At 59.4% G+C, this 138393-nt stretch overlaps 2 protein-coding genes and 1 non-coding gene across 8 annotated transcripts; 2 read left to right on the top strand and 1 right to left on the bottom strand.

The window, feature by feature from the left end:
• Window positions 1-36340: 36340 nt before the first annotated feature.
• Window positions 36341-46010, bottom strand: LOC105102172 (uncharacterized). 6 transcript variants are annotated; one of them, XR_010377878.1, is made up of 4 exons: window positions 45766-46010; window positions 42960-45110; window positions 37464-37740; window positions 36341-37291 (listed from the first exon to the last, which is right to left on the bottom strand). It is a non-coding gene; the product is annotated as an uncharacterized LOC105102172 (transcript). The 6 variants fall into 6 exon arrangements; XR_010377876.1 differs by lacking the exon at window positions 45766-46010 and adding an exon at window positions 37838-42399 and having other exon boundaries at window positions 42960-45759; XR_838357.3 differs by lacking the exon at window positions 45766-46010 and having other exon boundaries at window positions 42960-43135; window positions 44281-45759.
• Window positions 46011-46147: 137 nt separating this feature from the next.
• LPCAT1 (lysophosphatidylcholine acyltransferase 1) lies at window positions 46148-90295 on the top strand. Its single transcript, XM_031442741.2, has 14 exons — window positions 46148-46390; window positions 62469-62611; window positions 67756-67970; window positions 71074-71186; window positions 72414-72474; window positions 72727-72785; window positions 74564-74598; window positions 76568-76622; window positions 78216-78298; window positions 81708-81833; window positions 82462-82615; window positions 83601-83699; window positions 86881-87019; window positions 88252-90295. Exons 1-14 carry the CDS (start codon window positions 46256-46258, stop codon window positions 88434-88436), a joined length of 1602 nt encoding a protein of 533 aa, XP_031298601.1. The 5' UTR covers window positions 46148-46255; the 3' UTR covers window positions 88437-90295.
• An 11749-nt stretch (window positions 90296-102044) lies between these two features.
• Window positions 102045-135778, top strand: SLC6A3 (solute carrier family 6 member 3). Its single transcript, XM_064479241.1, has 14 exons — window positions 102045-102359; window positions 103669-103800; window positions 110286-110505; window positions 118659-118797; window positions 119484-119618; window positions 120858-120961; window positions 122328-122452; window positions 124998-125110; window positions 126307-126435; window positions 127023-127122; window positions 127711-127811; window positions 129013-129180; window positions 130599-130670; window positions 134490-135778. The coding sequence occupies exons 1-14, from the start codon at window positions 102074-102076 to the stop codon at window positions 134511-134513; spliced, it is 1848 nt and encodes a 615-aa protein (XP_064335311.1). The 5' UTR covers window positions 102045-102073; the 3' UTR covers window positions 134514-135778.
• Window positions 135779-138393: the final 2615 nt, after the last annotated feature.

The following is a 138393-nucleotide window of genomic DNA, read 5'->3' as shown; positions in this document are numbered from 1 at the left end:
CAGCTCCGCACCTCCCTGTAAAACCACCCATAAACCACGCGTGAGACGTGCTCTTAGTGGCCAGAGAGACGCTCCAGCGCAGCGTTCAGGGAAGACAGCAGGTCACCGAGCAGAATGAGCTGCGTGGCCGCTCTGAGAGATTTTCCTTTAAAACACTTCTTTAATAGAGAGTTGGTACCTGGTCGTGCTCTCTGGGTGAGGGTAAGAGGGAGGCTGTGCTCACGCTGTCACATGCATGCATACGCACACTCTCCAGGGAGTCATTTTAACAAAATCACTACCTGATTCACAGGTTCACAGGCCCCCGTGGTCCAGGCAGGCATCCTCAGAGAAGCATCTTGTTCTGTCTTTGCAAGGTGGAGTGTTCCAAACTGGCCCATCTGGGGGATTGGGAGCCCCAGGGGCTCCCCATCCCGGGGTCTTACTGGAAGCAACGTGTTTCTCCCCCAGGCTTGGAGGAGTCACCTGGGCTGCCCCAGATCCCCACCCCACCCCACCCCCCGTCACCAGGGGCAAGCCCAGCTTCTGAACTCAGGGCAGTTTCGCCCCAGGAGCCTGGCTTCCACCAGACCCCCTGAGCTGAGCCCACCAACAGTGCTGGGTCAGAACCCAAATTCCTACATGTCCCCTGCTGGCTCTGGGCCACACGCTGTCTGGGAGGAGCCCCGGGCTGGAGCACTCCAGCAGGTCCAGCTGGCACGCCCCTTCCCTGGGGGCTTGGGCAGTAATGCTGTCATACATATATGAGTTATAGTCATTTTACAATGTTGTGTTGGACGGTAATGCTGTCTTGACCTGGGAGGTCTGAGGACAAGGTCCCAGGTGCTGTTCACCTGCTCCCCTGCAGCATCTGGAAGAGGTGCGAGTCCACGGCTGTCACAGAGCAAGAGCCAAGCAGGGACCCAGAAGACATGGCGCCCCCTTTCTTGACCTTTCCACCTCTGAGCACCTGCCCACAGCCTTGGACGAGTCAGGCTCAAGGCGTCAGGGGCCATTGGAGGCCGCACAGAAGGCTAGAGAACTGTCCTGGCTGGCTCGCATCTCTGATGGTCCTTCGTGCATCCTTGGGGGGAGGGCAGCCCGGGGGAAGGGCTGGTGAGGTGCGTTCCCAGCAGGGCGTAGGGACAGTTACCTGAGGGGATGCGGGGGGAGAGGGGAGGCGCCACCCTCAGCCACCAGTGCAGGGGCCTGTGTTGAGCACTGGTGCACACCTCAGTGACTCCTCTACAGGACACTCAGGCCGTCTGGAAGCTTCCCCAAGGCCTGCCCGCCGCCACTGACCCTCGATTCCTGAGACCTGCCTCCCATGGCTCACTCGAAAGCCTCCTTGTCAATTTCCTCGCAATCTGTGTCATGGGTTGAACTGTGTCCCTGCACATTCGTGGTGGAAGTCCTACCTCCCAGCATCTATGAATATGGCCTTGTTGGAGATGGGGCCTCACAGAGGTAATCAAGTCAAGGTGGGGTCATGAGAGTGAGCACGACCCAGCAGGACCCGTGTCCTCAGAGGAAGAATGACATGTGAACAGAAGGGCACAGGAAACAGTGACGGTGCGAAGACGCAGCGGGGAGACGGCCGTCCACATGCCCAGGAGAGAGGCCTGGAGCAGAGGGGACCACCCTCCGACACCTAAACTTGGACTTCCAACCTCCAGAACCGGGAGTCCACAGACATCCAGTGTTTCAGGCACCTGTCTGAGGCAGTTGGTTACGGCCACCACGCACACTGATCACCTCTGACAGGTGCCCTCAGGTGGGCACCCGGCCGGTGCTAACAGGTGCTCACGCTTCTGCTGCCAAGAGCAGGGGCCAGGTGCTCAGACCTGTGTTTCTGGAGGGAAACCACAGGTGGAGCCCAAACCCTGCCGCTGGCCACCTGGACCTGTCACTGTGGCCTCCCAGGTCCAACAGCTGGTGAAATGGGAGCCAGGCAGACAGGGGAGCCTGGAGGAGGAGCACGCCCCGCTCCGGCCAAGAAGGAGGGGCCCCTGGGCTGGCCCGAGGTCACCGCTGGCCTGAGACCATCATAGCAGACTGGGGGCCGAGCTGGAGGCAGGAGCTCCTCCAAGGCAGGTCCGCAGGCAGGGGAAGTGGCCCAGGCAAAGGGGACGGGGATGGGGGACAGGTGGGTGGGCTTGGAGAAGCCGCCCGCACAGGCAGGAGTGGGTGGTGCTGGCAGGCCAGGGGCAGGTTCCCAGGCACGCCCGGCCTGTCGGTTCTCGTTAACCACGCAGGGTGGCTCTGGCCTTGACGCGAACTTCCGGGTGTGTCTTGTGGCCTCCCGGCCAGTTTCCCCAAATGGTTCGTTTCTCTAGAGTCAGGATCTCCCCAAGCAGAAAGCAGAACTCTTTCCTAACAGATTTAAGAACCATGAAAAGAAGATGAAAACGTCCATGAAAGACGACTACATTTAACAACGTCCGAGTGATCAGAACAGTGCGGGGGACAGAAGGAAGGAAAATCAAAATGAGAGACTGAGACAGGAGCACGCTGGGGGCGCTGGAGGGGTGATGTCTGTTTCCTTAAGCTCCTACAAGTCAACGAGGAAAAGACGAAAGCTCAGGGGAAAGTGTGAACACATACCTCCAAGGCAGGAAACACAAGTGGTCCAAAGCATGTGACACGTTGCTGGACTTCGCGGTCAGGCGTGCACACACGAGGGGGCATCTCCAGTGACGGCGGGGCACGGAACGTGAGCCCTCGCTGCAGCTGCCGCTTCCCTGGGGGCGAGGTGGGTGTGTCTGTTGTTGGGGGCCCACAGCCCAATGGAGAGAGCCCCCGAATGTGCCCCCAGCTCGCTGCCTCTCCCAGCCTCTCTGAAGCCCCTCCGAGCCCCCATCACGCCCCACTCCTGCAACCGCGCAGGACGCACGTGTCCCAGGCAGAGCCCCTTCGGTGGGAAAGGCCTGGAACTTTCTCTGAGAAGGGAGCTGGGGCTGCCCGTCGGGGGCGGGACCTGCTGGTATTCATGCATCTTGGGGCCTGTGGGCAGGGCGCACTGGGACACTCAGGAGCTGCCCAGGCACAAACACCTATACAGGTACAGGAACACTGCCTCCAAGAAGGTCCAGAGGCAGAGGAGGACTTCATCTCGGTGGCCGCAGCCCAAGGCGTGGCGCCGCCCTCAGTGCTGCTTGGCCGCTGAGCTCCCCCGTCCGGGGCACAGGCCCAACCTCGACCCAACCTCCCGAGCCTCCTGCTTCCCTGGGACCTTCTCACACCGCCCCCTGCAGAGTCTCCTGCTGAAATGTCGGGACAGGCCACCGGTCTTGGACGATGGGCTGAGAGACTGCCCCGAGGTCACAGGGCTGACGGAGAAGGCCCCCGAAGAGCCTCTCTGGGGCCCCGGGGCAGAGCGGGACCGCCATCCTCTTCACCCCACAAGTTAGGGCCTGCCCGCATCCCGTTTTTCAGTCTTCCCACCGGCAGCATCAGACTCCTACAAGGAGCTGCGGGAGATGCCCCAGAGGCCCGTGGCCGGGCGAGGAGGCGGGCATCCTGCAGGAGAGCCACGTGCCAGGCCTCAGCCGGGGCAGGGGGACCACGCTGCAGTAACGGCAAGGGTCCCTGTCTCACCACGTCACTGCTGGGCACGGGCCAGGGGCCAGGGGCCTCCCCACCCCACTCTGGAGCCTGTGGCCTCCAGGTCACAGAGCAGAGGCAGGAGATGAAGGTGGCACTCCAGGAGCCTTGTGTCCCAGGTCACGCAGAACTGCTGACACAGTCCTCTCCTCCCCGCGGCAGGCCTGGCAGGTGCGTGAGCACGGACAGTCCCGGCCGAGCGGCCTGGACCAGCCTGGGGGGGAGGCCGCGGGCGGCGGAAACTGCTTCCCTGAGAGGGCAGGGGACTTGGGGACCTGCCTGGCTGGGGACTGCAGAGGAGGCCAAGGGGGACTGAATGTCCCGGGCGCTGGTGGACGTGGGTGGGGAGCGGAGGCCCGGCCAGCTCCCTCCACCAGAGCACCTGCCTGCTCGTGGGGCGACTTGCACCTCACTCCTGTTCACCTCACCGCGGCCCTGGTGGCCCTGCCCTTTGCTCTGCGGGTGAGGAAGTGACCCTGCGCGGCCAGTTCCTCCCAGAGCCCGGACCTGAGGCAGGTCCATCCCGGCCACTCGCGGCATGGGCTCCCTGTCATCCAAGAAACAGATTCAGAAGTGGCCTCTGAACTGTGTGAAGAGGGAGTGTGTTTGCAGGGCCCCTGGGGAAGCAGGGCATGGAGATGAGTCCGCGTCCTGGGGTTCATTGTGAGGAACTGACCCACGTGATTACGGAGCTGGCTAGTCCCAGGCTCGGCGGGCAGCGTGCTGGAGGCCGGGGGAGCTACTGGAGTGAGCACCAGCCCGAAGGCTGCTGGCTGAGATCTGGGAAGGCCCGAAGTTTCAGTTCAAGTCCAAAGGCTGCAAAAGACTAACGTCCCAGCTCAGACCGTCAAGGGGTGGGGGGGGTGTCTCCTACTTTCTGTCCTCTTCAGGCCTTCAACTGATCGGATGAGGCCCACCACACTGGGGAGGGCCATCTGCTTCTCCATCCACTGATTCAAACACTCATCATATCCAGACACACCCGGAAGTGCGTTTGGCCAGGCGGCTGGGCACCCCAGGGCCCAGCCAAGTTGGCACATAAAATCTGCCATCACAGGGGGCTTCTCTTCCCCCTTCCAGTGCAGATTTCTAAAAGGCTTTTCTGAAAAAACACCTCTCGACTAACAGAGGAATTGTCCTCTTAAACAGGGTCTTTCATGACTCTGGGGTGACTGCGACGAAGAGACCGTGTGCCCGCTCCGTGCTGAATAGCAGTCTCCACTCCCTCATGAAACACGCACACCGAGCAGGAGGCCTGGGGGTTCCACACGACGTGTGACTGGGGCGCCGCTGGGCGCCCTCCGAGAGGTGGGCGGCGGGTCCGGAGGGCGGCGGCCGGCGACGCGAGGTGTGGGGCCGGGAGGAGGTGGGTCTCAACTCGCCCACACACCCGCCTCTTGGTTGAATCAGCTGTTTGTTGTGAAAAATAACCTCCCTAAGAAATTCTTCTGTGAAATAAAACTTGGATTTTTGTGGCAAGACGTGAAAAATTTAAACACAGAAAAAATTTCTCTGCCCCTTTCGGCCTCCCCTCCCCACCCTGCACATCGCCAGTCTGTGTCTCACGTGGACACATGCCACGAGGTCCAGCATTCTCCCGGCACCAGCAGGCCACTCCTTCGAGGGTAACACTCCGCCCTGATGCTGGGAGGGGCCACAACGCCCCCCGCTGCACTTACAGGCCTGCGTTGGGCAGACAGTCTACGTCATTTGACGCCCATCCGTCCAAAGTCTGGATGGCTGTGCACTGACCTCGCGACAGCACAGCAGTTCCTGGAGCTTTCTGAGCGGCGGTTCCCAGGTGATAATCCTCAATCTGACTCGAATAAAACTTTCAGTTTATCTCCTAAGTGGACCGATTCTTCCTCTTACGCTTGCCTTGACCATTTCCTACCATTTTCATGGCTATTCTGTTAGAAGAGAATGGATTTGTTTTTCTGGTGCCATTTATTTAGTAAATAAAAGAAGTAAAATTATATAAGGACAACGAAGTCTAATAGAAATGTTCACAATCAGCATTTATTGTCATTATACAAGACAACTCAGCTGCAGTACATCAATCAAAGTGGCAGAAAACTTGGGCCAGGACGCGGAAGCTGCCCGGCTAAGAGCTGGTCAGGTGGGGCCATCTGCGGCCCGGGCCCCGTCTCTCTCCCCGTTCCCTCCCCGTTCCCTCCCACGAGCCGCTTCAAAAGTCTGTTCTGAACAGAAGACACTGAGTCTGGCTTCCAGGGATGAACGACTAAAGGTCAGAAGCTCCATGAAAACGGGGCTGCAGGAGGCAGAACCCTCTCCAAGACGTTCAGCCAAAGCATGTTTTGTGCCAACAAAACCCTGAACAGGATGGTGCGACAAGAGCCAGCTGGTCACAAAACCCAAGCGGCCAGCACGCGGGGGATCCAAACACAAGGAGGTAGGCAAACAAACGCAAGGAGGAGCCGAGCTGCTGGTCGCGGCAGGGATGGGCGACCCCACCCCACTGCCTCCCGGGGTCACCGAAGGGGCCTCGAGGATCAGGAACCGCTGACTGTGAGCCCCTCAACCACTGAAACACCAGAGACAGGGGACCAGAAGACGGGGTGTGGGCCTCAAACAACAAAGCCGCATGGCAACGCCTCAGGCTGACCTCAGTGGGTGGCCACTCAGTGTGGGAGTCAACGCTTCTGTCCTTGCAGAGAGGACACGCGGGGCGGAGGGTGTAGCTTGGGGATAGAGCACGCGCTTAGCGTGCACGAGGTCCTGTGTTCAATCCCCAGCACCTCCATTAAATAAAATCTCCGAAGAGGGAAATGCAGGTGGCCAGCAGCCCTGTGGAAAGGTGATCCACATCGCTGACCGTCAGGGAAACGCAAATCAAAACCGCAGTGACAGTCACCTCAGCCCGTCAGACCGGCTGAAGTCTGGGCTCTTTGGCATCTTCCCTCTGACCTGCTCCGCCCCCGGGGCCACGTCTGCCGTGTCACCTTCTGGGATCCATCTCCTCTGCTCACCACGGACCCAGGATGAGGGTGATCGGGCTGCCGGGCTTAGAACTGCGTCCAGCAGGCAGGCGTCAGTCAGCGCCGGCAGAGTGTCTGACGGTCAGGACTGAGGATTCGCTTCTTTTCATAAATTCGCGTAACAGCCTCCGGGGCACGAGGACTTACACCTCGGATTTGCACGCTGAGGTTTGTCTGAAATGCTTAGAACCCTTTAAAGGCTTCTCACAAAGGAAGGGGTTCTGCTTCAGGACACACAGGGACCATCTTTGGTGAAGTCTTGCCAAGAAGGTCTATGGAGAGAGCTGAGACAGCAGGACGGGGGCCCGATGGCCATCAGTCCAGACCGGCCTGAGGTCCCAGAACCGGGCGAGGGGGTTTAAACACCAGGAGGGCCAGGGAGGGGGTACGAGCGAGGACGGCCTGGCTGAGCCCCTGCGGGGGTGCAGAGGGCAGGGCAGGGCTGGTCATCCTGCCGAGGCTCCATTTCCCTAACAGCTTAAAGCACAGGTCCTCCCCGCCCCGCGACTCTGACCGTAACACATCAGCGAAAATTCTGAAAGAATTTGAAACAGCAGATGCCACACTCCTGTGCCCTAACCCTGCGTACTCTGCCCCTTTCTTTGTTCTGGAATAATTTTGCAGCTCCGTGGGCGTGGAAAACCGACAGCAATGCAGACAGGCGTGCCTGGGGAGGGCGCACCTGGTAGCCGGACACTGACCGGGTTTTCCTCTTGTGATAAACGTCTCAGCATTCCTGACTGAATTCTCCCTTGAACCAGTCTTTAACACCTTAAGGTTTTTTAACTCTACACTGTTTAAAACCCATGTCTTTAAAAAAAAATTAATTGAAGTGCAGTTGATTTGCAATGTTAGCTTCAGGCGCAAGCAAAGTGGTTCAGTTACACACAGACACACGTGCATATTTTTCGGGTTCTTTCCCATTACGTGTCGTTACAAGGTGTTGGATGCAGTTCCCTGCGCTGCACAGCAGGCCCCTGTTGTTTATCTGTTTCATACACAGTAGTGTGTGTCTGCTAATCCCAAACTCCTAACCTAACCCTCCCCGCCCTCTCCCCTGTGGTGACCATAGCTTGTTTTCTATGTCTGTGGGCCTGTTCCTGGTTTGTAAATAGAAGTTATATCTTTCTTTTTAGATTCCACATGTAAGTGATATCATATGAAATTTGCCTTTCTAAATATCTTTTAAATGATTCTTTAAGCGTATCTTTTAACATGCCCTTTACTGCACACAGTTCTGGACAAATTAGAACTAAGACGAGGCAGTAACAGCCTGCCAAGCCCCTGACAAAGGCGGGGTTGAAGGAAGAAGCCTAGAGGGGTGAGAACCTGGGCTTCCGAACATCGGACCCAGCAGCCCCCCAGGAGCGGGATCTGGGGGTCCACTTCCCAAGAAGACCCCCCACCCAGAGCAGACAGCGCGGAGCTGAGGTGAGTGTCCTTTCCCATCCCACCTGCCGGCCACGCCCCTCTCGGCCCACCCGGAGGGAACCCCATCCCCAGTGCCCCATCCCCCAGAGCCTGGCACGGGGGACGTTCCCTGCGGACATGAGACTCACCCCCTCAACCCCCAGCAGTGGAGAGGAGAGGAGGACAGACGGACACCTGGGGGGTGGGGACTCGCCTAACTGTCCGACTGAGAGTGGGGAGGCCACTGCGTTCGGTGGGCAGGGCCAGGCTCTGCTAACCGCTGCCCAGGATGCAGATTTGGTCCCTCAAGATCCGCTGGGAGCCAGTCTCACGCAGGGAGGCCCAGGCCTAGGTCTTGCTCGGGTGGAACACCCTTTGGGCTGCCTCCTCGGTGGGGGCAAGACTCACAAAGACAGAAGCCGGGGGTAGCTAACAGGGATTTGGTCCCCCGAGGCTGACATGCGTGCCTGGGACCCTCCGCTTCCCGCAGGGACGCTGCCCAGGTCGGGGTGGGGACCACAGCGGACATGGAAGATGCGTCGGCACAGGCACGACACCAGTGCAGCCGCCTGTCCTCCTAATGGTCGAGGCACGGCCGGACGAATCAGGGGCCTGCAGGGCCGGTCCCCCATCCACTGTGCCGAACAGCCGCGAGGAGCTTAGCCTCTCTGGGACTGGCCATCAGAGCCCACACTCCTGCCAGGCAGAAGGGACATGTCCACGCTCCCCGCCCTCCCGAGGGCCTGCAGGAGAGCTCGGTGCCCGGGGGAGGCATGTGAGCCCAACCCAGTGCCCACCTCACGTCCTCCCCGCCTCTTCCCCAAGAGGGGCCCTTGAAGTCCCCTGTCACGTGCAGGGGACCGGCTCCCACTTGGAGCCAAACCTGGGCGTGGTCCGTCCCCACATTCAGGCACACAACCTCGGCAGCCCATCCAACACCGCCAACCCCACAGGGCACGCGGCTCCAGGCAGCTTCCTTAGCGGGAAAGCCGCTCAGACTGAATCCGCAGCAGGCCAGCTACGCGGGACGGGGCGGGAGCGCTAGGTGCGGAGCGCCCTGGACACACAGGCTCTCGCTGCTGAAGAACTCCGAGTCTTCAGGTTGTTGCAAGTCCATTCGGACCGCTACCGCAAAGCGCCACAGAGGTTCTGGGGGCTGGAGGTCCAAGGTCAGGGTGCCAAACTGGCCGTCTGGGGCCCTCTCCTGAGATGAGGACTTCCGGCTGGGTCCTCATACGGCAGAAAGGTCATGGGCGCTCCATGAGCCTCTCTCGTGTGACTAGTCCCATCCTGAGGGCCCCACCCACACAACCCCCTCACCTCCCAAAGGCTCTGCCTCCAGACGCCATCTCTCTGGGCACCAGGTTTCAAAAATGAGTTTTGAAGGGACACAGGCAGTCACAGAGTTACCAGCAGTGGAAGAAAGGACAGGTCCACGAGAGCCCCAGCCCCCCTAACCCGGCACTTTCCCACCAGGGAGCTGGCCTCTGGGCAGACGCGGGCCCACGGCTGCAGAGGGTGGAGGTGCGGAGAAACAGGGGCCCTCCACTGAGCCGGCTGGGGAGCCAGAGGGACTTCCGTCGGGGCTGGGATCTCCCCGCCCCCCTCTCCTCACGCGCCGGGCTTGCCGCCCTCTGTCCTGGCCTCCCAGAGCCCCGCGGCCCCGAGCCCTCCACGCAGCTTCCTTATTTCCCTCCCTTCGTTTCTCTCATTCACTTTGGACGTTTCCTCCTGGCCTGTTTTCCAGTTCAGAATTCTCTTTTCAGCTACATTTAAATTCTTGTTAAACCCATTCATGCAGCTTTTAAATCTTGCTTATTAACCGTTCTTTTTAGTTTTTGAATTTCCTTTTTGGAATTTTTAACTCTCTGCTGAAATTCCTAAATAGTCTTTGGTCTTTTTATCCTGAACAAGGCCGCGAAGGTCATTCTGAGAAACGCCCGTGGGAAGCCCTGCGCCTGGAGCGCTCGTGCTGATGCTCCACGGCCTGTCGCTTCTCCCGCTCACACGTGCTGCCGCCTCTCCGTGCGGCCCTGGTCGCTTCTTCATTTTCTGCCTGACGTACTGTTTGCAATGATCTGGGAGGAAAACTTGAGACCAGGACGACGTCGTGCTCCTCCAGAGAAAATGCGAGCATGAAGGTCCAGCAGCTGGCATCTGACGTGATTCGGCTTTGTCCCCACTCACGGCATCACCAGGAGCGACGTCGCGGGTGTGGAGGCTCAGGGCTGCAGGCGGCTCTTCCCGACACTTCACCGCGGCATGCCGACCGCTGCAGGCACGCAGATGTCAGGTCAGTAGCAAGGCCCCGGGTTGTTACGCACTGGCGTGAGAAGGCATGTTTGGGCCCCCAGCCTGGGGACTGTTTAGGTGCATCTGGCGCCTGGCGTGCTGGCGTCACATGTGACTGGCCCACTCTCCATGGTGGGGTAGCCGGGTTTGGGGGTATCCATACACTAGAGCCCCAGGCAGAAGTGAGGAAAGCTGGGGGTGGGGTGGACCTTGCCCTAAGAAAGGAGCCAACCTTGTGGCCAACCCGCCCTCCAGACAGGAAGAGAACGCTTCTCTGGAGGAGGTGGGGGCCAGCCCCTTTTGAGCCCACTTGGGTCCACAGTATTTGACACAGTGTGTGACCCCGTGTGCCACCAGCCTAATTAAAGACCCTCAGCCCTTGCCTGGGCGAACTCTCCAGGCTTCGTGAACCCTTTGGGGGCTGGCAGGTCCCCCTTGCCAGCCCAGGCTGGTGAGCACTGGGCGGAGGGCCCACCAACAGGGCAAGCCGAGCTTTCCTCACCCGTAAAACCGTCAGAGCCGTCCAGCCTCTGAAGCGTCCCCTCGTGCCGATGAAGAACTGTCCCTGAGTTGGCACCTGCGTGGCCCTCACAGGGTTCGTGCCATCAGCTGGGACGTCCCGTGAAGGGTCTCCTGAGACACGGTCACCCCCCTTGACTACAGTGGCAGACTGTCGTTCGTAAAACTTCCTCTGCTTCAAAGGCCCCAAATGTTTACACACTCTAATTCCTTATTCTTTCTTCTGATCTTTTTTAGAGATAATCCGAAGAGCCCACTAGGTTTATAGAGAAAGATGCCCACTGGAGAAGTACAGAGAATACAACACAGAGAATCTGTAGGCCGTCTCAGTGACCGACCGCGATCACGCAACGAAACGCAGGCAGTGGATCACCCCCCGACCACACTTAGTGCCGGTTGAACTTCACAGACGTCTTAAATGCTTCGTAAACAGTTTATGTAGCACTTTTCCCATGGTTTTGTATATATGTATTGATTAAATGAGTGCAAGTGACCGGGAAAATGGGCAGATAATTTAGAAAATGATTTGCTACCGTATCAGTTCTTGCTAAAAGGCAATGTTTCTCCTCCTTTCTTTTGAGACGGTCCTGACTTTGCTCGGCCCACCGTGCGCTGTGCAGTCACACAGAGCTCTCAGCTGCCCGAGGAGTCAAGGACGCCCCAGCACTGGGGAGAGGGGGGTTCTGCCCTGTCCTCCGCCCAGCCTGCAGTCCCTGCCCCCCAGACAGCTTCACGAAGAAGCCACGTGGCCAGAACTGATTCCTCACTGTCCCCGGAGAGGCCTAGGACTGTGGCCCACCAGCCCCACACCCTATTCTGCTGGGCACCGAGGAGGTGGGGTCTCAGGCATGTGCTCGGCCGCCCCCCCCTTCCCGCTCCGCCTCACTCCTGTCTTCCCAGCTCCTCCCCCCAGGCCCCACCCTGGCGACTCTTCAGTCCATCCCAACCCCAACTCGCCACCCCTATGGCTGCTTCACCGTTCAGCCTCCTCCCCTGCCCCTGCCCGGAAGGCCCACTGGGGCATTTGAGGTTCCAGGGCAGCTGTGCCAGGATGCCTGTGTAGGACGGTGCCCACGTGGCTGGGGCCAGGACAGCTGTGCAGGATGGTGGCCAGGGCAGGGGCCTGGGACACCCAGTCACAGCGACCTGAGGCTGCAGGGTCATGTTCACACCGGCTTTAAGGGTCAGCCCTACCCGTGTGGGGGGATTTCGGGGCCTGAATATGGGGCGGGGATATTACAGGTGCCCCCGCGAGGAGGATGCAGATCATAGCTGTGGTTCCGTTTTGTGGAGTTTGAGCTCAGGCAGACTACCTTCGGTGATGGCGTTGCAGGAGCTCTGCCCCCGCAGGTGGTGTTTCCCGGGGCGAGGTAGGCATCTGTGTCTGCCGCTATATGACTGCAGGCCTGGGCTCTGTGAGTAGCTGCGCATCCACACGACACGAGATTGGAACACACAGCCTGGTAAACGTCATCACGGTGCCTGGAAGTCGAGGGCCGGGGCGCCGAGGCAGGATCATGTGGGCCTTTGGGCAGCATGAGGAGGGTTCATTCGAGCCGGGGAGACTGGACCCCAGGCTGTGAGCTCAGCCACCCTCTAGGCAAATGGCCTTTGGGGAGGCCACGTTGGGAGGCCCTGAGACCACCCAGAGGGAGCGAGGGGCTGGCCAGCCGCCAGCTGCCCCACATCCTGACACCCCATCTTGCAGCTCAGCCAACACCCGGCCCTACCCAAGACCCTTCCAGGGAAACCCAGAAACTCCTGGAATTCCAGACCCAAAACCCACAAGCACCAAGACAGGCTGTTAAAGCCCCGGGTCTAACACGGCTGACACGGCTGAGTGAAACCCAAGTGCATTCATGGTGTCTTCTGTTGTGAGAAGCGTCATGAGCCTGCTCTGGGTCCAGGCGGGGCCCAGCGAGGCCGTCCCTACAGCTCAGAGGGGGAAGAAGGCCTCCCACACCTGTCAGGTAGGTGTCGGCGGTGACGGAAATGAGCAGCCTGGGGAGCCACAGAAGCTGCCCTGTGGACCCCCCGCTCGCAGTGGGGGCGCCTTGCTCAGCCGTCTCACCTGAGATCAGTGCGCTCGGGAAGCAGCCCAGGTGCCCCGGCTGAGCCAGGACCCCGAGGGGCAGGCGGCAGGCACAGCCCGAGCTCACATCGAGGACAGGGACAGGGACAGGGACGGAAGTGAGACCGCAGTGGGTCACGGGGAGGCAGGGCTCCTGAGCCCAGAGCAGAGGGTCAGAGGAGACCCGGGGACGGGCCTGGCCAGCGGGCGTTGGGGGTGGGGGGGCGGGCCACAGCTTCCTGAATTTGGCGTGTGGTTCTGAGGACCCCAGAGTGCTGCCCACACGCCCGTGTGTCACTGCAGGTGAGGGCCCCAGGCTAAGTGGGCACAGGACCGTGGGGCTCACCCTGCCTGGGGGGGCCGCTGGCTGTCCTGAGTGGTCACCTTCCTGGGGCTGGCAGGCTCCCCGCAGGAGGAGGGTCTGAGTGTCCGGGGGTGGCCACAGCAAGTCGCCACACCTGCTGTCTCCGAACAACAGAAACATGTCACCCCCCAGATCTGGAGGCCGAAGTCCGACGTGGCGGTCCCCTCCCTCCAGAGGCCTGGGAAAGACACTCCTGCCTCTTCCTGCTGGTGGCCCGTCGCTCCAGTCCCGGCCTCCATCTTCACGTGCCCCCGCCCCCCACCCAGTGCGTCTCTAATCCCCTCTGCCTCTCTCCCCGGGACACCGGGGACGCCTGTAGGCCAACCCCTTCATCCAGGATAATCTCCTCAACCAGGATCTTTAACTTGATCACATCTGCTGAACCATATTTCTCCTTCTGGAAGGTCACATTCACAGGTGCAGGGGACCAGGATCTGCCCCAAAGCCACGGGGAGGACACCGGATTGTCTGATGGGAGGCTGGAGAGCAATGTTCAGGAAGTGGGCACCAAGGGGAGGCAGACAAGGTGCAGGCCTGAGAGCAGCCTGGACGGGCGTCCTGCACGGGCCACCGGACCCGGGGAGCCACCCGTGACCTGACCGCCCTCCCTGGAACGGACTCTGCTCCACACTGGACTCTCAGCGTGTGTGGTGGGCTGAGGGGCCTGATGCCTGGAACCTTCATGATGGGAGGCCCAGGTGGGGCTCCCTGGCCACATACAGGCAGAGCCCAGTCCTCAAACGACACCACAGGTCACAGACTAGGGCTGTGGGGTGGGTGGCACAGCTCCCCTCAGTGGAGGGAGCAAAAGCCTGGGGCGTAGAGATGCAGGGTGCTGGCTGCGGGCCCAGCCCGCAGCAGGCAAGCGGCTGGCGAAGGAGAGCGTTTGGGGAGCTGACCTGCCACCACCAGGTCTTTTCTCTGGGGATGAAGGAAAGGGTCTGTGATAGAGCCCAGGTGTCCAGCAAAGTGCATCCCTCCTTGCTCCCTGTAAGAGAGTCCTGGACTCTGAGCTGGGACACTGCTTCCAGGAGAGGTTTATTTCCCAGCTTCCCTGCAACTGCATGGCTGTGTGGCGGGGCCACGGCTCATGAGTGGAGGGCAGGCTGTGTGCCCCCAGCCAGTGGTGGGGGGACACCCTTCCTTCCCATGGGCTGGCTCCGGAGGGACATGAGGGCTGGAGTAGAAGCCCAAGTGGACCCGCAGAGTGGGGACAGCAGAGACACAGAACAAAGGGGGTGCATCCCTGCCCAACCACGAGCCACTGTGGTTTTGTTTTTACATCCCTGCTCCTTTCGGCTCCCTGGCCACTGAGGCTGAGGCAGACTCCCCACTGCAGGCTCGGCCCTCACCGCCCATGGGAGACAAGACTTGTCAGCACTTTGAATTAAGGTTTTAAACGGAGATGCCGCCCACCAGCCTGCAGGCGCCACCCCCACACGCTTTCCTCTGGTTTCCACGTCGTGTCCCACGTTGAGCCATCTGCGAGGAGCCCCTCAGGGCACAGCCAGGCAACCTCGGTCCAAAGGGCCGTGGTTAACTAGGCGACGGCGCTGGCCGGACGGGAGCCGTGACCAGGCGGCATGCCCATCCGGGCGAGGCCCGCGGTTGGCCGTGGTGGGCAGGGGGTGATGGGCATTGGGTGGGCTTCATTTTGAAGGGCCACTGGTGTGTGGGCTGCTGTCTCTGAAGCAGTGCCCCGCTTGGGGTCAACAGGGGACCAGCTGGGGATGCTCTTCAGTCTGGGGCAGCTGCAAACCCAAGTCACAGCCAAGTCTGCGTGGGGGCACGGGGCTCGGGGAAGGAGAGGAATGCTTCCAAGTAAGGAGATTCAACTGCTGTTTTTCAGGAACTCTGGGTGATTTGCATTCTGAAGAAAATGAGGGTGTAGCTGCCAAAACTCCCAGAGGCCACCCTGGTCCGGGTGCTGCAGGGCTGAACCTCTGCCCTGTGCCCTCCATGCTCCCCATGGGGGCCGGAGGGGCCACGGGGTGGACTCACACTGTCCCACGGGTTGTGTGGAAGAAGGTGTTTGCCGGCCACAGCCTCATCAACCCGTCTGCCCTCGACACGTGGGGAGCATGTCCGAGCCAAGAGAAAACATTGATTCAGAGCTCAGCAAATAAGGCAATCAATTGAAACAGGTTTACTTTCACTGAGAGCCCTTTGAAAGCACAGAGATTTAAAGTGACGGTTGGTTGCGAAATGCTTGCTTAGGTGATAAGGGTGCATTTAAGTGGAACTGTATTTATAGCATTGTCATGTTTTCAAGAAAAGTTTTGCAATGTGTGACTGTCAAATAGTACGTAATTTCATGCATTCGGTGGCCAGGTCAGTATAACCAGAACGCAGACCAAAGCCGGCACGCCCACAGCCCCACCGACCAGCCGTCGCCCAGCCCCATCAGAGACCCTGTCCCCACCCCGACACCACTGGGCGCTTTGCCCAGTTTTGGACTTGCTCTTGGCAGCAAACAGGACACAGGCTCCTGCCTGGCCTCCGACACGGAGCTCCTGAGCTGCGGCTGAGTTGGATGCGTTTGTGGTTTGTTTATTGTCCTCGCTCATTGGACTCTGCTGTGCTAACTGGCCCCCGTTTATCCATCCACTGCGTTACCAACAGACACTGGAACTGTGTCCAGGTTGGGGCTGTAAGCGTTCTGGTGAGCGTTCGTGCCCATTGTTGTGCCAGGTTTGTGCCTAGGAGCTGAGCCTGCAAGTCACGGCGCGCTCCAACCACCAGCTCCAGTTGCTCCACACCAGTGCCTTCACTCAGTGTCTCTCTGTCTCCATTGTAGCCATCCTAGTGTGGAGCAGAAATTCTTGATTTCGGTGTAAGTGCAATGTCTCTGTGTGTTTTTTCTGGAGGCCCTATGTGTCCTGTTGGTCTGCTTTTCTTTCAAGGCTCCCACATTTTGCTACTTACTGTAACTTTAAAATTAGTCCCCTCTCCAGCAGTGATAATTCTCCAATTTTGTTCTTCTTCAAGACTATGGCTATTACTGACTGTTTGTATTTCAATGTATTTTTTAGAAATGTTTTCTCAATGTCCACGTATACACACAATCTGCTGAGATTTTGATCTGGATTGTAGTGAATCCATAAATCATCTTGGACAGAATTAACAGCTTTAAATATGATACATCCAATCCATGAACATGGTATATCTCCCTATTCTTTAAGCTTTAAATTTTTTTCTGAATAATGTTGTACAGATTTTTGTAAAAGATTGTGAGCATATTTGATTAGATTTTTTCTTGATTATCTGGGGGTTTTAGTGCAGCTCTAAACCTTTAAAAACTCTTTTCTAAGTATTATTGCTAATATATAGAAATACAACAGATTTTTAAATAACTCATAGACTTCATCTTTTACAACACTTTTAAGTTTACAGAAAAATTGAACAGAAAGCACAGAGAATTCTCATGCCCCACACCCTGCGGTTTTTTTTATTATTAGCATCTTCCATTAACGTGGTACGTCTGTTATGCTTGAGGAGCCAATGCTAATACACTGGGATTAACTAAGTTCCACAGTTCACACTGCAGTCACTCTTGGTTTGTTTATTCTGTGGGTTTAGACAAGTGTCTAATGATCTGTACCCATTGCTACCATATCACACACAGTGGTTTCACTGCCCTGAAACGCCCTGTGCTCCCTCTTCATCCCCCCACCCCGGAGCCCCAGCAACCACTGCTCTTTTCACTGTCTCCACAGTCTTGCCTTCTCCAAACTGTCTTATCACTGGAATCACACAGCATGCAGCCTTTTCAGATCAGCTTTCTTCACCTAGCAACATGAATATAAGGTCCCTCCATGTCTTTTCATGGCTTGATAACACATTTCTTTTAAGCGCTGAATAATATTCCGTTGTCTGGATGGATCACAGATCATTTATCTATTCACCTACAGGCAGGAGTTCTTCCTGGAGGCACATAGTTACTGATTTCTTTTGCCATTTGTTCTTTAATGTGTTGAAATCAGCCTGTGTTTCTTTAAAGAGAATCTCTAATTCAGACTCTTCAATTGTTAAAACCAGGTCCCAAGGAGGAGGATGTAGCTCAGTGGTAAAATGTGTGCTTAGCAGGCACGAGGTCCAGGGTCCAATCCCCACCACCTCCATTAAAATAAACAAATAAATAAATGAAATACCCTAATTCCCTCCCAAAAAACCCAAAATTTTTAATAAAATTTAAAAAACGCAGGTCCCCAGTCATGTCCCAGCGTAAAGCTTTAGTGTCCCTCATAACAATTATCAGTCATACACAGCTGGCACGTCTGCCTCATTCATTGCCTCCTATAAACTCATTCAGCAAATGTGGCTTCTCTTACTCCGAGCCGGGCACTATTCTCCATACAGACCGTGTCCCTGCCATCCCAGAATAAACATCTTGGTCAGCAAGAAAGAGGAAGAAAGTGGCCCTGTGCCAGGTGGGTGTGCCAGGTGCAGCCGTCAGCTGATTAGAAGAGGCCCACCACACCGATCCTCTGCTTTACGGAGTCCAAGGAACCAAAGGCTAATCTCACCCAGACATGCCCAGAATCATGTTTGGTCACATATCTGGCCACTCTGTGATCCAGTTAGGTTGACCCATAAAATTAACCATCACACTGAGTGGCATTGTCACAAGTAGTTCTGGCTTCTGTCTGGAGAAATGCTGTCGGGCGGGCAGGAGAAGAGGCTGGAGGTGCCTCCAGGGGCCACTGCGGAACCCTGCGGGGATGGACCCACCCCGAGCGTCTGAGGCCCCAGACGGCCCCAGGGCCAGCTTCTTCTGTTGCACGGTGCCTCCCCTCCAGCTCCAACCTGATGTGGGGCTTCCGGGGGGACTGATTTGGGGACCTCTACTTCCGGGCTCCTGTTGGCCCCTCCCTACCCGGGCAGGGCCAGGCTTCTCCAGCATGGACCACCATCTGCCATCCCACCATCTCCCTCCCTGGTTTGGCAATGCTGAGTGTGTTGGTCAGAATCAGATGACCCACTTCCCGGGGCTGTCAGGAAGAACAGCCGTGAACGTGTCCTGGAAAAGCAGAGTTTGGGGAGTGCAGATGGCTCTGAGCCAGGTCCCTGTGGGGGTGGCCTGCTGGCAACATCAGGGGCTCTGACACTTCACGGAGAAAGCTCAGACCCTGGAGCAGCCAGCTACGTAAGACCTGTGTTTTCTCTTCTTCAGAAACCAATACTCAACTTCACCGCCCGGTGGTTCTACTGTTGAAGGAAACATTGTTCCGTTTTTACAGATCACAGTAAAGCACAGCTGATTCTCAACACAGGGAGCTCTGTCTACAGAGATGCCCAAACCCTGAGTTAGCGAGACCTGAGCCTCTGCTCCTGGTGGACCTGGGGCTGGCTTCCTGGGGCCTCTGGTTACTTTTCCCTCAACCGATCAACACCTAGCCACGTGCTACGTGTGCGTCTGCTGAGGGACACCCTACTGAACGTGTGCTGTTGGTGCCACGACATGGAACCGTCAGCCAAAGCACAGAACTCAGGCCCAACGAAGGCCCAGACCCTCCTCCCTCAGCTTCAGGCGCAAGGCAGCCCTTCCACACCGGGCTCGGGGGCATTTTAAGCAGCGAAATCACCCAAAAAGCACAAAAATGCAAAAAGGTGTGGCTCTTCCAGACCTCAAGAAGGCCACCACGTGTCAGAGTGGAGCTGAGACAAGAAGGCAGTGTCCCTGCTCAGACCTCGGTGGGGACCACATGTGGCAGGACCACACTGGCTCGTCCCCTGACGACCGGAGTCACAGACAGTCTTCAGCGAGTGAGTGGATTCAGAAGCACAGAACCAGGTCGACAAGGACCGGCTGCAGCAGCCTGGTCTTTATCCCTCTCTCCGGCTGGACCATCCTGCACCTGGGATGGGGGACAAAGGTGAGCAGTGGGCCACCGGGCAGGACCTGGAGCAGACACCTTCCAGGAGCCGTGTGGCAGGCAGAAGCACGCCTGTGGGAGCCAGCCCAGCACCTCGTGTCCCACTGGCATTATGTAGTTGCCACCTGACTGTGAACCCCAAGGGGCCTTTTGAAGATAAAAATCTCACTCTGGCGAGCATGGCCCTGCCAGGGAGAGACCGGGGATGTGGAGCCGGGCAGACAGTGTGTTACCAGCTGTCCCAAAGACAGGTGGTGACGGTGCCATGAGTCCACACACTGCCCCGCCTCACCCGGGTGGGCAGCAGAGTGGAGACACGTCCGGCCTGTGACTGCTGGGGAAAGCCGTGCCTGCATTCCACCTGCAGAGTCACACCGCCACTGCAGCAAAATCCAGAGGGAAACACAGGGAGGCCTGAACAGGGCTACTCTGGGGACACCTGCTGCGGCAGGGCTGTCCCGCCTGCTGAGGAGACCCCTTCCTTCCTGAAGGAAGGCGACAGGCCTTCTGAGGTCGGTTCCAGGCATGACTGCTTTCTGGAGAATCTTCATTCTTCCACCACATGTTTAACCTTAACTCGCTAGAGATTGTCTCAATATCTTATCTTTGCCATCTGCGTATTTTAGGGGAATTAAGGTCAAACTTGCCACTTTCTGTCCTCCTCTTGGGTGCTTCTTCAAAGGCTTAGATAGTCCAAGCCCCACTTTGACTTTATGATTCACCTTATGGGGAAAGTTGGCTCAAGGAGTGTTTCTGAAAGAAACAAAGCAGAAGACCAGGGGACCGGCTGGCCACAGCCACCGCTGGGCACAAGGCTGTGCCCCTTCACGCCGGCTCCAGCTGAGTTCCCAGCCCTCGTGAGGGCCTCTCCTGCGAGTCAGCCTCCCTCACCTGTGGGCAGGTGGCACTCCCCACCTGGCACTGCCCACCGGGGCCCGGCAGGGCGATCTGCGCGGCGCCTTGCAGACGCGGCACTGTCTGTTGTGGCATTGCTGTTATTATTATGACCTTACACATGGTGACAGAAATTAACCAGTCCGTCTAAGAAAGAAATGGAAAATTTTATTTGAGCCAAACTGAGGATTATAAGCCAAGATGGCATCTCAGAAAGCAGAGACGCGTTCCCCCTGGTAGCAGTCAAAGCAGTTACACAGGTTTTTTGAGACGCAGGGCTGTGCGTTAAATGACGCGTTTCTGACGGTTCACACAAACCAGCGCTGAGCGCCATCGTGGCCCCTCACGGGGTCAGGACGCAGCACTGCCTTCCAGGAGCCGCCTTGCTGACGCCGGGAGACTCGCTCTGCGGCTGAGCCGGCGCTTCTGCCGCGTGGCCCCGTCAGACGCAGACCCGCGCGGTGGGGAGGGGGGGCCGAAGGGCAGAGAAAAGTTTTCATGTTTAAATTTTTATCATCTTGCTATAAAACATGAATGTTATTTCACATAAAGTCCCACTTAAAATGACAGTGAAAGTGCGGCACCCACTGGTGTATCGCATGCAGACGTGAAAGGCTGTAATCGAAAATGCTCACACGGTCAGGTGTACCAGAGTTTTCCAAACTGTAGCCTTTCAGAAAAATCAGTCTTGCCTCAGAAGTCACTTCTCCAGACCTTGATGAACAGAATTTCAATTTCCTATTCACCTTCTGGGGCAGTAGAACTGTCGACCTGAGCTTTGAGGGGTGGCCCGCGGGCAGGCTTTGAGCACAGAGGGGTCACCGCTCGGCCGCGCCTGGCTTGGCAGAGGCAGGGGGAGGAGCTGGGTCTGCTCTGGGCAGCCCACCTCCACTTCCCTGTTCCGTTGGAGCAGAAGTGGCCGAGGGAAGCCCCACCCCCAGGAAGCAGGGGCTTTCCAGAAAGCCGGAGGGCAGAGAACCGGCTGGGTCCTCAGACCTGCCCCCCTGGGTGTTGGGAACAAGACTGAGTCAGTGCCCCAGGGACAGAGTAGGTGTGATGACATTCCCTGTGACCGGTGACCTGTGACTTGTGACCCTGCACAAAGAACTGAAATGCTTAGACTCACTCCCAGGGGTCCCGCCTCCCAAGGAGGGAGGGAGGTGACAGCTGGAGTCTGAGCTCAGTGCTTCCCCTGCTCCAAGGGGCCTGGATGGATGGGAGAGTCGGGAGGGCACCTGGGAGAAGGTGTCCACCTCTTGGCCAGGGCACTGGTCTCCATGGGGGGAGACCCAGCTCAATGCTCCGATGCGGCCGGGGTCACTCAGGGCAATCCTGGCCATTTGTCCGGCCCCAGGGGGACAGCAGGGGCTGTGCGCTCCAGCCGTGGACGCAGGTGTCCTTGTGGACCTGTGTCCTGGACGCTGCGCTGGGACCTGCAGGTCAAGCCTGGTGCCTGAAGCAGGAGGGAAGAAGCCTCAGATAGATGCCTAGGACCCAGGGAAACCGTCCTGTCAGACAAGCCGGGAGCTGAAGAGCCCACAGACAGAGAGATTCGTGGCCCAGATTTTCCTCAGTGTTCACTGCTGGGGAGAAGCGTCCTCTGCTGGACGGAGGGGCCTCAGCCGTGGGCGCCACAGGCCAGTCTGTGCTGCCCCCTCAGGGGCCTGGCCGCTGCCTCAGCCCCCACCACCCGCAAGGCCCCTGCCTGCAGCTCAGCACGCGGCCTCCCCTCCTCTGCTCGGATCCGCCCTGTTCATCCAAAGCCCCCCTCACATGCAGCCCCACCCTGGCGCCCAGAGTCTCAGACGGGATTGTCCATCAGGCAGGGCAGGGGTCACTAAGGGCCCTTGGGTGTGGAGCCCTGGGGCGCCGCCCTCCCAGCAGAGCAGGTGAAGGCGCACGCCCTCGCCCCGAGGGAAGGACCTAGGGGAGGGCCCTGCGCCCGGCCCACACTGCAAGGGCGTGCCCAGCCCTGGCCCTGCTCAGCAGCGCGTGGCTCCAGCTGCTGGTGCCGAGCCAGCCGACCCTGTGAAGAACTTGCCGCTGCAGCACAGACGCTTGGCGTGGGGGGAGTGGCAGGATACCCCCTCCCCCTGCAGCCTCACAGAACCTCTGGAGCTGAAAGGACACACGCCAGGGGCCCGGGGCCCAGGGACCTTCCCCAACCGGACCCCGGCGCCCCTCAAGGAGAGCGTGGGCTTAAAACGGGCTTCCGCCCAGGAAGGAGCTACAAACGCAGCGATTCTGGGGACTTCGTCCAGAAATGACCTCATCTCCCCAGCAGAGAGCATCACACCGCCTCCCAATCTGAGGGTCCCAGGGGCCAGAAACCTTCCCCCTGACAGCTCAGCATGTTCCTGCAGGTGCCGAGGGCCCAGCTTCGACAGCTGGATGTGGCTTCATGGATGCGTGCTGGCCTGGGTGTCACAAAGCTGCTGCACCTGAGGGCTTCCCAAGTGTCCCGGTGATGCGCCCCCAGGCCCCGGCCAGCCTGCGCCCGCCCGCACCCGCTCTCACCTGGAAGCTGACCCGATGGCTCAAGGGCCCTGGTGCCCTCCCTCCAGTGGTCTCTGGAGGGGGTCAGCCACCGGCTGCCTGCCAGCACCTTGCTTGTCCCTAGTGGTCCCGGCCAAGGCCCACGACCCCTTCTGCGCAGGGCTGGGTGCTGTAGAAGTGAAGCTCTCGGCCACGCCGTCTCTCTCTGCCACATCAGCCCGACGCTGCAGGACCACGGCTACAGCCGATACGTGAACAACGGGCAGGGCTGCTTTCCGCCAAAACCTCATTCCGGTAAAGCAGACACTCGGCCCGAGGGCACAGAGGCCTGTCCCTGCCTTGACCCCCTCACACCTGTGAAATGTGACCTGAGAGCAAAGCTCCCGCACAGGGTCCTGGCTGTGCACGGCCACCAGCCCCTGAGCCCTCACAGACGTGGGGGCAGGGGCGAGGCTGCAGACCGGCCTCGGGGGGCTGCAGCGGGGTCTCGGGGTCCAGTGGGCGTCCAGCAGACCGGATGCAGGGCCCCGTCTGGGTGTCTGCGCTGGGTGTTGGCTTCCGTGGCCTGCAGGCATTGCCACGTTGGGGTTCTCCCAGTGCCTGTGGCTTTGTCCACGGGAGGAGGCTGTTTCCATAGAGCCCGCCCCCCAGGGGCCCGAGCCACCCCCACAGAGCGTCGAGCTTGGCCCCTGCAGTGGGGACCGCTCTGACTGAGGGGCCCTCCGCACAGCGGGGGCAGGGCAGGGCTGTGGCTTCTCTGAGTGCCTGGGTGGGTGTGAAAGGCGGCCCCGGGATCAGAGGGCGGGCGAGGGCGGTGGGACGCTGGGAAGCCAGGGAGGTCTGCACAGCAACTTGGCAAGCAGGCGGCAGCCCCCAGACACGGGGAAGGAAGGCCCGGTGTACCCAGTGGCTCAGGGCTGAACCGTGTCTCCCAGCAGACCTGTCAGACTTCTGAAACCCAGGACCTCGGGACGTGACCTTGTTTGGAGACAGGTCTTCACAACGGTAATCGAGCTAAAATGAGGTCATTAGGGTGGCCTAACCCAACAGAGCTGGTATCCTTGTAAAAGGGGGCATTTGGATGCAGACAGGCACACCGAGGGGGACTCACGGGCCAAGGACACCGGCGACGGCCAGCACCTGCAGGAGCTGGAGAGGGGCCTGGAGTCTCAGGAGGAACACCTTCACTTCGGACCTCCTGCCTCCCGGTGCGTGGGCAGGCTCAGCCCGGGGTAGCCTTCTGGAAACCCACCTCCACCCGCATGTTCCACCTGGGGCATGCGAGTCTGAGGGTCCTTCCATAGGCTGCGGTTTGAGAGGGCACCTCCACACAGCAGGTCCCCGTGTGCAGACAGTGACCCCGGCCCTCTCGCCCGGCTCTCTAGGGCAGTCGCCCGCCAGTAGCAGGTCAGAGTCAGACAAATATCCAGACAGAGCTTTACCTCTGAACCCAGGCCCCACAACGATCAACCCTTTTCAACTTATGAAAGCAACTTACGCTGATGCAATAGAATCGAAGAGGCAGAGAAGTGTGAAGGAAAAGTCACGTTTTATGGCAAGGCCCAAAAAATTTAGACATTAAACAATGTCCTCTGCCCTTCGGCCTCCTCTCCCCACTGCTGCACGAGGCATGGGCCAGGCGTCCCCAACAGCAGAAACACCTGCTCATCCAGAAAGGGCAACGTTCTCCTGGCATCAGCAAGACAGCCCCTCAAAAGACAGCATTCCGTCTTGCTCTTGGAAGGGGCTACGATGACACAGATGTGGGTTGTGTAAACTGTCGGTAATAAAAACGTTGTTTAAAGCCCAGTCTTCCGTCTCAAAAAACCTGTGTAACTGTGCTTTGACCGCTAATGGGGGAACAGCTCTCCGAGCTTTCTGCTTTGGTGTTCCTCATTTATAATCCTCAGTTTGGCTTGAATAAAATTTTCATTTTTCTTCGATTGACGAGTTAATTTACCATTGACAGAAGCGACAGGGAGAAAGGTAAACCACGGCCCGGCCTTCCCAGACGTTTCCATGTTCAGACTCTCGGGGCTGGGGGCACGCTGTCTGTGTCCTGTCATTTGCATAGAATATCTTCCTAAGATTTTTCAGTATCATAAATGGTGGGCAGAAGTGTAATTCTGAGGGTTGCATGTGTTCGCAGGACTTCGGGTCCCTTCCCTGCGTTGAGCTCCCCAACCCTTGCAGGCCAGGTGCTGGGCCAGCTCCCACACGTTCCCTCCCCTTGGCTTCCATCCCCGAGTCCATCCCCAAGTCCACCCCTCACTTCTGTCCCCCCTTCTGAGGACATCCTCACTCCTCCAGCCTCACTGCCTGTGGAGATTTCTCCCTTGGGGCAGCCTTCCTCGAGCCGCCCCCTCCCCAGGTCGCAGTCTGAGCTCGGAAGGTGCTTCCGTGTCCTGGAGTTGATGTGGGGGAGCCCGTGGGAAAGCAGGTTACACGCTGGAGCTTGGTCCAAGCAGCTGGGAAGACATGCAGGTGGGGGAGCCCGATGAGACGGCCACACCTATGCTAAGATCTGGAAGGAAAATGATGGCCCAGGCCCAGCCCCCTCCCCTCCGTGTGGATTCCTCACGGTCCTAAATCACCCAGACTTGACCGCATCCTTGCAGGACAGGACGGGACCCCCAGATAACTTCATTCCATTGAGAAAAGCACAGGCCAGGTCACCGATTCACGCAGCCTCGCGAACAGCAGGTTGACTCGCTGACCCGGCCGTCCCGCTGCAGCTCAGACCCCGCGGGTCCCGATGCGCAGCTCCCGCCTGCCTCCTGCTCCTGGAAAGCCCGGGCCAGCCCTGTGTTCCCCACAAGCAGAACCACAAACTGTCAACTGCGAGAAGAATGACAGGAAGGGCTGGGGCGTCACCTGGAGCAGGTGGAATTCCGTGGACAACCGGAGCCTGGCACTGTTTGCAGAGGGAGGGGAGTGGGAGGTGGGGCCCAACACATCCTTTTGCAGGAAACACCTGAGAGCCTTTCTGGGAAGGAACCTCAGATCCCAGCGCTCAGTAAATATTAGCACAGCACGAAACACCCTCTGCGGCTCCGGAGGGGGACGTGGAGCCCAAAAGTGGACAAGGCTCTGCAAGAGTCAGGGGGGCAGCAGGGGTGGGGGGACCAGTCGTGGTGACCCTCCCTCCCTCCCAGCAGCAGTCGGTCGAGGGTTGGGACACACCCCCGGCCCAGCTGGAGACAGGCCCCCGGCCACGCTGGCCGGCTCCTGGGTGAGCTGGGCAGCCACACGGCTGGGGTCCCGAGACACCACTCCTCCGCCCCCTCCCTCAGTGTGTAATCGAAGCCATCAGATACTGTTCAAAAGGCAAGCAGAGGCAGCAGCACGCTTCCTGCGCACAGCGGGGCGGCCTGGCCGTCCAGACACAGACACGTAAAAGCAGCGCTCAGTCAAAAAAAGAAACGTGGGGCGGGGGTGGGGGTAGAGCTCGGGGTGGGGCGCCCGCGTAGCGCGCACGAGGTCCTGGGCTCAGTCCGGGTGCCCCCAAGACACTTTAGAACTAAAGACTCATTAGTCGGAGAACCCTTGCGCGAGGTTGGAGAACCCTTGCTTTAGCAGAAAAGGCAGTTTCCAAATTAATCTGTCCTAAAACTGAAGCCTCACACGCTACGTCCCGGAGAAAACTGCACCCATGGCGGTGCCGCGGCCTTGCGGTCAGAGGGCAGCGGTCACCCGGGGTCAGTCGCAGCCACGGCGGCCTGAGCCTCGCGGGCGTCTGACCGGGCGCTGGGTGCTGCCCTCAGGGTGAGCCTTGGATGGGCATGTGTTCAGCCTTGCAAACTACAGTTCAAATACACAAAGGCATCGGGGCGGGGGGACCAGTCTGGTCACTCCACAGAGGAAGGGCGCCCAGCCTCGACCAAGGACACGCGGTGACCAGGCCCTGGCCCACCTCCTGCCCCTGCCCTGCCTCATGTGCGGCTCAGCCTGCAGAATGTCTGTTGGGCGCGTGGGCCCTGCCTCACTCACCTCCAGAATCTCCCATCCTTCCCCCTCCCCAGTGTGGCTAAGCTCAAAACACACCCCGACAGCTTCCAGATCGCCCACCTGATGTCTCTGCGCCCCCTGGGCCTCAGAGAGGCGGGAAAGTGCACAAGTGACACCCCCGACACTTCGGCGGAGAGAGGGGAGGAGTTGGGGGGGAGACCCCACGGGGAGCCCACTGGGACTGCAGGGTCTGCCTGGAGGGACGGAGCGCTCAGCTCCACCCGGCCCCTGGCTGACCGCCAGCTGCCAGTTCCACCCCGTGGGGCCAGGCCAGGCGTCGCTCTGGGGACCGGGCCAGGGCCCCGGAAGAGCCACAGGAAGCGCTCCCTCTGCTCTTTCTGCTCCGCTGCTTCCTGAAGACGGGCCGGCCCAGCAGCTTCTGCCCCGCAAAGCGGCACCGTCGCCTCCTAGGAGCTGTGCGTGGGTCCCGGATCAGAACGTCAGGACAGCCAAGAACAGTCACACGGCGGCCGGCCCCCCCCCCTTAGGACAGGGGGCTTGTCCTAAGGCCTGAGACAGCAAGGCCCCACCCTCAAACCAGCCGCAGCCCACCTGGGCCTCAGCCCGGCGCGCCTCAGTTCCGCTGGCTTGGCCCTGGTGGCCTGCGGGCGCCTGTGACCGACGACCTCCAGCAGTCTCCCCGTCCGGGTGGGGCTGGGGAGCTGAGGGCATCTGTACCCCTCCCCGTGTCAGGTGAAGAGTGGTGACCAGAGCGGCCCCTTTGGCTGTGTCTGGGGCCCTCCAGGCCCCCCAGGGAGCATCACTGGTTGTGGTTTCCCCTCTGGTGTCGGGGAGCCCCTCCCCCTGCCTTCCAGGCACCATCCAAACAGCTCAGGTGTCAAAGGCCAAAAAGAAGAGACAGAGAGAGAACTGACTACAACAACAATTCCGGCAAAGTAGGCACAAAGGAGGTCTTCCCAAAACCAGGCTCCTGGCTCTGAGTCTGTGGGGTCTGAAGAGGGCTGGCTCACGCCAGCGCCCACTCCCCAGAAGCTCCTCGGGAAGGGGAGGGAAAGGAGGCCGTGAGGCCCCACAGCTGCTGGCACCTCTGGGGAATCCACAGGACGGGGCTCACCCACTGGACCAGAGTCGGGCGCCCTCTGCCCCGTCCCCCGGCTGCTGACCCAGTTACAGCGCTTCCTCTCCGGGCCCATCTGCGAGTCCATCGCCGCATCCGTGGCAGGGGCGGGACCCTCCGTGTTCAAAGCCTGTCAGGAGGGGAACAGAGGGTTGCTGTTGGGCTGAGCTGGCTTCACACGCTGAGCGATCTTGCCCCATAGACTGAGGCCGCCTGGCCAGCGTCCAGCGGGGGCAGAGGGGTCTGTGTGTCGTGCTGGCTCAACATCACAGCACAGCCACGGCGGGAACGTGGGCCGGCTGTTCCTGAAACTCTGGCTGGTGTCAATGGGGTTTCTTTTTTTCTCGCAAGTTGCCAAAATGTCGGTCCGTGCAGAAAGCTCGCTGCCTGCCAGGGCCACTGCAATTCGATTCAAAATAAAAATCCTGTAGAACTGAAGCTGGGGTAAACGCTTTTTCTTACTCTCCTTCAACAAAGCTGAATGGAATAATTGAGATCAAATCCTCCCCTTCAAAAGCACAGTGGGCTGAGAGCCGTCTGTGCCAAGTGTCGGCCTGAGATGATCCCCCAGCTGTCACTCCAAGCCCCGTGAAAGGCCGTCACCCTCAGAGGCGCTGACGCCACCAGAAGCACTCAGGACAAACGACATGTGAGTTCTCTTTAATTTTACTCTGAAAGTGAAAGGGCTTGGCCGCTGAGCTGCGTTGAAAAGTAGACTCATGTAAATGCTGTTAGCCGTCAGTTCCTTGTTAGGACGACACTCTTCCTCTCAAACGTAAAAATAAAATCCAAAAACTAAGATTCAAACTAAACGTATCAAAAGCCACGGATTCATCATCCAATTTAAGCTCAATACATGCAATTTACATTCATAATTCGGCACCTATAGGGGCTCTCAGCACCGCACCCCCTCCTCTGGCTGCGGAGCCAGTCTGCCTGCTTTTCTACACAGCACTCAGCTGCCACCGTGGGACCCCGTGGTCCCCCCGCCGTGCTGGTCCCCCACCACTGCCTTTGTCCCCACACAGCCACGCTAGGTTCATTCACCGTTGCTTCAACTTTCCAAACCATGTTTCATCGCTGTCCGTGTCTACTTGCCAAAATCTGCTCCACGTCTCAGAAAGACCCCGAGGCTCCACGCAAAGGGCTGCCTCAGCTTCCCCCTCACGCTCCACGCCCTCTTCTTTGGTCTCCGTTGCTCCCATGCTCCTGAGGCTCTCACGCGACCTCCGGGACCTGGGGCTGCGCCTAGCCTGGGGCTGTCAGTACGCCAGCTCCACCCACGACTCTGCTGTCTTCACCTACCACTTCCCTCCTTGACGGACACCCAGCTTCTCACAACTCCAAGACACACATCCTCCTCCTCTGTGGGGTTTCTCCGGGGTGTGCTCCAAGGAGCGAGCTCCTGGGTCACAGGCGTGTGCATCTTCTCTTCTGGTGTCTGCACACGGGTTCCCCGATGGGCTGCGCTCAGCCCGCGCTCCACAGCGGGCTGGCCTCCAGCTCCGGCCTCGGCGGGCCCTCGGGCTGGGGCGCAGGGGCGCATGTCCTGGGTACCAGCAGGCGCGAGCGTCTCTCTGACCCTGCCCGCCCCACGAGCGTCCCCGTCTGGGAACTGCCTGTGTGCGCGTTCCCCGCAGTGCGGGTCCCTCTGCTTTCTCAGAGCCAAATAGAAGTCCTTATGTTATCAGAGGCGGCTGGTTCTTCTAACCGCATTCACCGTAACCATCTTTTTGCCCAGTTGCGGCTTTTATTTTCAGCTGGTTTAAGGTGAGGCTTTTCCAACGTAGTTTAAATGTCTCTCTTTGGCTTGTGCTTTTGCTGAACTTAGTAAGGAATTCTCCTCTACCGCAAAGTCGTTAAGATAATCTCCAGAGAAAGACACACACGACAACACTTACATGTAGAAGCTAAAAAAAGCAATACAAACAAACCCATCTACGAAACAGAGGCAGGCTCCCACACACAGAACTCGAACTTGCGGTCCCCAGAGGGGGAGGTCGGGGACGGGTGAAGGAGGAGCCCGAGGTGAACAGACACACACTGAGCGACGGCCCGGCCTGCCGCACAGCGAGGGAACGGCCTTCGGGGTCTTGCAATGGCCCAGAGTAAGGAGGGGTGTGACAGAGCACACGTGCGTGTAACTGAGCACGTTGCTGGCACACAGCACTGCAAGCCAGCTGTACTTCAGCAAAACATTGTTCATACGTTAAATAAAATAAGACTGTCAAAAAAGGCAGTCTCCAGTTTTCACCTTTCAGGTTACACTTTCCACGTTTAGCCACGTATTCACTTGTGTCTTTTAAAACTGTGGTAAAATAAACGTCATGTAAGATCTGCCGTTTTAACGCTAAGTGTACAACCCAGCGGCATCCAGCCCACTCTCCCCCTGCGCCGCCTCACACGCTCTCTCCTCGCCCCACCAGACTCGTTCCTCCAAGAGACTGTGACTGTGCCGGACCGTCCCCCGAGAGCCCTGGGACCAGATAATCGCACACCCCTGTCCTCGGGGGGCTGGCCCTCAGGACACCCGCGCATCCTCAGTGACCAGTGACAGGCAGCACCCGGGAGCCAGGAGGGCTGTGCTCTGCCCCTCCGACCTGCCAGGTGACGAGCGAGGCCGTGCGCCGCCACACGGGGCGGCTCTGACTCTGACAGGACGCAGCTCGCCTGGAGGAGCTTCCGCTGAGAAAGGGCGCCCGGCGGCAAAAGCGAGGTGAGGGCGCCTGCGGGCAGGTTTCTGTTTTTCTGGAGCAGAGATGAGACGCGGCTAGTGAGGGGCCCCGGGTGGGCAGTGAGGCCACCATGCAAGTGGTCAGGGGCCGGTCTACACGAGGAGGATGAGTGCCGGCTGGCCTGGAGGTGTGGATGGTGTCCTGGCGCTGGGAGGGGTGGCTTCGAGGACAGCCCCGCCCTGGGGTCCCAGGAGACGGGGGCCTCCGTGGATACCCCAGCAGCCTCTTCACATGCGGCTGGTGGGGCCACTGCGTGGCCACAGCTCCCCAGGGTTTGCCAACAGGGACAGTCTCCTTGGGATAGGCGTCCGTGGCACGTCTGGCCAGTGGAGGCAGAGTGTCCACCTGTGGTGAGGCCACCTGGCTCAGAACACGCCCCAAATGAACGAGCAGTGTTGGGGACACCTCTGGACCGACTCGTGGCGCCAGGGAAGAGCCCTCTGGCCAGGCCAGCTGGGGATGGCTGGGGACCCCTGACTGAGCCGAGGCTGGACGCGCTCACCGCCCTGTGCTGCACCTCTCCCACCAGCCCAGGCCCCCGGCCATGTCCAGCCTGTCCCAAGTCATGTCACTCCAGTGAGTTCCGTCAGACCATGGAGACAAAGCCATCAGGGAGACATCCCCAGAGCCAGTGGCTGAGGCAGGCAGGCCCCTGTGGGGCCTGGAGAGGCCCATCCCAGGAGGAGGAACCATCCAGGGTCTCCCGGGGCCCCCGTAGCTCACCCCGCAGAGTCCGCATGGCGGCACGCTAGCAGAGCAGCCAAGGATTCAGGGAGCAGGTGGCCATTCCGGGCTGCGGACTGGAAAACAGGTCATGAGGCCTGAAGCCTGCTCAACTGTCAGCGTTTTCTTTAAGAAAAAGGTGTAAAACCACATAGCAGATAAGGGAGGACAGAGCGTTTGTTTAGGATGGAAAAGAAACGGCAAACTTGCAAATGCTTTAGGTCCGCAGCAACAACCCAGAGCACGGGAGGGGCCAAGGTCCGGCCCTGCGCCCCCAAACCTGGGACCCTCCCCACCGCCGGCCCGCAGCCTGGACCCGGGAGCACAGAGCCCAGCGCGGCTGGGCCACTCCCTGGGGGAGCCCTGCCCTGTGACCTCTGGCCCCCCTCAGCCCCACGCCCCTCGGCCAGGGCCGCGTTTGGATTTTTCTCCTTGCCGTCACAGAGGTGGGGAGGTTGTGTGGCAGCCCACCGCCCAGAGCTGTGACCTTACCAGGGGAAGGGACAGCCCCACCCCCACCTCCTCCCTTCATCCCCGAGAACATTCCAGAAAGACCAGGGAAGCGGGGCCCCTGGAGCTGGAGGGTGGTTGCTCCTCAGAGCCCTGGGTGGGACGGCTGTTGTCTCTGTGGCTGGTGGGTGAGCGCTCCCTGCCCTCGTGCCGTCAGCCAGCCCCTCCCGTGGACGCCAAGGCGGCAGGCCTGCGTCTGGGGGACAGACACGGGCTGGAGGTCGGGGTCCCTGAGGCTGGCCCTGGGCTTGCCTGGCCCAGAGAGGAGGGACGAGGCCTTGTTTCCTGGAACCGAGGACTTTTGTTAGAGCCGTTCTCCCTGCAAGAACAGTGAACACGGAGGCACGGGCCCTGGGACGCTGCAGGCGTCACTGAGGCTGGCAGGGGGGGTGAGGGAGGCACTCGGGGGCCTTTACTGCCCCCCACCGCCCATGCTCTGAGGCTCACCGGAGACCGCGGGGCCCCGAGTGCCGTCACTTCTGTTCTCCCACCGTGATCCCCCTGAACTTGGCCCCCCAGTGAGTAACCTCTTGGCCCCAGCCAGCAGCCTTCAGGGTGACCCCTGCCCTGCCACGGTCTCCCCCACCCCTTCCCTCTGGGCTGCGTCCCCTCCACGCACACTGCCGACGGCTCTGCCTCCTTCCGCCCGCACCCCTGAGCTGCGCTGACATCCAGGCGTCCCTTACGTGTCTGGTGGTCAGGAAACTAGTTGGCACTGAGGCTCTGAAAGGACCTCAGCCAAGGCAAGGCCCGGGGTCCCCAGCAGTGACAAACAACCGTTCAATGAGGTGACAACTGAGATCCGACCCCACGATGCCGTGGGGGGAGACGGCGGCGCCAACAGGCAAAGGGGAACCCGCAACACAGTCAGGTGCTGACACACGCACTGGTCTTATTTTCCACTGACTCTCCTGTTACACGAAACTTCCTTTACTACTGAGGTTTTTTTAAAAAGTCCTAAAGGATTAAGATAAAAAGATTAAGCTGGAGCCTACGCGCCAGCTGCATGCAGCGCGTGGGGCTGACGGCGCAGGAGCGGGAGCCACAGGCGCGGCATGGACGAGGGCGCGTGGTGGTCGGGTTTGCTGCAGATTTTACTGCGAGTTACGTCTTGAGGTGGAATGCGATTCTAAGGACAGACAGCACTGCAGGACGCACCTTCTGAAGAACGTCTGCTTCAGGCGGTCCCTGTGCATCTTCGCGCCTGGACTCGCGTGAGCTAGGGGAGGCGTGTTCAGCAGCCCTGTGGCCCCAAAGGCCCGAAACAGGCGAGGTGTCTGGTGCCGGGTTCCGCCTCCCCACCCAGCCACCTGCAGGGAGCCCTGGGCCGCAGGCGTCCCGACCGCCCCCTCCAAGCCCTGACCCCGAGACGTAACGGACTCCACAGCAGGACGAGTGAACGCCTGCTTTCCATCGTGGGGATTTAGATCTACTGGGCACCTCCTTGGGTGCGGGGAGACCCATCGCATTTCCCGGTGTGTGTGCTACACACGGAACCCATTTTCACATCTCATGCTTGTTCAGTACAACCATGGCTGCAGAAATGACGGGGGACGAGGTTGCAAGGGCCACAGAGGGGCTCCTGCGTGGCTAACTGCTCAGAGGATCCGTCTCCTGTCACCGCCCCACCTGCAGGAATTGCCTGTGGATGCTTAGCAACGTGGGAGGCATGCCCGTAACCCCGGGCAGTGCTGTGCCCCTGGGATGCCCCACACCCCCGGGAAGACAGGCTGGATGCCAGGAATGAGGAAGTGACCCCAAACTGTTTTGTTGAAGACACTTCGTGAATCATAGTAACAGTTTAAAGCAACAAGCAGCGTTGTGGACACTTCACGAGTTCACCTCAAATATACTGTGTTGCCACATGCAGAATTCCCCGGGGTTTCTTTTTCACAAGGGGAAAAGTCAGTTTCCTTAGATCTTACTGCCCCTCGACGTTTGACGCTGGAGGCGGCTCTGGGCGCCCCCGCCCCCCACCCCCGCTCACTTCCTCGGTGCCGGGACAAGTATGAGGCTGGACCGCTCGCTTGGTGGTTTCCTCTGCAAATCTCCTGACAATGATCAGAGAGGAAGCAGGGCCTGGAGGCAGCCACTCCCACGGACGCCAGTGAGCAGGGGGCGGAATTAGAATTCAGAATTTGAACCAGCCACCTCCAGCCCCTGTTGACTAACTTTTCTCCAAAGCACAGCGTCCCGGTGACATCCAGACGTGTGCGTCAACAGCTTCAAGTAAGAGCACACATCACAGTTAGAGACAGGAGCCGTCTGGGATTTAAAACAACAACAACAACAACAACAACAACAACAACTGCAGAACATCAGCCCAGCTCGCCCCCGAGAGGCTGCGGTGCGGACGGGCCACCGGTCATGAACCCTGAGCAGGTCCTGACCCAGGCTCAGGCCAGGCTTTAGACGCCATGAGACAGGGAAGGAAGCCCCCCGGCGGGCGCAGAGCGTGACAAGCAGCTGGACTCCACGTGTCGGTGGGGAAGGTCGTTCGTGCTTGTCGTGCCGATGCTGACGGTGGCCGTGTCTTAAGAGCTTTCTGCAAGCCCCGCTTTTGCTGAAGTTCGACACCAAGATGCTGCCTGCAGTAACCCTTGAGCCGGGCCATCGTATGAACCCCCTTCATAGAGAACCCAGGCTTGCGAGCGGAAACGAGCCGTCTGAAGGCCTGGCCCGGCCCGGCGACCCCGGGGGGGCAGAGGCTCCTCTCCCAGCGCCCCGTCTGCACGCGGGCGCCGTCGCACACTGGGCTCACGTCGCTGTGCACCCGCGCTCGGGGTGCACGTCCGGGGCGCGTGCGTGCTGAACGGCGACAAACCCGAACGTGGAGGTGAGGTCTGGGGGCCGCGCCATCAGGGCAGGACCCGTGTGGCCAGGTGTGAGTGTGAAGGAAGTCGCCTGTCCGAAGGGGCTGAGGCGCGCACGGTGGTCGGGACTCTGCTAGGTGCGCCGCGTTGGCAGTGCTTTCTCCCCGGCCACCTTGTCGCCAGCTGAAATCACACCAGCTTTCCAAAAACCCCCACTTGCGGTCCCGGATCCAGCTCTCAAAGAACTGCGACTAACGCCCTAGCTTCCACAAAGCAGCCCACGCTTTGCGCTTCCCGGCTGCAGCAAAGAGAAGGCTGTCCTGAGATCTCAGAGCCGCGCCCTCGTCCGCCCGAGTTCCCGCCTGTCCGTGCACAGGGCACCGGCCTGGGAAGACGCGCCCCCCACCCCCCCCCCCCCGAGACTGCGAGGGCTCTGGAGCCCTGGCCGCGCCTGGCGCCCTTCCACACACCTCGCCTGCACTCACCAGAGACGCACACACCCCCCAGGCAGGCCCAGCTGACCCCTGCTTCACAGGCGAGGACGGGGCGCCGCGGACCCCCCAGGGGCATCGCAGAGCCCCAGCTCCTGAGCCTCAGCCCCTCACGTCACAGAAGGCAGCTGCGTGATTAGGAAGGGCTAGGGGCTGGTGCTGGCTCGTCCCAGCCGGGGGGTCACCGCTGGTTACCAGTGGGTTTCCAGGACAACCCTTAATTCTGAGCCAGGGTGGGGGGAGGGGGACTGCCCGGACCACTGCCAGGCAGCAACCTCGCCCTCACCAAAGGGACTGGCATCGCGGACACGTGGAAGTACTTCCTTTCCAGCTTGAAAAACACGAATGCAGAATAAGCAGATTCCCTGGGGTTATCTGTGCACGTTCTAAGTGGAGACCGTTGGAAAAACACGATGAAGTGGAAGATACGCTGCTTCAGGTCGGGCTGCGCAAGCCTCCCGGCCGCGAGGCCGGCGCGCCCAGTTCTGCCTCGTGGTCCTTCCTCAAGCACCGGGGCTGCTCTCCTCTCCTGTTTCACCGGATACGCCCTCTTTATCGAGTCTTTAAGGTCAAGTGGCTTGTAAAAGACGTCTGACCCAACGCGAGTTCTCAGCCTTATCGACTTAAGGACTGAAATGTGCACAAGGGTCCTGTCGCAACCGGCGCCCCGAAGCCGGGGCGTCAGGTGGTTCCCTGCACCTGCTCCCGGAGACCAAGCACTTCCGCGCGGGGTATTGTCCCTGTTTGCTGAAGCAAGAACCACTCGTACCGAGTGAAGCCCTGGGCGGCCACCGCCGGGGCGTCCGTGCACGGAGGGGAGGGGCGTGAGGAGGGCAGGCGTGCGTGCAGCTGTGCGTGCGGGGCAGCTCTGCACGAGGTACGGGCTTGCGTGCGGGCACAAGCTGCGAGCAGCGGACTCAGGGCTGCCCGCGGCCCCACTGCCCAGCTCGCCCATCCGCGCTGCCCCTCAGCTCTGGGCTGAGTGAGGGCTGCGACGCTGCCCTCGAGCGTAAGAGTCCTCGCCGAAGACCCGGTGCCCAGCAATCACACCCCAGAGGGAGGCGAGGGGGCGGGGGGCTCACACCGACCCCACCCCCAGCCGACCCCGCTGGGCCTGGCTCTGGGCCTCACAAGACAGGCCTCCACTGGAGGGAGTGGTGTTCTCAGCGCCTCTCCCTGCTTTCCTCCTGGACCCCTTTCAGACCTTCTCAAATGCCCTCTCCTCCTCGGACACCTTCCTGACCTTCCAGCAGGAGTTACCGCTTCCTTCTTCCAGCTTCTGGGTCTTTCCAGCAGGTCCTTCCCCACACGCACCTGCTGGGCCCACCTGTGACAGTGCAGGGTCCTCCCCCAGCTGGAGGCAGAACCCCATCCCCACCCCGAGCGCCCCGGCCCTGGCTGCACCGAGGCTCGTCAGATCGCGAGTGTGCAGATTTATGCCACTACACCGTCTAGGAACGTTTGAGTTCTCCAAATGCGTCTCTTCTCTCTTTTTATTCAGACAATGATATGATACAACCAAAATGTCCCCAGAGCTTAGAGCAAAGGTGACACTTTTGAGAAACGTCTCCTGGTGCCTTACAACGTTCTCAGGCTTCGCAATGAATAAAGAAGTCCCGGGGCGTCAGAGCACTGAGGGCGGGGGGCTCTCCTGAAGGGACAGCAGGGGCTTCAGGGAGTGAAGCAGTGTGAGAAGGGGTGAGGGGGCTGGGCCAGGGGCCCTGCGGAAACTGGGGCGAGGACGGCTCGGGGCTGAGAGAGGAAGCAGGAGGCAGGGACGGCCAGAGGGACCTCAAAGGGCTCCGCAGTCTCAGTACACAGCGGCCAGTGCCGAAATCTAGTCTGACATCAAAGGATCAAAACCACATCTTCCCGAGCTTTGCTTTTTCAGTCCAAGCATCCCTAGCGGCCTGTTCTTTCATCAGGACTAAGTTCACTTGCAAGTTGCAGAAAGATCCAAAGTGGCAACAACTTGAAGCTAGAAGCTCACTTCTTCCCAGTCACGAAGGCCAGTGGCAGCCCCAGGTTTGGGGGCACCGTCCACGCTCCACGAGGTCCGGAACTCAGGCTCCGTCTCTCTGGTTGCTCTGGTAGCACGCCTTCCACTCCGAAAATTGTTCCATGGCCCAAGATGGATGCTGTAGCTCCAGCCATTACATTCACCTTCCAGCCACTAGGAAAGCACCCTCTCCTTAAGGGTGCTTCCCAGAAGTCCCACAAATCTTGTGCTTGTGTCCCATCTGGCTCCAAACTGAGTCACATGAGTACAGCTAACTGGCTGGTAGGCTGGGAAATGCCATCTTTATCCCGGGTGACAATACTTCCTTCTGAGATGTACATGTTCTGTCACTAACGAGGTGAGGAAGGATGTGGCCTGGCCTCTGTCCCCTCCTCACCGTCGATCTCCTCCTTCAGGAACATGCCTTTCCTCTGAAAAGTGAGATTTTTCTTTGCAAATTTGTTGAAAATAATTCAACACACTATTTCTCAAAGTCAACTGGAATGAGTTACTGCGAGCAATTTTTTTCATAAGACAGCACAGCTTTGAGAACATGTTTTCATATGTGTGCTTTTGGGGGGGCATTTTAGGAAGCAAACTTACCTGCAAACACTTGCTCTGCAAGCCCAGCACGTGAAGGAGCTGTGCCTCTGAGTTTCTAAGGCGGTTTGGTTTGCTCAGAGGCCCCCTGAAACGAGCAGCGTCTCAGACTGCGCTCCACGCCGAGGAGAACCATCTTCCTGCCGAGGAAGGTGGGACAGGCGACACTGCTAAGGGAGGCGCTGCCTGGATGATGAGACTTTAAATCCCCAGGGGCCCCTTAAACCTGCGTCTCCAGGACAGTGGCGTGGATCGCCGGCACGCTGTCGGCGTCACACACCTGTGTGGTGAGGGTGACATTAAATGATCATTGAAAAGTAAATGAGTCGAAAATTACAAATAAAATATAAAACAATGTCAAGTCTCTGCGTCCTTACTTGATGTCAAATGTCTGTGTCTCTGAGGAAGACGGTTTTATCTGAAATCCAAGTCCAAGCTCTGTAAAACTAAGACCTGTGTCGAGAAGGCAGCCTGCAGCCGTGAGTGACCACAGGACACCGTCCGTCCTGACACACGAGCAGAGGGAAAAGCCCATGAGAGTCACGGCCGCAGCCTTCACAGTCCTGACTAGGATCTCGGCCGCTGTTTCTTGTGTCTCAATTTTTCTGTCTGTAGAACGGCCCTATATCGCCGGAGTGAGGAGGAGGGGAGGGAGGGAGGGAACAAGAGGCCTGGAGGGGAGGGGGAGCCTGGGGAAGGTGCTGTCAAGGGGTGGATGAGGGAGCAGGCGTCACCCGCCAAGGCCAGGAAGGTGGCAGGAGACTCCCGGCCCCAGGAAGCCCAAGGAGAAAGGCTCTGAGGAGGGGCGAGGGCAGCAGCGAGATGCCCTTGAGCGTCCAGATGCTGAGGGACAAGGACCCCGGCGCCGCGCAGAGCCCAGGTGGCCACAGGAGGGAGAGGGGTCTGAGGGCACTGGGCTCAGGGCTTGTCCAGCTCCAGCTCTCAGGGGAGATGGGTGCCACGGTGCCCACCATCCAGAGAAGGCCACCTTCTGCTGCCCTGGGCACACAACACTGCCACTTCTGGCCAGTTCTGGGCCCACGCGGGGTCGCCAGAGAAAAGCCTGTGCTGAGGGCACCAAACCGACCCAGGCTGGGAGTGACGTTGGCTGGGTCACCAGCTCCTGGGCAGCCCGGCTCGGCAACGACACCCCAAGGGCCAGGACGCTGGATGGAGCTGGATGCCCTCATGGCCAGTGCCCCGGCCTCTGCTGGCCTGGGGAGGAGGGAGGGCTCTGGAAGGCCCTCCAGCCAGAAGCCACCCTCACCCTCACACAGGCGGAGAAACAGGACTTCCACTGGGCACTCAGGGACACCGAGATGTCTGCGTTATCTTTGTTTCAAGGAACCATCAGTGTACATTCCTTAGTCTATGAAGCAGTGCTTCCCTGTGTTTCTGTATTGGGTGTGCACCTTGAAACCAAACTGACTGCAGAGGAAGTGACTCTCCTGTGCACAGGACCCACCCCGCAGGTGTGTGCAATGGCTTTTAGCTGGTTGACCTGCTTCGATGTTGTGTTTTGACACGTTGAAGTCCCCAAATAGGCAATATTTTCTTCCTTTTGTCCAAGCTGCAGCAGTGCTGAGTTGAATACAAAAGCACAGCAGGGAATACTTCACGATCTTAGAAACTCATTCGCCTGCACAGTCACCTCTGCTGCGTTGGCAGTTGTTCCCTGCACGGGGGTGGGGGGTCCTGGGGCAGAACACGGGCCCAGCAGCCCCGTCCCCCGGCTCACCGGGAGCACTGCAGCTGGACGCCTCCCTCCCGGGGGCTCCCAGGACCAGACACACAGCAGATGCCCGCAGGTGCTCGGTCGGCCAGGCGTGGGCAGTTTTGGAGAAGATGCTGAGGACTGGGACAGTCTGCAGCAAACTGGTTGCTTGGGCATCTTAAGGCCAGATGTGTATGGAAGACTGCCCTAAAGGCCTGTCGAGCAAATGTAATGAGGATGGTGGGGAACTTGCCGTGAGACAAAGCCTGAGGGCAAGAGGGGCTGCCGGCCCACAGACGAACTCGCTCCCCAGAGCTGGTGGAATCGTGCGGGTTCCTGAGCCGTCCTTTGCAGACTCACTAGGCTGCTTTTGGAAGAGGGCTCCTTGGTTGAGCCGCTTCCACGGAGGTGGTAACCCCCAGCCCACGAGGAAGGGAGCCCTGAGCTCTGATCTCAACAGAGTGATGCCGTGGACAGAGGGGTCACGTGGAGCCGACACACACTGGCTTTTATCTTTAACATCTAGTCATGGATTCTGCCAAAATTGCCCAAGATTTGTGAGGGCTGCAGTGGGCTGGACGGTGTCCCCCCCAAAAAGACATGCCCAAGTCCCGCTCCCCAGTACCTGCGGATGTGACCTTATTTGGAAACAGGGTCTTTGCAGGTGAAATTAAGGTAAAAGCTCAAGGTGAGATCCTCCTAAGTCAGAACGAGCCTTGCGTCCTTCCAGGAGGAAGAAAAGGGCGATTAAAGGCTCACGGGCACTACGCTCTGATTATTAAAGAATCTGAATTTGAATTAAAATGGCCCCAGAAAGAAAATGACACCAGGTGGCTTCACGGGAACCCCCGCCAAACATTTGAGGAAGAGGTGATGCCGGCACCACGCAAACTCGCCCAGAAACTCCGGAAGAACTAAACAGCCCTTCCTAAAGGCCAGCGCTGCGCTGGCACCGAAGCCAGACGTGGACGCTGCAGGAGAGGACGCTGTGCCTGCTCGAATACGCAGGCACGTCGCCATTTAAAGCGTCTGCACACAGCCTCCAGCAGCATAAGGAAAAGGATAACGTGCTTTGCCCAAGTGGGAAATGCAGGGCTGTCCACTGTCACCACTTCTGTCCAACAGCTCACTCAGGGTTCCAGCCAGTAAGAGAAGTAAGGGATCCAAGTCAGAACATGAGAACAGGAGGAGTGAAAATGCCTTTATTTGCAGAGAGCACGGTCTTCTGCCTAGAAGACACAGAGCTTACGAGAGCGCTACTAGAACTCACAAGGGAGCCTGGTCAGTTCACGACACAAGATCTGCACGAGAAGTGAGATGCCCTCCTACACACGAGCAATGAACAATCAGAACGGACATCTCAAGTGTCACGTGCAGCAGCACCAGAAACTCAATGCGCTGTGATAAACCCGACAGAAGGCGTTCAAGATTTCCACCCTGAGCCGAGGGAAAGCGAAGAAAACCTTAACAAGCTGCGACACATGCACGCTGACGGACCACAAGACTCGAGGTTGCTAAGATGTCGCTTCTCCCAAAGTGATTCGAAATCCAGAGCAACACAGTCCCACTCAGAATGGCAGAAGGGTTTTCTGTGGAAAGTCACGGCTGATGCTAAGATGCACGTGGAAATGGAAAGGACCTGGGACAGCTGGACCGACTTTCAAAAAGGAAAACCAAGCCTGAGGACCAGCACTAAGCGACCTCAAGACGTGTTGTAGGGCTCCCGCGATCAAGGCGGGGCGGGCTGGGCGCTAAAATGGATAAACAGATCAACGGGGCAGGACAGACTGCCCGGAAACAGAAGCACATGCATGCTGTCAGCTGGCTCCTGACAAAGGTGCACATGCAGTTCCGTGGGGAAACGGTAGTGCTTACAATAAACGGTACGGAACCACAGATGCCATGCGCAAAAAATTGTAAAACCCTTCTGTGTGTATGTATAATATCATATAAAAGTAGCTCAGGAAGGATTACATACTTAAATGTACAATATAAAATTATAAAACTTTTTGAAGAGAATAGGTGAAAGTATTTGTGACCTTGGGTTAAGCAGGATTCTTGAGATATGACACAAAAAAACATGATTCATTTTTAAATGATAGCTTTAAAAACAATCACAAAAGACATAGTTAAAAACAAATATAATTCTATGTGATCAAGTTGGGGCTTATCCAGAAAAACAAGGTTGGTTTAAGATTGGAACATCAACCAATTTAATCCAACATATTAACTGAATGAAGGAGAAGAACTATACAACAGAGCTTTGACAGGATGACGAGAACTCTCAGCAAACCGGGAACAGAAGGCAACGTCCTCCACTTTACTAAATGTGCCTCTGAAAATGCACAGCTAACGTCCAGACTGAATGTTTTCCCCTAAAATTGGTAACGAGGCACCACCCTGATCAGCACTGGGCAGCGGGTGTCAGTCAGTGCAAGGAGATAACAGCCATGAAGGCACACGGGATGAGGAGGAAAAAATAAAACCATCTTCCTCCCCGGGTAGCGTGGCTGTGAGTCGGGAGAGTCCTAAGAAATCCACAAACATGCTACAGGATTAATGCATGAACTTAGCAAGGGCGAAGCACACACCGCAAACATACGGAATTCAGTTGTGCTTCTGGACACTAGCAACAGACTCTGGAAACTGAAATAGAAACAATCTCATTTACAACAGCATCAAAACATAATACAATGAAGGGCAGAATTAGACAAGCAGAGGTGAGACCTGCAGACGATAAGCAAGAATGATAAAATGCTGCTGAGAAAATGGAAGACAACCTAGATCAACGCGATGCGCACCACACTCAGGGACGGGCAACCGCGTTACCAAGAGGTTGATCTTCCCAAACCGACCAGCAGATTCAACACAATCTCATGAGAAATCCCAACAAGTGTTTCTGGGATACTAACAAATTCATTCTGAAGTTTATATGGGAAGTGAAAGGCTCCACGTGGGTCGAAGCAGTTTTGGCAGAGGAACACTTGGAGGATTCACATTATCTGATTTCAAGGCTTAACCTAAAGCGTCAGTAATCAGGGCGGTGTGATACCAGCACGGGTGTCAGCATGCAGGGTCCAGAGACGGACCCACATGTGCACATCACAGAGCTGTCGAGGGAAGTCAATAGGGCGAGGATGTTCACACTGACAAACGGTGCCGGACATGCAGCCTCCATCCTCACTCCAGGCCCCCCCAAGCGTTAGCTTGAAATGGAATGCAGACCTGTAATGGAAAAGCTAAAACTATACAACTTCTGAAATCAGGAAATCTTTTTTGTTTTACTCATTATTTTTTACTGAAGTATCGTTGATGTCCAATATTATATAAAGTACAGGTGTCCCATGCAGTAATTCACAGTTTTCAAAGGTTCTACCCCATTTACCGTTACTATAAAATACTGGCCGCAGTCCCCGTGCTGCACAATATATCCTTGGCTTATTTATTTTGTACATCGTGGCTTGTACCTCTTAACCCCCTACCCCTACACCGCCCCCCACACACACAACTGGTAACCACCAGTTTGTTCTCTACCGTGAGACTGTTTACTTTTTGTTATAGTCACTAGCTGTGTTGCGTTTTTTAGATTCTGCAAGTACGTGATGTCATGCAGTATTGGTCTTTCTCCGTCTGACTTAGGAAATAAGAAAATCTTAATGACCTTGGTGTAGGTAAATACTTCCAAAAAGGATATAAAAAGCATGATTCATAAGAGAAACATATTGATAAACTGGACTTCATCAAAATTTAAAACATCCTTTTTGAAAGACGCTGTTGATACTTACCAGACCGTACCACCACCAGCGACTGGAAACCACACCATCGATTATTTCTCAGGATTCTGTGGTTCTCCTGGACACTTGCTCTCTGCACGTGCTGGGGTCCGACACTCAGCTGCATCATCCTGGGGCCGTGTCCCCCTGGGGCCGGAGCATCCTCCAGGGCCCCTCCTCCCCGCCGTCTAACATGCGCCACAAACAATTAGAAAGAGTGACTTTAAAAAAATTCCTTGGGGGAAAGGTTGGGAGAGGGATAAAACAGGCGTTTGGGATTAACGGATACACACTACTCTACATAAAATAAATAGACAGCAAGGATCTGCTGTAGAGCACAGGGAACAGTATTCAATTTCTTGTAATAACATATAATGGAAAAGAATCTGAAAAGAAAAACAATTATATATATATATATATGTATAACTGGATCTTTTTGCTGTACATCTGAATCTAACAGTATAAATCAACTACACTTCAATAAAAATTTTTTAAATTTTTAAATAGATTCCTTTATTTTACCACTGCAAAATTACAACACATCCAGGAATCAATCTAGTAAAATGTGAAATCTTTATGTAGAAAAAAATTTTAAACACTATCAAAGAATTAAAAAGAAGACCTAAATAAATGAAAGAATAACTATTGGTGAAAAAACAATGCTTGAAATTGCAAAGCATCTGTGTGTTCTGTATTGACTATGTTTTTTTATTTTCTGTATTTCCTGACTCACTGACATCTTGGGGCCTTGCTGACGCTGGAGGGACTGCTCTTAGGGTTACTCCTCCGGGAGCGCACCTTCCAGATGCAGACCAGCCAGTCCGGAGCCCATAGCCCAGCCCTCTCCTCTGTGGGGCACCCACACTCAGGGCGCTGAGCCCTGCCTTCACCACTCCAGGCCAGCTCTAGACCACTGGGGACAGCCCTTGACTTCCCCACCCACTCAGGACCCTCAGCCTCAGCAGTAACCCACCCAGTGACTACTGTCTTCCTCTCCAGCTGCAGTGGGGAGCGGTCCCCAACCGACTCCCAGCCCATCCCTTCGCCTGACCCAGGATCTTTTAGGACCGAGATGGGGCCACAACAGGGGTTTCAGCCTCCCCTGCAGGGCTGGCTCTTTGCCTTCATGCCCAAGCCCCTCCCTAAAGAGCCTGTCCTGGCTCCTAACCCCCTCCCCCATCCTCTATCACACAGCTTCCCAGAAAGAGGCTCTTAAATCTCCCCGTCCACACCACAGCTCACCACAGGCTGGTCTCGACTGCTGATCCCACTGCTGAGTGGCCATTCCAGGTTTACCCTGGTCATCCTCCCGAGGAGGTAACTTCAGACTCACCCCTGACTCCCTGGCCCTGCTGTCCACGGACTCGCCCCTTCTGTGGTCCCTTCTGTGGTCCACTCTCCGGGATGCTTCCGCCCTCCTGGGCCACTCAGGTCCCCAGGGCCCTGCTGGTTTTGATGAGGTGAGTGTCCTTCAGTTTGCACCCTCCACCCAGCTTCCCCTCCCGCCGCACAGCCCGTCGCCCAGCCCACCAGCTCTCCCAGCTCGGCTCGTTTCTGTGGTCAGAGCAATTGGCAACTGAATGGCTTATGGCTTCAGAGACAAGGGAAATGGGGCCTACTGGAGTTCACCAGCAAATCCCCAGGCTTCTGGGTCATCGCGACACCGGGGAAGAGGCAGACGCTGCTCTGTTTGCAGATGTGACAGCCAAGGTCCCGAGGAGAGGTAACCTGCCCAGGTCAAGCATGAGGCTTTGAAGAAGTTCGGACCCCACCCCGCTCTTTCCCTTCCACACTGACGGTGTGTGTAGGATGCCGCAGACTTCAGCAGGACCATGGCCTCCCTTTGGGTCCCTGGGCTCTTCTCTCTCCATCGAAACACAGAAGGACCCTCAGCATGGAGATACTTCACCATGTCGTCCACGAGGGTGCAGGTTGGGTTCTCGGAGGGTCAACCACTCCCTGACCCACTACCCAGGCAGAACACAGGTGCCCCCAGGAGCCCAGGGCCTTGGAGAGGTCAGGCAGGCAGCCCCAGAGCACTCCAGAAGAGCTGGGCTCCTCCCAGCGGTTCCAGGCGTCCACATGTGACCTGACGGGGCTGCTGCTGTACGCCAGCCTCTCCTCACCCGCAGCCCATGCCAGCTCACGCCTTCCGTCTCCTGCCTGTCAGGGCCGCAGGGAGAGACGTGCAGAAATGTAGCTGTTCTCACTGCAAAAGGTTTGCAGTGAAGTTTTGAAATTTATAAATTTTGAAGAGGGAGCTATTTTGCTTTTGCCCTGGTTAGTGCTGTGCCACAAATAGGGACCCCCAGCACCCCCCTTCACCCACAGGTGTTATTCCATGAACCAGAGTCCTTAGGGAATGGGAACAATTCATCACCTGCTTCTCAGATCACTGGGTCCCAGTCCGCACATGCCGGGGCCCACCACCCGAATGGACCCTGTGGCCCGAGAGGACCTGGAGAGTCCGGGATGAGGCCTGCCCTCAGGGTCTCCTAGTGCAGCTCACAGCCAGGACTGGCAGGACCACGGAGCAGCCCAGGGGAGCCCTTCTGAGGACAGGACAGACGGAAGAAAAGCCGCGGGAGCTGGGTCTGGGGCGGGGACCCAGTGGAATCTCCTGCAGGCCTGTCACACGTGCGGCCTGGCTGGGGCCTGTTCCTCGTGTGCGTCGGGATTTGGGCAGCTGGGGCGGCCTGGCGCCAGGACTGCCGGGGGCTCCTCACCCACACGCCATGGGAACGCGTGCCCTCCTGGTCTTCTGTCCCCGTGTCGCTGACTCTCCCTTCCCCCCACGGCCCCGTCCCCGGGTCCATACCCTGAGCGGCGGAAGGGGGCGACGTGGCGGGCAGCACTGCGCTGGGGGCCGGATCTCCCCTTCTCGGGGACCGGATCTCCCCTTCTCGGGGACCAGGCCCGCTGGCAAAGCCCAGTGGTCCGGCCACAGCAGGAGGCTCTCCGCCAGGGCCTCGGCGCCCCTGGGAACGGGTCGGCCTTGGTCCCCGCGAGCTAACCCAGGCGCAGGGCGCGCGGCGGGGGAGCGCGGAGGGGTTGCCTCTCGGGGCCCTCGGGAGGCGGGGCTCACGCGGAGCCCCTCCCGAGCCCGCCCCGCCCCGCCCCGCCCACGTCATGCCGCTGCTCTTCCTGCGCCTGCGCGGCCGGGCTCCCGGCCCGCTCCTGCCGCCGCGCATCGTCTGCCCGCGCCCGGCTCCCCGCGCCCAGCTCCGCGCCCCGCTCTGTCCCCAGCTCCGCACCCACCTCGGCGCCTGGCTCCGCGCCCCGCGCCCCTCGCAGCGGGCGGCGCGGCCATGAGGCTGCGGGGACGCGATTCCCGCGCCGCCCCCGCCTCCAGCGCGGGGACCAGCGACGCGCGGCGGCTGGCGCCCCCGGGGCGGAACCCTTTCGTACACGAGCTGCGCCTCAGCGCCCTGCAGAAGGCCCAGGTGGGTGTCCGCCGTGTGCCCGACACTCCCCGGGCCCGGGGCTGCGCCGAGGGTCCGGGATGCGCGGCCGGAGGGGGCTGGGAAGGGGACCGCGGGCGCGGCCCAGCCTCGCGGCCCCGGGCCCCAGGACCCGCGATCGCCACACTCCCCTGAGGCCCGCAACCCGCATCCTCGCCGCCCTCACCCCATCCTCTGGTTCCCGCCGCCGGTGCCCCGAACCTGGCTCCGCATCCCCAGTCCCTAGGTCCCCGCACCCGTCCCTATGCCCCTTTCCCTGATCCCTGGATCCCTGCACCCCGACCTCAGACCCGCACGCAGGTCGGCCGCGCCTCGCACCCTTGGTACGGGCGCCCGCTCCCGCTGCGTTCCGGCCCCGCGCGGTACCGGAGCGGCTCCCCCGGATGTGACTTTGTCACCTGATGCGCTTGGTGTGTGGGGACCTCGCTGGTCACTTGAGTCATTGCCAGCGGCAGTGTGGTGCGGACTGTGCGGGGTGCCCTGCAGATAACTGGCGGGAAGACGTCTGCCTCTGCGTTTGCGAGTTGTTCCCGGGGTCCGCGTGGGGCTGAGCTTGCGGCCCGACTTGGTCGTGCACAACCTGGTCCAGCCTGGGGAACAGCGTGCGGGCGCCGTCTGCTCCAGCACGTTTAACCTGTTGAGGGGCCCGGCCCTGGCTGAGGGGTGCACACTGCAGGACTTGGGGTCCCCACACTTGTCCCTTCCCTTCGCGTGGCTCCTGGCCTGGAGGGACACTTCCCCGAGCCGGTAGGACCTGCAAGCTGGCCTTCCGGACTCTGGTTGTGAGTTGGGTTTGCGTTTCTGTAAATTGCTCATGAGACGGCCTTTCTCTGACTCCAAAACTGAACGTTGAAGCAGAGAAGTTTCCGGTCTGCAGCGTTTGTCCAGACGGTGGGGACTGTATCTCCGACTGTGACAAAACTCTTTTAGGGGGGAGATTAAAGTGTTTTTTAATGTGTAAGGTAATTCATTTGAAATAATATTGGAGTGAGAAGTCTTGAAATCAGTCTAAAGCTGTCATTTTCCAGATGCCTGATTTTCCCCTCAGTGCCTCCTTTGGCGGGTTTAGTTGTTGTCGGTGGGAGAAGAAACAGGCAGCGAAGACTGAGGCGAGGGAAGAGCGGATAGGGTGGCGGGCCTCCTGGAACGCGAAAGGGCAGGGCTGTGCTCCGCTGGTCCCTGTGCGTGTAAGGAACAGACACCAGCTCCACTCGCCCGTGTGGTCTGTCGGCACCTCGTCTGCTACCAGGTGCTCTGCCCGGCATCCGCAGCCCCTTCCTCTGGGCTCCTGAGCAGGTGCGCCCTGTGACCCAGCAGGGCCTTCCTCCCACGGCTCTGCTGCTTAGAGCCCGCTGGGGTGAGTGCCCCTGGGGTGGGGCCCTGACCCCTCAGCCCTGCCTGGGCCTGGCTGGTCACCCGGCCTCCTGCTGTTATCCCCCTGTCTGGCCGCTCTCTCCTGGCCGCTCTGCAGCTCCCTCGGGCCCGCGGTGAAACACCACCTCTGAGAGGGGCCCCCTCCACCCTGGATGGCCCCCCCTGAGCTCCCACCACTCCAGGAGCCTCTGGTCCTGCGGGTGCACGGGGGCCATGTCTGTCCTGGCCAGGACTCTGTGCTCACTGCCCCCAGGGGAGAGGGGTCCACTGCAGAGAGTCAGCTGGTTGCTGAGAGAATAAACAAGGGGAGGGGACAGACGTCAGAGTAGAGTCAGAAATCCCAGCTCCCTCGGGCGGGGTCACAGCGTTGTACGGTTTGGAGCAACTCCTGTAGGCTGTTCTTGCCCGAGCGTCTGCGAGAATTCAAGAGCGGACCAGGCGGGTGGGTGTCTTCACCCTCCAGAGAGGGAGGGACACTTTGTGTGTGCCTTGTTGCAGTGTTTCAGGGGCCATTTCAGAATCATCTTGGCATCTTTGTAACCAAGTCCTGCTCCTGTTCCGAGGCCTGCAGTGTGAGGCCAAGGGTGTGTAGCCTGAATTTACCCTCCAAGTTCCAAGCCCCGCTCTGTGGGAACATTTTGCTTTTCACCAAAAACACTCTGCAAAGCGTTTCCCCTTTACATACTGCGTTATGGTAGAGTTTCCACAGAGTGAACTGGCCGAGCCAAGCAAAGAAAGCTGCCTCCCCAAATCAGTAAGTAGATGGAACCTGCAACGTCTGAGACCCCCCAGGGCGCTGAGCTGTGAGCGCAGATGGCCCAGCAAGTGTGCCTGTGTTACCTGCTGGCATTGGCTGTGGGGGAGGGGCTGCCCGTGCCTGGGGGTGAATGACTGGTCCGTCCGTCTGTCACTTAACTGCACATTTGGTGAGGAGCTTAAGCATCTCTTTGGAGGGAGAACCACACGTTAAGATCAGAGCAACCGTGACTGGTAGAAACTTAGTGACAGATCACAGGGTGCTTTGTTGGTCTGGGAGTCACGCAGGGGTGTTACGTCACTCCAGCCTTTTGGTACTTCCCGTTGGAAGCCGTGGTCGTGGGCACATCCCCACTTCAGCTCTGTCACTTCCCTGTTTCTGAATTCCCTGTAACCAGTGTCAGTGAGGATTTACTTCCTGGAAAGCAGCCTGGTTTCCCAGACACTTTGGAACCAAGTCCTTGGAGGCGAGGCCACTGTGTGCACCCCTCCGCCGGCTAGTCCGTAGGGAGGCTTACCAGGAGGGGTGACTCTAGGGACAGGCCTGTGCGGTGGCCTGCGTGGACTTTCGTTACCCAAAAGTGGGCAATGTCTTTCTCTGAGTTGTTATCCGAATGCCCGAGTTCTGATAAAAGGATGGCAGCAAGCGCCCCCATGTCTCAGCCTGGGTCTGTGTTAGGGGTGGCGGCCCTGGAGCAGGGCTTCCAGGCTGCTCCCCGAGGGGTTGCCTGATGGTGGCACTGATACATCTGTGCCCAGAGGTCCTGGTGACTCCAGCGTCCTTGCCGCTGGGAGGCGGGGGGGGGGCGCCGTGTCCCCTTGCCCAGGTGAGGGGCGCAGGCCCAGGTGCTGTGCTGACCCCGGACCCCGGGCGGTGCGGGCTGGCTCAGCGTGGAGTCTGACCCAGCCGCTTTCTCGGCTAACCCCCCACCCCCACCCCGGAGCCTCCTTTAATCCGATTCTGGTTCTCTGGAAGGGCACACGCAGAACTTAACTGTGGTTGATGCTGAGGAGGGAGACGGGGGATTCAAGCTTCTAAGACTTGACTCTTCATTTTTTATGCTTTTCTGTCCCAGAATGGGGACACACACGTCCACACGCATAGTTCTGTCTTACCCCCTCTTTAATGTCTCAACACTGAGTAAGACACAGTCAGTCTTCCTTCTCATTTTATTTTATTTTAATTTTTTTATTGAAGTAAAGTCGGTTACAATGTGTCAATGTCTGGTGCACAGCACAACGTCCCAGTCATGCATATACAGACATACATTCATTTTCATATTTTTTCATTAAAGGTTATTACAAGATATTGAACATAGTTCCCTGTGCTATACAGAAGAAATGTGTGTTTTTTTAATGTATTTTTATATACAGTGGCTAACATTTGTAAATCGCAAACTCCCAAATTTATCCCCTCCCCCGGTAACCACAAGATTGCTTACTCTGTCTGTGAGTCTGATTCTGTTTTATAGAGGAGTTTGTAGTGTCCTTTTATTTTTATTGTTTTAGATTCCACATATGAGTGATCTCATATGGTATTTTTCTTTCTCTTTCTGGCTTCCTTCACTTAGAATGACGACCTCCAGGTCCGTGCATGTTGCTGCAAATGGCATTATTCTATTCCTTTTTATAGCTGAGCAGTGTTCCATTGTGTAAATACACCACAGCTTCTTTACCAGGTCATCTGTCGGTGGAGATATAGGTTGGTTACTTCTCATGTTAAAAACGCAGGATTTTGTCCCTGAAGGGAGCACTGAGCCCCACTGAAGGAGCCAATGCCTTGCCCACCCTGCCATCCACAGGCCCGACCCCAGAGGGCGCCAGGCGGTGGGAAGTTTGGAGGAAGTACCTGGGGCTCCCCTGCCCGGTGAGTCTCAGCACAGCTTCTGTGAGCCCCTCTCCCACAACCTCACCCTGCCGTCAGACCCAGGGGCTGGAGCCCTGCCGAGTTCTCGTGGGTCTGCCGTGGGGTCGGGGTTGGTGTTGCAGTGGAAATCTCCGTTCCAGCTGTGAGTGATCCTGAGATGAGCCCGGAGGAAAGTGTGCACTTGGAAGCATGTTTAAATGTGGTGGCGGGTTTGTCCTTCTAAAGCCCAAGTCACCGCTCAGCCATCAGTGCCACGTCTTGCATTAGAGCTGATGCGCATGTTCCTTGGTGTTTTGACCACGTTCCAGCATCGTCAGCTGGGGTGTTGTCAACGTTGCTAAAGGCCCTGCAAGTGGCAGCTGGCCTCCCGGCTTCTGGCTTCGCTGCATTTGGTGATGCTCCTGGACCGTCCCGGGTGGAGCCGCTGGCCTCGCCCTGTGCTCCTGTGAGAGGCCAGCTCAGGTGCCTGGACCTGCGGCCTTTTTCCTCCGGAAAGCCATATTTCCATCTTAGCACTGGAGGAGTGACTTATTTTCCCTAAAAAGTTAGTTGCCACCTAAGAACTTTTGAAACAACATCTTTCACAATTTTCACATTTCAGACCCGGAGGATGGGGCCATGGGCAGGGCTCCCTAAGTGTGTCTCGTGCCAGGTCCAGCAGGTGAGGGCTGGCGTGTGCCACTCGACGGGGACCTGCTGCTCCTGCTGCGCCCAGCGCCTGCGCGCAGCTGTGCCCTAGCCAGTGGGCGTGCGGGGGTGGGCCAGGCACTGGACGCCCACCCCAGGGCGGGGGTCTTTCACACTGGGGTCCATTCACTCCCCCAGGCCAGCCCCCCACCGTCTCATGCACAGAGCAAGTGACAGAACCCCCCTTTCTATAGCAGTAGACCTTTCTCGCCCATAGGGGGGAGTCATTGGTCACTTTTGTGCCATGTGACTTACCATCCCCGCACCCTCCTGCGGTCCCGCAGGCCCCCTCAGCTCAGTCTGTCTCCAGCTGGACTGCTCCCTTTTGCTGCTGTCAGCGCCTACAGCCACCCAGCGTGGAGGGGTCTCAGGGTTGTCGGGGCTACTTCTGCCGCCGCCCCACCCTGTGCAGTGGTCTCCCAGCTGCCTGCCCCCTTCCAGTCCATCTCAACCGCACCTGTGCTTTCATTCTAAGGAGCAGTCAGACGGATCACCTCCATGCTTCCCCGCTGTGCTCAAGGAATGACCACCCAGCCAGGGGGTAGGCTGCCCCAGGCTGCTCTCCACCCCTGCTCCACTGACCAGCACCAGGGGCCCTGTGTCCCAGCCTGGCCCCACAGTGTAACTGGTGGGTCAGGGGTTCTCTGCAGCTGGGGGCAGAGCTGGGAAGCTCTGGGGGGCTGCCTGCCACTGGAAAGTACAGAATGTGCCCAAGGGTCTCCTCGAAGATAAAGGGGGACTCCCACAGCTGGGGGCTGTAGCCAGGGTGTGGGTGAGGGGAACTCCTTGCAGTTAGGGGGTGGGGCTAGGATGTTCCCTGGGGCTTCCCACAGATGAGGCCCTGGACCCAGAATTTTGGAGGGGCCTCCAGCCACTGGGAGTGGGGGTTGAGGCAGGATGTTCTGGGGATGCTCTCCTATCTGAGGGTGCCATGGGGTAGGAGGTGCCCAGATAGGGGCTGCCTGTAGCTGGAGAGGTTCTCCTGCAGCTGGGAGCCCTGACAGCCCGGGACTGGGGGTGGGGGGAGTGGGGTGGTGGTCTCACAGCCCGGAGCCTAGGACACCCTCTCTGGCCCCAGGCCTGTCACTTCCTGAGGGTATTTGCTGAAGTGACTGGACGGCAGGAAGCGCTGCTGCTCTTGAATTTCGAGATTCTTTCACTCCAGCCCTGTAGTGAGAGCCCCGGAGACAAGGGATTTCCTTGAGCCGCAGCCAGGGTGGGTCTGGCTTCTGGGCGCTCTCCCAGCTGAGCGAGCGGGGCTGCAGCCACGGCCGGGGAGCAGGGTCCATGCCTCTCGAGCCTTTACCTCTGGCCCTGGCACTGGCTCGGGTGTTCCCTCAGGTGCCACCTGGTGTGTGTTTGTGGACGCGGGCGGAGGATGGGCCTTCTCCGTGCCTGGCCTGTGCCCGCCCCGCTGCCTCTCACCCCCTCGGCCAGACCTTCTCAGCGACAAGGCTGTGTCGTGCACCAGGTCCTGCCCCTGACGCTGCCCATCCCGCCTCGGTCACTGCCCAAGCCTCTGCGCTGGTTTGTGGAATTCACAGCCCCTGCATCCATTTTTGCAAGCGGGAGCTTGGTGCCTTGAAAGCTCCGTTCTGTGGACGTGTAATTACAGGTGTCCTGGCCCCACAGGTGAGATGCTGGAGGAAGTAGGTCAGGTGTTGCCGAATTTCTGCGCCAACTCCCACCTTTGGATCTGAGCCTGTCTCTGGTGGGACGTCCAGCCAGGAGAGAGAGCTTACGCCTTCCAGCATTTCCACCCCACCCCCTGACCTGCGGCCCTGAGCTCTCCAGGGTGGGTGGCGGGGCCGCAGGAGGGCCTCCGGCCTGAGGGTCGCTTCGTTGCGACGTTCAAACCTGGAGGCTGGGGAGCGGCAGGTCGGAATCACTAGGACCCCAGGGACGGAGCTCTTGTCTCCAGCAGAGGGTCCTGAAAACTCAAAGAGGACGTTTTATATAAAACTGAGTGTGTGGGAGGGGGGCTGAGGAGGGCCAGGGAGAGTGAACCCTGCCTGGCCCCCTGGCCCACCCACATCTCCAGGCCCAGACCTGCCTCTGCTTGGAAGTGCGCCCCTCTGCCCCCATGCACTTCCTTCCATCTTGACCTACCTGTCGTGATGGGGACCTTTCTCAGCTGCCCTGGAGACTCTGAGTCCACGTGGCAGGTGGCTCCCGCTGTCCCAAGATGTCTGACGTGTCCCCAAGCCCTCAAGCTGGGACTGAGAGCTCTGCCCGGCCTCCTCGGGGGCCCCGGTGCTTTCTGCTGCATCCGCCTGGAAGCCCCCAGCTGCCCCTCTGTGCTGACCGCTGACCTTGTGGTTGGTTTTCTGTCTCCACTTGTGGCCCGTGGGCCCTGCTGCCCCAGGGACCTACGCACACCAGCCCTGTGAAACTGGCAGTGCCGAGTGCCGGGGCAGGACACAGGCCCGAGCTGGGCTGGATCAGCTGGTGCAAAGGCTCCAACCTTCCTGGGAGCCCTCGGGCCCTGGCTGAAAGGAGACAGGCCTGGTGCCGAGGGTCTCGGCGTGCCTGGGCGGTGGGGCGTCAGGATTAGGGTTACCTTGGACAGGGTGGTCTGACCCCACAAAGAGCCGCACAGGCACAGCGCACACCATCAGCTGCGGTGTGCTGAAAACGGTAACTGTGGTCGTCGAGGAAAATCGCTGTGCATTGGACTGCAGGACAGAACTGTCAATTCAGCGAATTACTGAAAGACACTCTCATTTTGCAGAAGCCTCCAGATTGGGTGGAAGATGCCAAGATTTGATCTGAAAGCTCTTGGATAGAGATGACGGGGACAATGGGGATGTTGGGGCTGCGGGAGGGTTTGAAAGAAAAAAACAGCTCTTCTGGAAAAGCTATATTTAATTTTAGATTTGAGTGGGAGAGATAAGAAATAGCTTGTATACAGCAGCGAGCATGGGCTCTGGAAGGAAAGTTTTCCTGAGCGGAGGCACACATTTTCCTAACAGTCTCGGGTGGGTGGGGACCCTCAGAGGCGATGTAGCCAGGGCCTGAAGTCAGGAAGACATTCACACGTTAGTAAGAAAAAGACAAATCAGTCCAGTGTGAATCTGGGCATGGGGTTTATGGAAATGGACAAATCATACCAAAGAAGCCCAGATACCCCCCAACACAAAACGCTCAGTAGCCGTGAGCCTGCGCCCTCGGGCATGACCCGCGCCCCCGGGCCCAGCCGGCCATTTCCACTCTCACCGTCGGCCTCTTGGATTTCTAGCCACACTCGGGGTTTTGTCTGATCGTGAGGAGGGGACTTTTCTCGAGAGCAGATGTGTGTGTGACAGGTGGAGCTAACAGTGACCATGCAGAGTGCCAGCCTTTTCTGTTTCACTTTTGCTTTCAAGAATTTTAACTATTCGAATTACTTGTGCAAACGACTGTTTGTTTCCAATTTGAAAGTAGCATCTGATTAGGGCTGGAAGGTGTTCTGCCTTCGGGGGAGCGGAGGGCGGAGGCTCTCTGGGCTGACTGGCTGGGCCTGCACCTGAGATGCCGGGTCCAGGGCTGGTGCTGCTCCTGTGCAGCCGCGAGCTCAGAGGTGTGGCGGCGGCGTTTTTGACGCAGGGCTTGGCAGGGCCGGCTGACGGGGCCCCGGGAGGGTGGCCGTGCCTTCTCCAGTCTCCTTTCTTTAGAAAGCACAGTGAAGCAGGGTGTGCGCTTTCCTCTCGCCCCCGCGTCCAGCAGGCTGCGCGCGTCCTGAGGCTCTGCCCCACTTCCTGTCTGTGTGAGGCTGCCCAGGCCTCAGGTGTCAGTTTTAGGACCTTCTGTTTACTCTGAATCAAGATTCTTAAAAACAGCCAGCTTTGTATTTTTTTTATAAGTAACAGCCAAAAAAAGAAACTGATTTCCTGGGCAAGTTGTTCCTGTTTATCTCACGTGCCTGGAGGTCTCTCTGCAGAATCCGCGAGTCTTGTCCCTATTCTGCTCCTTGTGGGACCGCTTGGAGGTGACCAGAGCAGTGTCCCAGGGACGCACAAGACCAGCCCCAGAGTCCTGCTCCCTTGATGTCTGACCCTACCCGTGCTTGGGTCCAGAGATGAGCCCTGTTCCCCTGACCCAGGCACCAGCTGACCCGTCTCGGGAGGGCTCCCCCGGGGTCTGCAGAGAGTGAGGGCCGGTGTACCCGTCAGTGCAGCTTTTCTGTGGCCAAGGTGAGGGAAGGTTCTGGAACCCGCCCTGTAGCAATTTGGGGAAGGACTGTCCCTGGGGAGGTGCAGGCACAGTGAGAGGAGGGAGGCTGGCGGGGAAGTGGGGGTAGGGGTGACCCCACAGCCACACAGAACGCTGAGCCCCAGGGGCCGCGGAGTCCCCATGCTGCACCTCGGAGGGGAGGGGTCACAGGTTCTGGGTGTTTTGGAGGTGGAGCCAATAGGAGTTGGTGAGAGACTGAGGTGGCTCCCAAGTGTGTGTCCAAGGGGCGGGCGAGCGGGGTCAGCTCAGGGCTGGTTTGGTCCGGGAGGGCGGGTTGCCAGTCATCCCGCTGGTGCGTCTGGAGCCCTGGGCAGGCTGGGCGCACGGAGGGGGCATCATCCCGCCAGGCCCATGCCCGCGCATGAGCGGGCGCTCACAGAGGGAAGGGGGCTCGGACCCGTCCCCCAGCCCCCCGCGCCAGCCCGTCTCCTGCTGGCCGCGCCTACGGCCTAGGCTTTGCTCTGATTAGGGGCTGACCCTGGGGTCGGGCCTCGGTTCCTGCGACCCAGCCCCTTTACTGTGGGGGTTTCCAATCTGGGGCGTGGCCTACACCCTGCTCCCCGCCTCCATCAGCGCCATCATCTCTGGCTCCCCTGCAGCTGGGCCCTGCCAGCACCCGCTCAGCGCAGCCCGGCACACGGTGCCTGCGCTGCCCCCGTGCTCCCTGGGCTGGCAGCACCCCCTTCACTCCAGGCCCCATCTGCACCCCCACACCCGCGAGAGTCCACGTTCCGCGTGCTCACCCCGCGCTGCCATCCCGGAGGGACGCTTGGCTCAGGTTGCAGTCTAAGTGGCTTGGAGACATGGGTGATGTCAGTCCTGTTTTGTGTCTTATCTTTTGTGCTGACTGTCATCTCGGGCTGTGTTCTCTGTGCCTCATGTAACTTGCAGCTCCTCCCCTGGCTGGCCCCTGGGTCTGTCACGCAGGTGACCTCCAGCGCACCTGTCCCCTGGTGGCATCCCTGGGTGGCACCCAGCTCTGCTGCCACCAGCAACGCTGAGCTCAGCAGCCTCCCCGGGTGCTGCGACAGTGTGTGCAGCTCCCTGATGGCGGGGCCTGCCGGCTACCCCGGTGACCGCACAGGCTTGGGGCGATTCCCTCCCGCAGGGCGGGGGATGTGGCTTGGCCCTCATGGAGCCCTGCAGGAGGGGCGGGCCCAGGAGGCCCAGCCTGAGCTGCAGCTGCCCCTGGAACCCCAAGCGCCTGTGCTCGGCCTCCTTGCGGGCAGGGCTGCTGCGCTCTCAGCCACGGGACTGCGGGGCCAGCGCAGCCGACGTCCACCCTGCCTTATGGGCTCACCAGCCTCCCCTCCAGCCGAGGCTGGTTAGTGGTGACCGTGGGCCGACTGAGCAAAGCCCCTTTCTGCTTCCATCCGCGTGGTTGTCAGAAGCTCTGAGAACGAGGTAGCGGCCAAGGCTGTGGCCTCAGCGCGGGCTCCGTCCGTGTGTGCGGCAGGCCCCACGTGCGCTGACTCTTCCCGCACGAAGGAGGGAGGGAGCTCCCACCCGTCTGTCTGTGGGCGCCCCTCCCGTTCCTTTGGAGCAGTGGTGGCCATTTCCCGTGACTGAAGCGCTGGCGCTGGAACACGCCTCCAGCGGAGTGTCCCCTGTGTCCACCAGCATGGCGCTGATGGCTCAGTGGGTTCCCGGCTGCCGTCACACGGCGGCTGGCACCTCCCCTGTGCCGTGCTGGCCGCACGTGCTGAGTCAGCACCCAGCATGGCTGGCCGAGGTCCCTCCATCTGGCGTCGCTCTGGGGAGGGCGAGGTGGCCCAGCCTGGCACAGCCACCGCGTGGGTGGAGACCGGGGCGACACACACTCCAGAGATGTTGTCTCTGAAGCAGCGCCCTGGGGGTTCCCAGTCGGCCGTGAAACACAAGGCACGTGGACCGGCTTGCACGTGGGCGATGCCAGCTCCTTGGGGGCCGGGGCAGGGAAGGAGTGACGGTGGGCGGGTCCGAGCCGGCACTGTCACTGCAGGTGCCCAGTGGGCCTGGTGAGTTCACTGTGAACTGGTGACTGTTTTATACCCAGAACGAGCACTGTCACTTTCACAGTCCTTACCGCAGGAAATTTCAAACACACGGCAAACGCGTTCGCTCGGCGGCCGTGAGGAGGCCCCGCAGCCGGGGCCGGGGAGCGGCCTCACAGAGCTGCTTTCTCCCGGTCCTCGAGGCTGGAGGCGGAGACCCGGGCGTCACGGGGCCGCTTCCTCCCGAGGCTCCTCTCCTGGCGGGCAGACCCCGTCTCCTCCCCGTACCCCCACACGGCCATCCCTCCGTGCGTGGCTGTGTACTGATCGCTTCTCAGAGGGACCCCAGTCACATGGGATTAGGGCCACCCTACTCGCCTCATTTACCTTAATCTCTTCTTTGAAGACCCCACCTCCCAAAATAGTCACATTCTGAGGTGCTGGGGGTCAGGACTTGAACATACGAGTTTGGGGGACACAGTTCAGCCCCTAACACCAAAGCAGAGAAAAGTGTAACGAGCCCCCCACCCCCCGGCTTCAGCAGTCACCCACTTCGGGCCCCTCTGGGCCCCCGACAACCCCCGAACCAGTGATTCGGAAGCCAAGCCCAGACCTCAGCATCTCACCCACAGCATCCCGTTGCACCTGCATCTCACGCGGGAGGCAGTGGCCACCCCGCGCTGGCCATCATCAGCCCTGAAGGTGCCAGCTGCCCGCTTCAAGGTGTCCATTGTGGGGCGGGTCAGCGAGCAGGTGCCCCAGGCACATCCTGATCAGAGGGCCCCCTTCTAGCTCTGTCTTGGCTGTTTTCCTTGCGGTGCGTGTGGGGCGTCTGTGTCTCCCAGTCTGCCTTCTGCTGACTGTGTCCCAGGCTTCGGTGCTTTCTGGAAGCTGGTGGCTTGGTCTAGAACTGGAGAGATGCCGTTTCTGTTGGGTGTTCCGTGGCCCCCACACGCACGGCCATGCAGGCCTGCTGATCTGCATCTGGGCAGGACCTTCTGTCATCTGAGTGTGCCTGGAGGGCGGGTTCTGGAAGCCTGTGCCAGCCCCTCGTGGGCAGGTCTACGGACACAGCCCCTCCACCCCTTGGCTGCCCCGAGGGACAGACAGCATGAAGCCTGTTGTGCTCTCGGCCAGTTTCCTAGGGCCATCCAAAGGCGGCCGGTGAGGCTGGGGCATGTGCCTGTGAGCGCGTGTGTGGATGTGTGCATGTGCCCGCCATGGGGTCGCGGTGGTGTGCAGTGTGAAGGTCACGTCACGCGTGGACTGTTCTTGTCCGTGTTCCAATCGCCCCCTCTGCGTGGGGGCCTGAGTCCGGGGACCTTGGCTGTCCCAGTGTTCCAGGGTCACCTCCTACACTTTTACCCCGACCTGGACCTGGAGCCACTTCACTCGGAGCCTTGGGTCCCTTTGGCAGGAAATGCTGACCCGAGCCTGGACAGCTCTGCTGGGGACCCGTAACGAAACATGCCCGGGGAGGGTGGCTGTGCACCCTCAGACCTGGTTTAACTGGCTGCCCGACAACTCGGATGCGCTGAGGACATGCATGTCCTGGTGACTTGTGTCAAACCCTCTGACGGGGCAGTGTTCGCAGCCAACCCCCTAACAGTTTAAACTGAGCAGCTCAGCAGAGACTCTGGATGCCGCTGCCCGTAGGATTGCGTCACAAACCCTCGTGTGGCTCGGGGACCTCCCTGTGTTTGACCTGGCACTTTCGAGGGGACCAGGCTCATGCTGATGTGCAGGACCGAGGCTGTGGGCAGCGTCTCAGGAAGCATTTCAGGAAGCCAGTCCCTCCGGCAGCCTGTGGGTTCCCGAAGGTGCAGGCCCTCCAAGCAGCTTCCACTGCCCTCAGGGCACGTGCGCTGGGACCGCTGCCTCCCACCCCCTCCTCCATGCCAGCAGGGCCGACCGACGGGCGAGTGGCTCCGACCACGTTCTGCCTCCACCGACGCCCTCCTCGTCTCATGGGGGCCTGTCTGCTGAGGGTCAGAGGCTCTGTGGTCACTCACACGTCCTCTCCCTGCCTGCTGCGGAACTCAGAACCGAGGACTGTGTTCTCCCCCGATGCACACCAAGCGGGAGCAGGAATGCATCCCCCGGGGTGCACATGGGGTCACACATGATGTCCCACATGCAGTGGCCTAGTGCACCCCACCTGCTGACCAGCCTGTGGGACCAGCAGATTGAGCAGTGTACTTGCCCCGACTCTGGTCACCCACCCCAGACTCGCCATCACCTCCCTGTTGGTCGGGACCGAGTGGGGCGCTGCCTCCCCGGGGCCCCCAGGAGCCCCTCTACAGTCTCGGTTCTCAGAGGCCTGGGGTGGGGCTCTGGAAGCAGGGTCCTGCCTCAGGAACCCCTGGGACCACCTGTTCTATGCCGTCATTTGTGGTGGCAGCCATCCTGGTCATGGAATGTGGCTGCAGGGTAGGGGGTGGTCCGCTAGCATTCGGGAGCGATCTGGGCGTGGTGGGCACCGGGAGCCTGGGCCATTGCTTCGCCGCACGTTCATTTTGTCTGTGGCACAGGCTCGGCTTCAGGGTCTGCTTATGGGAACATGCAGGAAACTCTCCGGTGACGGAACTGCTCTGAACTTGGACGAGCCGGCAGCAGTGGGTTGAAACGCTGAGCAGGTGTGCGGGGTCGCAGGTGTGTGGGTTTCCAGCACAGCCTCCCCGGAGCCGGGAGCCCGAGAAGCGGGGCCCAGCGGGGTGGAGTGTCTGCAGACGGCACCTCTTTTCCCTCCGAGCAGAACTGCGAAGTGACAGGGAAGGAAGGAGCAGGAGGTGATGCTTAACCTGCATTTTAAAATGAAGGGAAGGCGACGTTTGAAGCTTGTGGAGTCGGATTAGAATGTTACTCCGAGAAAGCTGTTTTCTCAATGTGAGTCTTGGTAAATAAGATATTTCTGCAAGTCATGCTCTAGGCTCTCCCCTCAAGAAGTCAAAAAGACCCCCAGAGTGAACGCAGAGCAGACGAGAGAGGTGCTTGTAAGAGCCGCGATTCAGATGCCTGCGGAGGGCGCAGCGGGACAAGGAGAGGGTCCAGACGCGGTCCCCTAAACGGAGGAACAAAGGAGGAGCGCGTCCGCAGTGCAGGCGCAGCGGTGTTGCAGCGACACCCTGGGTCAGGGCAGGGTTGACGCGACTTCACGGGAGCGGCTCCAGGCAGTCATCCTGCAAACACGCGCGTCAGGAAGCCGGGTGGGGAGGAGACGCCGGCTGGGGACACCCGGAGAGAATGTTCTCCCTGAGAAAATGCTGAAGTGACTCAGGAAAAATAGGAAATCTAGGTAAACAGTCAGAAGACATCAGAGCGGCCATCAGAACGCTGCTCTGTAGAAGCTCCTCCTCTGATGTGTGTTGGCGTCTGGCCTTGTGACCGCGGGGCCCACCCGAGGATGGGTGACGGCCAGGCCCACTGTCCCCGACGCGTGCGGGCAAACAGACCCGAGTCCTTAAAAGAGACGTCATAGCAGGTGGCTTTCCAGCCCAGCAACCAAGGTCGTAACGCCAGGAAAGCCGAGACTGCCGTGGAGACAAGCGTGTGATGGCCCCGCGGGTCACAGGAAGACGTGGTAACATTCGGCCCCGCTCGTGCTGAAGGCAAAACCAAACCCTTAGGAAACCAGGGGTGGAGGGTGCGTTCCCTCAGCAGGGACGCCCTCTGACAACCTCGAGCAGCCCCCCACTTAACGGGAAACGTGGCCACCAGGTCCACCACACAGATCTGGTGTCACCATCCTGTTCCACCCCGTGTTCAAACTGCAGGTTCAGCCAGGGTGACAGCCGGCCCTCAGAGAGGAGGGAGGTTAAAAATCACCGTTGTTGCAACACGTGGAGACCCGGGCCCAGGGCCCCCTCTCAGCTGCTGGGGATTCAAAATGTGGGCGTGTGTGAGGGATGAAGACACACGGGATTTCCTGGGCTTTACGAGGGAAGCGTGAAATGGCTCATCGGCACTTCTGTGCCGGGAACGTGCCGAAAGGATGCTGCTTCGGGTGTGCTGAGTTAAACGCACGTTGAGTTCGTTTCATCACCTCTATGGGTTTTAATTTGGCTGCTGGAAAATGTGCAATTGCACGTGTGGCCTGAGTCGGGCTCCTGTTGGGCCATGCTGGCCTCGCTGGGGACCCTGGAGAATCTCGCAGGCCCGTGGGGGCGGTCAGCGTGCAGGCCTGTGGTGCAGAGGCCAGCAGTGTGAGCTGGGGTGGCGGGGGCCTCGAGCAGCTCGATGTGGCACCGTGGGCCTGGGTCTCTTCCCCTGTCTTTGCTGTCTCCCCCGCACCAAGTCCTACGTGTCCTGAGAGTGTTTCCTTGCAGTAATGGAGAGCTGCGTCTACTGGTCACAGCGCTCAGTGAGTTTCACATCTCGTCACCCCTCTGCTGCCCCATTTCTAGCTGACCCCCTGAGATTGGGTTCATCACAAAACACGTTGTTCTGGAGCACCCACCCCGCCCCCACCCCGGCGCCCCCCCGCCCCCCTGCGGAATCAGATGTCACTTTGTGCACCGATGAGCTGAGTTATAGCTGCCGTCCACCCGGGCCTCCCCCGACTCGGCCGCTCTGCTGAACCGTGTGTCCATCCCCACCCCCCAGCACTTGTGGCTCCCTCCCCCGCAACCTGCAGGACCTGCCCCTCCCCACTGATCCCCAGTGCATCACCCCCAACCCCCGTCCTCCTGACCAGACCTTTGGCCTTCAATACCTCCCTCTCTGCTGGGCTCCTGTCCTGTCCTGTGGCTGGAAAGTCCCTGAACCCCCAGTCTCCCTTGTCCACGGTTCACTCTTGCCGACGCTGTACCTGCTACTTCGACGCTTCACAGATGGCCACTCAGTGCTCTGAAAGCCCCCTCCTGTGTGTGGGGGTGGGGGCACTACGGGGGGGCTCAGAGGAGCAGGGCGGCTGTGCTGGGCCTGGAGAGGGGGCTGCCTGGTGGGGGCGCCGGGAGTGGGCAAGCGCTGTCCACTGGGAGAGAGAGCCCCCTTTCCCATGCTGCCCCCCAGGGTGCCTGCAGGAGGCAGCGGGCCGGTGGGGCAGCAGCGTGGCCAGGGACCCCGAGTGGGATGTCCAGAGCTGGCCCCACCCTGCTGTCCACGGGAGGGAGGTCAGCGGCCCGGGCAGGGCGGGCCAGCCCAGGGGGCCCAGAGGACGCCGCTTCCGCAGTGACACGGCCTGTCTCCCCAGGTCACCATCATGACGCTGACGCTCTTCCCCATCCGCCTGCTGTTTGCCGCCTGCATGATGCTGCTGGCCTGGCCCCTGGCGCTTGTGGCCTCGCTGGGATCTGCTGAGAGGGAACCGGAACAGCCCCTGGCCTCGTGGAGGAAGTAAGTCGCCTGCCTGTGGGGGCTCCGATCGAGGGCCGGTGTCACAGAGCCAGCCCTCCGTGGGCCAGTCCATCTTCCCCACCCAGCACCAGGGTCCCCGCCACATCCCTGCCGCAGTCCTGCCTGGGGCTCCTTCCAGGGTTCTGCGAGCCGCATGTCCGAGCGCAGAGGTCCCCCGTGTCTCCGCGTTATCCTGCCCAGGGCTGCGCGTCAGCCGACGTCTGTCCCGCCCGCTGGCCCCGGCCTGGCCTCTGCAGGGTCAACGTCCCCCCCGGTTCACAGACCTAGGCATTGCCCTCTTTTACACAGAGAACGTGAATAAGCCGCTGCCTGCGGAGGGGCGGGCTGTGGGCACATCTTCACTGCAGACCCGACAGGGACCTCGAAATACTAAATTAGGTCACAGCGCTTTCTCATGTATTTGAACACCTAACGCTGGTTTTAACTCGTAGTATCTGCCCTCAGTAAAGGGAAGGTTGCGCAGCTGTAAGGATTTCGGCGAGTGCTTTGAGCGTCTTGGAGGACACCTGTCCTGCGAAGGCCAGGCGCTGGTGGCCTCCCCCGTCCACGTCTCTGGTCAGTCACAGGGGCGAAGGGTTTATTTGGAACAGAAATGTTGTTAGATTCGTGCGGGGGCGGGGGTGTGGCAGGAGGGCCGCAGGCCAAGGCCAGCTGCCACCTGTGTTTTCAAGTGGAGCCTGATGGGGACGCAGCCCCCGCCCCCATCGCGGGCTGTGTGGCCGAGCCCTCGGGCCAGCAAAGCCTGAGCTCCTGGCCCCGGCCCTTCACGGTACAGGGACCAGCTTGGCCCTCCTTCCTCTCCAGTGTCTGAGCTGCAGGAATGTTGGTGCCCCTGAGAGGCTGTGGAAATGGCATCTCTGTGGGATGTTGGTTCTCCGCCGCCCGCGGGCCATGGTCAGCCACGTGCAGGCTGAAGACGGCCGGTTAAGGTTCAGGGGTTTGCTGAGCCATCACTGAGCAGGGCGCAGCCTGGGGCCTCTCACCGTCCCGATGTGCCTCATGTTCTCAGACCTTCCCCAGTTTCAAGTGAACCTCGGTCTCTGCTCCTCCCCGGAAGCCCGAAGGCCCCGAGACCGTCTCCCCATGTGTCCCCAGCGCGGAGCCTGGCCTGGGGGCAGGAAGCTCTCTCCCAAAAGCATGAATGCATCAGTGAGTGAGAGAGAGAGGGACGGGGAGGGAGGGGGCTGGGTTCCTAAGCTCTTTGGAAATCATGCTTTACCTCGAGGTGTTTCTTGTATGTTTTAACTAAAATATGATTTTCGTATCAAATATATAATCAAACAAAATAAATCTAGACCAAATAAGAATCAGAATTTCAGTTTCACTGGGTTGAGAACCCATGGCTTGAAAGCCGAGACTTTGTGGTTGTGACAACTCACAGGTGACCTGACTCCCCGTTCCCTCTGCTCTGCTCTTGGGCTGGGCTCCTGCCCTCCTGTGCCCCCGCAGAGGGGGGTCCTCACACCGCAGGGTCTGTCTTTTCAAAACAGATGAGAAGGGCAATTTCCACGTCGCCTGCTGGCTCCCGTGGCTTTTCCTGTCTGTGATAATAATGTGCTCGGTCTCATCGGGCAATTAAGCGGCCAAGCTGTTGGGTTGCTGCAGCCCACTTCACAGGTGCCTGTGTGCGTGTGTATGTGAGGTGCATGTGTGTGAGTGTGTGGTGTACACATGTGACATGCCCGCGTGCACGTGTGATGTGCACGCATGACATGTGTGATGTGCCCGTGTGTGGTGTGCACACATGGTGTGTGCTTGACATGCCCGTGAGCATGTGTGTGTTGTGCCCATGTGTGTGTGTGTGACATGCACGCATGACGTGTGTGTGACGTGCACACCTGGCGGGCCCTGCGCAGGGAGATGCGGGGCTTTTTAAGTTTCTTGGGAACTCTGGCTGTTCGGGTCCGTGGAGGCTGACTGCATCTTTCTGTGTGTGCACAGGTGCATGTGTCTGTGCACATGGGTTTGAGTATGTGTGTGTGCATATATGCATTCGAGTGTATGTGCATGTCTGTGTGTATGTATGTGTGCACGTATTTGTGTCTGTGTGCCTGTGTACGTGTGCATGTAAGCATGTGTGTATGCACATGTGTGTGCACGTGTCCTGGTGTGGACCCCAGCTGCATACGTCGCGCACGCTGAGTCCCCCCCGCCTGGCGCAGCCCTTGGGGTGTCCACGCAGCAGTGTTTATCGAGAGCTCAGTGCGCGGCCCTGGGCTGGGCCGGGTCTCCGGGGAGATGAGAACAGACACCAGGCACTGAGCTCCTCAGAGGAGACATGGAGACAGCAGCGGCTGGGCTTGAGCCCTGGGGGGCTGGGAGGAGACTGGCTTGAAATAACAGGGTCCGGGGAGTGGGACACATGCACTAGGAGGCACCGTGCACACACACCGTGCAGGCAGCTGGGGGGCGCCTTATTTCGCACTGTGCACAGCGCTGTGGTTTTGAGTAGATCGATGCTGCAGTGGGGAGACTTTTTGCTGAATGTTAGAGTGTCATTCAGACTTTCCAAAAATATATCTTAGGTTTTCAGTGAGAGGAGGAATGACACAATTTCATAAAAGACACTTGCTGTATGTTTCAAAACACAAAGTGTTGTAAAAACCGCAGCATCTTCTTACAAAACCCGGCCAGCAGGCTGACCCCTGAGCCAGGCAGGCTGCTCCCGTGGGCACTGCCCTCGGCCAGCTCGCGGTCTGGGAGGACGGTGTGACGTCCACGTCCCGCAGGTGGAGGGCTCAAACCGCAGGGATTCATTTCTCAGGGTTTTAGAGGCTAGAAGTCAGAGATCAAGGTGCCGGCAGACCCGGCTCCTGGTGACACCTCCTCCCGGCTGCAGACCCACCTTCTTATTCATCCTCTCTCTCTTTTATAAGGGCAGCAGTCCTGTTGGACCAGAGCCCCTCCCCAGGACCTCACTGGACCTTTTTACCAAATCCAGTCACACGGCGGGGGGTGGGGGCTTAGGGCTTCAACATAGGAACCTGGGGGGACGCTTGCCCGAGTGGCTGTGTGGGGCTCCCACCCCCAGATCTGAGTCTGTCTCCTTAGCGCTCTGGGATGCCGTGTGGACACAGGAGGCTGCAGCCCGAACTTGGACTTGCTTTTTGCTTTCCTCTGCTCTCCTGGGATGCCCTCCCCACCCCCCACTCCCCGGTGTCTCAGCTTGGAACTGCCCCTGGGAAGCCCCGCAGCGCAGCATCACCTCCTGCCTGCAGCCAGGACCACCCCTGCTAATGGCCGGCCTGTCCCGGCACTGAGCACTGGGCTCCTCGCTGCTCCAGGACAGGCTCAGGCCCCTCTCCGATGTCGGTGGTTGGGGGTCCCACCAGCACACAGGCCAGCCCACACCCCTCCCAGTGCCAGCTCCTGCCCCATCTGTGAGCGCCCTTTCGGAGCAAAACCATTTGAAACGTGCAGGTCTGTGTTCTCTGCTGTGTCTTAAAGTCCCAGGTGGGCCGGGCCCGGGCTGCATGGCTCACACACCCGCCTGGTCGGGGGCCCAGGCCTCCACAGTCATGCCCCAGGCGAGGTGTCGGGGGCTCCCCCCACCTGGACCTCTCCCCATCACTGCTTCTCCCTCCCCCCGGCCCCTACTTCGTGTATCCTGTGCTCTCCTGGTGAGCTCATCCAGGTCTGGGACACTGACCACCATCCATGAGCCAACAGCTCTCCTCCCGCCAAACGCCAAGCTTGTCTGTCTGTGGGTGACCTCAGCTCAACGCATCTGAACTGGACAGCTGGCTCCCATGTCCCCACCTGTTGTAGCTACAGCCACTCCTCCACCCTCCTCACTGGGACCCCCCACCTCACGCCTCCCACCTGTACTGCCCTCAGAAGGCCCTTGACCCCTCCACTCAGCCTGCCCCCCATTGTCACTCACCTGAGTTCCCGGAACAGCCTGCCACCTGCCCTCCTGCTTCCTGCACACCTGCTTCGGGGCACAGCTCCCCTCCATGCTCAGCCCTGCAGGGGCGCCCACATCCGCGTCCCCAGTGCCTTTCAGCACCCACCAGGCCCCCAAGACGTGCTGCCCCTCCCACTGTCCTCCTCCCCACTCTGTCCCCCACTGAGGGTGCCCCTGCCTCAGGGCCTTTGCACGGCTGTCCTCCCTGTGGCATGAGCCCCACCTAGCGTGCGCAGCCTCAGCCCTGCCCCACCGCTACATCCTGAGCCGCCTCCTCTCTGTTCTGACCCTCCTCACCTCTCTCTCCTTCCTGTTTCACCTTTTCACGGACAATGTCTCTTTTTAACTCAGTGTCCATAATTCACTAATTTTTAAAAATTCTTCCTTCCCTCACTAGAGGGTGACAAACCTCAGCTGGGCAGGGCTGGTTGTGGGCGCTCACTGGGGACAGGGTGCGCGCTCTCACTTCTGCCAGAATGACGCAGGAAGGCCAGGTGGTGGAGGCCAGCCCTGCCGCCCTCCTCTTGGCCCCCACAGGCTGCTCTCCGTCGTGTTGGTGGCTTTTCTGCCATTGCCTGCATCACCCTGGGCAAGAGCGGGCTGCTCTGGGCCTGTTGTGGATGGGCCCCAACCACAGGGGGCTCGAGATGGCTGCACACGCAGGGCCACGTGGCAGGAAACAGCATCGCGCCTGCATCCGGGGACGTCAGGCCGCCCGTGGGAACTGAGGTTGGGGAGTTTCGCCCACAGGTCTCTGCTCCTGACCCCGGCCGACTGCCCCTCCACGTCCCGATAACATGTTTTAGGTGTTAATGATGATTTTCCATTGAAAACTTAGACGCTTAGAATGCTGATCAGTCCCTTGACAGTCTCGTCTCTCTGATCTGGCCGTGGGCCCCACTCTTTGCCTCAGGGTCCCTGCCGTGTCCAAGCTGCGGTGGGTGCCACGTGGCAGAGCCAGCTTTGGTTTCCTTGACTGACTGAGAGAGTCGTCCCAGACATGTTTAAACAGCCAGAGGGAAGAGCGCGCAGCTCCTCTCCTTCCCTGCTCGGGACGCTTTGGTGACTGCGGCGGCGGGTCCGGCTGGCCTGGACCACGCGCCGGATGGGTGGGCCCTGGCCCAGTTCTCCTCGGGTCGGCGTGGCCCCTGCCGGGCTGTGGGGATCAGGGTGCGTCCGCTGCCAGCCTGGCTGTGACGTGGCGCTTCTGTTGCAGGGTCGTGGACGTTCTGCTCAGGGCCATCATGCGCACCATGTGGTTCGCCGGCGGCTTCCACCGCGTGGCCGTGAAGGGGCAGCAGGCACTGCCCTCCGAGGCCGCCATCCTCACCCTGGCACCACACTCCTCCTACTTCGATGCCATCCCCGTCACCATGACAATGTCCTCCATCGTGATGAAGGCAGAGAGCAGAGACATCCCGATATGGGGAAGTGAGTGAGCCCCCCGCCCACCCCCGCTGGGAGTGAGTGAGCCCCCAACCCCCTCACTGGGAGTGAGTGAGCCCCCCTGCCCCCCCCCACTGGGAGTGAGTGAGCCCCCCTGCCCCCCCGGGAGTGAGTGAGCCCCCCCTCCACTGGGAGTGAGTGAGCCCCCCGCCCCCCCTGCTGGGAGTGAGTGAGCCCCCTGCTCCCCCCTGGGAGTGAGTGAGCCCCCCGCCCCCCACTGGGAGGGAGGGAGCTCCTCCCCCACTGGGAGTGGGTAAGCCCCGCCCCAGAGCGCGAGCCCCCATCCTGCTGGGAGGGAACCCCCACTTCTGGCCGGTGCAGGTCACAGCACAGGACAGCACGCACCCACACAGGTCACATCCGCCCACGTGAAGTCGGCGCCTGGCCTTGCATCCCTGTTCTCTGTTGTGACTTCTGTAATACCGTTGTGGTCTTTCTTACTAGCACACAAGTGCCCTCGGCTGTAATGTGCTGAAATGCTTCTTCAGATTCTGATAAGAGCGCGTTACCTTATCACACAGAAGTTCCAGAGGCCGGGCTCAGCTCAGTAACTGTCCCAGTTTGTTAGTTGTAGCTGCCACCTGGGGGCGCCAGGACTGCGCTCCTGTCAGAGGCTCCCGGGGCCCCAGGCGTCTTGGGCTCGGGGCCGCCTCCTCTCCATCTCTTCACCATCACGTGGCTTCTCCTCCGTGTGTGTCCGTGAAAGAGACACGTGGGATTATTCAGGGTGACACCCTCTCCGGACCCTCACTAAGTCCATCCGCAAAGAGCCTTTCTTCCAGCTGAGGTCGCGTCGCGGGTTCTGGGCGCCCCGGGTCCACCGCACTGCGGCCGTCCATGTGCCCCTCTCTCTTCAGGGAAGACGCCTTCCCAAGCCCCGCGCCCCGCGCTCTGGCCGAGAAAGCACTGCTCCGGCTGCCCTTCGTGGGTCGGCCCACCCGTTGCCGCTTCTTCTCCCCGGGGCTCCGTCTCCCCCGGCCCCCTGCCTGGCCCGGCCTGTGCTGCCCACGTCCTCGCCCACCAGCCCCTCTTCCTGTTAGTCTGAGCCAAGTCGGGTGACCAGTGTGTCACGCTGAGCACGACGGGGTGGATTCAGGGGCGGGGCTGTCTGGGCAGGAGGCAGGCAGGGCTCCGGGAGCCTCGCTGCTGTCCTGACCCCTGACTTGACCCTGAGCCGAGTGCAGAGCGCCCCCCAGTGGCCCAGCCATCGTGATTGCCGTCCCTCTTGTCCATAAAGCATGACACTTTTGGACCTTTTGAAAACTCACAGCTTTGGTGAAGAGGTGATTGTTGAAAATATTCAAAATGCATTCACAGTTAGATTTATAAAGGCCAGTTGAGTGATCAGGCCGGTGACTTCTTCCATTTTTCCGTCATCCGGTTTCTCTCTGTAGAGCCCGCTGCATTTACAAACTCTTGGAGTTTGGTGCTCAGGTCCTGATGGCAGTGCCCGCCACACTTCCTTTTAGTAAAACGGGGGTTCGAGCTCTTGCTGCAAACGTGGCTCGGGGCTCGCGGGACAGAGGCTGCGTTTGCTTTCTGTCCTCAGAGCGCACGGTCCTCCAGGGTGGGGACCGGTGTGGTGCCACCCGAGACGCACAGTCTGGGCTCCCCATCGGCCTGAGCCCAGAGAGCCCTTCTGCTTCTCTGCCTTCAGCTTCCAGTTCATCCAAGAGGCTTAAAAAGCCTCTTCGTCAGTGTTCCCGTCTTTGCCATGTAGACAGAAAAGGGAGACTTCCAGGTCTGGCCAGTAAAGCCCACCCCGGCCACGTCTGCAGGCCCCTCCCCCCCGCCCTCCAGGAGGCGACGCCGTGCTCGGGGCCAGACAGTGAGAAGCCTGAGAGATGGTCGGCCGGCCACTTATTTCTCCGTCCCCTTGTCCCTCTGGGCTATTCCCCCCGAGCCCCCTTTCCTTCTCACATCGTTTTGAGCGGCGTCAGGAATAGTTGGCAAGGAAAGGTGAAGCAGTTCCAATTCGGCGAACAAGCGAAATATTTCAAGACGTAAGAAAAAAACGTCACTCAGGTCCATGTGCCTTCGATTTTGTGAGTCCCGTGGCGCCAGCTTCATGGAATTTTATTCTTTTAAAAAATGTGTTCTCTTTGCTTTTTGGAAGACCTCCAAGAAATCAGTCATGAAGTACTGCTCCTTACCAGTGGCAAAAGTGCTCAGAAAGAAGCTCGAGGCCCGCCCTGGGCGCCGCGAGGCGGGGCCGGGTGCGGGGCAGGTGGGCGGGGCCCGCTCACCTCGGGTCAGAGTCTTCACTTCCCGGAAGTGCCTTCCCACCTTCAATGGTGGCGCCCCAGCCTCGCCGAGGGGGTCCTGGGCTGCCACGCCCGCTTAGGACAGGGCCTGTGTGAGTGTCCCGGGGCCGCCGTGACAGATGCTGCAGCCCAGGCAGCTTAACATAGAAAGAAATGTACACTGTCTCACCGCCCTGGGGCCAGGAGCCCAAAATCGAGGTGTGGGCAGGTCAGTTCCCAGGGAGAATCCGTCCCGGGCCCCCCCCCCCCAGCCTTTGCTGGCCCCTAGCTGTTCCGGGCGTCCCCGGTTGTGGCTGCATCTCTCGTCTTTGCCTTCGTTGTCACATGGGCTCTCCCTCGGTGTCCGTCTCTTCTCCCTTCTTCTGGGGTTACCAGCCACTGGTGAAGGCCCAGCCCTGTCCAGGACAGCCTTCTCTTAACTTGACCACATCTGCAGAAGCTGGCACCTGGGCTAGGACGTCAGCCTGTCTTTCTGAGGGACACAGCTCAACCCACAGTGGGGCTGGCGGGGTCCAAGCCACACGCCCCAGGCCCTTCTGGTTCTGGGCCTTTCTCGCCTTCCCCGGTGACACAGGTGACCGAAGGCTCTCTGCTCCCTGGAGGGTCAGCCTCGTCTGTCTCTTTCTCCTGATGCGTCATCTGTGGAGCTGTCACTCCTGGCCCCGAGGGTTGTCAGGCTCCCTGGCGTCGTCTGAGTCCAGGGGACTTCGGTGGTTCCCCGACTCCCTCGTGGTCGGGCACCTGCAGCCTCATGTCTCCCTGGTCTCCGTGGGCGGCCCCCGTTGGCCGCTGGCCCCACCCGAGTGCCCCATCCTCTCTTGCAGCTCTGATAAAGTACATCCGGCCCGTGTTCGTGTCCCGATCAGACCAGGATTCCCGCAGGAAGACAGTGGAAGAGATCAAGAGGCGGGCACAGTCCGGTGGGAAGTGGCCACAGGTGCGCAGCCCTGCTCGCGTTTTGAGCAGATTTATTCTTAAAAACGGGAACTTAGAGATTGGAGGAGAAAGGAGGTGTGTGAGGGCAGGCCTGCCCTCCCGGAGGCGGGGTTTGTTTTGCTCCGTTTTACCTTCAAGGTGGCAAATCCAAGGAGGTGCTTGGGTTCTGGAGTTTTAACAACAAAAGAACTAGTGAAAAGCAGTTCTCAGGCATCTCGAGTTCCCAAATCACCTTTATTAAAAATGAATCTTTTTGTCCATTCTGAGTTGGAAAGAGCTGACCACCCTGCCTCCCTGCACAGTCTCGTGTCCGAATAGTCAGTGAATCTGCAGGGTGTGTCCACGCACTGCTGAACCCCTCGCTGGGCTCGCCTGGCGCGTCTGCCTCCCTGGGACGTCGGGGAGGCTGAGCTGGGCTGCGAGGCGGGGCCTCTGCTCACACTCCCCGTGGTCGCATTTGACACGAGCTGGTTTGTTCTTGTTTGTCTTCCGCTGAGCCGACGCTGAGAAGCTGGAAATCCCACAGAACTGTGGGGTTCTGGCTGCTCAGAGGACATCGACGGCCTGGCTGGGGGCGCCCACACCCGTGGATGGGCCGCGGCTTCCAGGTGCTCTGGCTGCCCCTCCGAGTGCGGGTCGAACGCCCTCCACTCAGCTCACCTGCCTGACTCTCGGGCGGGCCTGGTAGGGCCCACGCTGGCTCTGTGGGCGAGGCAGTCTTTCCTCCAGGGCCAGGAGTGCATGCGGCCTCACGGCTGGACCTTCCAGCACGCGGGGGAGGGTTCCGCTTAAGTTACGTCGCTGGAAGTCAGCACAAGAGAGTAACTGAAGTCCCAGAGAGGACGGCGGCCGTAGCCGCTGGTTCTGTGGGCGTTGGCGCTGCTGGCCCAGCGCCCCGGCCCGAGGCCCCATCCTCGGCCAGGGCTCCCCGCCTGCCCTCTTTGGGCTTGTGGGGTGCCTGCCCCGGGCAGCTGTGTCCAGTCCTCGCAGCAGCCGCACGGTGGGCAGGACCGCCGCCCGTTTGCCAGCCCCGCCGTCTACGGGGGCACGAGCTGGGCTGCTTCCCGATGGTAGTAAAGCCAGTCGTCAGAGAGATCAGTGAGCGCTTCCACAGGCACGCCGCCCTGTTCAGCCGAGTGTGGTCGGACGGTCAGAGAGGCGCTGTGAGCATCGGCCCCTGTGAGCTCTGAACCCGCCCCTAACGCTGGTCTTTTTATTCCATTTCAAGATAATGATTTTTCCAGAAGGCACTTGTACCAACAGGACCTGCCTGATTACCTTCAAACCTGGTACGTAGTTTTCTTATTTCCTGTTCTCCCTGAGCCCCTCACTCTGCCAGCACGCCTCGGCCTGGAGGCGCCCCCGTGCCTGTGTGCCGCCGCCCCGGCTTTCTGAGTGTCCACGCAGGCACGGCGCGTGGGCACCGCCGGCCACCGACTGGGAGGGCCTGGCGGAGAGGCCTGTTCTGTTCTGAGACCCGCGCGCGAAGGTGGGCGGAGGACCTGCCGCCCAGAAGTAAGATGGTGTCCCTTCCCCCGCAGGCGCATTCATCCCGGGCGTCCCCGTCCAGCCCGTGGTTCTGCGGTACCCAAACAGACTGGTAAGTGTGCTTTCCTGGGCACAAGGGTCCGTGCAAATTCCCGGGGGATGAGAACTGCGCGGCGTCCCAGCGCACCGCGTTTCCGTCAACCCCGGTGTTCCGGAACCTCCCCCGGCACTCGCTCACAAAGTCCCACTCTTGTGGGTCAGGGAGTGGTGGCTGGTCTCGATCCGGACGTGCTGGTGTGAGACTCCCGTGCCCTCAGCCGCTCTCACTGCCCAGCTCACATGCCAGGATGTTTTGAAATTGAGAATCTTTACGTCCTGAAGGCCGGAGGCCTGGGGCAGCCGTTGGGACTCAGAGGTCCTGCCGGTCTCATGGGCCGGGGGGCCGGGACGAGCCTCCCCTGTGCATCTGTGACCCCCTCCAGCAGGTACCTCAGTGGACGTGGGGCCCTCTGAGCTGAGGGGTCCAGGGCTCGTGCCCCGGCCCTCCTGGGTGCAGGTCCACCGAATGTCACTCAGCAGAGGATGAAAGGTGGATTCGTTCATGAGCCTCCTCTGTCCACTGTGTCTTTCTGACGGTGCCAGAGAAACGCGGGGCATGGCCCGGGGGCTCTGGAGTTGCCGGTGCAGACATGGCAGGATTCCTGTGACATCTGTGCTCACGAGGGGCTTTCGGGCCACCCGTTTCCCAGCCAAGCCTGTCGGGTCCAAGGTTTGCGCACTGATCCTGTTCCTGTGGGTGTGGACAGGCCCAGGAGAGCGGCCAGGAAACGGAGGCCAGTCAGAACCAGCAGATGTGACTGTTCTTGTGACTCTGAAGAGGCGTTCGTTAGCCAGTTTCTGAGAAGGAGACTCTGCCATCAGTGTGTGGAATTCTAGATTTCCCCCTTTAAGTTTTGACTTATTTGAAGCACGGCACTGGGTCTTCTGGAGCGTTCGGCTCGGTTGTGCCCAAGCAGGATGTCTGCCTTGTGCTCACAGTCTGTGTCGTATGTTCTTTCGCTGCTTGGGGTTCGAGCCCAGACCTGCACAGTGGGCGGGGGGAGCTGGCCGGGGACCGCGGGAGGCCCCATGGCAGTGGGGTTGCCAGGGGCCATGGGAGGGGTCCAGGTGGTGTCAGGCCTACAGGAGAAGGAAGCCCAGGCTGGTGATGTGACCGGTGTCAGGGGAGAATTAGAACATGTGTCACCCCCGTCCTCACCTGGGTGGCTGGTACAGGGCTGAGGCTGAAGATAGAGAGCTGCGGAAATGCCCCCACGGGGCCCTGGACACACACGGGGTGGGGGAGATGTGGCCCAGCAGTGCTCTGTTCCGCTCCCTCCTGAGCCCGGGGCTGACCTGCCAGTGTCTCTGACCGAGAGTCTGGGCAGGGGGACCTTTGGGGGCACAGGTGGGTGTGGAGTTGGAAGGAGGCTGCCAACAGCATCGTGAAGCTGGGGGGGTGGTGACAGGCAGGGCAAGGCCTGCAGAGCATGTCTGAGAGTCAGGCACACAAAGCGGGCGCCCGTGCCGTAGCCTGCAGGTGCCACACGTACCGGGAGGAGGGCGACAGTGGGAAGAGGGGCGGGACTGGGTCTTAGGTGGACGCTGGAACTGGTGACCGTGCAGCTGTGGGAAGAGAGGTGAGCGTGTCTGGGGGGACCCGGGGGCGGTGAGACGCGCCTTCTGTCCTGCCCCAGAGTGGACGTGAGCGATGAGGGAGACCAGCATCTCTGGGGTCCGAGGTGGGCTGAGTGGAGGGCGGGGCGAGGCGGGCTTGCCCACAGGAGGAGGAGGGATGCAGCACATGCGGGGTTCCCAGTCCAGATTCATCCGCACCTTTCTTGCCCCCAGGACACCATCACGTGGACGTGGCAAGGACCCGGAGCGTAAGTCAGACCCCGTGCTGTCTTGTTTGTCCCATCCTGCGGGAAAGCGCAGGCCCGCTCGAGTGACTGCCGTGCTGATCGCTGCAGCAAGCGTGGACGCGGAGCACGTGGCCCGCTGCTGCTGGACCGCAGCTCGGTTCAGCCCCTGAGGCTAATTCAGCTGTTGCAGCACGAGGCTGGCCTTTCTCACACTCCTGGATTCCGGGACTTAACTTAATTGTCTTCAGCCCTGGCGGGAAGGTAACTGAGCACGTCTCTTCCCGCCTGTCTGTCAGCTCAGTGATCACCATCACGTTTCGACCCCAGAGAAGACAGGGGAACCCAGGACCCACCTCTTGCGTGGCTGCAAGAGGCACACAGGGGTCCAGGTGCCAGCGTGGGAGCTGACGTTCAAGAGGCAGTGGTGCTGCCACGGAGGCAGGAGGTGGAGGGAGGGTGATGAGGAGAGAGTGGGGACTGGGAGAAGGCCTAGGGAGGAGGCCCTTCGCGTCCTGGTGGCCTGGGCTTGGGGCTGGAAGTGACAAGTACATTGTAGGGCCTGTGTGGTCTGCACTGGGGCTGCCTGGGGACAGCCAGGGAGGGGAGGCAGCTGGTGGGGACAGCCAGGGAAGGGGACAGCCAGGGAGGGGGGACAGCCAGGGAGGGAGGGGGGACAGCCAGGGAGGGGCGGACAGCCAGGGAGGGAGGGGGACAGCCAGGGAGAGTGGACAGCCAGGGAGGGGGGACAGCCAGGGAGGGGCGGACAGCCAGGGAGGGAGGGGGACAGCCAGGGAGGGGGGGACAGCCAGGGAGGGGCGGACAGCCAGGGAGGGAGGGGGGACAGCCAGGGAGGGGCGGACAGCCAGGGAGGGAGGGGGACAGCCAGGGAGAGTGGACAGCCAGGGAGGGTGGACAGCCAGGGAGGGGGGACAGCCAGGGAGGGACAGGGGACAGCCAGGGAGGGAGGGGGAACAGCCAGGGAGGGGGGACAGCCAGGGAGGGAGGGGGGACAGCCAGGGAGGGGCGGACAGCCAGGGAGGGAGGGGGACAGCCAGGGAGAGAGGAGGACAGCCAGGGAGAGTGGACAGCCAGGGAGGGTGGACAGCCAGGGAGGGAGGGGGAACAGCCAGGGAGGGGGGGGCAGCCAGGGAGGGGCGGACAGCCAGGGAGGGAGGGGGACAGCCAGGGAGGGGGGACAGCCAGGGAGGGAGGGGGGACAGCCAGGGAGGGGGGACAGCCAGGGAGGGAGGGGGGACAGCCAGGGAGGGGCGGACAGCCAGGGAGGGAGGGGGACAGCCAGGGAGAGAGGAGGACAGCCAGGGAGAGTGGACAGCCAGGGAGGGTGGACAGCCAGGGAGGGAGGGGGAACAGCCAGGGAGGAGGGGACAGCCAGGGAGGGGCGGACAGCCAGGGAGGGATGGGGACAGCCAGGGAGGGAGGAGGACAGCCAGGGAGAGTGGACAGCCAGGGAGGGAGGGGGACAGCCAGGGAGGGAGGAGGACAGCCAGGGAGAGTGGACAGCCAGGGAGGGTGGACAGCCAGGGAGGGAGGGGGACAGCCAGGGAGGGAGGAGGACAGCCAGGGAGGGAGGAGGACAGCCAGGGAGAGTGGACAGCCAGGGAGGGAGGGGGTCAGCTGGGGGGAGGACAGCCAGGGAAGGACGAGTGTCAGGTGGATGAGGGTTCCTGAGCTGGGGGCCAAGCGGGGGGCTTGCAGGGCTCACTCAAGCAGGTGCAAGTGTATTTAATAAGATCAGTCAGGCTGTTTAACAGAAGTGGCTTTGCTGCTCAGCTCAGCTCATTACCGTGTTTTGAGGTTCAGATTTAGGCTGAGGAAGGCTCAGCCTCCCCCTCTGAAGGAGCATTGCCTGCTCAGTAGTGCCCTCTGCAGGGGAATGGGGTCTGCAGATTCTGCTCCCAAGCTGAGAGTAATTTGACTACAAGGAACTGAGAATCTTTTAACCAGTGGTGTAAATCTGTTTGTTTTTAAGGTTGAAAATCCTGTGGCTCACGCTGTGTCAGTTTCACAATCAAGTGGAAATTGAGGTTTGTAAAGATACAGTGTTACACAAGGTTACTCTGGAACACACCTGTGGATACAATGTCATTTGTATAGTTACAATGTTCTATTCATCTCTGTAGATACAATGTTGCACAGTGTTATGCTGGTGTCTGTGCAGATGCAGTGTCACAGGTGTTCCCGTGGATGTAATGGTACACAGTGCTGTGTTGGTCTCTGCCCAGGCACCATGTTGTGTCCTCTCTCTTGCTTTGAACCCTTTCCATTTCTCATGGCTCCTTAGAGGTGCTTCCCAGTGGTTTTGCATCAATCACTTCATGTCTCTTGCGTGACTTTTTATCCATCCAGATAGGATTTTTAAATCAACAGGAAGCTAAACCTTCATTCTTTTATCATGGTTAGCATAGCTTAAGGGCATGTGAAATTGACACACATGCAGCTAAGGATTCTTTTGGCCTGTACCTCCCCCCGATCGTAGCACTGCTGAAATCATACTGCTGAATTTATCATTCCTCCATCCTCTGTTTAACACTCGATCAGACCAGGTAGCCTGCCTCCCGGTTTTCAGCCCATCTCCAAAGTCACGACACCCCTGCTCCCTGCTCCCTGCTCAGATGAGTGTGGTCCCATTCACACGGCCTGTGAATTTCGCTGAGTAGATAAGGAATCGTTTAGTTTCTTAAAAGGGGAACTAACTTGCTCCTCCTACACCTGACAGTGAAAGATGAGTTTTACACAACTTAAAGCGTTTGATTGCTGCCTTCCAGTAAGTACCCCAGACTAACACTCACGTCATCAACAGGCCCAGCTCTCAGCCAGGCTTTTCATTTCAGTAGAACATAAGCCACTTAGTTATAAAAGACTGAGCCAAAAGGGCCGTGGCCCGAGTCCAAGGGCGGCAGGCCCACCACGTGGGGTGTTCTTATGTGACTTGTTGGCTGGCGGCTGGGAGGCAGCGGCGGGGAGGAAGACGCTCTGTGTCAGACCTGGTGTCTAATTTTAAGGGTTGAAAAGAAACTGTATGGCTTTGTAAATCCCTCTGAATTCTTTCCTGTGTCACTCTTATCAGATGCAGTTGACATAGTTCTAAAAATGTAGCCGTGCATGGAAGGCCGTAACTACACGACGAGAACGGGTGGGAGGTCGGGAAGGTCTGCGCTCGTGAATGTCTGCGTTAAAGGAAAGGGGCTTGGTGGTGGCCTTTGCCTTTTCTGCACGGAGTGTAGGACTCACTCGTGTAACACACTGCATACGCGTCAGTTATGCAGCACATGCTCCCAAGGCGACTCATTGTGCTCTCCAAATGCGGTAGATGTCAACAAGCTATGAACAGTCATTTATTTAGAAATAATTTGCTGTTATCCACAACATAAAACTGAGACCCTTAGAAACGGAAGCACGTGTGTGATTCTTCAGCATCCAAAGACTAAGCCTGTGTGCAAAGTTATGATACGCTGCGCTGGCTTCTGTGTCAGGGGAAGTGGCAGCTTTGAAGGTGATTCTAGGGGCAGGTGCCGACAGATCGTAACTTGTCGGCCTCGTGATCGTCACTTGCGGGGCGACGGTGGGGCGGTGCTCATGGTGCTCATGCAGGTAATGCCGCTCCTCTGTATGCTCAGTTCCTGCCCGTGTACAGCCCCTCGGAGGAGGAGAGGAAGGACCCCGCTCTGTATGCCAGCAACGTGCGGCGCGTGATGGCAGAGTGAGTACACGGCCAGCCCCCGCGGCTGGCTGGCGGTGTCCACGGGATGCCCCGATGCCCTTGGCCTCCCTAAGTGTTCATTACTCAGTGTTCATGCCCAGCCGCCCGCAGCTTTCCTCCTCCACTGTCATCTCATTGCTGTAAAAACAACCAGCAGCATCGGGAAGATGTGTTCGGACCAGCCTGGGCCGAGTAAAGGCCAGAGTGTGCTTGGCTGCACACTTTGTCTCCTGCTTTTGTTGAAGGACATTTCTGTTTGTCCAACATTTGGAAGGTGGTTAATTGCCACTGAATCCTACAAATTGCACCCATCCCCGTTGGTCATTGGTCTCCCTAGGGGCTGCGTCCGTGTGCATCCCCAATCTTGGGCAGCAGGGCCACGGTCAGAGCACCGGCCTGCGCAGACTGGAGGGTCTGGGGTGGAGCACCCTGGACTCTGCTGTCTGTCTGTGTAATGCCATTAAGGCTCTGATTCCATCCTGCCCAGCTGGGTGTGGCATCTGATCCGAGCTGTGTGCACCTGATCTCGTAACATGCCTCCCATCACTTCCACGACAGCACGCATGCGGTTGCAACATCCTCAGTGTCTGTTCACACAGCTCCTGGCTTGTTTCAGATTGCGGCAGCCTTGGCCCACACCCCCGACCGCCTCCGTCCCTCCACGTCTGCCCTTTCTCCTCCTCTCGTCTCCCAGGCGGGGGCTGCCTCTGCGTTTGGCCACCGTGGTGCTGGGAGGGGCACTTAGACCGTGTTCCCCGTGGGGAGCACGCAGCTACAGGGGGTTGGGGTGCTGCCACTGCCCTGGTGTGACAGGTTCTAAAGGAAGCCCCACCTCCTCATACGCACCATCCCCTTTTCAGCACATCCCGTGGGCCTGCGCTGAGCAAAATCACGCATTCACCTCAACACACGTGAATCAAACTCAGCAAGGAACTCAGTCTGCCCACGCGCCCCGCAGAGTGTTAGGCACCAGGTGTCCAGGGGAACCTGCCCCCTCCTTGGGCTCCCGCCCCTGGGGAGTCCATCGCCCTTCCCTGAACCACACACAGGGATGCAGAGCAGCCAGAACTCAGGATGCACTTGCCCCTGGGGAGACAGGGTGCTCGGGGTCACTCCCGATGAGCCTCTTGATAAGGAAACCATATCACAGAATCACAGGCCCGACAAGTTAGATGTAATTTTTTTTTTAGTTTATGCTCAAATAAATTAACTATTAAATATTTTAAAATATGTATTCTAAAGAAACTCTTACGACGCCCCATACTCTGTTAATGGAGATGCATCGTGTTCAGTGGAGAAGGGCAGATGGCCCGCCAGGTGCACCCTGCCTCACAGCGCAGCAGGACTCTGGAAACATGGGGGTGGGCTGCCGCGTCCCTGGCCCTCAGCCCCACCCAAAAATGTGCCTGAGAAGGGCCCACATCTGGGCGGGCCCCGGCGTCATCCCTCTCCTGTGGGATACTCAGAGAGCTCCCTGTGAGGCTCTGCCTTCTGTCCCCACTCGACCAGGCCTAAGTGCTCCAGGGGCGTCTTAGCAGCCACGGAAGGAAGCCTTCGAAGTCTCTGCTTCCTCGTTACCAGGCCGTATGCGGCGCTGCCGCGGCGACAAGGAGCTGCTGGCATCCCTGTCCCCCGGGACCTGCCGGCGGCTCCAGGACCCCCAGATGCCACGTCCCGTGTGTAAACTGGTGGGGGCGGGGGTGTGGGTCCCTCAGGTGCCGAGGGCCGGCTGCACCGCCAGAATGTGGGACGGCCCAGCCAGTCCTTGGGCTGGGGGTGCTTGGCGAGTTTCCCGTCGTGGATGTGCTGTCTAATCTCAGGGAAAAGCCGCTTGTCAGGGACTCTGACAAGGTCTGCAGAACGGCTGAGCTCTGACTCCCTCTGACTTCAGGGCAGTGCCCGCCCTGACAGCAGTGGCCCCTCCTGCGGCAAAGATGTGTTGAGCTGAATTAAGCACCCCTGTGGGCGGCGTCACGCTTATAGCACCAGACGCAGGCCAGTGGGCGGAAACCATGTGGCACCGCACTAGCCACGAGGCTGGGGCACCCCAGGTCCGAGGAACTGAAGTTTGGGGTCAGCTGTGAGGCCTTTTGTTCGGTGCTGCATATGGACGCTCAGCATCGCCCTTCCACACACTGTGGTGTCCAGAGCCCTGGCCACCCAGTGACTCCTGTTAAAACTCCTGCTGGTGGCGGGGGGGTGGGTATGCTCATGCCACAGGCTAAGGGAGGAGGCTGGGCTGAGGGTCTGGGTCCTGGAACCACATCACCCTACCTGCAGCTCCGCTGTCCTGTCCTGTCTCCTCCTTCCAGGTTCTGCTCAGACTGGCCCAGATGTCCCTTCTAGGAGGGGACAGATGGAAGGGCCCCACTCTGGTGGGGGGGCACTGCTCCCCGAGGACATGTGGCCACCCCTGTTTGTCACTCGAGGGTGTGACGGCTCAGGGAGGACAAGACGCCCCCTGGCTGGGGGGGAGCTGCCTGCACCCTCTGACCTGGAGGGGGTTTGGAAGCGAGGTCTTTGCTGGTGTCTCGGCACGTTCCTCCCGTCCAGCCCTTGTGGGTTTACCCGCAGGAAGGTGCTCCACAGTGCGCCCTCCCTCCATTCCTGGCCCTCGGCACTCGCTTGGTCAGAGCGTCCGGAATCCGCCTGCCAGGCTGGCAGGGGCAGGGGCGGCAGGGGGCGCTCGAGCCTGGAGCGCGAGACCCGAAGACTGCTCACCCGGTGTCTTCATGCATTTGTGGACGTTAGTCTTGCTTTTAAATGCAGCCTCCCTCCTGATGCCAGGTCCTCTAGTTCTTTCTCAAGGTCAAGCGTTGATAGCCGCCCCCTCACAGCCCCCCCCCCCAGCCCTTTAAACCCAGGGGCTGCACTGTGCAAGGCCGCCCACGTCTCGGCTGCCCCTCCGCGTCTCAGCCGCCGGGTGGTTCCCATTCTTGGGAAACTGGTTCTTTTCATGACTTCACTTCTACTCTAGACACGACCGGTATTATCAATTTTTCTTTTAATGTTTAACTAAATTAAGTTTTATGGAGGCTACAAAATTAACACAAGGAAACCTCAGCAAAAGTGTTGTTCATGATGCAGATAAATAACTCAGGTCCCACAGGAGGAGGCGCTTCCTTTTTAAAATGCACCCATTCTCGTGAACAAACTGCTCGTGGATGCCGAGAGGGTCCCGGAGCAAGGGGGGGGACACTTAGGTTGGCAGACGTCACGGCCACAGGGAATTCTGCCATCAAAGCTGAGTCCGGAGAGACCGCGTGGAGGGTCGCGGGAATCGGGGCCTGGGTGTGTGACCCCTTCCATCCCCGGGAGGTCCTCCTGGCTCTGCTGCCCCGAGGGCCGAGGGGACAGTGGGGGCAGCTGCGTGCAGGGCAGCTAACGGGGGCACCCTCCTCTCTTGCAGGGCCCTGGGCGTGTCCGTAACTGACTACACGTTTGAAGACTGCCAGCTGGCCCTAGCGGAAGGCCAGCTCCGCCTGCCCGAGGACACCTGCCTTCTAGAGTTTGCCAGGCTGGTGAGGGGCCTGGGGTGAGTTCCCGGTTATCCTTCCTCCTGAGGGCTTCAGGGGGAATGGTGGGCCCTGGAAGGCGGTGCCAGGTGCGGGGCTGCGGGCACTTGTGACAAAAAAGCAAGATTGTTCAGCATAGGGGACAGCCTGAAAGTGCCACTGAGAGGCTTCTTGCCAGCCCGGAAGCTTCGTCAGGCCCCCACAGGGCCCCCGCCGGGCACTTGGGGACCCAGCTGGAGGCACAGGCAGCAGGCGATGGGGAGGTACTTAGTGGTGCTTATTCTGAGGTTTGGGGTTTTTCTTTTTTCAAAGACCAACTTCATTCGACGCAGAAGTAAGCGTCTTGAACCCCTAATGGTCGGCACCGCTGTCTCTTTTTGGATGCCTGAACCCCCGCCCCGCCAGGACCGTCCGGGTTCACAGACGGACCTGCCAGAGGGTGGGGCCCACACACCTGAGTGTCAGCGTGTGTGCAGATGCTCACGCCAGACACACCGGACACGCTGGACACGCTGTGCCCAGGCCAGCCGTCGTCTTGAAGGCTGGCTGCTGTCAGTCTCTAATTTTAGTATCTTTTGGCTCTTCAAACATAGCGGCACATCTCCCTCATTTAGCATTCTTTAAATCTTTCCCTTGTTTTCTGTTTAGGCTAAAACCAGAAAAACTTGACCGAGCTCTGGACAGACACGCGGAACGTGCTGGGGCGAAGCCGGGCGGGAGGGTGACGCTCCCCGAGTTCGCCGCGCAGCTGGGGGTCCCTGTGTCGGAGGCACTGGAGGACCTGTTCTCCCTGTTTGACGAGGTGGGGCCCTGGGCTGGGGGCAGCTGTGTGCCCCGGGACGGGCGCATGCTGCAGGCGACCCCAGAAGCAGAGGGGGATGGACCCCCCACCGCTCCCCAGCCACCCTGTCTTTGGGGTGTTTCCTCCATGCTTTTAAATGCACATAGAGTTTTGGCTTTTAAATCAACATTTGCTGATAAACATGCCTGTAGTTTGGGTTTTTTGAAGATGGTGGCTAAAGGCCTGTGACATCGCACAGCCACGCTGGCCTGGCCCGCGGCCCCTGCCCCAGAGGCCTCTGCTGACCCTGTGTGGCCAGTCTGCAGAATTTCTGAACAGCGGCCTCCTCTCCTGAATGGCCAGGGGTCCCCTCAGCCTCCTGTCTGGTGCGTGGGCTTCTCCCTGGTGCAGCACTCAGGCCCCCCTGCACCCGCACGTCGGCAGGGAGACACACTCTGGCTGAGCAAGGAGGCAGCGTTCACAGCCCCTCGGCCCTCAGGGCCCGGGGAGGAGCGGGCAGACACGGGGCCAGCCTGTCAGGACCACGACTCCCGCACACGCGACACCGCACAGACATGCGTGCTGGGCCCTGCAGGAGCCGACCCGCGGCAGGGGGTGTGGTGGGCTCCTCCGGCCGTGACTGTCCCACGTTAACAACATAGCATGTCCCGAGTGACAGTGTTGTGTGTTCAGAGTGACAACACTGAGTGTGCCGTGTGACCACAAGGAGCAGCCACAGTGGCCTTTGGTAGAACTGAGGAGGATGGGGTGGCCGCTGGGCACAGGAGACCCCCCGAGAGTTTGCAGACTGTGCAGGAAGCCTCAGCCACCTTGGAGAAACAGTTGTGAACATTCTTCCAAAACATTCTTTTCACTCATTTGTTGGCAAATGCCCCCAAGTCAGAGTGGCCCTAACCTCTTAGCTAACAACCAGCGACAGCGCTGAGCCCAGCTGCCCGCGCCCGCGCGGGCGGCGGGGCTGGCGCCTGATGGCGTCTCTCCGCAGGGCGGAGGCGGCGAGATAGACCTGCGGGAGTACGTGGTCGCCTTGTCCGTCGTGTGCCGGCCGTCCCAGACCCTGGACACCGTCCGGCTGGCGTTCCAGGCAAGTGCGGCGCTGACGTGAGTTGCATGTGCAGGGACGGGCTTGTGGTGCGTCTGTAGTCCCTGTGACACTGGCACATGGGTTATTTGCCCCACTGCTGTTTTCACGGAAGTGTCTACGGACTGTTGTTTGTAAAAGTGCCCGCGAACCTCTAGGCAATCTCTTCCTGGAATCGGTGGTCCATGCTTGGAAGGAGGGCTTGGAGGAGGGTCTTCCTGAGTCCAGGGCGTCTGAGCGGGACTGGTGGGTACCACACACCACCGTGCGCAGCCCCGCATCCATCAGCTCTTCCAACATAGCCTCCCCATTAGCCATTGATGGAGGAAAGCAGGGATAAGGAAGCTAAGGTGCTGCCTGCCCCAGCGGAGCCGAGCCAGGCCTTTCACCACGGGCACAGAGAGTCTGGGAGCCGGAAGGCCCGTGACGGGGTCCCAGCCCACCTGCAGATTCACCTGGCTGCCCTGAAGGCTGGGCTCGCCAGGTCAGCGACTTAAGATGGAGCTGGGCAGCCTTTGTCCACTAGGGGACACGAGTCTGCCAGGGTCTCACTGTGGATGTGTCTCCCAAGTACAACTCACATTAGCCTGACTCATGAGAACCTGATGTGTAAGTCAGGAAGCGACTGTCACTCACTGCGTGGAGAACCCCCATCTCTCACTCCTGACCCGGCAGGCCCTCTCCCTGGCACACCAGGAGAACCCCCCACACTGCAGGGTGGCTTCTGTGGGTCATGCCAGGGGAACTAGCCGGGTGGATCAATCCTTGGTAGTGCCCTGCCCGAGGAAGCCTGGCCCCTTCCTCCGGCTGGGCAGGGATCTCCCAAGGCTGCCAGTGGTTCATCACCCCGTGGGGGCTTGCCTACGCCACACCCCATCTGGTGGCCCCACGGGCGGTGTTTCTGTTGTCACCAGTGGAATCTGCTTCAACGACAGTGGCTGGCGGCTTGTTTCTCAGTAAACAACCGACTGTGGGCCTGACCTTTCTCAGGAGGCACTGCCCAGCTCCCACCTGAGGGCAGGCGGAAGGGGCTGCAGGGGAGGACGGCCCCACCCGACGGGGCGGAGAGTGCGGCCAGCGTGTCCTCTCAACAACCTTCCCTGCGGGCCTCACGCCGAGGTCACCAGCACACGCTGCCCTTGCAGTGACCGCCTGCCCCCCGCTGAGCTGGGGAAGCACCTGGGCGCCCCTCGCAACGCAGCATGTTCTGCCTGTGTGGATGCCCTGCCCGGCGTGAGGTTTAGGTCTCAGGGGCTCCTGGCCTCCCTGTCACAGTGAGGAGCCTCTTTCTGTCCCTGCCTGCAGCCCTGGACACCCGAGTCCCTGGGCACATCAGGGCGGGACGCCCCCGGGACCTGGTGGGGGGAGGGAGGTGACGTGGGTGTCGCCCTGCAGAGGACGTACGCCCGAGGCTTCCTCGTTTCACAGTTAAAGCCCCTCCTGGGCTGGCGGTGAGGACACGCCACATGTGCGGGGTGCTTAGCTCCTGAGATGTGCACCTGCCCCGGGGCATCCCCGAGGAGCTCGCAGACTTCTGGGCCTTTGTTTCTGCCTCCTGTCACTCCTGCTCGTGGGACTAGTACTGCCGGTGTTGTCAGTGCCCGCGCCGCCACTGCCCCGTACAAATGCGGCGTCCGCTTGTGGTGGGTCCTGAGTGTCTGCCTCCCCGTCAGCAGCCCAGTCCCTCCTGACGTGGCCCAGACAGACTTCAGAATCACTTTCTGGATGGAGAAATAGAAGTCCTCTTCCTCTGAATGTTACAGCGTCAGACTCCAGGGCGGGCGCCTGGCGGGCCCTCTGCCAGTCAACACGGGTCGGGGAGGCGCCCGGGCTGGGCTGCAGGCCTGGCGGGGGAGGCTGAGTGGAAGGGTTTGACCGGGGGCTCTGGAAGGTCCCAGAGGGCTCAGTCTCCAGGTGCAGTATTCAGCAAGTCTAAAAACAGGAGAGAAATGCGGCTGAAGAGGGCCCGGGGCTGCCAGCTCCACAGACGGTGCGACCTGAGGCCAGGGGTGCGAGGGAGGGTCTAGTGACACAGACACAGGCAGGGAGCGGGAAGGAGGTGTCCACTGCCAACACGGGCAGCTACGCAGAAGCCACTGGAAAGGGCGTGGTCGGCGGGTCCGTGCCTCCTGAAGGCCGAGCGGTGGTGGCCAGTTTGTGTCATTGAGCAAAAGGCCCTGAGAGCCCACGTGTACCTGGCAGGGCTCAGGGCTCTGCCCCAGTGGGAGGGCAGCGTGAATGCTCCAGACAGTTCAGGGTCAGAGGAGCAGCTTGATCGGGGGTCCCCAGGTCTCAGCACCCATGGGAGGCAGGCGGAGGTTGGAGCCACGGAGCAGGGGCGGGAAGCCCACAGACAGGGAGCAGGGCACGTGGGGGCCAGCCCACCCATCTCCTGCAGCCCCAATCAAGCTTGGAAGTGGCAGGGCGCTGCCCGCAGACCTGGGCAGGAGGAGGAGGAAGTTCAGAAGTTGGGGCAGCAGGACATAAGGGGCTTGTGTGCTGATCTCAGCCCACTGACAGCCGTGCTGTGGCTGCACCAGCCCCTGCGGTTCCTGTTGTGACTGAAGGACGCCCTCAGCAACCTCCAGGGGACCTTGTAAACCTGGTTGGTTACTCACAGGTCCTGGAGGGTGCACGGCACAGCGAGGTCACAGCAGGGTGGTGCGGGAAGTATGGGCCTGGGGCTCCGCCTTTATGGGGGGGCAAGGGTGTGGCAGGTTCACTCTTTATAGGTGATATCGGTGAATTTAAAGCGTAAGTGGGGGAATTAAGGGGTGGGAAGGGAGAAAAGGGGTCACTGAAGCAGTCAGTTATCTGGGTCCTGAACGGGGGACCCCATGGGGGTGGCCTGGCCCCTCACCCAGAGGTTTTAGGGGTGACTGCATCTCATGGCTGCAGGGTGTTCACCCAGGTGGACGTCTGTGAGTGGACCGATCTCCTCACCACAATGTGTGCAGCACCCTTTCTTAGTGAATAAGACTTAAGACAGGAATTTAGAGCTGCTGACTGCACCCTGCCCCGGGGGCCCCATCGAGGAGCTGAGTCCTGCTGCTCTGACCCATGGGCTCAGCGCCACCGGAGAGCTGGGAAGGCCGTGCGGAGGGAAAGCGGGCTCCCCGGACTCCTGGGGCTGGGGGGCGATGGACAGAGTGGGCCGTGGGGTGACGCAGCCTCTGCCTCACAGATGTACGGGTCCCGGGACGGCAGCATCGACCAGGGCGCCCTGTCCTGCATCCTCAGGACTGCCTTGGGGGTGGCCGAGCTGAGCGTGGCCGAGCTTTTCCGCGCCATCGACCAAGAGGAGACGGGGAAGATCACGTTTGGTGAGTGGCTGGAGCAGGGAGGACGCCCCCGTGCATGAGGGGGAAACACTGTATTGTCCCGAATGAGGACATTCAAGGGAAGGCCCTTCCCAAGACTGGGCAGGGGGAGGGGGCTGGGGGCTCCCAGTCTTGTTTCTGCAGGTGATCAGTGGAAGCAAGTTCCGAGGCCAGAACCCCCACGTAGACGCGTCCCGTCCCCGGGCCACGGTCGGCAGGGTCAGGCTCCCCGGTGGCGGAGGGAATCTGTGCCAGCCCAGCGGGGCTGATCCTGGGGGCGTCTCCTGGGGGGTGGGTTGATGGCTTTGGAAACTGTCACCACAGAAAGCAGGGCGGCCGGGGTCCTTGGGGACCAGGCCTGAGACCTGTCTGGGGCTGAGGCAGGGAGGGGTGGGCAGCAGCACCCCCAGAAGGCGGCCCTGCCCAGCACACCAGCCGGCATGCACATTTGAAGATGAACGTGTAATCTCCCTGAAATAAGAGATGTTTGCTCAGGAAAGGTCACTGTTCACATCGTGTTTGGATGTGCTTTTAAATTGCATCCAAATGTCAGGCACAAGTGTTGGTTTAGGGGGTGTGTGTGTGTGTGTCGGCATCAAGGGGGGGCAGGCCTCCCAGGGAGCGAGGTACGGCCGCTCACAGTGAGCCCTGACCAACGGCAGCCATTCCTGGGGGACACTGGTCCCGCTTCCCAAGGGAACACGGGCGCATCTCCTACAGCCACCTGGAGCCCGCCGTGCCCTGCGCCTGGGCCTCTGAGCATCACCAAGCCCTTGGGGGGCGCTCTCCACCCCAACACCAGGCCCGTGGCCACCAGGAGACACACAGGGGCAAAGGCTGCGTGACAGCGGGGTGGCCCTCCGTGCACCTGGCCTCCCCAGAGCACAGCCGCATCCACCCACGCGCCTGCCTGGTGAGCTGTCAGGCCACCAGAGGATGCCTCTCCTTGTGTCTAAACCAGCGCTTGGGCGGAGGCCCCTCCCATGCCCAGCACCCAGAAAGCACCCAACCCGATCCTTCAGTTTCCCCGAAGCGGGAAGAGCCGAAAGGCCCGGCAGGTGCCCTGGTTCTCGCGGCGGCTGCTGTGCAGCAGAGGAAAACCAAAGCGGCGTGCGGGCCTCCGACGCCCGCAGAGACGGCCTGCCGCCCCTGGGGGTGGGGGGACACCCGGGAAGACCCCAGACTCCAGGCCTTCGCCCCGTGGGCCCATAACCAAGGTGCCTTTGTCTTTCCAGCCGACTTCGAGAGGTTTGCGGAAACGTACCCCGACTTTGCAGAGGAATACCTGTACCCCGACCAGACGCGCTTCCAGAGCGGCACACAGACGCCCCCAGCCCTGACCGCCAACGGCTTCTGCACTGACTTCAGCCCCGAAAACTCGGGCATCGGGCCCGACCCTTTGTGTAAGAAACTGGACTAGGACGGAAGGTTCTCCCTACCGCCGCCGCCCGGCTGCTGCGGCAACAGCGTCCGGTTTCGCCCTCCCACACGTGCTGTCCCCACCCTCAGGCCCGAGGTCCTGGCGGGGCCAGCGCGTGGCCCTGCGCAGAGCACTGGAGGGAGAGGCCTGGTCTGCACACGGGGGCTCCTGGGGGCGTGTCCGGGCTCTCCCTCCGGCAGGTGCTCGAGGCCGGCCCCGGGCGTCACTTTGTGTTCCCCTCCCCCCTCCAGCATCCTGGGTTTCAGTTTCCATCCGCCTCTCCCGCCTGCCCCCCCTCCCCCCAGCCCCAGTCCACTCTCGGCAGCCGGGCCCCGTGCGTGCACGCGCACTTGAGAAACGGGACGTGTCCCCTGCGTCTGATCCCAGCAGCGAGTCCCGACCGCCGAGGAGGCAGGGCAGAGCCGCCGTCTGATTTTTAAACATTTCTATATTTGCAGGAGCTCATGAGGATTTTATAAACTTCATTTAGATACTCCAGGAAACAGTCAGCTTTTTTTTATAAAGAGAACATTGTTTTTCTACTTCGTTTTCCTTTCAGGGTCAGAGGATATTTATTTATATGCCCTTTTTTGATAGAACCTGAGGCTATGCGGGGCTCTGAGCGCGCCTCCCCGGCCTCCCCTGGCCAGGCCGCTGCTTCCGCTGGGGCGCCGCGGGTGCCCGGCCCCGACCGCTCTCCTGCCTCCTTGATCCTTTTCAGATGCCGCTGTTTTTATACTACTTGGGGTTTCTGTTGCAATATGGCAGAATCCACTCCGCCGTAGCGTCAGCTCTAATCAGAGCACCGGGTGCTGGTGAGATAAGTCAGGCAGAAGGTGGAACCGGGAAGGGAGTCCCCAGGTCAGGTGCCCCGGGGGCCCGTGACGCTCCGGGAGGCCCGGCCACGGCTGAGTGTGCCCCCCGCCCCAACCCCTGCGGCTCTGGAGACCATGAGCCGTGCGGGGGGGCGGGGGGAGGTGTGGGCGCAGTGGGGACGGGCGGTGGGTGGCCGGGGGGGCGGGGGGCGGGGCCCCGCTTGGCGCTGGGGCAGCAGCACCTTGGGCTCGGGAGGAAGCTCCCTGCCCTCTTACGAAGGCGCCTTGATTCCCTTCCTTGGGACGCAGTCAGAGACCTGCCATCAAGGCACAGTCACAACCACACACTCACCTTTGTCCCCTCAAGCAGAACCTCTGGGCTTCGTGGGGAAATTTATTTTAATTTCTGAGAAAATTGGATTTTTTCTTGGGGGCGTCTCTGTGGAAAGTGGCTGCCAGGGCCAGGAGCGCAGGGAAGACGTCTGCTAACTTCCTGAGGCACAGAGGCTTGGCAAGAGGAAGGCGCCTCCGCTTACGTTCCTGCCGAGGCCCCTCCCGCCCCGGGTGGGGCCACCTGGCATCGTTCAGGGCGTCGGGCCCGCCGGACACAGAACCCCCAGCGCAGCCCTGGTGGCGAACAGGACTGACCTGGTGGTCGTGGAGCACGTAAAGGTTCGCTTTGGAAGAGAACCCCGCACGTGGCATGAGGGAGGTGAACAAGCTGAGATGTTCTGAGGGAGGCCTCGGCCCCCGTCTGCGCATGAAGGGCTTTCGAATGAGGCGCCGCTGCGCGCTCTCAGGGAAAAGTCTCTGACAGACAGACCGCGAATGGATGTTTGTTCCTCCTGATTCTCCTTCACAGAACTGAGTTGCGGGCGGCCAGAGCAGGGGTGTACTTAGTCTGGGAGTCGAATCCGCGGAGGGCGAGGAGGGGGCGGCCGCCCGCCCGCGGGGGTCCTGCCGGGGTCCGAGGGCGGGTGGGACGGGCACCCACAGGCAACTTCAGGTTTTCAGTGGAACGAATAAAACCTAGTTTATGTGCTTGCGGTTGTGTTTGTTACGTGTGGTTTTTTAATTAGAAAAACAGCAGACCTGACTTGGGCCGCGGCAGGCGCGCCAGCCCGGCTGAGATCGCTCTCGCTGCTCTTCCAGCGTGTTGGGAAAACACAGCACTTGAAATTCTGCAGAAAAGGCTTTCTGGATCCCAAAGGGAAGGTCTGGATGTTTCCGTATCACATGGATGGTGGCCAGCGTGTTACAGAACTCAACCTTGTACGGCTGTTTGCCGACCTGGAGCATTGGCTTCTGCAGCTTCTCCGTGTCACACACACGCCTTAAACACACGCTTTGTGGAGCAGAGAGAAACGTCAGCCTCGCACTCAGCCCCCCTCTTAAATCAGCGAAGGGTGTAGAAATAGACGTAGGAGGAAGAGCTGACGTGTTAATCCCCGAAACCGGATAAGAGAGGCGAGCTGCGTACGCGGCCACGGCTTCGGGATCTAGTGGCACTCGGGGCGCTGTTCCCGCGACAGCTCGGGGAGGCTGGTGAAGGGAGCGCGTGCGCGCGGACCCTGCCGGGCCGGAGCGGAGCGTGTGCCCCGAGCAGAGCTGTTTACCTCCTTCGTGCTCACAGGCACTTGCTGTTCCTGACATAGTAAACGGGCATTGCCTGTGTATTGCTTGAATCGTTCTCCTGTTGTTAAGTGAAGGAAGAGGCGAAAGCGAAGCCGGGGTCTGGTCATTCCCAACTCCCCGCTGGAGGACTGGAGGGTAGCCTCCTGGCGTTGGTGGTGGGGCCAGGGCGGTGGCTGCTCCGTGCCCCGAGATTCGGGTCAGCAAACAGTTCCTCCTCACCCGCCTCTTCTCAGGCGGCCCCCAGTCTGACAGCGCAGCCCTGTCCTGGGGCCCCGCCAGGCGCACACACAGGGATGGAGAGGGTGCTGGAGCTTCTGCACAAAAGCAAAGCGCACCAGCCCCTCAGGGTTTATGCGGGACCCTGTGTCCTGCAGACGAGGGCCGTGCAGGGATGCCAGGAATGCTCGCAGACACAGAGTCACACAAGCCACCCTCCAGCCCTGGGGGTCACAGCCCTGTGTTCTGCTGGGAAGCACCCTCAAAGTGTGGTGGAGATCACCATGTTAGGACGGACCCCCTCACTGAAGCTTCGACATCATCGGGCCAGCTGCTTTTGGGGGTGGGGGCCTGGTCAGAGCGTCAGGCTTCCCTGTGCTGTCAAGTTCACCCCTTCGTGACGTAACACGAGGCGGCAACGGGAGCCAGCCGCTCGCTGCGCCTGCAGGTGCTGCTGGCGGAGGCTCAGAGGCAGAGACGGCAGGTCCAGGCCTGGAACGGCGTGTTAAAACGAGGACAAGCGTTTCCCCTCCTGGCAGGAGGGCCCAGCCAGGCGTGCTGCCGCCCAGGGAGGGGGCCGCATCGGGAGCCAAGTCCTGGGCCGGCATCTGACAAGGGGGGGTCCAGCCACGTCCCCCTCCGGCCTGGGCTGTTCCTGGTCACTCGACTCCGGTGTAGGATCTGGGACTCACCCCAGTCCCTCCTTCCACAGCCACGTTGTCACACTGGGCTCTCTGGGGGGAGAGGCAGGCCCCACCCACCACGTGCACACTTGGGACAGGGCCACCCGAGACACACACTCGGAGAAAATGCCACAAGCCTGTGCGGGGCAACGCGCCGCCCCAGTGAAGCACAGACCAACAGGAGACCTGACTGAAAAAACACCAAGCGTCCTGCCACGGCGACTGGAGTCCCAGCGGAGGGGAGGTCAGGACAGAAAAAATACTGGACAAAATATTGGCCAGAGATCTATCAGCACAGACACCCAGGCAGCTTAGTTAGCCCAGCAGGAAAATCGTGACTGAAACGCAGCGAAGCAGGTCACAGAAGATCCTGGGAGTCACTGGCAGTGAAAGCAGCCAGAGAATAAATCAACTAGACTGCAATTTAAAAAAAAAGGACAAAAGCAGGCAGAGAAAAGGGGCATATCACGGGGCCAGGCTAAGAGGAGCCCACGTGGAGAGCAGGCTGTGCAGAGGGGCTAGTGCGATTTGAAGGCAGATGGTGCACGGGTAAAAATGTATTAAGTCTCCCAGAGAAAACACAATAAAAACGTAGTGTTATGACTAATAAGCCAATAGTAGAAATAAAATGGGATTTTTAAAATTATAATTTCACTCAAACTGATCAGCAAAGGGAAGACCTGAATCCAGCCCTGCCAGTAACTGCACGAAACACAGACTAAAACTCCTAGACGACAGCTGCGAGGCCAGACTGAGCCACAGCCATCAACCCGGCTGCACGCCGTTTAAACACACCCTGAAAGTTTAAAAAAAGGGGGGAAATATAATATGCAGACGTAACCACAAAAAGGCTGGTGTAGCAAGATTAAACCACACGAAGTGACCTTTAAGACGAGGAGAATCGCAGTGTAGACAAACACTGAGCGATAGAAGGTTCAGTCCAGCTAAAGGCGCGCGTCCCTCGCGACAGCTTAAAATACATTTAGCAAACAGGGGTGGAATGAAAAGGAGAAATAAACAAATCAGCAGAGCTGGAGATTTTAACACACTTCTCTCCGTGATCAGTAGAACCACCAGGGAAAGAAACACAATTATATGGAAAATGTGACCAATGCCGTTTACCACATTGAATGGCCATTAAACGAGCATATAAAGCAGTTGATCAGACTCTATGCTTGGCTAGAGAGTAAATTTCAAGACATCTTAAAATGTTTAAATCACACGAAGTACGCTCCCTCATTGAGACGAAGCTCCCCACATTCCAGGGGCAGGACCGGGCTCCCCAGCCCGCCAGCCGCACAGGGAGCCGGCAGGTGTCCGCCCGGGGGCAGAGCAGCGCCAGGGCTGCAGCGCGGCCAGCCTCTGCCCCGTGATTGCCAAGGGCCGCTCTGGCTCTGGGTAATTCTTTTAAACTTAGAGTGAACTGGTCCACAATTTTGCTTCTAGTCAAGATGGCAAAACAGAGACTGGATTCGCCCTTCGTCCCAAAAGAGGTCACAGATGGAAACGCAGAGGGGTTTGCCTGAGTCGTGAAGAAAAAGTAACCCCTCCACAAACCCAAACCCAACTCCAGTCCCGCCAAACAAAGCTTAGAGGCAAGACCTGAAAGGACAACCAACCCTCTGGGAGCAACTAACCTACGGCCCAAGGTTCCAGAACATTCAGGGGAACACAGCCGTCCAGCACCCAGAGAGGAAAGCTTACAACCCCTCAGACCCAGCCAGAGGCCACCGGAGGCAAGACAAGCGGGAAAGAAGACCCATAGGCCACACAGCCAGACCCAGAAGTGAGTCTGGCCATGGCATTGATAGTCCCTGTGCAGCATACCTGGGCCCCTCTCGTTCAAAAGCCCGCTAGGAGCGAGATCGACGGTGCTTGGCTGAGACGTGAAAGGTGTCTTTTAAATAGCACACACGCAGACTCTGTCGATGATAACCATGATGTTTGCAACGCAAGCTGCCCGGGTTGGGCTTGAGGGTGGATTCGACACCACAGAAGAGACAGCAAGTGCACGTGAGGACACAGCAGTGGAAACTATTCAGAACAGCACAGAGAAAAGAGACAAGCAGCTGAGCTGAGCCCCAGCGAGCTGCGGGGCCTCACGCCCCCCGACGCACGCGCTGCCGCGGCTCCCACAGGGAAAGGGCGAACAGAGAAGTATGCGAAGAAACGCTTCCCCAGATGCGGCATGAACTGTAAACCCGTGGATCCGAGGAGCTCAGTGAATTCCAAGCACAAGAGCCGTGGAGGAAACTACATCAGGTGCATCGAAACCCACTGCTTAAAACAAAGAGAAAGCCAAAAACCAGAGGAAAAGGACACACTTCACACAGAAGAACAGGGAGACACAGCGGATTTCTCTTCAAAGACAACAGAAGCCAGAAGTCAGCGTCTGCCGAGTCTGCAGAGGAAAAGAGCACAGCCAGCCTGGAATCCTCACCCAGCAAAAATACCTTTCAAGACAGAGGAATACAGATGTTTCCAGACACAAAAGCTGAAAGAATACACCACTGGCCAGTAGGCCTCACCGCACAGTGTGAAAGCGAGTCCTTCAGGCAGGAGGGCAGTGACTCCACTTTGAAATCCGGATCCACACGGGGGGCGAGGGGGCGCAGACACGACAGTCACAAGGGCGGCTGTCAACACGGCTTCCTGCATTACTCAGGTCTCTTTCAGCAATGACTGACTGTCCAAAGCAAAGCGGGTGGTGTGTTCTGGGGCTCATGGCACCTGGACAGCAATGGCAAGGCGGCAGGAGCGGTAAACAGAGTGCCCCTCGTGTGTCCTAATGACGTATGCAGCAGTGTGATGCCACTTGAAGGAGACACCAAAATAACACGACAGAGAGGTGTAGCTAAGGGTCCAACAAAGTGGGGAGAACGTGGGACTCAAGAAGAAAACCCTCAGTCTGAAGGGCAGCAGCGGCGGTGGTGGTGCAGGGGAGAGGATGCACTGCAGCAGACGGTGCGTTCCACCCAGCCGCGCCAGCACCGCACCTGCCGCACACGGTCGGACGGCCTCAGTGATCCGCGGAAATCATCAGGCCGGATACAAAAGCGAGACCCGAGCACACGAGGCCTACAAGGAGCAGGCGTCAGGTGGACACCAGCTGGCCAAAGGAGAAGGGCGGCACCCGCGCCATCAGAAGAAGGAGGGGTGAGCGTCCCTCAGAGCTGGTTAGCGGGCCCGAGCAAGGTCATTTCACGACAAGAATTCAGGCCCCAGGAGACACAGCCCTAAGACACATCAGCGAGCCTCCACGTGAATGAAGAAAAGACGACGGAACCACAGGCCTTACGAGGCCGCCCGCCCTCCTGTGCACAGAGCTGTCGGCGCCTCTCCCCGCGACCGCGACCAAGCGGGCAAGGGGGCGGGGGCTTTGCAGGGAAACAACGCGAACTAACTTGCCCTCTGCGAGGGTTACACAGCGTTCACCCAGCAGTAACAGCGCACACGGTCTCTTCAAAAGCACGAGAAAACCTTCCCAAGCGTGACCATGCTCTGAACAATAAAGTGAGTCGCGATGAGCTTACAAGGACCCACGCGACAGAAGTATGGTCTCTCAGAAGAGGCAAACCACTTAGACATCAACGCAAGAAATACATTCAGAGAAGAATAAAATAAAGAAAAACACTCGTGAAGCCCTCAAATATCTGGAAACTAATTAACATGTATAAATACTAGTGGGTCAAAGAAGAAAGCAAAAGAGAAATTTAAAAATTTTTAACTGACTGAAAACAAAAACAATGTATCAACTGTATGGAATTCAGCTGCAGCAGAGCTTGCGGGGGACTAATAGCACTGAAGGTCTAAACTGAAAAAGGATAAGAAGGAAAAAAAGAGTGACGGTCACAAGTCAATGAGCGCCTCCACCTGAAGAAATCCCAGCAGGCTTTTTTGCATGGAAATTGGAAAGTTAATTTTAAAATTTGCATAAAAATGCAAAGGCCCTAGAATAACCTGAACAACTTTGAAAGACATCCCCTGACCTGAAGGGGTGTTAGAAACCACAGTAACCATGACGGTGGTGCACTAGTCAGCTCAGCCTGCCATGACAAAAACCACCACCGGCTGGGGGCTCAAACGGCAGAGACTGAGTTCTGCTTAGTCCTGGGGCTGCGTCAGATCAAGATACTGGCCAGTCCGGCTTCCGGCATGCGCTCTCTCCCTGCTCGCAGACCGACGCGGTCTGGCTGTGTCCTTACGCAGCAGAGAAAGAGAGAGACAGAGACAGAGAGGAGAGGGGCTCCTCTTCGTGGAAGACCACAGTCCTATCAGAATAGGGCCCCACCCTGATGACCTCATTCACCCTTAATGACCTCCTGCAGACCTTACCTCCAGACAGTCACGTTAGGGGTGAGGGCATGCTGGACACAATTCATCCGCAGAAAGCATGGTATTGGCACCAAAATGCCAGCCAATGGCACCGACGATCATAAATGAATAGATCAACGAAGCAGAGGCCTCAGAAACAAACCCTCAGCATATGGTCATGATTTTTCAACAAAGGTGCCAAGGCCGCTCCAAGGAGAAAGGGTGTCTCTTCAACAAATGATGCTGGAACAACTGGACATTCACATGTGAAGAGAAGGACTTTGATCTCTGCCTTACACCAGGTTAATTTAAAATGAATCATATACGTAACTGTACAGCCTAAATTTTTAAAACTCTCAAAGGAAAACTCAGGAGAAAATGTTTGTGACGTCGGGTTAAGTAAAAGTGTCTCAATTTAAGCAGGATTCATAAAGGAGAACAAATCAGTAAGTTGGACTTCATCAAAATGAGCAACTCTGTTCTTCAAAAGACTCAAGAGAATGAAAAGACTATAAGATTGGGGGAAAATGTTTACAAAGCAGCCATCAGACGTGGAAAGAACGTACATCTAAAACAGGCAAAGAACACTCAAAACTCAGTAATAATACAACAAACAACTTGAATGTGCAAAAGATTTGAACATACACTAGTCGAGAAGTTACCCTGATGGCACCACGCACGTGAACAGCAGCCAAGACACGCTGGTCACTGGGAAAATGGGGCACTACCACACGCCTATTAGAAAGACTCAAACTAAAAAGACTGGCCATGCTAAGTGCTGAGGAGGACATGGAGCAATGGAAGCTCACAGCCTGTTTGTGGAGATGTCAAAAGTGCAACCACTTGGCAGAACAATTTGACAGCTTTTAATAGCAAGTAAACATACATCCACCAAATGACCCAGCCGTTGCCCAAGTAAGTCTCCACTCAGGAGAAACGAACACACACCTTGCAAAGACTCATGTGCAAATATTCACGGCAGTTTTACTTGTAAGAGCCCAACACCCATCGGCAGGTGGATGGATAAATAGACTGCGCTCTATCTATGTGATGGAGTACTACTCAGCACTGAAAAGGAACGCACTGACTTGTGCAACAACATACATTCATCTCAAATAGGCTGAGTGGAAGAGAAAAGATCCCCAAACAGTTCCATTTACATAAAGTTCTAGGAAGAATGAGCGAACTGACAGCGGGCAGTTGAGCGGTTGTGGGTTGGGGTGGGCAAAGGCAGACTACGCAGGGGCAAGAGGACAGTGCAAGAGGTGCCCTCAGCGTGTTCTGGGGCCACACAGACGACTTACCAAATAGTGCACCTGACACATGTGCAGTGTGTTGCACACCAGTCACAACCCAACAAAGCTGTTTGTGAAGCAAGGACACAAATGGCAAGATAACGACAGAAGATAAGATGTTTTGCTGGGATGTTGGGATTACAAGACATTTCCTATGTCCTCCAGTCTTGTTCCTTTCCAGCATTGTTTTGGCTCCACTAGGTCCATACACATTTTAGAACCAACTTCAAAAAAGCCAGCTAGAACTTTGGTTGGAATTGAGGGGACTCTCCCGGGACTCTCCCGCCACCTGCCCCGCCGGCCCTCCCCCAGCTCTGCAGCTGCAGCCAGTCCCCCCAGACGGTGAGCAACTGCCCTGAGGGTGAGCAGGATGATGCCCTGAGTTCTGCCTTCACCCATCCAGGGCTCCCAGCCCACGGCAGCCATGCTGAGGACAAGTCTGGGGCAAAGTTCCAAGAGCTCGAAGGCTGTGGTTTAACCAGCTCTTAACCACAGGGTTCTGATGGAGCAGGCGGCTCGCAATCTCTCTCCTGCAGCCAGGCTGCCAGCACACCTCCCTGGTCACGAACACCCCCAGGGCTCCTCTGAGTCGCGGTTAGAGGTGGGGGTCAGCAGGGCTGGAGGGCCCAGGCTGCACTTGTCTCACCTGTGCCCAGGCCAACATCCTCCACTGGGTCCACGCTGCACCTGGACGGGGAGGCTGCCCTGCCGTGCTCCCCCGACCCCCGCTCTCTCTTTCCTGCACGTTGGGCAGGGGCCTCGGCTGCTCCCAGGACTCAGCTCCTCCCCAGGTGTCTCCGTCCAGTGTGTGTGCTTTCAGCACGTATGGCAGAGCTCGCCCCTCCCGCCCTGTGTTCCTGCCCCTCAAATGCAGGGCTGCTCTTTTTCCTTGAAACCCACACTGAGGAGCAGTGTGGGGAGAGGCAGCCTGCTGTGACAGCCCCTGGGGCAGCGCAGATGCAAGGTGGCTCGCCACCATCTTCTGAAACCCCTGTCACTTCTCTGAGTATGCGTCCCCAAAATGTCTATTGAAATCCTAACCCTCGTGCAGCGGTGCTGGAAGGTGGGCCCTGGGAGGTCACGAGGACTGGGTCCCCAGGAACGGGGCCGATACTCTCGTAACAGGCGCCCCAGAGCACTTGAACGTCCCTTCTGCCACATGAGGACTTGACCTCCAGCCTCCAGCACTGCCACATAGATTTCCGTTATCCTAAGCTTCCCAGTCCGTGGTATGTGTTACGGCGGCCAGAGGGACCGAGGCACTGGGTCGTGGGCTCCCCCGCGGGGTCCTCACTCAGCCCGCAGCCTGGAAGAGCAGTCCCTGCCAGCTCCCCCCGGTGCCAGCCCCCCCGCCCCAGTCAGGAGGCTGTGGGAGAGGCAGCGAGGTGTGGCCTCAGGATAAGGCCCAGGTGGTGGGAGGCCGGGGCACGAGAAGCCAAGGTGCTCTGTGGACCCCTGGCAGAGGGACACTGCATCTGTGACACTGCTGAGCAGGGTGGAGAGTGGGGACACATGTGGGCCCCGCCTCGCAGCAAATGCACAGCGAGAAAATCAAAGCATACGTGGGGGTCGGGGTGGGGAGGTGACTGCCCCAGGCTTGGTCGCCAGGCCCCCCTCGACGTGCAGAGCCAGAACAGCCACCTACCTACCTTGATGCTGGTCTGCACCTGAGGGTCCTGGGCCGGCTTGGTGGCCGGAGGACGCCACTCCGCTGTGTGGTGAGGGCCCAGTCCTGCCAGGGGCGTCTCTGCAAAGACTCCAGTCAGTCTCCTCCCAGAGCCGGTGCTGACGCCGGGCTCACCAGGCCCGTCCACAGAAATCGTTCTCCAGAGCGAGTGTGACTCCTGCCCCTTGGTTCCAATCCATTAGCACTCGATGTGGCAATGCACGGGGACCCTCTGCTCCTTGCCCCGAGCTGAACGGAGACCAGGCCCTGCTCACGTGGCCACAGAAGGACCCAAGTCTCCGCAGCCCAGATCCAAGCGACAATCTGGTACCTCGACGCCCAGAGACCTGGGTGCACAGTGGGAGAAGAGATGGCCAGACTGGGCGGGGTCTGAGTCCGTCCATCCGGGCAGGGGCAGGGGTCGTGTCATCAGCTAGAAACAGGACAGGACACCAGGCACCGGACTGGCATCCTGGCCGCTTGGCTCCCCCTCCAACTCCAAGTAAGAGAGCAAGATCGCAGGTCGGGAGACGTCCCCAGGGCGCCAGCCGTCGGGAGGGGCGGCCACAGTGGAGAAAATGTCTGGGGACAGCATGGTGGGGGGTGGGAGCACGGGGGAGGGATCGGCAAGACCGGCTCCGCTCGGCGGGATCCCGCGCGCCCGCTGCCCAGCTCCCTCCCGCAGCCCGCGGCTCCTCCCGGGCCTCACTGGGCGGAGCGGTGGGTGGGCCGAGGCAGCCCCCAAAGGCAGCCCTGGGGGGATGCAGGCGAGGTGGGGCGGAGACGGAAAACCTCCCGTCTGGGTCCTTCGGGGCCTGGGACCCAGAGGTGCTCCCGCTGCCACGCGCCCCGGGCTCCGGGAGGCACAAGGCCTCGGGCAGAGCGCGCTGCTGGCAGCGGACTGGCGCCGCCGCCTCGACCCTGCGGTCCTGGTCCCGGGGGCGGGGTGCAGGGGCGGGGCCGAGCTCGTCCCCCGCCCACCCAGGGCGGCCCGTAGGCGGAGCCAGGGCGGGTGGGCGCCCCCGTTGGCGGGCGGGGCGGCCCGGCGACAAGATAAGAGCCCGGAGCTGTGAGGGACCAGAGAAGGAGCTTTGGTGGACGATCGGCGGTGGGATCCCAGGCAGAGCCAAGGCCGGGCACGCAGGTGAGGCCGGGCCGCTCCCTCCGCAGGCGTCCCCCGCACATCCTTCGAGGGCGCCGCTCCCCACTCGGATCCCGAAGGCTTCGGCCGAGGAGCGCCTGGCAGGGGCGGGCGCCGTCGGGAGTGCCACATCCCGCAGGCGGCGGCGTCTCCAAAAGTGGCCAACAGTTGAGGTGCACAGCGCCCCGCATCAGTGCCATTGGCGATCTTAAGGCGATCTGTGGCCGCGAGGCGTGTACACAAGAGGGGGTGCGGGGCTGGTGTGCGCCCCTCGTGGGCCCTCGGCCCGGCCCTGCCCCAGGCGGGGAGCGGTTCGGGCAGGGGGCGGCTGCCCCAGGCTTCCGGGCCGTGGACTCGGGGGCGGCAGCTGTGGCTGATTCCGCCCTTGAGCCAGACGCAGCGCAGGGCGAGGCGGCCCGGGCGAGCGGCCCCAGACCCAGCGCGGGTGGTTTTCCCAGGCAGCTGCTGCCTCTTGCAGGGTTTGGTCTTTGATTTTGAGATGAGGTGGGGCACGGGGTTGCTGGCTGTCCAGGCTGCCTGCAGGGAAGGACCGGAGCTCCGTTTCTGTTCTGGGTGCAGATCCAAGCTTCCTCAGAACCACGTTCTGCTTTCTGTGCCCGAGCCTGGCCTCTGAGGTGGCGGCTTCAGGAGTGTGTGGGTTCACCCCAAATGCCCAGCCTGGGGTTTCCCGGGAGGAGGTCCTCAATGCGCCTGCGAGGGCCGCTGTCAGAGCAAAAAGGCTGTGATCTGCCACCAGTTCAAGTCCATCCCTCCCCAAGCAGACCCCACAGCCAGCCAGTCCCACCCTCTCCTCTGGTGAAGCCCCTCCTGGGCCTCTTCACTCACCCTAGAAAAGTGCTGCCGGGTTTGTCACGGAGAAGCTGCACAGAAGATGTCGTGTGCTCTGAGTTTTGTTCAAACTTGGATGCAGAGGAAAATTACCCCATTACTGCTGCCGTCCTGCTCCCTTCTGCTCCTGTGTGTGTGTGTGTGTGTGTGTGTGTGTGTGTGTACGCACACATGCACGCATGCACGAGTGTGTAGAGTTGAAACAAAATGCCGGAAGAAGTATATTTGCAGCTGCCCTTGGCCTTTAGGGCCCCCCCTGCTCTTGGCTGTGACTGTGTAATTTCTTCTGTTCTCCTGCATTAAAGTCCCCAGAGTTTCATGAACATAACTCAGAGCCAATTTCCCTGGTAAAGATGCTAGTTCAGGAGCTAGTCCTATAAATGCTCAGGTGCAGCCTGGCAGGAAGCTCTCACCAGGTACGTCCAGGTGGGGCCACAGGCAGACAGGGTTGGTGCAGCTGCTCCTTGAAGGAAAGCATTGTCATTGTTACTTTAAATCACTGAGTTCCTGTGGCTGACGTTAGTTTTAAAACTTTGCTCTTCACTTTCGTCGCCAACTATAAAGAACCCATATGTACGGTTGTGGCGTCTCACTGTTGAATACTCTTCGAGGATTGTAACATTGTTGCCTGGCACTGTGGGGGAGGGTGGAGGTAACATCTTGTGTTATGATTAAAACCAAATTCGAGATTACGCAGCCTTGCACTTTGATAGGAATGGGGAGGGCGCCGGGGGAGGAGGGCGCAGAGCAGGTGTCTGTCCCGAGCTTCCGCAGCCCATCTCCCAGCCCTGCCAGGAGGGCTGGCCCAGTCCTAGCAGCCCCATCCCTGGCTGCATCCTCTCAGGGGCCTGGAATGTGTTTGTTCTGCTCCGAAGCAGCAGCTGTGAAAGCCTTACTCTCCGTCAGGCCACCGGCGCATCGCCGTCCTGGCTGCTAAACCACTACATTCCTGTGTGTGTTCATTTTCATGCCGGCTGAAGACCAAGAGCGATGGCGCACCGCACTCCCGAGTCCAGGTCGCCCATGAGTCAAAGCAGATGCTCTGTTGCACTGATGTCTTCTGCCGTGGCCCCCGCTAAGGAGCCCAATGCCACCGGCCCGAAGGCGGTGGAACTGGTCCTGGTCAAGGAGCAAAATGGGGTGCAGCTCACCAACTCCACCCTCGTCAACCCTCCGCAGACCCCCGAGGAGGCCCAGGAACGGGAGACCTGGGGCAAGAAGATCGACTTCCTCCTCTCCGTGATTGGCTTTGCCGTGGACCTGGCCAACGTCTGGCGGTTTCCGTACCTGTGCTACAAAAACGGCGGGGGTGAGTCGTGCTACCCTCCCCGTGCACTCCCCTGGGGCTGGAGCCAGGGGGCAGCTGGAGGAAGGGCTTTGGAGAAGCGTAGCGTCAGCAGGGTGCAGGTTTCCCCGGGTGGATGTGGGGCTCAGGGATCTCGTGGCCTGTCTGTTCTTTCCAGTCGAGGACACCGAGGCCAGGAAAGCAGAAGCAGGGGCTGGTGGTCAGAGGCACTTGGCTCTGCTTCTGTTTCCAAAGATGATTTCACTCTGGGAAAGAAAATCCTCAAAGGCCCAAAGAATGGTACCTGGCCAACTGACCAGTGTCTGCAAAGTGCTCCGAGGCCCTTGAACTTGGAGTAGCCAAGATGCACCAGAGACGTGCCTGTCTCCCTCCCGTGCTCCCCCCAGTCCCTGAACAACCAGTTCTAGAACCAGGATGTCTGGACCCCAGGCAGAAAACTAAGAAGTGGCACAGGGTCGCCCAACATATTCAAGTTGAGAAGCCAGTTGGGTTGGTGCCAGGTTCCTGTGAGTTCCCCGAATGCTGCCGCTGGGCAGCCAGCCCTGCCGCACAATCGGAGGGCCTCTGGAGGCCTCCTTGGGGTGGGGTGCCTTCCAGTGCGCCTGTGAGCCAGTGGGCATTACTGTCCCCAACCTGAGGGGAGAAGACTGAGGCCTGAGCAAATACAGAAGTTGCCCTAAGACATCTCCTGGACTCCCCCTCCCCGGAAGAGAGCTGTGCAAAGCCCCCTTCATCTGAGACAGAGCAAGAGGGCTTAAGGAGGCTGAGCCCGTGGGCCCCTGACGTTGGTGATCTGATGAGGAACTGGCTGCTTCCCTGGAGAGTCTCCAGCCCCCAGGGCAGCTCCTGCCCCCAGAGAGCTTGGGTTCTGAACTCAGGGCTCAAGATGAATGAAAGCCCCCAGGCAGGGTCGGATCCCAGAGGAATCACTACTCGGGAGGGCAGACGTTTGTGCAGGGGAGAGGGAGGGGCCGAGGGCGGGCCCCCGGCAGGTGGGGAAGGGACGGCAGCGTCCTCTGGTCATCTGCTCCCACGCACGAATTGTAACTCGGGGTGGGAGGTGCCCGGGACCACAGCAGGGGGTGTCGGGGCGCTGATGGCCGCAAGGCCAGGCATTGGGTCAGGAGGCTCACCCATGCCTGCTGCAACTTTCCTTTGTGGGGTGGACACACAGGAGCTTCAGGGAGAGACAGGGACAGGGCCCTGGGGTGAAAATGGCCATGCCCAAGCGCGTGCCGGGCAGGGCAGCCGCAGCCGCAGTGAGGACAGGCCGCCCGCCCGCGGCCCCAGCTGACAGCTGTCGTGCCCCCAGGTGCCTTCCTGGTCCCCTACCTGCTCTTCATGGTCATTGCCGGGATGCCGCTGTTCTACATGGAGCTGGCCCTCGGGCAGTTCAACAGGGAGGGGGCTGCCGGCGTCTGGAAGATCTGCCCCTTACTGAAAGGTAACAGTGGGGACGCCCCCTTGCACCCAGCGGCCACAGAGCAGGGCGTGGCTGGAGCGCTTTCAAAGCGAGTGAGCCCGGGTTGTGAGCTTTGGGCCCGCTTCGCTGGGGCTCCACGCCCGTGCAGACACTGCTTTGGCTCTGGTCCGACCTTAAAGATCCGTAAGGCCCGAACACTCGGGGGTGCATTCTCTGGCCTCCAGGGAGGCCATGCTGTCATTCAGCAGTGATGTTATTTGGTCAAAGTGCTAAATGGTAGAAAAGATGAAACACTCCCCTGTTGATCTGTCGTCTCTCCTCGGTCAGCTATCCGTCCGTCCATCTGCACTGGTTTGTTCCGCCGCCGTACAAAGTGCCACAAGCCGAGGGGCTTCAACAGCAGGGTCATTGTCTGGAAGTTCTGAGGTGAAGTCAGGGGGTCGGGGGCGATCCCTTCTGAGGGCTGGGAGAGGGTCCAGGACGCTACCCGTGGGCCGTGGCTGGCGGCCTTCTCCCCGTGACTTCACGTCTTCCCTGCATGTGTCTCTGGCCCTTTCCCCAGGGACGTCAGTCACCCTGGGCTCAGGCCCACCCTGACAGCCTCACTTTAACTTGATTTTCTCTGTAAGGACCCTGCTTCCACATAAGTCCACATTCTGAAAAACTGGGGGTTAAAACAGCAACAAACAAATTTTGAAGGACACTGTCCACCCGTCACACTGTCTGTCCACCTGTCATCCACACAGCCACCCATCAGTCTACCCGTCTATCCACCTACCATCTGTCACCCAGCTATCTGTCACCCACCCACCCACCCACCGACCATATTGTACCTGCTTACCCAGTACCTGTCATCTGTCTCTGTAGCTGTCATCTCTCCAACCGTCTGGCTATTCACTGAGCTGTCCAGGCTGCTAACATGATGCCCCAGCGTGTGAGGCAAACAGCTCATGCTGAGTCCAGGTGGTGAGCTGGTGTCTGCTGACCGTCCGTGGTCCCCTGGCCCCAGGTGCTGTCTGTAGATGCAGGCGCTGGGGGTCAGGGGCTGGAGTAACTCACCCTGTCATCATCTGGACAAGGACAGGGCGATTCAATCCCAGACTTCTCTGACCCCCAGTCCAGCCTCCAGGTCACACCTGAGTCTCAGGAGCCGGTGGTCCAGGGAGGACTCAGGCATTTCCTCAAAGAGACCGGGGAGGTGCCTGCTTAGACAGCTGGCTTCGTTAAGAAAACGGCGATGCAAAGCCCAGTCTTTGGGTTTCCTTAGAAGTTCTTGCCAAGTCGGTGCGTTTGGAGAACGGAAGCCCTGGTGGGTCCCCATGGACGCGCCGTGGATGCGTCAGCGGGTTTACCCTGAGAAGGAACTGATGCGGCCGAAGAGTGAGGGCATCTTGCAGCTGCAGGGGCCAGTCCTCGAGGAGAAAATCGCCCTCAAGGCAGCGGAGGCGCTGGGCCTGGCCAGGCATGAGGGCTCCTCCCAGGCACTGCTTTCTGCCTTCTTAATGGCCTGCTGGGGAATCTGAAGACATGAGCAGTTTTTTCCGAGGCTAAATGATTCTGGGCCCCCCAGTAATGGAGCTACAGAGAGCCCTCCGCCCAGCCCAGCCCACCCGCCGCTCAGCTGGAGGCAGGCAGCTCTGGGTCCAGGTGCTGGAGCTGGGCGTCCCCTGAGCAGATTTGCACGCAGAAGTCGGAGCTCAAGTAAGTTCCTGGAATGGTTTCTGGTGCCATCGGGAAGCTGAAGACTGCAGCATCCCTTCAGAGCAGGGCGGGCTGAGGGAGCGGGGCCGGGGGCTTTGCCCTCGAGGGCTGAGAACCCACACTGACACTTCAGGACCAGTGAGTTCACCCTGTCCTCCCAGGTCCGCGGGGCAGGGGGCAGCGAGCATCTCTCGGGCAGGCACCACAGTGGGCCTGCAATGCGGTCAGTATTTACACAGAATCAAGGTGCCTATTGGAAATGAAGTGGCGCCCCCTTGAGCGGCCATCCTGGGGGCTGCTGAGGAAGGACGCAGGCTGTGTGTCAAACCGTGTCCTCATCTCCGGATTTCTGAGCGCCGCCCCCTCGAGTCTGGAGTGTGCTGTGAGGTGTGACGTAACCCTGTGCCCCCGCCTCCCACGAGGGAGTCCAAAGCTCAACCCAAGTAAAGCCACCTTGTTCCCAAGCATCCAGGCGGGCAGAGCTCGGGCCAGGGACTCAGGGAGTAAAAGGGCGCCCACCCCGGGGCTGTGGGCCAGCAGAGGGAAGTAAATTTCTGGCTGTACGTCCTGCCACAGAAGGAATTTTCCCTAACGAAGCTGCCAGCTTATAAAACGTCGGTGAGTGATTTCCAAGGATCTCGGAGGACTAGTTAATCCTGATGAACGTGGCTGCTACGGAAAACCTGCCTCCAGTGGGTATGATGGTCAGCCCTGCCCACGGATCAGTCCCGAGAGTAGATGTGGGGCAGCCAGCTCACCCAGCAGCGCAGCAGCAGCGCCTGGAGAGCCGGGCAGATGAGGACAGTTTCCACCACGTGCTCCACGTCGCAGCCCTAGATTCAGGCTCCTGCATCCCAGGTTGGTCTCATCCAGGTCTGGAAACTCATCCATGTGGAGGGATGTGCATGGCCAAGGGAGGCCGCAGAAGCAGTGCCGTGTGGCCCCCGTGGGCAGAGTCTCGGCCAGAGCCTCGGCCAGAGCCTGATCACCCTGTCTCGTAAGCAGGAATCAAGAGAAATCACAAATCACTGCAGGTCGACTGTGGAGCCTGAGCTCTGCGTAACCAGCACAGGGCGGTGTCCGGTGGGGGCCGGGGAATCCGCGCAAGGACTTTTGCTTGTGAAGAGCAGACATCTCAACTAGTTCAACACTCGCAAAGCTGCGGCTCCTGGCAGGGGACTCCCTGCCTGCTCAGGGCGAGTTTCACCCACTGGGTAAGAGGACGCCTGCTTGATAGGATGCTGGTGTTGCCCCTTGCATTTGGTGAGGCCAAACCTCGCTGTTCGGGAAACCCTGATACACATGCCTGCCTTTCCTTCTTTCTCTTTTTAAAAACTCAGTAACATCGCAGGTGCTTTCGCCTGTCATTGACTAGGGGACACGTGGTAAATGAAGACATCAGTTACAAAGCCCTTCATGGTCTCTGTGGAGCTAAGAGGTGGTCCAGTCCTCCAGTGGGTGGTCGGCGCATCTGGGCCCCTGTAAAGTCCCCTCTGTGGGAGCAGAGCCCAGCTCTCCAGGGAGCCCGCTCCCCCATCCTTCCCTCCCTTGGACCTGGGAGCCCCTCCGTGTGCCTGACTGCACTGAGATCCACCCGAGAAAGCCAGAAGGTGAAGTCCATGGTCAGGGTGAGGGCCCTCGGGGGCCAGACGTCATCCACAGTCCCCTGCACAGTCTCTCCAGAGCCCCCCAGGTGGGCACGCAGCTGCAGAGGCCACAGGTGGCCCTCGGCACCCAGTGTCATCACAGGGCCTGGGAGGAGGGCTCTCAGAGCCCTCTCCCCCGCCCCTCGTCTCTGTCTGCATCTGCCTCCCCCTCCCCAGGCCCCGTCATTCTCTGTCCCTCCCCGCCCCCCCACCTCTCTCTCTGGTGCGCGTGCACACATGTGTGCACAAGTGTGCACTCTCATACACACATACACAAGTGCACACACACTTACATACACATTCACGTGTGCACATGCATGCACACCCCCACCCCAAGCAGACACTAAAGACACTCGGACCACCGGGGGAGGAATTCTCTCCTGTTTTCTCGGAGACCCATGGTGACTCACCAGGAATAGGTCACCTGCTTGGTCAGGGATGCGTTCTCCAGCTGGTGTCCTGGGAGTACTGCTTGTCTGTGACACCCTCTTCCTCCTGAAGCCAGCGCTGGGGACACTGGAGTAACCTGGCTCTCGTGGTGGAGGAGGGGGACTGTGGTGCTCCGCTGAGGTCCGAGAATGCACCTCAGGTTGTCTGGGTCACCGCCGCAGGCGCCACCTTTGTGTGTACAGTGTGGCAGCATCACCGCTCCATTTTATCAAACACAGAATAATTCATTATATTTTGTAGTCAGTGATATTGATGATTTACCAAACTTCCTCTCCTTCTAAAAATAATTTAAAGAGGCCTAAGATAAAATAGAATGCACACAAGTTGATATAAAGATGCTTAAAAAATGGAAATGTAAGAAAACTGACGTTAAGTGTTGTGGTTGAGACTCGCACTGAGCCTCGGCTTCCTGCGCGTCAGACAAAAGAGGAGCAGGTCAAGTTTTCATCAATATTTTCACTGGAAAAGTTAGAGGGGACTGAGCCTGCACCTTCTTGGGAAAGAAGTTCCCGTGGAAGACAGTGGAAGAAACGCATCAGATGGTACTTTATTAGAGGATGTGGTGACACGTGAACAGCGGTCACAGGAACATTCTCAGAGCAAACAGGACCATGCATTTCGTGTGGCTGGGCTGCAAGTGACATGAAGGAGGAACTTGAAGGCCCGTGGCTTCCTGAGGCTCTGTGGTCCTAGAGGACAGAACTCCGGTGACCAGACGAGTGGCCGACACCAGCAGCCGCTGTCCTGGGGAGTCGGCCCGCCCCCAGGTCCCTTGGGGCAGCTGGACCACGGCGCAAGGAGGCTGTGCCTTTGGCGGGGGGGGCCTCTGGGGCTGTGCGGTGCTGCTGGTGGGGCAAGTCCTCAGGCTCTGGGAGCCCCGTCAGCCCGCGGTGCCCTTGTCGCTGTTGTGAAGGTTGAGAAGCCTGGCCTGCCCAGGTGGAGGGCTGTGCACGTGGTGCCGGTTCCAAAGGATCAGCCCTCCCTTCGGACACCGGTCTTGGGTCTGCCTAGTGTTTGAGCAAAAGCCCCTTTGAATTCCCAGAGTTTCGAGCTGAGGGTTTGCTGTGCAGAGTTTTCACCTTCCAAAGATCACAAGCCCGGATCCACAGCCAGCTCACCGCCGGGAAAACCCTCCGTGATGCTCCTCGGAACAGCCCCGAAGGCTCGGCCCCCCGGGCGAGCCCGCTGGGACTCTGCCGCCTCCTCAGGAGTGGGCGAGCGGGATCGTTCCATCTTGGAGAGGGCCTTCCGAAGGGAGCGCGTGGGTCCTGCCATCACTGCTGCCAAGCGTGTCTTCCAAGGGGGGTGACATGTGAGTGGATTTCGGGTAAATCACCCCCAACTACAGCCTCAGGAAGCCACGGGCCTTCAAGTTCCTCCTTCATGTCACTTGCAGCCCGGCCACACTCCGATATTAAACTCCTGTGTCTAATATCCACACACAGATGAATGGTGGTGCTCTCTTTTTTGCTTTCAGGGTAGAAAGCAAACTCTACCGAAGTGTCCTGAGCATGAGAATAGCTCAGGTTTTATCAGTTGGATCCATAAAAGCAAGCCAGGCCACTCCTGCAAAAGCTGTGCTCCGCCCTGGCCACCAGCAGGCAAGACAGGGCCTGGCACGTGGGAGTTGCAGCCCAAGCCAGTCCTCCTCGCAGAGCTGGGAAGGGATGTGGAAATAAAAGAACTCTGCGTGGGGCTGGATAAAGTAAACATGACAGTGCTTGTCCAGGGAGGACCTCGAATAGAGAGGGGCTCCCTGACCAACGGAAGGTCTTCTACTGCCAGACCGTCTGTCCCCCACAGTCAGGCTGGCACAGCTCAGAGACTGCTCACCACTCTGTTCTGCTCCAAGAGTCAGTGACTGTTCCAAATTCCAGGTGTTGTGATCCAGAAAAGTCACACTGAAAGGTCCTGGTGACCATAAGAGACCCTGGAGGGTCATATATGAATGACACTGGCGGCCCTGGATGGTCATGCACGGCCCTGGGTGGCATTAGGTGGCTCTGTAGCTGTGTGGACCCATATGACTCTGCCCTGAGTAGTCTTGAGGGGGCATGACTGGCCATGGCTGAACATGAATGACCCTGGATGGCCCTGGGAAGCCCAGGTAGGCATGGACTGTCTCAGATGCCCTCGATGGTCCTGGATGAGCCTGGATGGCTGTGATTGGCTGTGGAAGACCCTTGTTGTCCTTCAGTGACTCTTGGTGGCCTGGATGGCCATGGGCGACCCTGGATGTTCCTGGGTGACCCTGGAGGGCCCTCTGGCTCTGTTGGCAAGGGCAGCCCTGGAGGTCCCTGGGGAGCCCTGAATGGTTGGGGGTGGCCTTTGTTGACTCTTGGTGGTGTTCTGTAACATTGGGTGGCTGTGGGTGATTCTGATGGTTTTGTATGGCCAGCGGACCTGGGTTGGGTGGCCCTGGGTGGCCCAGAGTGGCCCAGAGTGGCCCTAGGTGACCATAAGTGAGCCTGCATGAGTGGCTGTGAGGGGCGTGGCTAGCCACGGGCGGGCCTTAGCTACCTGTGTGTCTGCAGTGACCTGGCTGTGCCAGGGGGTCCTGGGTGCCCCTGTGTGTCTGGTAGACGTGGACGGCCTAGATGGCGCGATTGCACCCCCCCTTCCGCTCGTCTTCCCGAGCGTCTGAAGGCGCTGCCGGCTTTGGGGTGGCTGGGGCGGGGAGGCGGGGGCTGACGGCGCTGCGTCCCACAGGCGTGGGCTACACGGTCATCCTCATCTCGCTCTACGTGGGCTTCTTCTACAACGTCATCATCGCCTGGGCGCTGCACTACCTCTTCTCCTCCTTCAGCGCCGAGCTGCCCTGGACCGGCTGCAACAACTCCTGGAACAGCCCCAACTGCTCCGACGCCCGCGGCTCTGGCCCCGGGCCCAACGACTCCTTCAGGACCACGCCGGCCGCCGAGTACTTCGAGTGAGTGGGGCCCTGCGGGTCCTGCCGGGTCCGCCCTGGGGAGGGTGGAGGCCGGGCAGGTGCCGCGGCGGCCCCAGGTCAGCGCCCGCCCGGAATCCAGACAGGTTTGGGAGAGACGGTTGCCCAGAGGAGCCAGGCTCTGTCACTGGGTGGCCCCCTCTGTGACGTGATCCTGAAGGGGTGTCCCTGAGCTGAGGACACCCTGCTGTCACGCAGACACCCGGGTCCACGAATGTGCAGGGCCAGTGGCAGCCGCCGCGAGGGGGCGGGGCAGGCTCTGCGAGGACCCCTCCCCCAGACCCGCTCCCCCCCCCCCACCCCCAGTGTCCTGACGTCCTGACTGAAGCAGCTCCTCTTAAGGAATATCCAGAGCGCCTCCCACCAGCTTCAAAGTTCGCGCTGACTGGTGTTCCTCCTTGGGGCTGAAGTCCTTCTGCGTAGTTAGGTGCAGTCTGCTCGTGTTTACAGGTAAAAATGATGCCACTTACAATTCAGAAAAAGGAATCTCAACCAATAAAAATCGAGTGATTCAGGTTTTAACAGCAAGTGGGAACCGCAAAACTCGTTTTGAGTTAGAAAACCATGAGACTGAAGGTGAGGAGGCCTCGCTGCGGAAGCGCTGAAGTCCGTCTCGGTGGGAGGGCCGGGCCCCGGGGCTGAGCAGAGCCACCCGCCCGGCCTTGCTGAGCAGAGGGTGGACCCTGGCCTTCCCTGCGGGGAAGGGGCCGCCCGCTCCTGGGGCCCCGTCTAGATGGGTGAGGCCCCTCAGACGTGCAGGAGAGGAGAGCAGAGCCTCCGGGCCCCAGGAGGATTCGTCGCCTGGACGCAGGAGCAGCCAGAAGGGCAGGGCTCGCGGACCCGGGGACTGGAGCCTCCGGCTGTGACGCGTGGCAGACAGGCAGAGCCTGAGCCCTGTGCTCTGGGAGCCTTGCTCAGGCGTTGTTGGGGACAGCATGGTCGGGGGCGAGGGGTGTGTGTGAAGGGGCCTGCTCATGCTCCTGTGGTTTGGGATTGGAGACAGAAGGAGTGTGCGGAGGGGAGGGAGTGAAGTTCCGTGATGGGGAGGCGGGGCCACTGCGAGCCCGCCTGCCGGGCGGGAGAAGGGAGGCTCCAAAGCCGAGGCTGGGCCTTGGCCTCCAGAGCTCTCAGGAGGGGCGAGCTGGTTCCCAAGATGGGCTGGAGACAGGAGGCCCCCGGGAACGGCCCCTGGGATCGGCCCCCTTAGATCTGCCTCCAAGAGCCGCAGGTGGGCAGACCCACGAGAAGGGGAGACGCGGTGCGGCTACCTGGGCGTGTGTGACAAGCAGACAGGGAATGGTAGATCTGTCCAGAAAAGGGCAGCAGAGTATTGGTCGGAGTCAGGTTTGCAGTTCTCAGGAGCTCGCCGTGGGCTGGTCCGCTACTGTGTTTCCCAAATTTCATAGCGACTCGTGAACAGGTTGAGGCCAGGGCTGCTCGCATTTTCGCCGCGTGGCCCAGCTCGGGGTTCACGAGTGACGGAGAGAAGAGGCCGGCAGGGGCGGGGGAGCCCCTGTACCAGGAAGCCGAGGCGCAGACGTGGTCTCAGCTCCCGCTAGAGCCGGCTTTAATTTATCATTTCACCCACAAAACTGGCTAGATTGTTGAGCTAGTGTGTCTTTTCAAATTTTGAGATGGATTTAGGTGCCATTTAGAACACTTAGAAGCTTTCTGAGATGTCAGAGGTGCCAGTAACACTGCCATCTGGGGACACTCGTCTTCTGTTGGGGGCGTAGGAGGGGCCGAGTTACCCAAGTGATTTTCAGGTAAGAAAAATAGGAGGAAAACCTGATCCATCTAGTGATTTGTTATTAAGAATGCTAGAAAGGAAGAATATATGCGACCCGTGAATTGAAAGGAAAAAAAGAGCAGACTAGTGGAGTCCTTCTGGAAGCTCCCAGCCTGGAAGGGAGGACCCTCCCCGGGAAGGGCTGTCACAGTGGCAGGTGACCCTCCGAGGCTGGAGGTGACCCCGGGGCAAAGGCGGGGCCGTGGAAGGTCTGTGGCAAAGTCATCGATCACTAACAACACGGTGAGTTACTGAACTGTGCTGAGGATTCCCCGGGTGACTTCACTAACGGTGCTGACTGCGTTGCCCCGAGACAGGCCCCAGTGACTGTCAGGCCTGCAAGGGTTCTCTGGAATTGAAACCCACTTTATAAAGTGGGTCATCGTGAGAAGCATTGCATGTTTCTGAAGGCATGTCCCACCACGAAATGCCACAAAGGCCAAGGTAGCTGTGACCATTGAAGTAGGAAAGCTGCACATCCTGCAAAGCGTGTGTGGCTTTGGAAACCCCCAGATAGGCCCCCGTAACACCAACCAGCCTTAGATTTCCCTCAGTTCCATAAATACTTATTAAAGCCTCCTTCACCTTCTTTCTAATATAAACTAGAAAGCTATGTATTTAAAGCTACAGATTTGCCTCCAAGAGGCGGCTTTAGCTGCCTCCTGCATGTTGGGCACAGTGGGGTCTCACTGTCATCAGTTTAAAGTACCCCCTGATCTGCCTTGTGACTTCTTCTTTGACTTACAGGACATTTTAAAAGTTTGTCGTTTGATTTTGAAATGTTTAGAGGTTTTCTAGACATATTTCTGTTACTGATTTCTGATTTAATTCTGATTCGGTGAGATAATATGTTTATAAAGCTCCATTGTTTCAAAATACACTGAGACTTGTCACCCAGGATGTGGTTTATCCTGGCGCATGTTCCACATGCCCTTAAGAAGAACGTGTGTCCAGCCCGGTCGTGCTGGCTCTGGTCTGCCCGGGCCTCCCACAGCCTCACTGCCTGTTTGCTCTGCCAGTTACTGAGGGAGGGGTCAGAAATCTCAGCCATAATCTCTCATGGATTTGCCTGCTTCTCTTTACAGTTCTATCCGTTTTTGCTTCATTCATGTATTTTGAAGCTCTCTTTCTGAAGGACATGGATGTTTGTGAATATCAAGTCTTTTATTTTTGTTCTGCTTTCTTGTTTTGCTTTTAATATTTCTGAAAGTTTAATGGAAATTATAAGCCTATAAAAGTGATCATTATTGAGTTTGATTTTGTTTCAAATGTATGAACCGAGACTATACTGAGTTACTTAAAGGTGATGAAGAGTGCTCCCTAGCTATTGGTACCTTTAAGAATTTTCCAGGACGTAATTGGTGGACCAGACATTGGTACCGGAACAGGGCCACCTTGGTCATGAATAAAGAGTGAAACCCTCTATTAAGTGAAAAAATAAATACGCTATGAAAAGACAGGAACCTCCAGAATAGGTAACATCAAGCCTTTTAATCGACTCCGCTCCCTTATGAAATGTCCCTCTTGGTGATACTCACCCTGCTGATGTCAGCTTTTCCTGGTGCTCGTATGAGCACCCCAGCTTTCCTGTGAGTAGTGTTCACATGAGATTTCTTCTTCTATCCTGTTAAATCCCACCGTACGTGTCATATTTAGAGTGGGCTTCACGTAAACAGCAGAGAGTTGGCTCTTGGCTGTTAGTTCACTGTGACGATCTCTGTCCGTTAGTTCCAGTGTCCAGTCAGTAACCGTCAGTATGGTTGGGGTTAAGTCTCTCATCTTGCTATTTTTTGTCCAATTTGTCCCATCTCTTCACTGTTTATTGTTTCCTCTGTTTACTTCTTCTTTCGAATTAATTTCTGGCTTCCACTTCATCTGCACCGTTTGCTAATAAGCTGTAGCTCTCTGTTCTACTTTCCTGGTGGCTACGCTAGGGTCTGCAGGGTACAGCTTTCAGTCACCACAGTCCGCCTTCGGATGACATCACACGGCTTCACGTATGACGTAAGGCCCTCACAACGATGTGTTTCCATTTTTCTCTCATGTCCTTTGTGCAACTGTTGTCATAGGGTTTGTTTCTATATGTTATAAACTCCATATGTTGTTACTATCTTTGCTTTAAACATTTTAAATAAATTGAAAACCGAAAAAGATCTTTTCTATCTATGCACGTAGTCAGCGCTTCTGGGACCCCTCTCCCCTGATGCAGATCCAGGTTCCCACCTGGCATCGCTTCCTTCCATCTGAAGAACTCCCTTTGACGTTTCTTGCAGTGTAGACTCCTTACAGGGTAGTCGTGCTGGCAATGAACTCTTGTAGCCTTAGTTTTTCTGAAAAGCATGTTGCCTTCTTTAGGGGGCATTTTTAAAATTGTAGTAACATTCATCCCATGGAATTTACCATTTTAACCATTTTTAAATGTACAATTCAGTGGTATTAAAAATAGTCACACGGTTGTGCAACCGTCACCATCATCTGCCTCCAGAACTTCATCCCCTGAAACTGAACTCGACCCATTAAACGCTAACTCCCCGTCTCCCTCCCCGACCCCCAGCACCCACACTGTACGTTGTGTCTCTGTGAATCTGGTGGCCCTGGGGACCTCGGATAAGTGGACTCATACAGTATTTGTCCTTCGTATCTTGCTTCTCTTACTGAGCATAATGTTGTCAAAGTTCATCCATGTTGTAGCAGGTGTCAGGAATCCACTCCTTTAAGGCTGAATCACATGCTGCTGTGTGTATGGACCACGCTGAGTTCATCCATCATCCACCAGTGGACACTGGGGTTGCTTCCACCCTTTGGCTACTGAGAATAGCGCTGCTGTGAACATGGGTGCATGAGTCCCTCCTTCCAGTTCTTTTGAGATAGACCCAGAAGTGGGACTTCTGGGTCATATGATAGTTCTGTTTATTTTTTTGAGGAACCACCATACCCTTTTCCGCAGGAGCGGCACCATTTTATGTACATTCCCACCAGCGATGCATAAGGACTCCAGTTTGTCCACATCCTGGATCCTTGATTTCTGATTTTTTCCTAACAGTAGCCATCCTGATGAGAATGGAATTGTCTCCCATTGTGGTTTCGACTTGCTTTTCTCTCATGACTAGTGACTCGCGCATCACTGTCTGTGTTTACTGGCCGTCTGTGTGTCTTCTTCGGAGGAATGTTTATTCAAGCCCTTCGCCTGTTTTCAAACTGAGTGGTTTGGTTTCCTGTTGCTGTTGTTGCATTTTAGGGGCTCTTTACATATTCTGGATACTAACCCTTATCAGACGCGTGGCCTGCAAGTGTTTTCTCCCACTCTGTTGGTTGCCTTTTCACTCTCCTAGTAGCATCTTTGACGCAGGAAAATTTTCAGTTTCGACAAAGTTAATTTATCTATTTTTGTGCTTTGGGCTTCATATCAAAAACCCATTGGCAAACCCAAAGGCATGAAGACTTCCCCCATTTCCTCCAGGAGGTTTATTATTTGCGCCCTTGCATTTAGTCTCTCACCGGTTTTGAACCAGATTTGCATCTGGTGTGAGGGAGCCAGTGACTGTCTTTCTGCTGGTCGTGGGTCCCTTTTCCTTGCTGCTTCTTGTGTCTAGTGATTTTTTTACCGCACGCTCAACTTGAGGAGTTTCACATTTGTGGGTGTTTAGATTTTCTTGTCTTTCTTTAAAGAACATGAGATTTGTTCTGGCAGGAAGTTAATTTGCTCGCTGTATCGGGTTATCCTTTTGAAGCTGGCTTTAAAGCTTGTTGACATGGTTCCTGGGTGGCCCTTGCTTTGGGGACAGTCTGTTCGCCTGCTGCAGTGCGGCTTTCCCAGGGCCGGGGCGCGCGAGCTCTGAGGGCTGTTCTGCAGCCGCGCTGCCGACCCGCACGGCCTCCTGGGAGTCTGGGGGTCCTGGGGAGGCCCGCTCTAGTGCCTCGGACTGCCCGGGCTCCAACCCTGCTTCCTGCGCCCAGCAAGACCCTGCGCCGCGCTCAGCACCCCGGCCCGGCCATCGGGAGGGGCCTCCAGGCAGGAAGCTGGGCAGGAGGGCTCAGCCATGCGTCACCTCCAGGCCTGGGTCTGAAAACCCTCGTCTGGTTTGTCTCGCTTCATTGCTTTGTCCAGTTTTCTGGTCTTCGGCGATGTCGCTCTCTCATGGCCGGAGCAGAGGGCCCCCACCCCCTCCCCACAGCAGCCATCTCCCTCCTGGCAGAGCACGGCATCTGGCGCTCCCTGAGCCAAAGTCCGCTTTGCTGTTCTCTGCCTCTGGGTTAGGCTGGGGCCTCACCCCTTGGTGCCGGGGCCCTCATCTGTGCATGGGTGAGGGGGCCGCCATGCAGGTTCAGCGAGGCTGTGCCTCAGGTGCTCTCATGTCATCCAGATGCAGGATGGCACAACCACAAACTCACCTGGAAAAGGAGCCCAGCCGACAGTGGGAGTCTGTGCCTTCCCCAAGGCTGGCCACGGCCTGGGCCTCTCCGTCGGATGCCCCAGACCACTTACAGCTGCAGAAACGCCTGTTTCAGCCCCAGACCAGCTGCCCCGTTGTCCCCCACCGTCCCTCCAGGCCGTGCTCCTGCTCTTAGGCAGCATCGTCCCTGCCCCGCGGCTGTCCTTGCTGACTGGGGGGGCTGCCCCGCATGGCGAAGGGGCACAGTGGCCCCTTCCCGGGCTGACAGCAACCTGGAGAGGCCTGGCCTCTGTCTGTGGGACGTCACACAACTTCAAAGCAAGATGGCTTTTTAGTCTTGGAGAAGAGCGTCGAACCAGTTGGATTCGTGGAACCAGTGCCTGGGCCTCCCCTCCCCCTGCCCTCACCAGGAGAGCTGAGCGCTTTCTGTGGAGCCCCGCCCTGTTGGCCTGGGAGGCCACGGATGCCTGTGGGCCGCAGTGCTCCTTTCGCAGGCCGATGGTAAAGGGCCGTCCGCCCCCAGGTGTGGGTGCATAACCTGGCAGGTGCGTGTGTGAGGAGGCTGAGGTGCAGCTGGATTGCATGGAGAGGGTCCGTCTCTCACACAGCCACCTTTTGACAGTGTGGCTTCACCTGGCGGTGCCAGCCCGTTGCTGGAGAGAAGGTCGGGGTGATAAGACCTGGCTGGGGTGGGTGGGACAAGAGGGGACACTGGGCAGCAGGCGCAGCGCCAGCGCTGAGCTGGGGGGAGGAGAGGAAGATGCTGGGAGTTCTACCGCCCCAGAAATCTGGAGGAGACGCCAGGGAGGGCAGCCCCGGGGAGGACAGGCAGGCACGGCAGGCTGAGCGGTGTCCCGCAGTGGCCTCCTCCCGCGCGCCCACCCTGGAGTGCGCAGGTGCGCCTCCCAGACCTCTCTCCATGCCTGTCATGGCCTCCCTTGCCTCCCCTGCTGCGAGACTGTGATGCTCTGAAGACCCGAGTTCCTTCTACATGCCACCACAATGCCTGAAGCTGGCGGAAAGCTCTGGAAAGCTGGGTCTGCAGCATCCCACCCTGGAGCCAGAATTACTTCCTAGGGATCCAGGCAAACTCGGTTGCTGCCAGCGACTCCTTTCACAGCCCGGCTCCTCCACTCCCTGGGGCAGCAGGACAGCCATGGAGTCGCCTTCGATTGATTCAAAACTCCTGCCTGCGAAGGAGAGGCAGCAGGTGTGCCGGGGACATGACGGTGCTGCCTCCTTCCCCACAGATGGTCACCAGGACTTAACAGGATCCTGTGCAGACAAGTGCCCAGATCCCTGCCTGGCACAGGGCATGCACCTCTGGCCATGAGTTCCGTCCCCTCTGCACAGCCTCCTGTTCTGCCCCTGTGACGGAGCCCCCACAAGACGGGTCCCTAAGCGGGGCCGTCCTGAGTCTGTGGGATCCCCCCTGACGCAGCTGGAGCTGTGGGAGCAGGTGTTGTCCACTGCCACCGTTAGAGAACAGCCAGGCACTGTGCGTCCTGCTTTATTGCTCTGAGTCCACTCGGCCTCCTCCCTGCCAGAAGTGGCTCTGGGCCGTCCAGCAGGCAGCAGCGGCTCTGCCCCACGGAGCAGCGTCCCCTGGTTCTGCAGCTCCTTTCCTTCAAAGACCGCGGTGCCCTTCCCTCTTCCAGTTCCAAAAAGCAGGGGTGCTGAGGGCCAGAGGCCAAGACTGGGCTTCTGTGGGCTCCCGGAGAGCTCTGGCCCGTCTCCTCCAGTGGCCTTGAAGATGGACCTTGCATCTCCTCTAGGCTGGGGGCACCTGGCCCTTCTGGGGTGGGTAGGGGGTCTCCGGGCCCATCAGGCCAGGCCCTTCCTGCCAAGCCGAGTTGGGGAAGGTGGGTCTTGGGGCAGGCTCGGCCATCCAGTTCTGGCTCTGGGCAGGAGGCAGCACCCCTGCAGGACCCCACCTCCTCCCTCCTGTCCAGGCGCGGTGTGCTGCATCTGCACGAGAGCCACGGCATCGACGACCTGGGCCCGCCCCGCTGGCAGCTCGCCTCCTGCCTGGTGCTGGTCATCGTCCTGCTCTATTTCAGCTTGTGGAAGGGAGTGAAGACATCTGGGAAGGTGAGGCTCAGGGCTGCCCCCTGGGGAGTGGACAGGTGGGCGTGGTCGGGGAGTGGGCGGGTGGGCGTGGTCGGGGAGTGGACAGGTGGGCGTGGTCAGGGAGTGGGCAGGTAGCTCTGGCTGAGAAACGGTGTCAAGGGGAAATGCACCCACAGCAGAGTGTTTTCAGCATGAAGACCAGCACAACACGAATTGGTTTTTGCCCATGAAAATATGTGGGCTCCCAAAGCAACACTGACCAAGCCGTGACCATCACTTGGGACAATACTCGCAGTGCAGTTCCAGCACACGAGCCTTCCAACGACAGGCGCCCTCCTCCTCACCACCCCCAGCCCAGAGGCCACCTTTCACGCATAATCCAGGTGCACATTCACAGTCAGTGCAAATTCATCCCCACCTCACTCACCGGAAGTGCAGCCACTCCTACAGCAGCAGGGCGAATGCAGACTAGGAATGTTCCTTCCCTGCCAAGCTGTTTGTCCTGCTTTAATCCCTGGGAAGGACGTGCAGGGCAGAGGGCATTTAGCAGTCTGGCTCCAGCCAGCATTTGCTGAGCTGGTGTCCTGTAGATGTTTGGGGTGTCGGGCTTCCCAGTTTGAGGCCCCTCCTCAAACCCTCAGGGTGACCCTGTGCCTGTTCCTGCCCACGGGTGGCCGGGGCCGCCCAGTGATGCCTCCTCTCACCAGGTCGTGTGGATCACGGCCACCATGCCGTACGTGGTCCTCTTTGCTCTGCTCCTGCGAGGAATCACTCTGCCTGGGGCCATGGACGGCATCAGGGCATACCTGAGTGTGGACTTCCATCGGCTCTGCGAGGCCTCCGTGAGTACATCCATGGCTCACCGCCCCGTGGTCCACAGGCACTGGCGTTCCGCAGCAGGAGACCCCAATGGCAGCTGCTGGGCGGGAACTTCTCACTCGCCCTGCAGTGCGCCCGGCTCTGTGGGAAGACCTGGCCCGCCAGGGAGAGCTCACCATCCAGTTGAGACGGGGACGGTGGGCACAGGAGGGGCTGAATGGACCAGATAAGGAAGTTTGGGGGACGCCACCTCGGTCTCTGCAGGAAGAGAGCGGAAGGCTGCTGCCACTCGACCTCCCCCCCTTGGCCCATCCCACTTCCTGGAGGAAGGCTCCGGTTCCTCATTCCTTGATCAGCACCTGTGGGGCTGCCAGTCTGCGCTAGGGGGCTGGGGCTGGGGGCTGCTCACCTGGCTCGCAGCCCTGAGCTCTGGCTCCGTGGGGGTGTTCCGAGCTAGACTGGGACGAGGTGACGTTGTGTGAACCAGGGAGTGATCTAATCACATCCCATCCAAAACTGAGTCCCCAGTCAGGCTGCAAATTTCTCCAGCAAAGAAAGAAAGAAATCTGGCCTGAAATACTTGGCGACAACCTCATGCAGAGACAAGGCTCGATTGGGCAACTGAAGGAGACGACGGGAGCGGGAGAGGGAGAGGCAGCAGCATTGCAGGGAAACCAGGCCCAGAAGTGGGAGTGGCCACTGGCAGGAGGCGGGAATTGTAGGAAATTCCAGTGGACTAGTTCTGGCAAATGGTGGGGGCCCCGTCAGCCACTCCAGGAGAAGCAAGCGGGGGAGGGGAGTGGGAGCTGGCGGTGCTGCTGGGTGGTGCTGGGTGGGGAGTGGGGCTCGTGGTGGGTGGAGGGGGCGGGGGAGGGCGCCGTGGCTCCGGCCCCAGGAACCTGGGAGGGGAGGAGCTGGCCACTGCGTGCTGCTCCTCCTGTGTGCTTCTGGCGCCGCGGTCTGGGGAGAAAGCAGACATGAGTGGGTGTCTCTGTCGAGGCACCAGCATCACACAGCATTTTGACAGATCAGTGCTGTCACGAGGGTCACGGGTCGTCACGCCGGCAACAGGAAATTGCAGGCTCTGCGCTCCTTTCATCAGGTTCCTTCACACCGGCGACCCGGGAAGGGCTTGTTCCCTGAGACGGTGTTTGCCCGGACCACGTGGTTGACGCCATCTGTCCTTGACCATGACCTTGAGTTTCAGTCCGACCCTGTCCGCCGTGACCTCTGACCACCCTGTCTCCCTCGGGCTCCTGCAGGTTTGGATCGATGCTGCCATCCAGATATGCTTCTCACTGGGAGTTGGGCTTGGGGTCCTGATTGCCTTCTCCAGTTACAATAAGTTCACCAACAACTGCTACAGGTGAGTCCTGAGGTGCCGGAGGAGGGTCTGCAAAGTCAGGCGGGGGCATTGCTGATGTGGGGGCATGTCACTGACTTTTGGAAATGTTGTGTCCCTGGATGAAGGGAGAAGGGAATAATTTGTGCTTGCAAACCTCTAAGCCAAAATGGCTGTTGAAATGGAAATGAAACAGGGAAGCTACAGGCACAGTGTTTCTTGCTTCAAGGGAGGTTTTGAAGCAGGGAAGGTGTTGGCGCCCCCCTGGGAGGAAGTCTCCCGGATCCCCCCACCCCCAGGCCCTTCCCTCTGCCTCCCTCCTCCATCCCCTGCCCGGCCCCAGCTCGTCCTCCCAGTGCTCAAGGTCCACTCCTCTCCAGACGTCGCCCCCATGAGGAAGGGCCTGCACCAAGGGAGCCTGGGCCCCGGGGGACGTCCCAGACCCTGTGCAGCGGCACCCTGGTGCCCCAGCACCAGGCAGGCAGGACAGCAGCAGCACTGAGCGCCCACACCCGCGCTGGTGCCACAAGGCCCAGGATGCCCTGAGTGACCCGCAGCCACCTGCTGGACCCGAAATCCTTCTGAAAGCAGAACAAGAATTCCGTCTGGGGCCACTTTCTTTGACCTTTACGAGCCTCTGTTTATTTTCTTTCACATCATGAGGATAAAAATTCAGTAAAAGTACAAGGGTGCCCTCCGCACGGCAGGGCAGCTTCTGCCAGCCAACCCGGGCTCACCTGCGTCTGGGCGCTCTGCGGACGTCCTTGCAGCTGGCACCCGGAGGGCTGACCCCACACCCACCCCCTCCCTTGCTCTGGCCCTCTGAATCCCCAGCCCTTGGAGTGGGGTCCCCAGGCCAGCAGCCTCAGACCCTGGGAGCATGTGGGAAATGCAGCATCTGTGGCTCCCCAGACCCACCCCGTCAGAGCCTGCATTTTAACTAGGTCCCTGGAAGTCACCTAGAAGCCCCGCCTGGCAGCCTCCGTGGAACAGGGGTGGGGACTCCCCCGCCAGTCAGCTGCTCTGCCCACCCGGAGCCCCAGCGTTGCTGGTGGGGTAGTATCGCCTTCAGCACTGAGTCGAGAGTCCCAGGATCCTCTTGGTCCCCAGGCAAACATGGACAGTTGGTCACCATAGGGCCTGGATCGGCCGAAGTCTGGCCGGAGCCCAGAGCCCAGAGCCGCTCGGCGGGGGTCCCGTGGAAGGTCCCATCACCCAGCGGGCGGCAGCCTCCTGCAGGGCGGCCCGGGACAGGCGCTGTGGCTGCAGGAGCGGCTGCGGCACTCGTCTGGGGAAGCGCCTTCCCAGACACAGCAAATTACGAATAATGACAGGAAATTGCAGCGGCGCCGGGGCCGGGGCGCTGGGACAGCGTGTCTTGTTCTCACAGAGACGCGGTCATCACCACCTCCGTGAACTCCCTGACGAGCTTCTCCTCCGGCTTCGTGGTCTTCTCCTTCCTGGGCTACATGGCGCAGAAGCACAGCGTGCCCATCGGGGACGTGGCCAAGGACGGTGAGCCCCCCGCCTGACCTCGTGGCTCAGGCCGCCCAGTTCTCAAAAGGGGTTTCCCTGCAAAAGGACAGGGAAACGCAGAGGCCTGCAGAGCCCTTCCCAGGACTGCCGACTCCACTGAGGCTCAGGGGCGCGGCCACCTCCCCCGCCCCCTCCCTGCCCCTGCCTCTCGGACGGCCGTGCTGGGATGCCGAGGTCCGGGCACGCTTGCCCCTTGGGGAGGCCACTCGGGCTGCAGGACGAGGGTCCGGTTCCTGGTTCCCCTCATTCAGCAGTCCGCAGTCTTTGTTCACAACGGGGAGGGGACACGCAGCTGCACAGGGCTGCTCCAAGCAGCACAGACGGCCAGGCCGCAGAGCCAGGATCCGGACCGCAACGTGGTCAGCCAGAAGGAAGCTGGGCTGTTTTTGACACGAGCAGCTAAACTGTTCCAAAGCTTTTCCGCCAAACATCCAGCGGCCACGACACATTCAGATGGTAACAGCCAGGAAACCCCTGAAGTCTTAAGGTGGCAACAGAGAGCCATGTTCCCAACCTGCTCACCCAGCCAACGTGGGCCTGGCGTGTCTGCAAACTGAAGTCAGTGGAGGGGGCGCAGGCGGGCGGAGGGCATGGGTGCAGGTGAGGCAGGGAGCAGGCCTGGCCCCAGGGAGACAGAGCCCGGGGCCCGGCACAGATGCGGTGCCGAGAGGCTCTGAGTGCTGGGGCCCCCCAGGCATTGGGGGAAGGTCTGCTGGTTCTAGAACCTGTGTGGAGAGTCACGGCTTGGGCAGCCTGAAGCTAGGTCAGTCCAGGACTCCAGGGCCTCCGGGATCCCTGAGACCAGCCCCAGATCAGGGCTGGGCCCTTGCTTCCCCTGGGAGGCCCCTCTTCTCTGGGGGCCGGGGAGCTGCTGACCTCCTGGGTCTTCTTGCTCTTGGGTGGGAGGGTGGCGTTCAGGGAGGGGTCGGCCCCACTGAGCCCTGAGCTCTCGGCCATTCAGCCCATCATCCCACCGGCTTCTCGAGTTGCTGAGTGTTGGGAATCAGAGATTTGGAGACAGGGAGGATGGACAGACGGGCCCCTCTGAAACTACGGCAAGAAAGTTGGGGGCTGGGATGAAATCTCAGTACGTTTCCAGGTCCATATTCTTTCCTCTAGGAAAAAATTTCAATTAAGACAGGGGAAAGGGAACATAACGCAAACAAAACTCAGAGCAGAGAAATGTGCTCGCCTTCGCATTTGTGCATTTTGACCCTCTTTTGCCCTTTATTATGGTAAATAGCTGTAGCTGGCAAGAACCTCCATTAACCCCTGAGATTAAGCTGAATGTCTTCTGTGCGTTTCCTTGACAAGCAAAGTAAATGTCATTTATAGCCCTAATTCTCAGGGAAACGGTAAAATGTTACCTCGGGAACAGAAACGAAAGGCGAGGATATTGCTACGTTCTACCGAGCGAGCGGGTGTCTTCCTGGCTTCCTGGTTCATGGCGTTTAGACTTCAGAGTGTTTCAAACCAGCCACCCACTAGTCCCGTGTTGGAAACCCTGCCCCTTCCGTGGGGCGTGCCCAGCCTGACACCAGGGCCTTGGGAGGTGGACCCTGGCTCTGGCCAGGGCCTTGGGAGGTGGACCCTGGCTCTGGCCTTTGATTCTCGGGAAGGATCAGGAAGTGCCCCGTTCCTATGGGCTGGTGCCAGACACAGGCCCCCCCACTAAGGCTGGGAGAACCAGGAAAGCTGTGCCCTACACCTCTGTTAGCTCAGGAGGCCGTGCCAGCGACCTACGTGTGCACGTCTTTGAAAATTAACCATGAAAATGGTCAGCTAGCACTCTCCTGTGGGAATATTTTTGACTTTGGGATCGACAGCAGCCAAACTGCCTGGAGTCTGGGTTGAGTCCTGCACTGCTCCCGTCCCCCACCTCCGCCCAGCCCCCACTTGCTGGGGCTGAGGGAGCCAGTGTGGCCCCCATGTGTGCCCTGACCCAGCACTCCCACTCCCAGTACGTCTCTGAGGCACCGTCGAGGGGGCTCGTGTGTGAGCAGAGATACACGCTCTGCAGGCAGCAGCATGTGGGAAGCACTCACTGATTGTGGCAGCTCTGCGTTCATCACGGGGTTTCTAAAGATCATCTTAGAGTCAGACATTGGTGCGGAAAAATACGGTGGTGGCTGCGTGAATGACAGCAAGCCCGCGTGTGAGCGTGTGCACGTGCGTCCACGACGAGCGTGGGGAGAACCAGCCAGCAGGCGCCCCCGGGGTTTTCAGGGATGAAGGGCAGGACCCCCAGAGGCCCCCCGCCCTCCTCCTCTCCCTGCGCCCCCACAGACCCGCATGGATGGGAGAGGTTTGGCGGAACAGTGGGGGCTGAACAAGGCCCTCCCCCCAGATGACCCCGTTTCCGGGGTCCTGACCCTGAGCCCACGGAGGGAGGGCTTTCCAGGGAGAGCAGGAGAGAAGGCATTGGGAGGGGTTCCACGGTCCTGTTGCTGGGGCGCTGGGCGGCCTCCCTGGCGGGGGCTGACCTGGAGCCAAAGCGCGGGGCGACCGGGGGGTCTGCTTCCAGGGCCGGGGCTGATCTTCATCATCTACCCCGAGGCGCTGGCCACGCTCCCGCTGTCCTCCGTCTGGGCCGTGGTTTTCTTCATCATGCTGCTAACCTTGGGGATTGACAGTGCTGTGAGTGACCTCAGTGCTCCACGTGCCCTGGGGCCCGCCGGTGGCAGTGGCTCACCTCCGCCTCGCAGACCAGACCGGCCCCGGGCTCTCCCTGGGGGTCCCCCAAGTTCCTGTGCTCACGCAGCCCCTGCATGGGAGGACGGAGGGGTCCCACAATTACGTGACCAGCTCACCCCTTGTTCTTTCCCTCGGGGGTGCCAGCCGCCCTCTCCCTGAGCCCTCTGAGGGTCCTAAACACACACACAACAGGGCAGGTCAGGCCAGCGGGCAGTGTAGGAAAATGAGGAAATGGGGTAGGGAGACCACGCAGAGCCCAGGCAGGCCCAGGAACTCGTGTTCCCTGCTCCTTAGCCACCAGGAGGAAGGGGTGCACATTCGGGGTGAGGGCGGGGGCAAAGCCTGGTCCAGTGAACTTCCTGTGGTGGCCATGGGCACTCAGGAGGCGGGTGGATGGGTCGGCTCTGGCCTCTGGACTTTCTCACGCTCCTCCTACTGGAGACCAACAGCTGAGAACTTGGGGTCCCCTGTTCACCCGAGCTTCCTGGGAAGTGCAGAGGACCACGAACCCTCCCCTTGTAAATGCTGGGTACACAGCTCCGCCTTCCGCCTCCATCTCCCAGCCAGCCTGGCCGCCCGCCCACTGGGCGGACACGGCCTTTGAGCTGCACGTCTGGGGAGACAAATCTCATGAGCAGTTCTTCCTGGAGGAGGCGGTTCGACAGAGCAGGGCAGAGTCTCCCCTGCGGGCCAGGCCTCGTGGGTGACACCCCATCACGACAGTCCCGAGAGTCAGGAAGGCTCTGCCAGTGAGGACATAGCCAGTGGCCCGGCCAGGTCCTCCCTGGGAGCAAAACTAAGCTGTTTGTGGGTCAGAGGTTTGCTTAGAGAAGCCCAGCAGAGCTGAGCCTTTGTGGCGATGCAGTGGGTGGCATTACATCAGCCAGGTAGCACTCCACCCCCAGGGCCTCCAGAGTGGCTGTGCAAATCACCACCAGGGGACAGAGAGTCCACCCCAGGTCCTCTCTCTCCAGTAGCCATGTCAGGAGAGGAGCCCTGGCCGAGGGTGTGTTCTGCACCCTGGCTGCTGCCTGCACAGCTCCCTGCTCGGTGCATGTCCATTGAATTACACACAAACGGGCCCAGGCATGGTGCCGAGGGCCCTGGCACAGCACAGCCCTGCTCTGTGCTGCCTGCAGATGGGCGGGATGGAATCGGTGATCACCGGGCTCATTGACGAGTTCCAGCTGCTGCACAGGCACCGCGAGCTCTTCACCCTCTTCGTGGTCCTGGCCACCTTCCTCCTCTCCCTCTTCTGTGTCACCAACGTACGTACCAGCACTCAATCCACCGGCTGATGTCTGTTAGCACTCGGGGCTGGGCAGCGACCAGAGCGTTCCCGAGGGCTGCATCCCCCGAGCAACCCATGACTCATGATGACTCACGGGCTGCGGTCACAGGAGGGGCCACCTTGGGCACTGGCAGGTGGAGGTCGCCGAAGCCCCAGTTACTTCAGCACCTGGACAGCTCCCGGGCAGTGCCCTTGGCTGAGCTCCTGCTGGTTGGGCTTGTGGGGCTGGTGGGGGAGGGAGGCCTGTCTGGGGGTGCAGGGCCCGGGTGCCCTCCCCCCCACGGGGGCTCTGCTCTCTGGCATTTGCTTGCTTGCTTTCACTGCTAATTATGCCCGGAGCGCTGGGAAAGGGGAGGAGAGGGGTTTTAGTTTTTGTGATAGACAGGTCCCTAAGAAGCTGCTTGCGAATGAATCTTAGTGACTTGAATGACACTTTGTAGGGACTAAAGCAGAAGATATCTGTCAACAGAAACTGCAGGCCAGGTTTATATTTGGGGAGAGTGCTTTAGTGGGCGAGGCGGGGGTGGGGGCACCCCCGTCGGCAGGCGCTCCCCTCCCTCCCAGGGCGGCATCTACGTCTTCACGCTGCTGGACCACTTCGCGGCTGGCACGTCCATCCTCTTCGGGGTGCTCGTCGAGGTCATCGGGGTGGCCTGGTTCTACGGTAAGGACAGATGGAGCCTCCCTGGGGGCCGGTGTGCTCCAACCGCTAAGACCCAGCTGCTGCCCCGGCAATGCGACTGGCTGGCTGGCGTCCTTGGGCTTTGGGAGGCTGGTGTTTCATGGGAACAGTTTCAGTTTGGGAAGATGAGAGAGTTCTGGAGATGATGGTGGTGATGGCTGCACAACCATGTGAACGTGCTTAATGCCACAAACTGTGCACTAAAGTGGTCAACTCTACGTTATATATGTATTTAGCGTGACTTTTGTAAGTGAAGAAAAATGATTGCAGAGGGGAGGCAGGGACGGCAGTGGGGCAAGGGGCAGATCACCCGAGGCGGGAGGAGGGCGGGGACCAGCAGGGAGCATTGCCGGGGCCCCACAGGTCTCCCTTAGGGGGCGTCGGTGATCCCAGTGTCAGCAGGGGGACAAACATGGGGACTCCTGGTCAGCAAGACCCCTGGGGGGCCTGAGTGGGGCGGCCTGGGCACCTGAGGTCATGGGGACTGGCCCGGGGGTTAGCGAGGACCAGCAGCGCCCGCGTGCCAGGAATGCGCTGTGCTGACCGCCCTACTCGGCTGCCTCCCCACAGGCGTGTGGCAGTTCGGCGAGGACATCAGACAGATGACCGGGCAGCGGCCCAGCCTGTACTGGCGGCTGTGCTGGAAGTTCATCAGCCCCTGCTTCCTCTTGGTGAGGGCCCGCTCTGCCCAGTCCTCAGGCCACCCCAGAGCCAGCAGTGGCCACACCCAGGCTTGTCCTTGAGCAAAGCAAAGCCTGAGGCTGGGGTGGGGCTCAGCGCTGCTTGGGGACCTGGGTCTCTGGACAGCAGTTGGCAGGTCACAGGACGCTGCAGGAGGGCAGGCTGGCCGCTAGAATCCTCTGGTCTCCTGAAGGTGTGGCTCCCTGCTGGACCCACTGAGAAACCTCACATGGGGTGCAGGGGGGTCTCCTACCCAATTAAAGCCATGTGCATCCTGCTTGGAGGGGAGGCCAGAGATGAGCAAGGCTGTCAGCTGACCTTTGCCTGAAGGACCATGATGAAATTTAGAGCTCGGGGGCGACAGGCACTCAGACCTCGAGGACAGGAGCCACTTGGACTGTCACAGCGCGGCCCTGGGGGCCTCCCCAGGCACGGGCACCAGCGCGTCCAGCACCTGCCTGGCTTCTGTCGTCTGGGCCGGGGGTTTGCAAGCTCAGGCCCACGGCCAAGTCCACTGCTCACTTGTCACACTGGAGCATGGCTGTGCAGGGTCATTTACGACTGTCTGGCTGCACAGCAGGGTGGTTGTGACCCAGCCCTGATGGCTCACGAAGCCTGAACCATCTGCCCTGCCTGGTGGCCACAAACAGACATTCAGGGGCTGTCCAGGTCTGAGAACAGCGCCGTGGGCAGACGAGCGCCTCCATGACCCTCCTCCCGCCCAGCCAGCCCAGCAGTGCTCAGGGTGTGCGTGGACTGGGCAGGCAGCTCGGGCAGCCCCCACCATGGCCAGTGAGGGGGGGTGCAGTGGGGGTGCAGGTCCTGGCCAAGCGGCATTACCCCCGAGCTTCAGGACCTGTTCGTCACCCTGCCCACCTGGGAGCCTGGGCTCTGTTTCTCAACCGCTCATCCCAAGGGGTCACTCCAGGCCAGCGAGCGGTCCTGCTTCTCCTGGGGCGGCAACGTGGGAGGCTTGCAAAGGACAGTGGGAGAATGCCTGCCCCTAGGACCTAAGAGCTGGAGGTTCCGTGCGCCCCCCGGCCCGGTCCTGCCACAGCCTCCCGCTGCCCGGGTCTGCTGTCTGCAGGGCCTGGGCGTGAAGGGGCACCCTCCAGCAGAGAGACCTGCTCCTCCCCACCTCGCCCTGGCCCCAGCCCGGAGCTGCGCCTGACCCCTGTCCCTTGGTTTCAGTTCGTGGTTGTGGTCAGCATCGCCACCTACAGGCCTCCACACTACGGCGCTTACGTCTTCCCCGAGTGGGCCAACGTGCTGGGCTGGGCCATCGCCGCGTCCTCCATGTGCATGGTCCCCGTCTACGCGGCCTACAAGCTCTGCAGCCTTCCCGGGTCCTTGCGGGAGGTGCGTATTTGGACAGGGCTCCCTTGCCCTGCCCTTCCACCCGGTTGTGAGGCCACCAGCGGGGTCCGGTGGGTGTCCTCGTCCCAGGCCGGCTCCCGCCTGCTCACCTCTGACTGCAGGAGGGCCGGAGAGGATAGCGACCATGCCGGAGACACTGGCCGTGGGAGGAAGGGGGCTGCGCCTGTGTGGGCGTCTGTGTCTGTGTGTCTGTGTGTGTGGCCCTGTGTGTGTTTGCGTCCTCACAGGGGCACGTATGTGTGTGGACTTGCCTGTGTCCACGCCACATGTGTGCATATGTGCTCTACAGAGTGTGGTCCAGGTGAGAAGGGCAGAGGTCTGGAGGAGTGGAATCAGGGGGCCCCAAGTTCTCTCCTGGGGCCGAGCAGGGCCAGCGGGACCCCCAGGCTGGAGCCGTCATGTAGACCAGGGGGTTGCTCCGGGCCTTGCAGTCAGGCACCTGCTGGGAGGGTTGAGCTGGTCGCAGGGGTCCCTCCGCTTCATATCTTGGCACTGAGATTCCTGGAAGTGACAGAGGACATGGGCCTCCTTGGAAGGACCACTTACAAACCTGCTCAGAGCTGTGGCTGGGAGTTCTCGGAAGCTGCTCTGTACCCAAATTCTGCAGTCTCTCTTGGGAACAGTGGGCAGTGAAGACCTGTTTCTGGTCCAAGGACCCCCCCTGGGGCCACCCAGCATCCCTAGGGTCTGGTTGCCCAAGGTGGGTGTCCAGCTGGTCCCACAGCAGTCAGACGGACCAGAGGTGACAGGCACAGCACAGGGCAGGGTCACCAGTCCCTCAGGCTGCCCCCGCCTCCTCGGGGTCCCCGAAAAGCCAGATGGTGTTGTGTGATAGAGACCCCTCCCACAGCCCCCCTCGCTGGCAAGCAGGGACCAGCCCTGGAAAGAGCAGGTGACAGGTCATCTCTGTGGGAGACCCCTCTGTGTCACCGGGGGAGGGAGGGCCTGACCCTCTGCCAGCCACACCCTGAACATAAGCCACATAGAGTCTCGGTGCTGAGACAGGTGAGGCTGCCACTGCCATGTGGGGCAGTCCCTAGGGCAGTGACACCTGGAGGGGAAGCCTGGCCTCAGGGCCAGAGAGCCAGCTGCTCAGTACGGCCAAGCCTGAGCTGCTGACGTGGGCAGGAGGCAGAAGGAGAGCTTCCCTAGGGAAAGTGGCAGAGAGCGGGTTCCTCGCCTGCCCGCTGGGAGAGAGCGTGGTCCACCTTTACTCAGGCCCTGCAAGCTTCACGTGGGGACAAAACCCCCTCCAGCAGCGGCTTCCTTCAGGCTGGGCTGGACTCTGCTCCGGGGTCTGGGGAGACCCGAGCCGACAGCTCCGCGTCCGAGTTCGGTCCACCTGGGCCTACTCACCCTGCTGGGCGGGGCAGGCACCACAGCTGTTCCCTCTCTTCTAGAAACTGGCCTATGCCATCACGCCCGAGAAGGAGCGCCAGCGGGCGGACAGCGGGGAGGTGCGCCAGTTCACGGTGAGTGCCGCTCTCCCCATGCCGGTCGCAGGGGCGGCCTGGGTGGGTGCCCCCTCCTCCACTCCCCCAGCGAGGGGCCTGGTCAGGGCACCAGTATCAGCCGTGGGTGCTGCATGGCCGAGTCCCTCCAGGACACGGACACGTTGACTCGAAACCATGTACAAGGCACGACTGTAGGCAGGGGTGGGGGAGGGGAGGCCTACTGGGACAGAAAACCTCCTATTATGCAGACTGAAGGCGCAGGATGCTCGGTCCCCACTGCACTTCCTGTCTCATTAATTTCAGCTGTGTCCTGATTGCTCCCTTTTTTCATTAGGTCTACTCTGTTACACCTTTACTAACTTCTTAGTTTACACCTTAGATCGTCAATTTTCAACCTTTCTTCTTTTGTAATGTAAGCATTCAAGGCTAAGAATTTCCCTCAACATACCCTGTTGGCTGCATTCCACAACTTCTGACGGAGCATTTTATCATTAATTTTAAATGCATCTTAATTTTCACTGTGACTTCTTCATCCCAAGAGTCGCTTAGAAGTCAGCTTTTGAATTCCCAAATACATGGAGATGTTTTATCTTTCTGTTACTAATTTCTAAATTAATTGCACTGTGATCAGACACCATTTCACTCATTCTTTGAAGAACGTTGAGCCTCCTTTATGGCCAGTACCTAGTGGACTCTCATGCGTGGTGCGTGCGCCTTTAGACGTGGTGCATTCTTCAGCGGTTGATCTCCTTCTGTTCGTTGGGGTAGACTTGTAGTCATGTTCAGACCTTCTACAACATTGCTGATTCTGGCTCTGTCTGACTGTTATTAATTGGGAGATATTTAACGGGCTACCCCACCTTAAAAGTGTATTTGTCCAGTTTACCCAGTTTTTGCTCTATTTTGAGCCTGTCTTCTGAGACAGAGACGTGTTCAGAATTATCACATCTTTCTGGTGACTTCTCCCCCTTGTGACGGTCTTGCCCTGAAACCCTGTCTGTCTGAGACGACCACAGCCGCACTAGGTTTCTTCAGAGTTTACCTGAAATATCTTTTGTAACCTTTTAACTTCCAGCTTTGCAGTCATCTTAAAACGTAGGTGTCTTTTGCAGACCTCGAGCACACTGGAATGCCTCCCTCGGCAGTCGGGCAGGTTAATCCATTTACATGTTGTGATTACTAATACAGCTGGGCTTGAGTCTGCTCTTTGTAACTCTTGCATTTTTTAATGTTTATTTTTTGCTCTTTATTGCCTTTTATGATTGTTTTTTTCCTTATTCTACACTTTCATCTCTGTTATGAACTTACATACTTTATTCTATTAACTTTATAGTTGTTTTTGAAATTGTACCATGTATATTTCAAGTATAAAGTTAAATATTTTCTGACCCCCATCCTGAATATTACAAGGACTTCAGTTTTCCTCCCACAATTTTCAGCAAATATTCAGAAATATTTGGCTATTGTTTCTTCAATTTTTTTGCTCCACCCCTTCCACTTACACACATATCTTCGGTCGCCTTATTCTCTCTGCTCTGTGGTTTTATTTTGCATGCTTTCTGTTGCCCTTGTTTAGTTCACTAAGTGTTTTCCTCTGCAAAGCCCGACTCTTTGAAAACCCGCCCAGCACAGCCGCCGTCTCCCACGTGGCGGTTCTCCTCCCTAGAGGCCCAGCTGGGTCCCTTGTGTCCCTCGTGCCGCCTACCTCTTGGGATGCGTGGAGCGCAGCTGTGGCCACCGGAAGGCCCTCATCCGTGGGCGCTGGTGTCTGTGTCTGTGTTGCGTCCGTCCTGGCTCACTTTCCTCACAAGGGGCTGGATTCTGCTGCCGCTTTTCGTGTTCAATCCTTTTTCATCGTGCGCCACATGTTGTGAGTTTTACCTTGTTAGATGCATTCCTTTTGATGCTCTTGAGCTTTGTTCTGGGACGTTGTTAAGTTACCTGGAGACGGTTTGATCTTTGGGGGGCTTGCTTTTTAAGACTTGCGAGGTGGGAACAGAGCAGCGTTTGGTGCGAGGCTAAAGGTTCCCGCTGCTGGAGTGAGACCTTCCTGAACACCATCCCCAGGACCCCAGCCTCCACGTGATACTCTTGTTCACCTACAGGGGGACACAGCTCCTGGCCTGTGCATTTCTGAGGTGTCCCCCAAATCCTGCCAGGAGGGTCTCCCTGGCCTTGGGGGCACTGAGAATAGCTGACCCCCGGCGACCCTGCACACTTACTCTGAAACTCCAGCCTGTGAACTCAGCAGCCTTGGGCTCCCCAGTGCTCAGCCCATCCCATCAGCCTAGGGGGTCACTGGGCCCTACCTGGGCTTCCCCTTCCCCGTGATGAACCTAGAAGGTCCCCGGAGGCCGTGCTGGGGGCAGCAGGGTGGCTCACCCTGCTCATCTCTCTGGGCTCTCTGTCCTTTGTCGTCTGACGTCCTAGTCTGGGAAATCGTATTATGTGCACTTTGTTCATTTTACACTGCTTCAGAGGATAGAGTCACTCCATCTGGACCAGCAGCACCTTTGCATGTGGCTCTGGTCCCTTCCCTCCGAGGCTGCCCAGCACCCATGTTACGTCATTACTTAAGCTCCTCTCGTATCCCCTGCCTTGTCCCGTTTCACCGCCAGCCCCATTCTGACTCCGTCTCCGGAAGCTGCCTTTGGCCTGCCTGTTTCTGGTGAACAGTGCATCACTGTAAGTCACTTATTTCACTTTTTAAATCATTTCTTACATAGCTGCCCCCAAATCTGACGACCACAACCGCTGGTGCATGGGGGTCTGAGCTGAGCTCTGGTGTCGGCTGATCCACGCACAGTGGGCTGCTGTCCGTGTGTCCGGTCTTCTAGTTGAGGGCCGGTTCAGTTGTGGGAATTCTGAGCGGCCTGTGAGTTCACCTCCTCCAGAGAGGGTCACCTCTGGCTCATCTGCGGCAGGACAGGGGCTCGGGCCTCAGCTGGGGCCCGAGTGCGGCTCCCCAGCCTCTGCATGGCTCTGGCATCACCACGGAGCCACTGCTCCGGCCACAGGGCCGCTCCTGCTGCTCGCGGTCAGGCCTCGCCCACTGGCTCCCTTCGTGAACACGCAGGTGTGACCTGAGCAGGGCTGGCGGCGCTGCACAGGCTTCCGGGGGTAGCAGAGAGCCTATCGTGGGGCCAGCGGGAGACCTGGCACCTCCCCGTCCCCAGCGTGGCGTGTCAGAAACAAGCCTTCGTGCTCTCAATTGGAAATGTTTGAAAAACAATTCTTGCCATTTAGTGCAATCGAATGGCTTATGCTCAAAAATAGGCTAAAGGAGCAGCTGTGTAATGACAGGCGGTGACATCTGTGGACGACTAAATAGCGGCCGCATCCATCTCGTCCGCCCCGCGGGGCACACAAGGCCTCATCCACACCGCCTGGGGCCACACAGAGAAGATGGAGCGCAGGGCGCGGGTTTCAAGGGGATGATCAGAGGCCCCAGGAGAGTGGCTGCGGGGGTCCTGGGGCATCACAGGTCCTGTGTGAGCTGGCGGGGGTGCCCTGAGACCAGCCCAGGCTTGCCAGCACCCAGCGTCCACCCAGCAGCTGATGTCACACCGACGTCTGGGGGCCGCAGAGGCTGCTGGTCTGTGCTCTGGCCCCTCTGTGCTCCCCGATGGCTCTGTGTGAAGCGATGACTTCCCTTCATAAGGTTAAAGCAGGCACCAGGTCTGTCGTGCACCGGGAGCAGTGCTGTGCCCCCCGCCCACTCCCGCCATCCACTCTGCTGAGGGGTCCCCAGCGACAAGCCGGGCCCTCAGCCGAGGACCCGCCCTTATCCAAGCAGCTCCTCACTTCGCTTCTGAACCAACCCTCTTTTCTTTTCAGCTCCGCCACTGGCTCGTGGTGTAGGGGAGCAGAGAAGGGAGACCCCAGGCGCCGACCGCTGCAGGACAGACTAAAACAAAGAAGGAAAACCTGAGCTTAAGAGAAAGGAGGGCTGCTCCTCTCTGTAGCCTCTGCTCCACTGGACACACGCGTCTTCACCCCTGACGCCCATGCCCTCTCGGCCGCGGGGAGGTGCCCCGCCCGTCCGCGCCACTGTGTAACTCACGTAGCCTGTGCTGCTCCGCAGGTAGCAACGTCGGAGTCCTGTGCCGTGTGTGTAGAGCTGGCCCCTCCCCGCCGCGCCCACCCCAGCGCCCCCACAGCCCGCACCTGCTGTCACCCGTGTGCTGAGAAGCACCATGCCTGTAGATTACAGATTCTCTGCTGAGAATCCCAGCGCTCACAGTAGCTTCCTGGACCCTTTGTTTCGCTCATATTGAAAAACCAAGTGTCTATTCTGCCTGATTGTGCAGAGGTGAGACGGAGGAGTCCGCACAGAAGATGACAGCGTGGGGCCACACGTCCCCACGTCACCCGTCCGCTCAGCCCCCACGAGGGTGGGGGCCGGGTGTGCAGTGGGAGCGCTGTCTATTTCCTTGCGACCGAGGGAACAGAGCTCCACCAAGTCTGCGTGGGCTGCCGCCACCCCTGCCCGATGTGGGTCCCAGAGAGCTCTTGGCCACCTCACCGTGGACACCCTGCCCTGGAGAAAGCGAGCTCTCCGGGAACGGGAGACCGTCCCCCATGTGGGCCCTGACCGCGCAGACCCTGTCCCGAGGCTGCGGCCTGGACACCCCGACCTCGGGTGGAGACCCCGCCGGGATTTCTCCGGGCACCTGTCACATCAGTAACGGCACTCGTTTCCTTAGGGGACGGCTTTTAGAATCCTGCTTACCTGTGAATCAGAACCAGTGCTCAGAATCCAGGCTGGTTTCTGAAATCTGCCTGCTCGTGTCCTGCTGTTGACGAGGATTTTGGACTGTTGACCAAGGACCATTCCTGGCACGGCCGCCTGGAGGCTGGCCATGCGCTCTGGGCCGGCTCCAGCCCGCGGAGCCTTCTCGGCCATCCCTGCGAGCGGACCTCAGCCCAGGCGCGGTGGAACCAGCCGCTCGGGGGGAGCCAGCTTGTCAGCCGGAGCTTGCGTGCAGTTTTGGGGGGAACCGGGACCCTTGTCCTGTCCAGGAGCGCCCCGTGCTCATGTAAAACCCTGTGTCGTCCATGTCCGTCGGTCTCCACCGGGGCCTCCTGCGGTCGTCACCAACAATAAAGAAACCCGTGGGAAAATGGCCGTGGCTCCGTGGCCACGTTCTTGCTCAGCCCACCGTTTCACCAGGGCCGGCCGCCTCGGGCCCCACTCCCCTCCCGCCAGAACTGCCTTCACGCGCTTCTCCTGAGCCGAAAGGGAGCACAGCTGGGGCCCCTGCAGGTCTGCTGGGCTTACCTGGAACCTGCCCAGGGCCCCGCTGGCTCAGTGCTGCCCCGTCCCGCCCCCCACCCCATCCTGCCTCACGTCCAGACTCCAGCCCTGCAGTGTGACCACCGCCACTGCCCAGCCCAAGTGCCTCTTCTGGGGACATGACACCAGAGTCCCGAGTGGCTCCCTGCCTTAGGTCCCTAAAGATCCCTTGTCCACTCTGTGGCTAAAGGGGTCCTTCTCTTCACCAGTCAGCTCTGGCTGCAGCCCAGAGGAGGCCCCTGTGGTGGGTCACGGTGCCTGGAATAGACACTGACGCCCCTGCTGTGATCAGTGGTCGGGCAGCTGTGACCCGCCTGATAGGACACTGGTCTCTCTGCCAGGCCCCCGTCCTGCCCCAGCCAGGGGATCCCGCGGGCACACCCATACCGGGCCCACATGACCTTTCTTTTCCCAAATCCCCCGAGCACATCCTCCTTTCCCAGGGACCACAGAGCCCACACCAGCTGCTCCTGGCGGCTCCTCCCCACCAGCCACATACTGACGGGCCTCACCTGGACCATCCAGCACCTCCTGGTGCTGCTCTCCTGGGGTCCTGTCTGCCCCCGGATGTAGCTCTCCCGTCTCCGGGACCTGTCTCCCCAGGGTTTGCTTCTGGGTCAGCCTCCAGGTGTCACAGGTGAAGACGTCATAGCCGATCCTGGGCTGGGCACAAAACTCACCTCAAGGGGACAAAGGCCTGATCTCAGTGCCACCCAGTCCCCTCCCCCCACCGCTGAGGTCCACTGTGACTCACCGTTCTCAGCCTCCGTGGCGCGGGCAGGACCCCGGCCATTTCTGTCCCTGCGGTCCCCTCACCCCACAGCTTCCTGGAAGAAGTTTGTGGGTCAAGCCCCAGCCCCAGAGGCTTCAGGGGCCTCTCCCCAGGCGAGCGGAGCTGTGAGGGTGGAGGCTCAGAGTGGAAAAGACGTCCCAGAGCTCCCAGGGCTGTCCTTCCTCCATGTCCCCCGACCCACGGGGACACACGTGCCCACAGACACACCCCACGCGTGCTGCACGTGTCTTACACACCTCGAGACATGCTGAACATGGCACCCATGCCCGCGTACACATGCAGGACACACACATCACGCCCACGCACACGAGCCCCTGCACACACGCACACGCAAGCCCACATGGCCAGCTGCCCCTCACACGCGAGAGTGCGTGTGCACACTCAGCTGCAGTGCCCAGGGCCTCTCTGGACAGTCTGGGGCCGCTCTGGGGAGCCAGGCCGCCCTGGGACAGCGGGGGGTTCTTGCCTCCACAGCCCCTGGGTCCTGACAGGGTCTCACTGGTGTCCCGTCCTCAAGTGTCTAGGCTGGGGTCCTGCCCGGGAGCTGAGCCACATCAGGAAGTGACAAAGGGCTTACAGCCTGCATATGTAAAGAACTCCCACAAATCAATAAGACCAAGAAGAACTACGATTCTGAACCCAAGTCCAGTGTGTGGGGGGTTTCCCACCCCTCCGAGCAGCTCTCAGGCACTAGCTGGGTGTCCGACAATTCAGCTCAGCTCTGATGCCGCCCACCTGGAGGTGGTGTCCGACCCCATGGGTTCAGGGCTCTGTCCCACACGACTGCCCCGCCTCAGATGCCAGTCACAGTCCAGGCTGTCACCTGTGTTTTCCGAGGGCTCAAGGTCAGGGGTGCCAACAACCACTCCTCAGGTTCAATGAACCCTCTGGCCTGGCTCCCGGGACTCAGGAACCCGCTGTTCCCACCGCGGCACCAGGACACAGGGGCTTCTGCCTTCGCAGAGGCTGGGGCCCCAGGGGAGTGTTCTGGGTCCTCAACCCAGAAGCTCTCTGAACACCCTTCTGCAGGTTTTTATGGAGGCTTCATTACACAGTCACGATTGATTAAATCATTGGCCACTGGGGAGTGGCTCAACCTCCAGCCCCTCTCCCCTCCTCAGAGGTCGGGACTGAAAGCTCCAACCCTCTAGTCTCTGGTTGGCTCCCGGCCTCCAGCTCCACCTTAGACGCTTCCAAGTTGCTTAGTTCACGTCACCCCCGCTGTGGGGGGAGGGGCTTGGCACGGACAGTGAGACACCCCCTCGCCATCCTTGCTTTGAAGCTGTGGACAAGAGACCAAATATCGTCACGAAAGACGTGCCTGCTGCTGTTACTGCGCAGGAAGTTCCGAGGGTTTTGTGAGCAGCCCTGAGCGGCGGGGGGGGGGTGGGGGGAGGCGGCGTGACTGCTCACAGCGTCACAGTCACACACAGCCGCCTAACAGCCCAACAGGGAACGGGCGGGACCCTTGGTGGGGGCCCGGCACTGAGCCTGTGTGAGACGCCCGAGCTCAGTCGCCAAGGGCACACAGAGGAGCCCCGACAAGACGCCTCCCTCACCCGCCGCCCCAGCCGGTTTCAGCAGCTGACACCCCGCCAGTGAGCAGGGGCGACAGGAACAGGCACATCTGTACAGGAGAGGCGTCCCGTGGT

This window comes from Camelus dromedarius, chromosome 3, assembly GCF_036321535.1.
Source record: "Camelus dromedarius isolate mCamDro1 chromosome 3, mCamDro1.pat, whole genome shotgun sequence".
Classification (NCBI taxonomy): domain Eukaryota; kingdom Metazoa; phylum Chordata; class Mammalia; order Artiodactyla; family Camelidae; genus Camelus; species Camelus dromedarius.
The sequence above is the reverse complement of the archived record's forward strand: the minus strand, read 5'-3'. Positions and strand labels throughout refer to the sequence as shown.

Excerpts from the sequence above, each read along its gene's own strand:
- SLC6A3 (XM_064479241.1), top strand. The coding sequence starts at position 102,074 with ATGAGTCAAAGCAGATGCTCTGTTGCACTGATGTCTTCTGCCGTGGCC. Across the intron at positions 103,801-110,285 it reads GATCTGCCCCTTACTGAAAG|GCGTGGGCTACACGGTCATC; the intron begins GTAACAGTGGGG and ends TGCGTCCCACAG. Across the intron at positions 120,962-122,327 it reads TTCACCAACAACTGCTACAG|AGACGCGGTCATCACCACCT; the intron begins GTGAGTCCTGAG and ends TTGTTCTCACAG.
- LPCAT1 (XM_031442741.2), top strand. The coding sequence starts at position 46,256 with ATGAGGCTGCGGGGACGCGATTCCCGCGCCGCCCCCGCCTCCAGCGCG. Across the intron at positions 62,612-67,755 it reads CCCCTGGCCTCGTGGAGGAA|GGTCGTGGACGTTCTGCTCA; the intron begins GTAAGTCGCCTG and ends CTTCTGTTGCAG. Across the intron at positions 72,475-72,726 it reads CCTGATTACCTTCAAACCTG|GCGCATTCATCCCGGGCGTC; the intron begins GTACGTAGTTTT and ends CTTCCCCCGCAG.